The sequence below is a fragment of the Canis lupus genome, chromosome 30 (genome assembly GCF_048164855.1).
Source record: "Canis lupus baileyi chromosome 30, mCanLup2.hap1, whole genome shotgun sequence".
NCBI lineage: Eukaryota > Metazoa > Chordata > Mammalia > Carnivora > Canidae > Canis > Canis lupus.
The window spans coordinates 5,003,666-5,147,844 of NC_132867.1; the positions used below are offsets into that span (position 1 = coordinate 5,003,666).

At 37.1% G+C, this 144,179-nt stretch overlaps 1 protein-coding gene and 3 long non-coding RNA genes across 9 annotated transcripts; 1 reads left to right on the plus strand and 3 right to left on the minus strand.

Annotated features, from left to right (window-relative positions):
- Window positions 1-26,654: 26,654 nt before the first annotated feature.
- LOC140621442 (uncharacterized) lies at window positions 26,655-31,638 on the minus strand. Its single transcript, XR_012021123.1, has 3 exons — window positions 31,063-31,638; window positions 29,437-29,574; window positions 26,655-28,111 (listed from the first exon to the last, which is right to left on the minus strand). It is a non-coding gene; the product is annotated as an uncharacterized lncRNA (long non-coding RNA).
- Window positions 30,622-78,017, plus strand: VGLL3 (vestigial like family member 3). 5 transcript variants are annotated; one of them, XM_072806509.1, is made up of 4 exons: window positions 30,622-30,809; window positions 44,078-44,363; window positions 52,824-53,357; window positions 71,854-78,017. In XM_072806509.1, the coding sequence occupies exons 1-4, from the start codon at window positions 30,684-30,686 to the stop codon at window positions 71,895-71,897; spliced, it is 990 nt and encodes a 329-aa protein (XP_072662610.1). In that variant the 5' UTR covers window positions 30,622-30,683; the 3' UTR covers window positions 71,898-78,017. The 5 variants fall into 5 exon arrangements, with proteins under 5 accessions (XP_072662610.1, XP_072662611.1, XP_072662613.1 ...); XM_072806510.1 differs by having other exon boundaries at window positions 44,081-44,363; XM_072806512.1 differs by having other exon boundaries at window positions 30,626-30,809; window positions 44,246-44,363.
- Window positions 35,767-48,584, minus strand: LOC140621443 (uncharacterized). Of its 2 annotated transcripts, none has more exons than XR_012021124.1 (3): window positions 48,478-48,584; window positions 36,968-37,050; window positions 35,767-36,790 (listed from the first exon to the last, which is right to left on the minus strand). It is a non-coding gene; the product is annotated as an uncharacterized lncRNA (long non-coding RNA). The 2 variants fall into 2 exon arrangements; XR_012021125.1 differs by lacking the exon at window positions 48,478-48,584 and adding an exon at window positions 40,524-40,579.
- On the minus strand, window positions 49,746-53,306 carry LOC140621441 (uncharacterized). Its single transcript, XR_012021122.1, has 4 exons — window positions 53,165-53,306; window positions 52,691-52,707; window positions 52,066-52,111; window positions 49,746-51,002 (listed from the first exon to the last, which is right to left on the minus strand). It is a non-coding gene; the product is annotated as an uncharacterized lncRNA (long non-coding RNA).
- Window positions 78,018-144,179: the final 66,162 nt, after the last annotated feature.

Consider the following 144,179-nt stretch of genomic DNA (forward strand, 5'->3'; position numbering starts at 1 on the left):
GTGCAACAAAGATACCCAGGTACTGCCACACTGGCAAATACTCCTGGAATAGCATAAAATGATAAGAAAAATAATGTACAAATGTGGAATATTTAAGAAGATATGTACGGTGACAGCAAATATATATATATATATATATATATATATATATATATATATATATCGTCTGATTCCTTTATCCTTTCCTTCAAGATCTGCAAGCATAGTTTTAGTAATCAATTGGGTTTAGGGAGGATTATACCATAGCCACAGGTGTTTTGATTTGCCTTGCATCCCGAAGAGTTGCCTGTGCTCTGATATCCTGAGGGATTTCAGAGTTCTCATTATTTGTTTGGCTCATCACAGAATTTCATAGGATAACAAAATTCCTGAGCCAGGAAGCCTTGCCTACTGAGGAGCTCAACTCCAGGAGGGGTGTAGTGTTCAGTGCTTTAAGTCTTTATAGTCCACAAGTGAAATGGTCAACACTCTGAGGCAAAAAACAAGTGTGGTTATATGGTGATGCATTTTCCACAGTGTGATCTTGTCAAATTCTTCTCTAATCTCTAGAAAGATGGTTTTAAGAGGAGAGAGAGAGAGAGAGAGAGGCTGTATGTGTTCATGTGCTGAATGTTTGGGGATGAATTTGGGGAGCATTTAGTAAAGGGTTTGGAAAGTGACTGAAGAAAAGAAATCTGGAGAATGGGATCCCTGGGTGGTGCAGCGGTTTGGCGCCTGCCTTCGGCCCAGGGCGCGATCCTGGAGACCCGGGATCGAATCCCATGTCCGGCTCCCGGTGCATGGAGCCTGGTTCTCCCTCTGCCTGTGTCTCTGCGCCTCTGTGTGTGTGTGTGTGATGACTATCATAAATAAATAAAAGTTTAAAAAAAGAAATCTGGAGAATATGTGGCTTAAAACATCTTACATGAGATAAATTCTAATTATCAGACTTCACATTTTCATTAAAGGCAGTAGAATAAACATATCTTAAGTGAATTCAATCCTGAAAGTAAAGACGAATAGTCTTTGTGGACTAACATCAAATATTGAAAAGAATGAATGACTTTTCATCAGAGCAAGGTTAAGGATTTTCTTTGTAGTAGCCCAGAATCTTAGGTCATGGCATTTGATTTATCAAAATTGTGAAAACTGATAAAACTATTTTCTTAAAAGAGCCAAACCACAAAATCTTGGATGAGTGTAAAGGTAAAAGTAGATAGCATATTATGCAATAGTAATAATAGTAATAATGATGACTATCATTTATAGAAATTTTCCAATACGTTATATATTATGTAAAGTTCTTTATTCTATTATTGATCCACTGTATTCATAAAATATTTATTCAATCACTGACTCAACAAACATTATACAAGCCTCCTCTGTGTGAGGCATAGTGGGCACTGTCACTATAGAGTGAGCAAAGCAAAATGGCTTTATGGAACATGTAGTTCTGGAATTAAATGTCACATCCCATTTACCTTCCTAACGAATGTCTGAAGCAGATAATTATCAATACCCACATTTGTAAACATAGAATTAGAGACTTCTAGAAGATGAGTAATTCTCAAAGAATACCAGCTGGTCGGCTTATCACTAGGAATTGAACTCAGTTTATCAGATCACAAATCCATTCTTAGTGGTCCCAGGGCTTTTTAAACCTGGTATATTGGTTAAGGAGTATGATTCAGATTTCACTATGAAAATAGGACTGCTTTATTATTGGATAGCATGAAGAATAAATGGAGATCTGAAGTGTTTTGTATAAGGAATATGGATCAAAAACTAATAGTAACTTCATCCTCTACCAACAGAGTCTAGTTAGAAAAAGCAAAATCTTTACAACCAATGGCAAGAGAAGATGTGATTTGTTGATAAACTGAAGGATTTTCCCTTAGAAGAATATGTTTTTTCAAATAAATTTTAAAATAGATTTTAAATCAATTTGGCATTATAAAACTTTCTGAATAAAATTGAAGAATATCAGCCATCTTTGGTTGTTCAGTCTATTCAAATGACGGGTCTCTCAAATTAGAAACATATGGATGCCTAAATTTTAAAAATATTTGGATTATTTTGACATTGGTCTAACGTTTTGGTGATAGCTTTAAAGTTAGAAAAATATATTTAAAATTTTTCTCTAATATTAAAAAAATTACCATATAACTTATGAAGTTGTGAAAATGTATTACAGCAGAAAAGGGAGAAATTAGCCACATTTCATGGAAAGAGGAATGACTTGGAAAATAATATATACAAACACTGCATTTTTAGTAAAATTAAGTCCATGTGCAACACTGTTTTCCAAAATATAGCAACCAAACCATCTTTTCTGAATATAAATTCAATGCAGAAGAGGAAAATAGTTCCCATTCTACCCCATTTCTCTTTATGGTTTATATAAAACTAATTTTGAAGTCATTTATTTTATTGTAATTTGCTTACTGACATTAAATAGAAGCACATTTTAATGTTTCAAGTGCTGTTGATAGTTTTAAAATAACCCTTATATAATACATATTAATGTAATAGATTTTTGGAAACCATAACTTTTATGACCTGACATTAGACTTGTATTGAAAGTGTGCACCTTCTCTTAAAATAGAATTGTAAAATGTATGAGTTGAACTTAGGAAAAGGTGTGTTTTACTGTGGTACAACTCTGAAATCTGAGAAAAAGTTTTTCACTCATGTTATTTATCCAACACAGACCATCATGGTATATAGTCTTATTTCAACCCCTGCTTCTAGTCATTACAAGGAAAGGAGGGAGAAGAAAGAATTAAGCAGTTCAGTGTCTCACCTTGGCAAGGAGCATGTATCATTTCCACTAGTCACTAGAGTCTAACACAGGTCTGATAAGTGAAGGATGAGAATATTCATGAACAGCCCTAATGACTCTAATGACTACCATAGAAAGAATCTTTGAGATCATTCAGTTTATACCCATTTGGCAGATGTTGAAACTTATTCCTTTGTGTGTGTGTGTGTGTGTGTGTGTGTATTCCAGTAGAACTTTCTTTTTTTTTAATTTATTTTTTATTGGTGTTCAATTTACCAACATACGGAATAACCCCCAGTGCCCGTCACCCATTCACTCCCACTCCCCGCCCTCCTCCCCTTCCACCACCCCTAGTTCGTTTCCCAGAGTCAGGAGTCTTTATGTTCTGTCTCCCTTTCTGATATTTCCCACACATTTCTTCTCCCTTCCCTTATATTCCCTTTCACTATTATTTATATTCCCCAAATGAATGAGAACATATAATGTTTGTCCTTCTCCGATTGACTTACTTCACTCAGCATAATACCCTCCAGTTCCATCCACGTTGAAGCAAATGGTGGGTATTTGTTGTTTCTAATGGCTGAGTAATATTCCATTGTACACGTAAACCACATCTTCTTTATCCATTCATCTTTCGATGGACACCGAGACTCCTTCCACAGTTTGGCTATTGTGGCCATTGCTGCTATAAACTTCGGGGTGCAGGTCACCCGGCGTGGAAACTTATTCCTAGCAAAAGAAAGAAATTTGCTCAAAATCATAACCTAATTAATCAAAAACAGTGGTTATGACCAAAGGTTTCTTGTATTTGTTCTAAAGGTATGTATCAAGTAGCTTCTATATGCAGCTCTGAGCAAGGATCTTAGTATTAAAAGAGAATAAGGATGAGTTATTGAAACAATTTTCACAGAAGAAGTAACTTCAGAATAACATCTTGGAGGAAAAGTAAAGATTCGGAAGATAAACAGGAGAGAAAAAAGACCCTGTAGGTAGGCAGAAGAGAACCAGAAGAGAAGCATGAAATAGTATTGTGTTTTCATCAAACCACAGATAGGTTAGTAAGGATTGTAAGGTACAAATGAGGATCTGATCCACTAGAAAATAAGAAGGAACCTGATGTGAGAGAAATATGAAGGAGTGTGAATGTACTTGGTAATCTGCTAGGAGGGAGAATGGTCTCTTGATTTCCAATCCAACATTATTTCAGAACTCCATTTTGCTACCTAATAAATCATACAAGTTAATGACCCCTTCTTCTCAAGGGAGAAGCCTGTTTTAGGAGCTATGTTCTGGGGTCATCCACATCTGTTTGAGATGAGAGAGGTGGGACTAAATCACCATCTTCCATGATTAGATTTTTTAATGTTTCACAGCCTGGAAAAATTAATAAGTGATTCAGGTCAACAAGGATAGATCCAAACTCCCATCCCCAAATAGGATTCAACAGCATAGGAATAGACATCCTTGAGTTTATTCCACAGGCTTTGCAGGCTCTACTGCATTCCACAGCCAGAGGAAATCCATGCATGCATTTAACGCGTGCTTATAGGAGGTTTCTGTCTCCCAACAGCAGCCAGTGCTTGATGACAAAAGGAGAGTGGGGCTGGATTTTCCTCAGCTGGGACTGAACTCAGCTAGATGAAAGAATTTAGCAGCACACTAAAGGGAGACCCTCCTCATTTTACCTTGTATTCCATCCAACCTCCATACCTGGAAAGATATCATTGATTTACTTGACAAAGGAAATTAGAAATGGGAAAATATAAAGTCAGAGAAACAGGAAAATTGATTCAAAGGATAGCACAAATGACTGTCTCTATATAGATCAATATTCAGAAAAGTTCCGCTCATGTCTTCATTTTCTTTCAGATCTGTAACTTTGCCTTATGGTAGGCAATTTTATGCATTTGATGATAAACTATCAATAGACATGGTTGAAAACTTAAAAAAATAAAACAAAAAGAAACCTTTCTGCAGCAGCCAAAACACCCTGGACTACAACAAACTTTAACTCTGACCACATGCAGAGTATGTTGCTTAGAAACCCAAAGCAGAGAGTTCACCCAGCCAACTGTTGATTCCATCAGCTGCCCCTGTGAAGAAACTGACATTGGTGACTGCAGCTTAAAGGAATATAGAAATGCAAGTCATCTGTAAAGGATAAGAACAGGAATATAAATAAGCCTAAACATTTTAACTTTTGTTTGATGTTTAAGAAACTATATAAAATCTGAAGCCCTGACTTTCACTGTGTGGGTCTAAGATCAAAATTCATGCTGGTCATGCGGGTTGTATCCCATGAGCTATGGCTTCCTGCTTCTTTGGTCAGAAACTGTTCACCCGTGATGCTAACTTTTTACTAAAAGTTGGTGCTGTGCTTCAATATTATTGGTCTAAAGCAATCTGACAATCCTCTGTGTATTCAACTTCCCTGTTATTTCCCATTAGGAATAACTATCACAGATCTAATAATTCCAGATTATGAATTGTGTGGAGTGATACCATCTCTCAGCCAGATTATTGCTCTGGTCATCTGTCTGGTTCACCATGGCCTGCCCGATTCTCATATTGTAGGTCATACTAACAGCAGAGAAGAATTTCTAAAAAGTACTTCTGATCTTGTCACTCTGCTGCTTGAGAAGCACTGCTGGTTCACCACTAAAAACAATAAAATCTAAATTCATTAGTATTGCACACAAAAATGCCACTATTGTTTCCTAATACCCTAAAGCAATGGTATTCAAGGAACTTAATATGGTATCACTATATAAAATCATATCTGTTCATTAACTCACATTTACATTTTGGAGCTATGATCCTCCTAAAGAAGTTATATCTTAACCCTCCCAACTGATGAAAACAGTAGATTTCAGAATACAGATTTTTCCTTCAAGGAGAATTCTGGTTTAACCTGGCATAATATAGATAACTACAATTTTCCATAATTATATATGAAAGGTCAATCTAATAAACACATGGGAAATCCATTTTTAGTTTAAAAAATAGCAGACCAAATGATAATCTAGTATTTTTTTAATTTGAAGTAATTTTAGGTCTTCAGATTTTTTTTGATTCATCCTCATTCCTCATTCAGTCTAATGCACACTTTCACAGAACCAACTAAACCTTCTTCACAGAATTATATATATGAAAATATTATTTACTTGATAAGTGTCTTCTTTAGAACAAAAACTACATGAAAGTAGGAACCTGGATATGGTATCTTGCTCGGTATCTATCCTTCCTGTTTGCCCAAAGTTTGAAATATAGTAGTTTCTTAACAAACATTTATCAAAAAAATGAATTTAAGAATTGAATGCTTAATATACATATGATTTTTCCGCATTTTTTTCAAGTATTCAGCAGAGTTTTTGCATAAGGGGCTTTATAGGTATTTATTTTATTTTATTTTATTATTTTTTTAATAAATTTTTATTTATTTATGATAGTCACACACAGATAGATAGAGAGAGAGAGGCAGAGACACAGGCAGAGGGAGAAGCAGGCTCCATGCACCGGGAGCCCGATGTGGGATTCGATCCCGGGTCTCCAGGATCGCGCCCTGGGCCAAAGGCAGGCGCCAAACCGCTGCGCCTCCCAGGGATCCCTATAGGTATTTATTTTAATAAAAAAATATGTAACTTAACAGTAACCTGTGCCACTCTCTCAAATACTATTTTCCTGCAAAAGAGGATTTGAAACACCTATTATTTGTTAAGAACAACGTTTATAGTAAGAATTGTACCAACATGGAGATATTGTTGCAATCACCATAAGCAGCTACTTGTGGGTCTATAATCAGTTTTGCTGAACATAAAGATTTCAAAAGTTTATTTTGTGGCAAAATATCTGCTACTCCAAGCACTGACAAATTTTTAAGATGCAGGCATATGAAACTCTACCTGATGAGTGTGCAAATATGGACTTTCACTAGTCTCCTTGGTCTGGAAATACACGAATATCTCTCATGTCTACATGCACACCCACATGCATGGGCACGCACACATGCACACACAAACACAGACATACTGCTAGGAAGGGAAAACTAGGCTTTTGTGTCCTAAGAGAATGATGCATTATAGATGATGAAGTCTGAAGACAGGGAGACAGGGGGAGAAAGAGAGAGCGAGAGAGAGAGAGAGGAGAGAGAGAGACTGTTTTGTTATGAATAAGTAATTATATCCCAGATATGATGGAATTTCTAATGAGGTATGAATGAATGGACAGTATTTCCATCAGGTTGAAAAAATACAGCAGAGGTAGTAGAGTGGCATTCAACACAGAAGAGAGAGGATTCATGTCTTCCTCCCCGGCGTGGAATGATTCTACCATTACTTCACAAAACCCAATGATAATGTTTTGAACAAAATGAGAAGTATTTGCTCCAAATCTCTCTTCTAAATCAGGAGAGAATTTTATTCTGGAAGAGTATACTTTTGATAATTTATGCAAATGAGTACATTTATTTTACTTTAGGAGGCTGAGCTCAAGTACAGGTCCAGCCTGGTGGTGAAAGTGCTGAGGTGTGGGGAAGGGTGGAAGTGAGCAAAGTTGGCAACATGTACTGCTCTGTGTTCTTCACTGATACTATCAAATTTAATGACTTTCCTGTGGTGCATTTTGAAATAAAAAAATAAGTCACTACATTAGAGGCAGCTTATTAATAGGAAAATTGAGAGGAGAGATTAGAGTGTAGTCTAATAGACAAGTAAAAGCTGGGACTTTTTTTTCCCCTTGTTTACGAAGGTATGTTATTCACATTCTGCTGCCATGAAATGACAGCAATAATGATAGGTTAGCATTTGACTGCTTAGTCTTTACCTATGATCTTCATGCATTATCCACTTAATATTTGTAACTACTGTTAAGAAGTTGGTGCTACCATTATTGTGATTTTTTCAAGCGAATAAATGGAGGGAGAGAATAATTAAATACTGAGGCCTAGTCACACAGCTAATAAATAGATCTGGGATTTGACTCAAGAGCCTCTACTGCTGTCTTTGTATTACTGTCACCACATCAGAGAAAGGGGCAGTTTATCCCTGGGAGTGCTGAGTGACAAGATCTCATGGGAGCAATGGAAGAGGGTGAAAAAGAATGAGGGAACTAAGTTAAATGAATCAGAGAGAGAACACGTATTGGCTCAGTGTGGGACATAACCGTTTTAAATCTGTGTCTAAGACCCACCGCTTAGTGAAAGTTATCTAGTGATGAAGGAGCTGAGGTTTACTTGGATTGAAACCCAAGGAATCTCATTTTCCTTGAAAGATGATTGTAAAAGGATGATTGAATGCACAACACCTTGAAGGGCCAACATTATTGATATATGATATACCTTAAAATTTCTTCTTTCCATCTTTGAAACTGATTTTTAAACTCTGCACAAGAATCAATCCATCAATTTTCTCAGGCTGCCTTTTGGATTGAACTCAGGAACTATTTTAAAGTCACCTAATAATTTAAATTAAAGAGAGAGAAATTGGAACTAATACTTAAAAAGTAATAACATATAAAAAAACTGGACCCATTCACATAGTGTTTACATGACTATACTGGAAAGCATTGGGTGGTCTGTCAATATAGAAAGTTACCATTGAAATAAAATGGTGAATATGGTGCACATCTTATAAATCCTCAGAGAAAACTTGATCTACGAGATGCTTTTGTCACCAAGAGAGGTATACATTACCTTGCCCTTATAAACTCTATCTAGATTTTTCTCTAAGTTAACTCATGGGCAATTATAGAGTCAATGTAATAAGTTATAGAGACAGTGATACTGTAGCATATTCATGTAAATTCAGAATCCATATAGTGGCTAAATAACCTGAAATTTCGTAGGGAGTGTCAGAAATGCATTTGCTGTTTCACACATTCAATGCTGGGTCTTACGTCAGGATCTTTGGTTTACCATAGTTAAAAATACTCAGAGCACTCAATGACAAAAGTCTCATTGTCTCTGGAGTTGCCTGGTGTGTGTGTTCAATGGCTTAGATAGTGCAAGATGAGGTGATATTTTACAGTGGTTATGAGTATAGGCTTTAAGATCTTAAACACCTTGAAACATATGTAAGACTTGCCACTTAACATTTGTGTAACACTGTGCAAGTTCTTTATTCCGTGCCTTAGTTTTTCCATGTGTTTAAAGTAAATGTTCATAGGACCTACTTACTTAGTTGTAAAAATGAAATAAAATCAGTAGACAGCACTTGATGCTGTGTGTGATTAATGATCAACACTCAATGGAGAGCAAGCATTATCATTTCAGAGGCTATCATTATTAGAGTTGCCTGACAAAGCAAGTAAGAATAAGGGATTCCCCATTAAACTTGAGTTTCAAATAAATCACAGGTAAATTTTAGTATAATTCTGCCCTATGCAATATTGGGAACATACACTAAAAAGTTATTCATGGTTGAAGTTTTATCTGGCAACATTAACCTAGTGCTGATGATACTGCACATTCAGTGGTTTTATTTAAACAGTTTTGTTTGGATATATAAATGAAACTGTGGACTAAAGTTTCTGAAAGTGGCTGCATATTGATGTCAATATTGTTCCATCGACTAACCTTCAGTCTAATAGTATTCATGTTTGAAAATAATTAGAAATTATTCATTTATTCAGCTAATAGCATAGAACTTACTAGGTGTCTGTGTTTGTTGATACAGTGATGAGACATGCAAACAAGAGACAAATGCCAATACAGAGTGATATAGATCTAAACCACAGATCAACAATACAAGACTACAAATCAGTAATGTTACAGATACTGAATGAAAGCTCTACACACCATGTACTGCCAGTCTTTGAGAAATATCCAGCAAATAATGTGTTAGATATTGTTCCATGGATGATATGGGTCTACAGTGCTGAAGCTCAAACAGGTAGAGGATGTAACAAACAAAGATAAATGTAAAATTGTAACTGGTGAGTACCTTGAGGAAGGGTGGGCAAATGATACTGTAATAAAGAATATATTAAGAAATTTGGACCTCAGACCTGATGTTCAGTGGAACAAAAAGAGAACCAGTGCAGCCAGAATGCTAGAGAGGGAAGAGACCAAAAAAAGTAGGGAGGGACCAACCTCCCCTCCCAATACTGAAGTCTCCAGACTTCACTATTTATCCTAACTGCCAGTGAAATAATTTAAGTAAGGTAGAGAGGAAGGATAGATAATGTCATTCTAGCTGTTTTGTGGAGCATGGCTTGGAGGATCTAATAGTAACTGAGTGGAATCAGTAGGAAGTTTTCCCTACAATGATGAAATTAGAGAGTCTGGATGAATCTTAAATGATGAGAAAGGATAGGCACAAAGGGAATAGAAATACTTTCTGCAAAACCTGAACCAAGGAGTATTCCTGTGTGATTGGAAGAGAGGTTCATTCAGTAGAGTATCAGAAGGTGTTTGTAATGGTGGAAATGATAGAGGAGGGAATTCAAGAATAAAAAGTACTTGGTCGGGGATCCCTGGGTGGCTCAGCGGTTTAGTGCCTGCCTTTGGCCTAGGGCGTGATCCTGGAGTCCCGGGATCTGGTCCCTCATCAGGCTCTCTGCATGGAGCCTGCTTCTCCCTCTGCCTGTGTCTCTGCCTCTCTCTCTCTCTCTCTCCTCTCTCTCTCTCTCTGTGTCTGTCATGAATAAATAAATGAAATCTTTTTTTTTTTAAGTACCTTGTAAACAAAGGTGAGGTGGTCAGATTAACCCTATAATTAATGAGTAGTTACTGGAGGTTTTCTAATAGAAACAGAGTATTAGGAGAGTATTGTTTTTGTTTTGTTTGTTTATTTGTTTGTTTTAAGGCTCACAGAGTACCATGAATGTATCATCTAGGCTAGGAGATGATAGATTCAGAACTGTGAGACTAGTTAAACATCTACCATGACACATTATTATGAAGATATAAAGGTGTGATTTAAAGAAGAATGGCAGCAGAAAGACAACCCAGTGAAAATAAGAATGAAGAAGTAACAAAGAGGGGGTTGGAGGGGATCTCTGGGTGGCGCAGCGGTTGGCGCCTGCCTTTGGCGCAGGGCGTGATCCTGGAGACCCGGGATCGGGTCCCACATCGGGCTCCCGGTGCATGGAGCCTGCTTCTCCCCCTGCCTGTGTCTCTGCCTCTCTCTCTCTCTGTGTGACTATCATAAAAATTTAAAACAAACAAAAAAAACAAAAAAAACAAAGAGGGGGTTGGAAATGAAGACAGTCCTATATCAGGCTCAGAGGAGCGAAGAAATAAGTTCAAGGAAGTGGATGTCAAATATTACATGAAGTTAAGAAAGGTAGGAGTTTCCAAGGTTTTATCAGTAGTTTTTCTTAGGTTATGCTGAGTTAACAAACTCAAAGCCTCTGGTGCATTCAACAGCAAATGATCATCTCTCAAGTTACAGGTGGTCGATGGGTTGACTGTGGCTCTTTGCTCCATGTGTCTTCTCTCCAGGTCTGGGCTCAAGGAGCAGCCCTATTGGGACATGCTGTTTACATGGTAGAGGGAAAAGCGTGAAGAAGAATCGTGCATTGTTCCTTAAAGCTTTTACTCAGAAGCTGCACAAGTACTTTTGCTCACATTTTATTGGAGAACCCTGATATCAAAAGGAGAAGATGTAATCTTACAGTGAGGGGCAGGAAATAAATATTTATTCACAATAATCACAAGAATGGGAACAATACAAATGTATATCAACTAGTGAACAGAAAAAAATATTGTGCTGCATCTATAAATAGAATAATATTCAGGATTTTAAAAAAATCAGCAAAGTTCTTACTAATGATACATTCAACAACAACATGGATGAATATCAAAGACATTATTTATACTAAGTGAAAGAAGCCAGATTTAATGGTTTAGAGCATATTATTTAATTTGTATGACATTCTGAAAAGGACAAACTTTGAAAGCAGAGTGGTGGTTGGCAGACTGGTCAGTGGAGGAGACATTAACTTCAAGTGGAAACAAGGGAGTTTTGGAAGGACAGCAGGAGTATTCTATACTCCTGTGATGGTGGTTACACAACTGCGTAGTTTCTTAAATATATCCCTAGAAAGAAAAATTTTACTTTATATAAATTATGCCTTAACATACATGAGTTAATAGGAAACCATATTTACTTCATAAATTATAACTTCAGTGACACCTGGGTGGCTCAGTGGTTGAGGGTCTGCCTTCGGCCCAGGGCATGATCCTGGGAACCCCGGGATCAAGTCCCACATTGGGCTCCCTGCATGGAGCCTGCTTCTCCCTCTGCCTGTGTCTCTGCCTCTCTCTTTGCCTCTGTGTCTCTCATGAATAAATAAATAAAATATTTAAAAAAATAAATTATAACTTCATATTTAAATTACTTAATATACATTTAAAAACTAACCTAGGCCTAGAAATATGTAACCAAATTAACGTAGACTAAGCAACTTAACTATTCATTTATATGTAGTCTTTTGGGGGGGGCAGTAATTCATTAATATAGATATAGCTTCTCAAAGTTACAACTAAATATTGAATCTTACAAATAATAAATTTAATTTTAATTTTCTTTTGAGGAAATAACCCTCAGTATATAATGTGTATCATGGAGTTTATGGCTCACATGTTTTACAAGAAGAGTAGGCCTCAATAAAGAATTATAAATTGCTTTTGAGTCATTCCCATTCCCTAAGAAATACTGCATAATCTAAATAAAGAATGTACATTTTAATGGGCATAATATTTTAATTTGTTAGTTGCACAAAATTGTGTTCTGGCGGTTTATAAATTATGTAAACATGTGCAAATTCAACTGACATGCATTATTCAAGGATGAATAATTATCCAGAAAGATGAGTGGAGAAAAAAGAATGAAATATAATCCCTCTCTTGTCTCTCTAATTCTCTTTCTCTCTCCCTGCTTCTCACTTCAAGATAGCATAGTAAATACAGAAAAAGAAGGAAAGGATTACTTTGCTATTTCCACTAATAATCCAGTAAATAGTAAAAAAAAAAAAAAAGCTATAATAGCATAGGGGAAAATAACTTAAATTTTTGTTTCTGTTCAAAATAGTCTTATGCGATTAAAGTAATTCAGTTGAAGAATTGGTGAATTAAGATAAATATGCAGATTAATTTTTATTAAATATTTTAAGACAAAACCAAATCACACTGTTTGCTTATGGGTATTTTCTGGCGGGGACTTTATCAAGGACTATTATGTGCACTTGTACTGTGAGGTATTAGACATTCTTATGCAGTCTGATCTACTAAGGATCTTTTTACATAAAGAGTTTATTGCTAATCACATTTCTTAATCTCTTCTTGTGAACCCCAATATAGCAGAGCAACACTTCAGCTCTACTCTCTAGATTACTAAAGACTGTAGATAGTCAGAGGGGATGCATCTTATGCTCTGGTTTCCCTATCATGTGTCTGTAATCTTGTGTAAGATTTTGGTGGGAAGAGTCTTGTTCTGTTTGCAAACTGAATCTAAACTGGATTTACTGTTGGTGCAGCATGATGACACTTCCTGTCTATTATACATTCCGGAGGCAGCTTTACTAAGAAACATTGCCTGCCACTTCATACCTAATAGTGTGTACATTACAAAGGCACTATAGCCTTTTACTTCTGGCTTCCTAAATCACAAATGCTTTGAGGACCAAAGGAGTTGATAAGAAAGACATATGGAATCATAAAAAATGATGATCAAAAATAAAATACTTTTATCCAAGTATTCATCTACCCTCTCAGAAAAATCGATAGCAAAAAAAGATCAACTTTCACAAAGGGAGAGTAATGAGATGTATTTAAGTGCCTCCAGTTCTGTTTGGTAAATTCCATTCTGCTCCCAAATACAGACTCACATTTCTTCTCAGTAATAAGCAATTTATAATCTATTGCATACAGATATCCTGGGAATCTGGGCAGTCAGCCTCATGGAACAAACAAGGTTAGCAGGGAAGACTGGAGTGATGATACATGTATCATGGCTCTCAATCACTCCAAGCTTAAGTCACCAGCAGGCAAGGGGGCGGGGGTATTTCCATCATGTAATAATGACAGATGGCTAAAGGTGGTTTTCTTCTCTGGCACAACACCTGGGTATTAGATTGGCCTTCCTATAAGGTCTTTGTCCCTACCTACTTGCCCCAGGAATTTCTGAAAGCAGCTCCATGTAGAGGACCATGCTTAGATGCACTTGACCTTTGGATTTTGCACTCCTCTAATTAGTCTTCCCAACTTTCCAGTATCCTCAAGAATTTTCACCCACACTCTTTCACTCCCTCATAAGAAAACAAACAAATTGTTTTTCTGCTCCTTTATTTCTCATAATAGTACTATCAGATTCTTGGAGAAGAGTATAATCATCTGTTAGAACAGAAATTAAATCCACTAGCATTAAAAACAATTATTTAGCTTGCCTTAAGGACAGATAGGACTTTGCCTTAAGAAACCCAGAGTTCACGGCTGGCCTAATTCCTAACAGAGAAAGGGAGATGCTCCATTTTGTTCCAGGAAGCAGGACCCTCAAAGGAGAGAATAGTTCCCATCAGTGGAATGCAGTGTTTTGAATTTTCATATCAAAGACACAAGTTGAAAAAAAAAAATTAAAAAACCCCACAAGTTAAGCTTTATATATTGTTACAAATTAAAGAAGAATGACTTAATTCACCTAATTTCCTTTCAATTTTTTTCACTCTGCTATTTTCCTATTCCTCTTGTTTTCTCATCCTATTCCATATTTATATAAAGTGTATTCATGAAACACTTTAAAATCCCAGGTCAAAAGGAAAAAATAAAATTAAAAGCATTTACTGATTTCCTCTTTCCTCCAAAAAGGCAAAAGACTATAGAATTTTTCAATAGCCACTATAAAGTGTCCAAAAACTCACCCTGGTATGGAGGCAGCAAGCTGGAGCCTAAAGGATACTAGATTAGAAATATTGTACTATTTTTATGACTTGGTCAAGTTCCTCAGTTCCTTCATCTGAGGATGAAAATGAAATAACTATACTGATGTTACAGTTATAACAGTCTATATCCCACACTAGATACTTCACAGTAATGGTGAAATAAGCAATAACATACACACGTGCACACAGAGAAATTTACTTGCCTGTATTTTATGCCTAGAGCACAGTGTTCGCATTGGCCTCCTGCCATATTCCTCTACCTATCAAGGCTGCCTTCTATTTGTTCTTAAAAAGGTGTTATAGATTTGCAAGATATTAGTATTAGAGTGATATGTGCATTTTAAAAGAGAACAAAGATGGAACTTTAACCTCGAAATGTCAACTATCAGCTATGGATGAAGATTTCCGAAGCATCACAGTTTGCTACCTCTCAAGTCATTCAATGGCAATTCTGTTGGCAGAAATGTCAATGCGTTAAATGCGACTCTTGCACAAAATGAGAGGAGAACAGGGCCCAACGGCAGTGTGCAGAAGTCCAGGAGAAATGTGTGCTGAAAGAGTACACTTCTACAAAATATGTAGGAAAAAATGATCTGTCTGGATGTTCATTATGGGGTTATTTGCTTAAAAGAAGAGAAACAAAGAAATATATAACAATGACACAAAAACAGTTTGTCATTAGCTATTCAGGGAAGATAATTCAGTTCTTAAAGATGATGGTTATAAAAACCAAAGAGGAACATTTAACATCTGTTCATATGTTTAAAACGGAATTTTCAAAATTTGATGTATACCATCTAAAAAAGCCCTCTCTAGAATGTGCAGAGGGAATATCTGTTTCATTTTGTATACCCCTAAATCCCTGGCATCCTGAGGTGTATGTATCTGGCACATACCAGGTGCTCAATATTGTGTGACTTTCTCAATGAATAACTTAAAGTAAATATAAGAAGAATATATATATATATATATATATAAAAATTAATGTGATAATGCTTCTGTGTTGTAGTGTTGAGTTATAGGTACCTTTTTCCTAATTTTCTGAACTTTTGCTTCCCTTTTCCCACCTTGCTGTCCCCATATATTTACTGTTGATATGCATGAATACATATTTTCAGTCTCCTTCTACCCCAGTACATGTCAGTTTATGTATAGAGCTGGACAAAAGAGAGAATCCCATAAAGAAGGAGATTAGAAATAAACAGATGGCATTTTTTGAAAAACGAAAATTAGGACATAGTGTGGTATGTACTTTGTGTAGCTACAGTCCTGTCTACATCCAGGAATGGTGACATAGCACAGAAATGACTTTTCTCTGTTTCAGTCATGAGCTAGTTTTTCCATTGTACATTTATTCCACAGCTAATAAAACTGAGTGATTCTACTTGTTTTTAATGTTCTGCCAATGAACATACTGCTAAGAACAATGAGTATGAAATGAATTCTCATATTTTTTCAGAGAATTAGTCTCTTACCATGAAGTTTGGCCAAGTCAGGCAAATGAAACCTAGACAATAAAGTTTCAATTAGACATGCTGCAGTACGGACTTCCACGTAGAGTCTCTGAGCGGATTGCAGTTACAGAAATCAGCAAGTACTCTAACAAGATGCATTAGCGTCTGATTTCAGTGTGGCTTTAGTAGTATGTGAGGTCCAGGACAGAACTGCACTGGGTTCAAAACTCAAAATTGCAACCTGGTACATAGTTGGATGCATATACTTGCAGATGCTTTTCTGTTCCAGACTTATTTATCCATCCTTCCATCCAGTTCACTTCTTCAAGACATACTTAAGTTGCACCACTTATTAGTTGAGCTTATTAGCTGAGTTGCCTATTATTAATAGAACTCTTAAATGAGTTGCTAAACACTTTTGGCATCAGCTTCCTCATATGTAAAGTGCAGATAATATTTTAACCATATTGTAGTTGCTGGGATTAAGTTAACACATGCAATGCTTGAAAAATCCTGGCGTATGATAAGACCTCAGTAACTGGTAGCTCCTTTTTACTGGGTCCCAGAAATTGAAGGTATAGTGATGAAAATTTAGGCTTAGTTCTGGTTCATGGCAGTCTGTGATCCAGTGGGTATCATCACAAGACAATTCTATATGGACCTCTAATGTTTCTGCATGTCTTGTGAACAGAAGCACTGACAGCCTTTTGTTCTGATTATATTTTCAAAGATGTTTATGTACAGAACAACCTTGGGAGACAGAGATATGTCTTCCTCCAGAGCAGAGAGAGACATTGTTGTCCATTATAAACGAATTAATGCTTCCCTCTGGGACAAAGTGTGGGCAGGCTTGTTTGTAGCCAGTTCTGAAAGACTGACATTTTCTAAATTTGGGATTCCTTTTCTGTAATGTATCCCATTGCATGCGCATATGTCACCTGGACTTCATCATTCCTCCTTCTGTAGGAATTGAGACTTGGGCAAATGCTGATATTTTGGCTGCAGCTATTCGCTATGAATAATAAAGTGTCCTTTGTTTTTAATGCAGGAGTCTTTTGCCTTCTGCTAGCATCCAAGCTAACTTGTGAACTAGCAAGTTGGATAGAATTTCAAAATTTTCACGATTCCTGACAATCTGTAGGTGAATTATCAGAAGTGTAAAAACGTACCTGTCTAAACATAAAAATGTGCATATAGATATACAAACATATCCCTCTCATGTATATAGAAAAAATGAAGATAGCTAGATATTATAGCAACAGGAACATTATACCATAGGATGTGGTGGTAGCAATATTCTATTAATTTATTAAATGGACACTAAAAACTTTAAAATGGAAAGCAAATGGTGAGAATCACCTGTCAGAACTACTAGCAAATACCGAGAGGTCGTGCTCTTCTTGCCTACCACTTTGGTCCAGAGCATGATGGAATAACTGGTGCATAGTATGTACTCACAGAACATAAAGTCTAGTAAATAAATAATTTATGGATATTATTTTAAAATAAATGTATACTCTTTACTGCCTGATACTTTCCAAAATGGGGTAGTTACTTCCGCACAGGAAATTCAGTCCTTTGCTGAACTTCTTTGAAAGTTCTTCCTTATTCTGTTAGGCTAGTAGAGGATATGCTGTGATAACATAAAAACCACAAAACATTAATGAATGACGTTGCTTAATAAAAAGTTTCTTTATTTCTCACATTATCATTCAATCCAGCTCAGGACACTTGCCTTCCTGGTGGCTCTCTCTTTTAAGTGATATCGCAGGATTTGAGGCTCTTCTATACTGTTGCTCTATGCAAGAGTAAAATGAAAATGGCAGAATTGTCTTCAGTGTTCTTAATTTGAATTAAAATCTGATTTTTTAAACTTAATCCATTGATTCTGTCTTCCCTTAGAGCAAAACAAAACAAAAAGCGTTTATTCTTTCCCACATGATATGATAGACATTCCAGTATTTATTTCCCTTTAGTCTTTCTTTTTCCTAGGCTAAGTGATCATAATCCCTACAATCAGGCCACACATGAAATCATTCTCAGACACCTTATCATGTTGACTATTTTCCTATGGTCACACCTTACATTGTCGAAAACATTTAAAGAGAACCACTAAAAATAAATAAATAAATAAATAAATAAATAAATAAATAAATAAATAAAAATAAAGAGAACCACTAAGAGGTGAATATAGTACCTTAGATGTTGTCAGGCAAACATCGATGGAGTGAGCCGAATTTGTCATGATTTAAATTCTAGAGACTCTAATCCAACACCTCTTGCCTTACATATTATCTCATGAGAATTACAGGACACCAGGAAGGACAATATTTTTAAGTATTAACTGAGCTTGCCGTACCTCATTCCATTTTAGCCTGTCACCTCTCCTCCATTTAGGCCACTGGACTTCACACAGGCATTGCCTCAAGGGGGAGTGGCAACTATGGAAACTAGAGAACAAATTCCTGGCTTTTAAGCTTTTTTAAAAAAAGCCATGAAATAATACTTGAAGATCAAGTTTTTCCTGCCCTTGAAGAGATAGTAATTCTCTGGGATGGAAGAAATGGAGTTACAGAGGAAGCTAGAGAGTTAGATACCGGGAAGAGTAGGTTTCTGTGCCCTGTCCTCTCCCCTTCCACCCTCATGTTTGGAGTTGGTCCTGAAAAGGGCGGAGGAACAATAAAAGTCAGTCATAAATGAAATTTGAAAGGATACAGTACAGGACACCTGAGTGGCTCAGTGGTCGAGCGTCTGCCTTCGGCTCAGGTCGTGATCCTGGGGTCCTGGGATTGAGTCCCACATTAGGCTCCCTGCATGGAGCCTGCTTCTCCCTCTGCCTCTATGTCTGCCTCTCTGTGTCTCTCATGAATAAATAAATAAAATATTTTTTAAAAAGGATACAATACCTGTGTCTCTGCCCTTTGTCTCACATGCTGAGAGGCAGCAGCCTCCCAAGAATGTCACCATAGCATGGGAAATGAGGGGAGGTGGCTTTGTGAAAAGTCAAGACTAAGAACTGAGGCAACCATGGTCTCCCCTCCCCAGCAGAGTTTCCCCACCCCCTGTGCCCTACAAAGAGCCTAATACCATTTCAGGAGAAGGGGAAAAATAGGAAACGTCCACCTTAGCCTGAAATCATGAGCGTACCCAGAAAAAGTTGAGAACACATGTCAGTGACTGAATTTACTGTATTTGACTGAGATTACCTTTTCTGCCTTTAGGAAGACTGTGTGCTTTAACAGGGAATAAGTTGTGTCTTAGAAAAATATTATCAACCTTTTAGCATTTCCAAGGATACAACTGCAGATGGTTTGCTTGTGAATGGGAAAGGTACTGGATTGGGGTGTAGAAGATCTGACTGTAAATTACCACCTTCATGTATTTGGCCCCATTATCACTTCTCTCTTAGCAACAGTTTCACCATGTAAAACACATATTCTGACTTTTTCATAACAGAATGAGGATATTAAGTGAGCTAAATGCCTGAAAAAATGGTTTTATAATATTTAAATTGCCAAAAATATATCACCATTAGTCTATTTCTACCAGCTGGTTGTGGGTCTTAAAATTATGCTAGGTTAAATGTAAGTAGTTTGATATTACATGTTGATATTGAGTGTAGAGAGACACTCTAGTTCAGTGCTTCTCAAATTTTAATGTGCATAGGAATCACCTGGAAGTTCTTATCAAAATGTAGATTCAGATTCAGCAGGTTTGGACTGGGGCCTGAGAGTTTCTACTTCTAAAAAAGCTTGTAGACAACAATTCTGCATGACTATAGACCACACTTTGAGAAACAGTGCTGTAGCTGATGACCAGTATTTGCACATTTCCTGAGCTTGAAGTAACAATTAATATTCAATATAGTACCTCACACTGCCTCAAGAATAGCTCCCACAATTCTTTATCTCTTCCATCTGTTCATATCAAGTTCCTCATATTCCCAGCATATCTGAAATTGATGATGTCATGACCTGATTATCAAATGCTCTGAAATCGCTTTCAGTTTTTTTTTTTTTTAATATTTGTTATTATCCATAGAGAACATGGTGTACTTCCAGGGAAAGTCTAAACAAATAGTTCAGTCCTTGAGAATTTATGAGATTTAATCCCACAAAATTGGCAGCAGACATACCATTATTTCAGTTATTCACTTTTAAGAAATGAATAAAATTCATATTTGTATATAAGTAAGAAAATGAAACAAATATTAAGGCAATACAGATACTGTTTTATTTAGTTTGCTTTTACTGTATCTTTTTGAGATTTCAGGAAGGTGGTGTATGTAGGTTGTTGTCACCTGTTTCTGTTCTTCTGGTGAGCACCACTATCATCTAGAATACAGAACATCATTGTAGACATTAGAAATGATGTTATTTGTTCAACTGCTAAAAAAAGATTGTAGACAAGACAATGTGGATTCCTAGGATAGAATGCGTAAAATCATCTAGAATTGCCACAATTCCACATCAGCTTTTTTCAACATCCCTTTTGAGATATGGTCTGCACAAAGAGTTGGACTGTGGAAACAGATTACTGGGGTGAATAATGTTGAGGAAATCACTTAACCACTTGATGCCTTGATTTCCTAATATGTATAATGGAGATAATTATTGTATTTACCTCATGAAGCTTTTATGAGAATTAAATGAGTCAATATATGTAAAGTGCCAGGCACAGAACAGGTACTATATAAAAGCTAACTATTATTGTTGTTATTATTATTATCATCATCACTATTATTACTGTTACTTTACTTCCTTATCTGATCAATTTTATGGTTAGATAACTTTAGGGAATCTATCTCTACCTATACGACCTGCGTGGACTTGATTTTGTAATCTTTTTGGACACTAACATATGAAGGATGAATAGCTGTAATTTATTGTCAGTGGAGATGATATGAATCTCTGAAATCTCAATGGATTTTGTATTTTTCAGTTGTAATACAGCTATACTCTGTTAAAGAAACTGTTCACATTAAAATCCTTAGAAAATAGGGCAGCCTGGGAGGCTCAGTGGTTTAGTGCTGCCTTCGGCTCAGGGCCTGATCCTGGAGACCCGGGATTGAGTCCCACATTGGGCTCCCTGCATGGAGCCTGCTTCTCCCTCTGCCTGTGTCTCTGCCTCTCTCTCTCTCTCTCATGAATAAATAAAAAATCTTAAAAAATCCTTAGAAAATAAAAAAAAAGATGTTTTCAAAAGTATCAAAAATACTCATCACATCCAACATTTTCTCATTATTCTAAAGACAATATGAAAAGAGACATGTGTTTGAAGACATTACTTACTTCTCAAAGAAGGAAAGGGAAATTAGGCTAAATGATAATTAAAGGTATATTTTCTGGGTAAAGTTTACATAAAATATTCCTAGTGTCTGTGTTCTTCCTATTTGGTGTTGAAGGAGACCAACAAGAACATTATAGATTAACAATTCCACAACATTCACAGATCACAGAGTGAGTCGTTCAATTCAAATTAATGACAGCAGGTTTACACCGTACTTACTTTTCGTGCTGTGTGAGTCACCAAAGAAACATCGAACTCTGCCTTTTCCCCCAGGGAATTTATTGTTTTATCTTTTCATAAGGGAGGCAAATATGGTAATTGAAATGATTAAGGCAAAATAAAGAATAACAATAATAATTGCATATATCAAGCCACAAAATATAAGGTGCAGGCAGTACAAACTATAATGGCATAAAAGAAGCCAGTTTTAAAATGTTAAGATATGCTTTCTAGAAAAGGTACAACTTATTATAATGGGCCTTGGAAGTAAGTGGGATTTTGAATTAACTCCAGGCATCTAAAGCCACAGGGATAATAATGTTAAGATATCCTCTCCAATGATCTCTTTATTTAATGAGAATGAAATAGGCAGTTGGGACGCAAATAAATTACTTTCAGGATTTGAAGAACCACGCATACTTCACTTTTTTTTTTTTTTTTATCAAGCACAGTGCATGGAAATTTGGCAAAGCCAAACAACAAAGAGTTGAGGATTTTTTGTTTGTTTGTTTCGTAAAAGTTGTTGGTCTTCAAAGTGGTTCAAAAAGGCTTCTTTAAATGCAAAACCTCTTTTGTGTTTGTTAACTGTAATTATTTACAAAAATGGTGATTGACTCTCAGTGTTCCAGGTTGACACCTCTCTTACAAAGTGACAGCACAGTCCTTTGTGCCATTTTGTGCCTAGTGATCGTGGGAAGTTGTGTGACATAGCTTATCCTCTCTGCTTTCTCTTTTCTGAATGACAGCAACATGGGCCTTTGGCTTCGTTAACCCTAAAATATTTAAATCAAATTATAAAACTAATGTATTAAAAATGAGAAATAAATTCAAACCACATTGTTCTGGCTGCTGTGAGTTATTAGTCCAATTGGTCTTTGTCTGTGGCTAGTTAGCCCAATGCATTAGAACAGAATGTTAATGATGCCAAGATCAAGGGTTTAATCTTCCCTGGTCTACTTAGCTTTGTTCCATTCCACGGATAGGACTATACCCAACCCCAGGCCAGACTTCATGTGATTATATTCCACTTGTCAGAGGCTGACAGAGACAATGTAGTTAAATTAGTTCGGATCTACCATCACTACCCTGAAAACCAGCAAAGAAGCAGGCGAGGAACTCATGGTACACAATGAGCTAATGGTCTATCATTATCTTCCATGAGGACAGATGATTCTATTTCACGATTAAGTATGTTCTCTTTGCTAATTTTTAGTACAGGCTAAGCAATGTCTTGATACTCTTCATCTCACTGTTTCCCAACTTCGATTCCTCCATTATTAAATCTCTATAAAATACACCAGATCAAGAGTACAATTCCAGCCAAGATTGATACAAACAAACAAAAAACACCTCCGCAGAGAGAGCATGCTGAGTGTTTCAGGAATACAGGTGACTTCTCTAATCACCCTCTCCTACACAACTTGCTGTCCTGTCCACCCGCCTACTCTGGCCACTCTTCTTTACTCCACTGAAAGTCCTTGTTTCCTGGAACCATGGCCATGATTCTGGTAATATCACAAGCTATTCAATTTTTAGTACATTATGAAGGAAACAAAAAGAAGAAAAATTAACCAGAAAAGTACTTTTGAGATAAAAGTTCTCAGTTCTACCCAAAAAGAAAATTTATAAGTTGCTCCTATAATCCCTTACAATTCATTCTTCTGTTGCACTTGGGAATTTTCAGGAGTTCCTCCACTTCTTTCCAAACTAGTTCTTAAAGCTGGAAACCCATGCTTGGCAGAAGTTTTAATTAAATTGTTCCATTAGACAATCAATCTAGAAAGTCTTTTCTGAGGCTTGTCAGTTCTTTGGTGAATCTATCTTATTACGTCCTTCACACATATATATGAAGTTATATATATTATATAACATTATATATATTATATAATGGTTTAGTACCCATTAATTATTCGGTAATATGGTAATACGGTTTTTTTGGAGTGTTTTGGAATCAAACACTGCAGTCAAATCCTGGCTCAGCCACTCACGAGCTAGGTGATATTTAAAATATTTAATTTTTAATTTTTCTGCAGTTCAGCTCTTCCATATCTGAAGTGATGATAACAAATACTGCATAGGATTGTCGTGAGAATTAAATGAGTGAGATAAAAGCAATTTTAACATAAATGTCTGGCCCATCGCAGAGCCTTATAAAGTGTGAGTTCTCTTTATCACTATTTCCTCCATGGAAGTTCAAAAATCATAAATACCTGATCTATATAAACCCCTCCATTATCCTTCATCCTCTTATAAAAGCACATGCTTTAAATCATCTAACTAGTCTATAACCTACATGGCAAGTGGTGAAAATCAACTTTTAAACTAAGCCTATCCCTACAACTGTGACTATGTTGAACCCCAGAGGAAATTATTCCTTAATAAAGTACAAAATAATTGCCTCATCCAACAAATTTCTAATGAATACTTGTACCATGATACAATAGTGAAGAAAACATATATGTTTTATGCCTGTATGGATCATTATGGAGAAACAAAGGGGGGAAAGTTAGGAAAAAACCTGTATTTCAAAAGGAAGGTGGTAAGCAGGCAGTTATTGGAGAGAAGGGTGGGGATGGAATGGGTAGAAGGGTATGGAAGTAAGTTGGCAGGGGAAGAGAGAAGAAATGAGAGAGAGAAACAGAAACAGAGAGAGATGGAGGGAGACGGAGAGATAATTTTATAAGAAGCACTATATTCACTATTCAACTCGGTGGACGATGACCTAGCCCAGAGTAAGGGTAAGATGGGACACATGAATCTATTATTCCTTGAGTTGGTCTAATTCCCACATGCCTCTCTCATATTATGTATATCTTGTGAATTTGAGTATGATTCTAGCATTTAAAAATTAGCATAAATGACATGACACCTTAAACATGGACTATATTTCATCTGTTCAATCCAAGAAAAGGTAGTCTTTTCAATGCTCAAGCTCAAAGTATCTGTGTTGAACTTAATAAGACTCAGTACATGTGCATCCAGTTTATTGTAGGGTACTGAAGAAGTTTTCAGTAATAATTGGGCTGCATATGGTTTCATTTGCTTTATTTATTGACTTTAGAGTTCCATGTAAGATATATCTCCACTCTATAAGTCTTGCGTTCTGTTGAAGTGCTCTGGGTTGGAGGTAAATTTTTGTGAGTTATTTGTATATATAGATGATTTGAAGATGGATGAGGTCTCTTAGGAGGAGAGGCTTGAATAAGATAAGAAAAAGTCCTAGGTCAAAGCAACCAAGAAACTCAATATTTAGAGTTGAAGTAGAGGAGAACTTGGCAGAGGAAGCCAAGAAAGAATAGCTGAAGTGTTAGTAGACAGATTCAGACAGGGGAATGCCATCAAAGGATGTCAAGAGAAGAGAGAATTTTAAGGAGTGATTAATCCTTAATGTCAAAATGTATGAATCATCAATGAGGATGCAGTTTTAAAATGAACTTTGAACTGGTAAGTGTCATCATTATTAGACTTTAAAAAATTTTTGTGGGGTGATGAGACAGAAATCTGTTTGCAAGCAGACTAAAACGGTAATGGAAAGGGAGAACATGGAGAAAGTGAATTTGAGGGATTTAAAGATGGTAGAGGAGATAGGAGGCAAGAGTTGTAAGGCAACGTGGGTAATCATGCTAGATATACATAGTAAAGTTGCTGAGCATTGAGGAAGGCCCATTTAAGGCAGGTGATCCCAAAGGATCACCTGAATAAAGTGGTTTATTGCTTTACATGTGAGTTTTGACCTGTTTTTTACAACCATTCCAGTGGTATTACAGGCATCACCCCTAGATCCAGGCAACCAGAGCCCCCCTCTGGCCTCTGAGTTTTAGATTACTCCCACTGGCCCTCTTCCTATTGTGCCTCTCCTCATGGGAATCTATAGGGCAAAGGGGACAAAGGCAAAGGCCTTCCTTTTAGTCCCTCCTTCCCACATTAAACTATTGTATTAATTTCCTATTGCTGCTGTAACAAATTGCCACTAACTCATGGGCTTAAAACCATGCAAATTGATTATCTTACAGCTCTGGGGGTCAGAAGTCCAAAATGATGTTGGCAGGGCTCTATTCCTTCTGGCAGCATTCGGGCCACTGTCTTGCCTTTTACAGCTTCTAGAAGCTGCCTATATTCCTTGGCTTGTTGCTTCTTTTCATTTTCAGTTATCAAGAGCCCGTAGAGTCCTTTTCACTTCAGATCAATGTGACACTCACTCTTCTGCCTCCAGCCCGCTCAGACAATCCAGAATAATTTTCCTTTCTTAAAACCTGCTCCTTAGTAGCCTTAATTCCATCAGCAATCTTAGCTCCCTTTTGCCATGTGAAATTAGAGTATTCATAAAATCTAGAGATTAGAATTTAACATCTTCAGGGACTGGAGAAGCATTATTCTGCCTAGAACAACCATGTTTCTGTACTAAAGACTTGGGAAATCCCTGTGCAGATGACCCAAGTCCACTTTCTGAGCCATGATTCCTAGAATGGGCTGCATTATCAGGGGCCTCAGTTTAGGCCAGAGGGTGAGTCAAGAATAAGCTGTAAGGTGAATTGAGAGGACGGTGTAGATACACAGGTTGAGAAATACACGTGTTTGGACTGTTGGTTCCCAATGGTTCCTTATGCTGGTTCCCCAAGTTACAGACGAACCTGGCCATCATCACTCAAGAAAAGAAAGAAACCTGCTTTCTTTTTTGCCTTATCTCATTCCAAGAGATATTGGAAAAACCCATTTCATGTTACCCCTTCTAAATAAAACTGGTTTGTGGATTGCACACCACCAAATTCCAGCTATAAAATTGTAAACATGCTGGGAAATTTGGTGAGGGGAGCCAAAACTACAGTGACTGTAAACCCGTCTCAGAGAAGTTGGGAACATTTAAGGTAATTTTGGTATTCTATTGGAATTGTAGTGGCTGGGATAGAAAAGAGTAAGAAGATAAACACCAGTGGGTAAGATCTAGTTCTACATCACAACTGAACCAGAAGGGAGGTGGAACAGTTTGGGAAGGAAGAAAAAATATAAAAGGGTAAAATTTAAGGAATTTTAGCTCAGAAGTACAAATAATCAAGTTCCATTTCATTATTATTTTATTCCAAGTAATTGTGACACCTCAGCGTAATAGACATGACAATGAATACACCAGTGATCAGATCACATTCTCTGATCTGTGTGACTCACTACTGTTAAATGCAATTGGCCTACATTTTTTCTTCCCCACCCCTTTTCTAAAACTCCAAGATGACCAAATGATCTGATCTAAAAACTCTTCTTTTATGGTATGTATATGCTTAAAAGGATACACACACACACACACACACACACACATACACGTGCATACCACTTTATGCCTATAATTTTGGTAGTAGTGTGCCTCCAATTCTGTAGATGTTAATCAGACCACATGTTTGCTTATCATTGGAAGATATTTTAGACTAGATGATCTTTTTGATCCTTTTCTACTCTAACACCCTAAACATCTACCTGGGAAGTCAGGTATATGTGCTCTCCTACCAGAGCTCCAACTTAACTTTCCTTAACAGGAATTATTCTACATTCTATTAATGAGCAAACCAAGATTCCCAGCCCTTGACAATTTATCTTCCCTCTCTGTCCAGTCCACGTCTCTCCTAGATTCTAATTCTGTGCAGAACTTTTTGTTAGTCTCTCATTTTTTCCCCATCAGTACAATATACAAATGGAAAGGTATCAAAATAAAGATACTTCATTATAGAATGATTTTGCCAAATACCTCCAGGCTTTTGAGTCCATGACTTATTAGTATCCAAGAACTACATCTTTGTCATATAATAAATATTTGCAACATACTGGAGGCCATATGGGGAACAAGGAAGATGCAGAAATTGGGCGTATGGACATTTTGGATTTAGTTTTGGCTTCATTTTCTAAGTCAACAGATATATACTGAACATCTTCTAAATGTGGACTATGCATTCACATTTAAATGTTCTCTGCAAGTCCATTGTCGGAGATACATTGAACACATAATTATACTAAAAACAATGAGCTACAGATAATTAAGTTATTTGGAGATATAGTTGGAAGTGTTAAGTGTTTAAAACAGGAGGCTTGCAATAGAGGAAAGGGTGCCCTTGCAAACTAGCTTTGTGGCCTAATTTAGTCACTTTCCACGCCAGGTCCAAAAGTTTCTCATCTCACAAGGATCTTCTCATTCTGATGTGGAAATCCTGATGCAAGATCTGAAACCCCATGTTCTGAATTACGACCTTCACTGATGGGCGTGAATCCTCCACAAAGTTTTAAGCCCTTTGAAGAATTTTTTTACTCCTTTTTAAAATACTCTTCAATGAATGCTTATTAAGCCAGGCATTATATGATTGAGATTCACAGATTTAAAAAAATCACAGTCCCAATTCTCAAGTGGCCATGGTCATGTCGGGGGGAAAGAGCAAATATACAATTTCAGATCAAGTAGTTGGTATGGTGGAGTTGCCGAGAGTAGAGGCATCAAAGCTAGTCTTCAGTAGATGTTTTGGAAGATGATTCCCTAAAAAGCAAAAAGGAGGTAACAAGTGAAGAAGGTAGAGTGTGTTGGTGCAGAAGTTCTGGTCATGCATAATAAAGGAAGGTCATAGGAGACACCAGGCTCTTTCCTGGAAAGGGAGGTTCAATGCACATGGCTGAATAGATAGTTATATAAGTTGGTGACAGGGACCAGAGGCAGGGACCAGAATTTGAAGGTTCAAGACTTGGGACTGTGGGGAGATATTACAAAAGTTTTTAAAAGAGGGGTAAAACATTATTACTCTGTTGGATTTGCAGTGGCTGGGACAGAAAACAGTAGGAGGATAAACTGTGTGAAGAATGGATCAGAAGAGGGTTCAACCTGGGGTTTGGAAATCAGGAAGAAGCCTCTTGCAGGAGTCTGGATGAAAGATGCTGTGTGAACTAAGGGTTATAGCAGCAGAGATCAGAAGATGAAGGAAGAGAATCAGAAGTGTAAAAGCTGGAATCAAGTGGACTCTAAGACCCGACGTAGGGACTGTAAAAAGAAGAAAGAAGCGTCTGATCATTTCTAGCTTGGCAATTGGTAGATGGGAGTTTTAATATCTGAGCTGGAAATTAAAAAAGGAGGATCAGGTGGGGCTGTGGGAAAATATCAGTGCTATCATGACTAAAGTTCCTATGGAACCATCTAGTAGAAGCCAAATAGATGAATCTGGAACACAGGAAAGGGTGACCAGAGGATGTCATTTTTTGAAAAGGCAGCGATAAACATTTCAAATAATTTCATATATGTCTTATTGATAAGAATACCTCCTCATTACGAAAAGCACAAAATCCAAACTGTGAAAGCCCTTAATTAGTATGCTTTTAATATTCAATGGATGAAAGAATAAATGAGTGTATAGGAGCTGTTTTGAGTAGCAAAGAGTTCCTGTCAACTACTATAGTTCCTGTATTTGTATAAGTGTATATACGTGTGAATATACATGCATTTATGTATGTGAGTCTGTAGAGTTATGTATCACACATACACATTCCTATCAAGATTAGCAATTTATTAATAGTGTATATGTCTATGAGGCTGCTAGGGCTGCCATAACAAAAAACACAGGACTGGGTGCCCTGAACGACAGAAATTTACTTTCTGACAGCTTAGAAGTCCAATGTCATGCTGCCCTCAAGGCTAGTTTCTAGTGAGATGTCTCTTCCTGGCTTATAGACTGCACCTGGCTGCATATGACTGGCTGCCATAAAGCCTTTCCTCTGTACCACTGCAGACAGCCATCCCTACTGTCACCTCCTCTTCTATAAGGATACCAGTTTTAGGTTAGGACTCCAGTTATGACCTCATTCAAATTTAATTACCTCCTAATAGGCCCTGTCTCCAAACAGTCACATTGGCAATTAGACTTCAACATAAGAATTTTGGAGGGACACAATTCAATCCGTAACATCAGTACATGTGACATCCCGATTGACTTTCTCTCAGGCAAAAGATAGTCTCTGAAAGTAAAGAAACAAGACATACTTGTTAAAGTTCAAAGAGTTTGCTTATTTAGAAAATAATTATAATTCTTTGCTACTTTACCTGATTATATAAAAATACAGTCATATTCGTACAAAGGGATGTTTTTTTTTGGGGGGGGGATTATAAACCACTTGCAAATAGATCAACCTTTAATAGCTGAATGGGTTTGACCAGTTGTCATTGTCTGTTACTCTATGGAAACCAGGTGGGAAGAGCCAGGAAAGGTTGACGTCCCGCAGGAGTGTCCCGACCGTGAAGGTGTAAACTTGGAGCTGAGATCGTTCGTAGGAAACCGCGTTGCATCCTTGGCTTGCGCGTCCTTGTAGTGAAGTCAACTTCCACTTGGGGTCCTGTGTGACGCGGGGGCTAACCCCAGTGTTACTCCGCTTTACCTCTTCGCACACCTGGCCTTCGCTTAGGCGGGTCTCGGCGTCGGTGTCCCCCACGCCCCCCGACGGCCGGGTGGCCAGGGCGGGTGCAAGCGGCGCCCCGGGGCGCGGGGCCCTCGCCCACGGTTCCCTCCACCTCGGCCCGCGGCGGGGAGGCGGGGAGGCGGGGAGGCGGGGAGGCTCGAGCTGCGCTCCAATCCGCAGCCCCGGGCCGAGGTGGAGGGACTTGGCGGAGCGCCCCCGCGCCCCCCCGCGCCCCGCCCCGCCCCGCCCCGCCCCGCCCCGGCCCGGCCCTGCCCAGGCGCGGGCTCCGGGCGTGGGGCGAGCCCCGGGCGTGCAGCGCGCCCGCGAGGCTGAGCCCCGCTCCCCGCTCCCCGCTGCCCGCCGGCCCCGCGGCTGCGGCTGTGGCTGTGGCTGCGGCTGCGCGGGGCGCCGCGGTGCGCGGGAGCCGAGCCTGTGACGCCCACGCCGCGCGGCGGGCCGGGCACCCTCGGAGCGGCTGAAGATGAAGGTGCCCGCGCGGGGCGCCCGCCGCTTGCCGACCCCGCCCGCGCCCCCGCCCGCGCCCGCGCCCGCGCCCGCGCCCCGCGCGGAGCCCGCGGCCGCCGAGGACCCGCCTTCGCCGCAGTAGCCGCTGCAGCAGCGACCCCGGCGGCGGCGGCGGCAGCTCGGGGACCGCCGCTGCCCCGGCTGCCATGAGTTGCGCGGAGCTGATGTATCCCCCGCAGCCGCATGGCGCGCCCCAGTGTGCGCCCAGCCCCGCCGCAGCCGCCGCTTGCCCCGCGGCCCGCCGCCTCCCGGCGCCCCAACCCGGCCGGCAGGTGAGTCGGCGGCCGCGCAGCCCGCGGGGGGGCGGGGGTCCGGGGCGCGGGCGGGGCGCGGGGCGCCGGGGTGCGCGGGGCGCGGGGGTGCGCGGGGCGCGGGGAGCGAGGCCGACCCTGGCCCGGGCTCCGCGGAGCGCCCGTCACGGAGCCCGAGGCCGCCCGGCGGGGCCGCCTTGTCAGCTCCCGGGCTCGGTCCCACATCCACCAAGGGCGTCTGCCTTAGGAGTGTGTGAGCAAACTTCCTTCATACCGAATACTTGCTCTTTGGAAAGGCGGAGTGTTTCGCGGTTGTCTTGATAAGGGGAGACGGTGTGGCCGGCGCGGGGCCGCCTGACCACCCGGGACTCCCCGCAGCGGGGTCCGGGGCGCGGCGTCGGCGTTGCTGAGCTCCTCGCTGCAGGCTGGAGCCGAGGGCAGGGATTGATCCCAACTTCCTCATTCATTTTTCGTTCCGTCCAATCGCAGAGAGGTTACAGCCGAGTCCGCTAAAGTGTGTCCCCACTCAGGAGGGGACCCCGGACCACCAGATGGTGAACCTTCACCACGCTGAGAATGACAGAGTGTGGTGGGTCCAAAGGGTTCCAGAACCAGGAAGATGCTATCGCTCCCCTAGAAGGGAGACTTCGGTGTGGGGATTTGGCGCGAGGTACCCCTGGACATTCCTCTCTGGACACCAACAGGGTGTGTGTCAAGCTTTAGTTAGTGCTATCAAGAATACATATGTGAGTATACGGCACCGGCGTGCACCAAAGTAGGGTCCTCAAGAGTCTGGGAGTTACGGTGGGTTAATTTGGGGAGAGTGAAAAAATACAGGTCATGCACGGCGAGGTGGAGACACTTCTCAGGGAACTAGATACAGTTTGGAAATTACCATCGACAGAATTTGTTGATTGGCTTTTTAAAAATTTCTTAGAAACTGTATATTTTATTGTAGTCTTAAGGGTTTGGCTCTTTATTATAATTTATATAATTCATTTTGATTTCTGTATTCCCTTTACCTGTTTCTTTGCTTAGATTTGTAGTGCTACTCTTTGAAAAGAAATCATAACTTCAGTTTAGAATTTAGGGACTCTAAAATTCAGCTGGTTCTGGAGCAAAGTACATGCCCCAGAGTTAGCGGCTAAACAGTATAACCTTAACAGGACCAAGTAGAACGAAAGAGGAAGGAGCCCCACTTTATTGCTATTTTCTTTTCTTTTCTTTTCTTTTCTTTTCTTTTCTTTTCTTTTCTTTTCTTTTCTTTTCTTTTCCTTTCTTTTCTTTTCTTTTTTCTTTTCCTTTTCTTTTCTTTTCTTTTCTTTTCTTTTAAATATTCAGAAGCTTTAGCATTTGAAAGCAAGATTACTTTCAGGAAAGAGAAATGGGAAAGTATTTTGTAATTTATGGTCAAAGGTGATAGATTTAAACATTTTGGTTGTGCTGCCTGTTTTTTTTTTAATTTTAAGTATGAATGGTATTAAGTAATGGAGAAAACCTGTTTAGGTACAAATTAGGCAAGTGAGGCAAAGAGATTCCTGATATCATTATTATGTGTTTTATAAACACTCAGCCCCAGATGAACCATCGTATTACCTCCCTTCCTTTCTCCATCTCAGAGACTGTAGAGGCTTTCCATTGTCAATTGGAATGTGGACAAGCAACAGACTCAAAATTACTAAGCATACAGACAAGTATTTTTCCCTTAAAAAATAACTTGAACTATAGAAGTGATGTTTTGTTCTATAGAATTGTGAAAATAATTCCATTAATATATGAATCTGTGGTGGAGGTTAGGGTTGTAATACTCTTGAAGTAGAAAATAAAATTCAGCATCAGAAAAATTATAAATTACTAATCATAAAATCCAGTTGTCAGTAAGAAGTAACTCTAGTACTCTAACTTTCGTAATAGCGCTGCAACTTAATCCCCAAATTTCACTCTTTTGCTAAGACCATCCACAAACTGAAGAATGAACTTTCCTTTTTGCTGAATTGTCCACGATGTGAGTTGCGCTACTAGTGAATATCAACTTTGCCACGCTTTAGGGTTCCATAGGTGTCTTTCGAGTACATAATTAGACTGAGTTGACTCTAAGAACTTAGCTGAGAGATGTGCCTGGAAATTTTCATGTTCCTTTTACTAAAATGGCTTGTTGGAGGTCATTTTTTCTGTGGTTGTTAAGTAAGGTAACTGACTATAACTGGGCTAGCGAAATAAAGGGACTTGATAGTGTAACTACTGTTCTTTTACTGTCAGGAGTTTATTTTGATGACCTATATTTTCTATTGGAAAAAAGAGTAAATCAGGAAATTCTTATCAGGCTGACAGCATTTATAGGCTATGTGATGCGTGGGTGAAATGGGACTAATATTGACTTGGCCCTACTGCAGTCATCCGAGAATACATATTTTGGTTGTTTTTGCATTCCATAAGGTTTTATCATTATTATCCGTGAAGATTGTTTTCTCTGTCCATGGGAAGTGACCCCTAATAGCATCTTGCCTGGGAGACAAAAATAAAGGCTACCACTCCTTACCGCATTTGAAAAATTGATTTGTTGAGCAGAAAAAAGAATAGCAAAAAAAGGTTGAGAGTTCTAAAGAAAGGTTAATGGTCATTGATAAAATGTTAGAAGAGAGAGCATTTCAGCTTTGTATTACTTCTGTAATCAATTGTAGTGGTGTATCTTTGAACTTATTTTTTCCCCCTCAAATTTGTATAGCTCAGAAGTCGTTTTAAGTTAGTATAGCATAATGGGATGGATCTTATACATAGATATATTTTTCCTTTTTCATGTATGATCATATAGCTGAAAATTATTCTTGAAATAGTAGAGCACCATATTCCAGGCATGTGTACTCTGCTTTTCCCTTAAAAGCACAAGTGTGCAGTTGGAATTTTAAGTTCAGATTTTCGTCAAGCATATTATGCATTGTAGATGGGTAATAGGTTGGTGTTTTAAAGACATAGTTAACTGTATGTATACCAGGGTGTACTGTGATGTGTTACTTAGGCATACAGTAGGCTCATGAAGCAAAATGATGGGTAAGGATGTCTCAGAGAACATTTTATAGTCCCTGACATTAATTCCTGGAAATTGCATGGCTGTAAGTCTCAGAGTGTGCTTTAGCCAGCCAGGATCGGCTGAGATGCTAAGCTCCCTGGTCCCCATGCCCACCATCTCTCTAACATCTCCTCAAGAGAACTCTTGACTTAGTCTCTCAGCACACACTCCAAAGGCATGATGACACTGCAGAACGTGTCCAGAAAGGAATGTGCTTGTATTCTAACAGTGACAAGTAGGAACTAAGAGAAAGAAATTTCCAAATATGTGTCAGGAAAAATTGAGGGAAATGATATGAAATGAAATCATAGATTCCCTTCATACCCAGGGGACTTCTCATCTTAAATATAGACAGTCTGTTATTGTCTGAAACTGCCCCCCCCCATTTACTCAAAAAGTAGAAAGGTACTTAAAGCTTTCAGAATAGTGTAGTTTGTTGATGAGGTGGTGAAAACAGAAAACAAAATCTCCAGTTTTCTAATTGTGCATAGGGGTTCTTAACAATTACACTTTGGATTTCATGTAAGTTAGAGCATATTTACTGTGTCCTCTTCAGGGGTGACAGCTGGGCGAATCTGTCTGCATGCTTTCACTTAAAAGAATCAGATGCTTTTAGGAGGCAGAACTATTTTCAAACTATTTCTCTGGACTTTGCCACTTTGGTTGGGTCATAAAAAGCTTTCTATTTTTTTTTTTTTATTTTTTGTCGAAGAAGACACCCTGAAAAAACATACTTCAACCCCCCTCCTTTTGCAAATGGGAAAATGGATGCTTACAGGGCTGAAGTGGCTAGCCAAAGATTTAAGAGCTCATTGGTGACAAAATTAGGACTACCAAATCCCCTGCTCCCCATCTTTCCACCGTGCCATGCAGTCTCCCAACCTTTTTTTTCTTTTACTATTGCACAATAGGCTTATTTTTGTCTTTAATGCTCCAAATCAACTTTTTGATAAAGAAGATTAATATGCAGTAGATTCTTTGGCCTTGGAGCCTGAAATTCTTTCCAAGTCCTTGGTAGTGTACTTTTTTAGTTTAGGCATTCCAAAGTCCTTTTGAAAGCATTTATTTGTATTATGCTGATGACTTTTGCTATCCATTCTGTGTCCTTTGTTGATGAGGGCTAAATATCCACTTAGCAAATGAACATTTATTTATTTTAAAATCATCTTCAGGAAGTGGTATTAACAGTCAGCTTTAAGTGCCACATATATTACTGTTACTCCAAAGTAAGTTTAAATACATTAAATGGAAAGAATACAATTATATCGTAAGTAGTTTCAGTACACAGCCAACTCATTTAAGGTGGAAGCTCCAAATTTCTTGCAACTGTAAGCAAGGACTTATGTGGATTTATAAGAGAATTCATACAGGACTTCTTTGAGAAAGAACAGCCCCTGTGCCTTCCACACTACAGAATTTAACTTGACTTCAGAGGCTTAGAAGCTTAATGCGCCCCAGAGTTTTATGCTCCCAATAACTTCCCAGCCAGAAAATTCAAAACTAAAGAAAAAAATTAAACTTTAAAATAACTAAACTAAACTGTTGTCTCTGGTAGTCAACCAGAAGAGAGATTACAATAAGGTTAGAAAGGAATGATGTCTGCCCAGTAACTTTTTTGAAGAATGATGTTGCCATGCCACGGAAAGGTTATACTTTACAGAAAACTCTTTCCAGAATGTCTCAAAATCTTGAACCTATGGAATCTTCTGTTATAGTTTGGTCCTCAGGTGTTGAAATAATTTCTTATTTACAATTTCTAATAAATGAGTAACATGCCAACAAAAAAAAAAAAGAAAGGAAGGCTTGGAATTCATAAAACCATGCATAGTGAAGATATGTTGACCAGGAAACCAAATGCCAAGACAAGGTGACACTCTTTGGAAAGAAAGAGGTATTTTGGACAAATGCCAAGAAGGCCTGCTTCACCCAGTACTTAATAAAGTCTCCCATCTCACGAAGTTGGGAATGGCAGCAAAGGAAACGAGCGTGTTCAGAGGGTAGAAGCTTACGATCGTGCACAGTGACTCTTTGGGTGATAGCAGCAAAGATGCTGAACTGACCTCTTCGGGTAGTATATATATTTCTGTCTTGTATCCTTCTGTGCAAAGGGAACTGTTCAATGAGACTAAAAATATTATGCTCAGGAGGCTCAGGGCAGATCCTAAAGCAAACTTGTGCATCCAGTCTTGTTGTCTGTCATTCTAAAACATGGGTGCTAAAGTTGGATCTTATATCCATAGGCCCTGTTTCCAGCTAGCTTAAAAAAAATCCCAAACTTATTCATCTAGTAATAGATAATCATTTAAGGTATTATCTCCAGAAAAATATTTTATTTTATTTTATTTTCAGAAAAATATTTTAATTCAAGAAACAAAAGCTGTCTGATACTTGAATTTCAGGTTCTGGCAGACACAGTGAAGGAAATAATTTTGGGCAAAACTTCGCCCTGAATCTTTCAAATAGCACCTCTTAAGCAGCTAATTTTCTGCTTTAACTATTCATTTAGGAAGACCCAATAGTGCCTTTAATAAGTAGACCCAAGCATCTGCTGCTAACAACGAGTCATATATGCCATATTTCTAGATATTTCAGTGGATACCAGATTGATGCCAAAATTTAAAAGTGTGGTCCGAACTGGGGTAACTGGACTACTTTTCATTTGTCTTGTGCTTTGGAATAAGGGAAGAAAAAGAAAGAAAAGAATGACTTAAACAGGTGTCCTCTTCTTGTAGAATTATATTGTTTTAGTATGCCAAAACACTTGTCCATGGGGGATGGAGTGAGGGGTGAAGGGGTTGAAGGATGCATCCTTTCTTGTTGCTATGAACATAGATAAAGGAGATACCAAAACTAATTCCTAGGAATTGGGCTAGATGACCCGTGTCCAGAAATGAATTAGTCTTCGATGGTCTGTAGAGTTTTTTTGGCCAGTGTCCTGCAAAATCAGAAGAGGCGGCCAACGTAAGAAACAAAATTAAGTGTGAATTTGTCTAGAGCTCCAGCATGTTGCTTATTAGGATATAGAGTTGGACGAGACCTCTGAGATAATCAAGTCTCAGAATTCCTCATTTTCAGAAGAGGAAGCTGGGGGCCAGACAGTTTGGTGACTTACCCAGACTCATGAACTCATTTTGGTCAAATCCTCCTTCCTATTCCAGTTGTCTTTCTGTTGTGTTCCCTTCTTGTCCAGATTTCCTTGGAAACAAGGAAATAATAAGTAATTTACCTAATGATACCTTCTTACTTTTCTTATTTAAAAATTTTTAAGTATTAGCTACTTGGAGAAATTAGACAAGTGGCCAGATGGATAAACTATGAGGTTCTCCTTATTTACTGTTGATCGTACAAAGCTCTTCCAACAAACTCAAACTGCTCAAACAAAATGAGCAGCTTGAGTTCAGTGATAGGCTACGACTTTAATCTTGTGGCTCCATGTCTTTGCACAGATACTGATAGAAGAGAGGAGTTAATTAGCAATTCGATGAATAACAGATGAATTTTTAAAAATGAAGTCATATCTTATGTCTAGTAATAGGATTATAAAGACATATCAGAAATTCACACATTGGAAACTTGTTTCATTCAAAGTAGTTAAAGAGAGAACGCATACCCTTATGATGTGATCACTGCTTAAAGTATTTTGGGAATGCAAATTTTGAAATTCTCTCTAAGCATGTGGCACATTTTTTTGAACATCCTCAAAACTGGAAACTTTTTATCCTTGGAAAGGATGAGTTTGAGTCTTTATAATGACCAGAATCACCGAGAGGCAAGTGTGTTCAAAAATAGCTGATCAAGTTAATATTATTTTTGGTTTGTCCCTCTCTACTGTTAAGAAAAATAAAAAAACAAAACAAACAGAATCTCAAGTTCTGACTGCTTCTCACAAAATTGGCTCGGCTTACATTTTCAGAACAGGATTTCCAGAAAAATGGAGGCAATTGTATTATGTATCTGACTTGCCAAGGGGACAGTATCTTTTTAGATACAGACTTCAGTTTAATGTAGATGTATATATATTTTGAACAGCAGTGCAGCCCGTAATTCTGATACATGTTTACATCTCTTTTTTTTTTTTTTTTGATCTTATAAGTAACTTTGGCTCTCCTTAGTTATGTGATGCCTTTTGATGCCTTGCTGATTGTGGGCTTCTGTTTATTTCTTCAATTAAAATAAATGTATAGAGTCTTGTTTCCTTTCATCTATTTTCTTGGCTCATGCTTTGTAGTCAGACAGAAATAGGTTCTAAGCCTGTCTTTGCCATTTACTAGATCATCTTAGCTAAGCTATTCAGTTTTTGAATATGTACACTGGAAACAATGATTTGGACAAAATATTTGTGTGTGTGTGTGTGTGTGTGTGTTTGAGAGAGGTAAGCAAAATACTATGTGTAAAAGTTCTGTGGCATAGCTCTTCATCCTGACCCATCCTCCCTTCACCTGATTCCTCCTTTTCCAAGCAGGCTAAGGATCAAAATTTCAAGTCTCTCTGAGATATTTAAAAAAAAAAATCTGTTACCAAGTAAATTCGGAAAAATATGATCAAGAACAAATCAGCTGCTTTTATGGACTTCACACTTTGAAACATTTACTGCAGGCTGGTGGTCCTTTCTTAAAGGTGCCAACCGTGTCTTTGAACGTAAAAGAATCCTTGCATGTAGGGAAGAGAGCCAGTAAAATTGAAAAAAAGAAAAGAGAAAAAAGAATGAAAAAAGGGCTGTTTCCAAATATCCAATGATTCATTAAAATACTTTTAGTTTTTTAAGAAAAGAAGTTTCCACATATGCACAGTAATCATTTGGCATTTTGTAAGCGTAAGCCTTGGGGAGTTAGTGGTATTTGGCTCCTGACGTGGAAGTCTCTGTTGTCAGGCAGCCCTTCCCCCTGCATGTCCCTGTGACCATTTGTTCCTGTGGACCTCCAGGCCGGAGGCCAAGGCCGAGGTGGCTGGTCTGGTTTGCTGCCCTGCTCTGCTGCGACCTCTCTTCTTAGAGAGTGAGTTCTCGGAGGAGAAGGTGGCTGTGATTTCAGCAGCGCAGGGGTATTTCGCCTGGGGGAAAATTGTCATTACTCTGAAATGGGGATGAGCCACTTAAGGTACACTAAATAAACCAATTTGGAGGTGTTGAAGTCCCTGCTTATGACGTCTTTATTTTGGTTAACAATTCTTCAGAGACTCGCAAGAAAAGCATGAACATTTCTGAGATTTGCGTATTTTTAGGAAGGGATTGTGCATTTTGACAAAACAAAAATATGAACTAGATTGCCTTTTGACCTCAAATCGGGAAGTCTAGGTTCTGATGATTTGAGATTTATTCAAATCTCAGCGTTTTGGATGTTATATATTTTTCTCAAGAAAGAACGTAATGCCAGGCAAGTTTCATTCCAATGAGCAAACACCAAGTGAATACAGAATATGACAAAACTCACATAAATAATTCACTTAGTTAAAAATAGGTTAAGAATTGATTTACAGGCACCAAGGCGTAGATATAAGAAAGTAGCTAAGGCTTAGGAGTCTATAGAGGAGAATATTAAGGTGGCGTGATTGTCAGCATATGAGTCAATTGCTGTTTAATTTCTGTTCTTGTTTTCTTTGTACTCACAGTTAATATTTTTAAATGTATGCAAATTGTTCAACATCATTAGCCATTAGGGAAATGCAAATCAAAACCACAGTGAGGTACCACTTCATACCCACTAGGATGACTACAGTTGTAATAATAATTCTTTTTAAAGTCCAGAAAATAACAAGTGTTACTTTTCTGCCAAGGGATGTAGATAAATTGGACCCCTAGTACATTGCTGGTAGGAATCTAAAATTTTTCAGCTGCTGTGGAAACAGTTTGGCAGGTCCCTAATAAGTTAAGCATAGTGTTACCATATGACCCAGCTCTCACATATACCTACCCAAGAGAACTGAAAAGTATGCAACCAAACACATGTATACATGTATTCATAACAGCACTATTTGCAGTAGCCAGAAGGTGGATATGACTCAAATGCCCATCTATGGATACATGGATCAACAAACTGGTATATACATACAATGAAATATTGTTCAGCTATATATAAAAAGAATGAGGTACTGGTACAATGTGAATCAACCTTGAAAACATGCTAAAAGCAAAGTTCTAGAAGCAAAACAGTCACATACATATGATTCAATTTATATGAAATATCCAGAATAGATGAATTCATGGGGATAGAATTGGGTTGGTGGTTATCATGGACTGATGGGGAGGAGCCAGAGAATAGGGAGTTAATACTTAATAGGTACAGGATTTCCTTTTGGGTTGATGTTTTGGATTAGCTAGACGTGGTAGTTGCATAACATTCTCAATATACTAAATGCCACAGAATCATTCACTTCCAAAAGGTTAATTTTATGTTAATTTCACCTCAATGAAAAAAAAAAGTTAAAAAAATTGGGATATCTATCAGGAGAGCAAAAAGTGACAAAAGACACATAATACCAAGTGCTGACAGGGATATCGAGCGACAGGAACTCTCACCAACTAGCAGCGGGTGTGTCAGGTGGTTAAAGTGACTTGAGGAAACTGGCACTATCTGTGAACCACCTCCATCCATACCTGTGACCCAGCAATCTTCTCTTCACTATATACCCCAAAGAAATGCAGGCATATATTCATCAGAAAACATACTCACATGTCATAGGAGTACCATTCATAATAGCCCACATCTGGAAACTGGCCAAATGCCTGTAAGTGGTACAGTAGATAAATGGATGGCTACACAGCAAGGAGATTCAGCAGTCTACAACTACATGAGACAATATGCGTGAATCTCGAACGTGATATTGAGTGAAAGAAGCCAGATGCAAAGGGGTGCGAGCTGTATGAGTCCATTTGTGTAACGTACAAAAGACCGTGTGGCTAATGGACATTGATAGAAAGTGTGGGTGGTGGTTGCTGTTGAAGAGGGAGTAGCTTGAAGGAAGTGGGGCCTCTGGGGTACTGAGGATGCTCTCCTTGATCTGTTGCTAGTTTCATTGATGTACTCAGTTTACATGTATGATGTGTAGCCTTTTCTGTTTATATTGTTCTCCAATAAAAAAAATTAAAAGTATGCATTTTAGGGAGCTTTCAGGCTATTTGAATACTTTAGAATTCTTATGTTGACCAGTGTGTATTGATGGTGAAGCTAAATGTGTGTGCCTCTGTGTGTGTGTGTGTGGGGGGGTAAATGTAAATATATAAATTGGTTCACTATAATTTGTAAAAATTGACTCAACTCTATCTGAAAAAAGTATGAGAGAATGATAGGCCTTATATCCTGCTTATTGGTAGGTGTATCACAGTCTCCCTCTCCATTTTATTTGTTTGATAGTCTCCAAGCAAATTTATTTACTTAATAGAAGACCTATCTTAAAGAGCTGGAAGAGAAAAAAAAACATCTTTTATATATATTCAAAAAACTGTATTTAAATAGAGTGGATACATATATTTTTATAAAATCACAGGTGTTTTCCTATTAAAATAAATAATATATCAGTATATATTTATGTAAAAGCATATGTGTATATACAGACATATATTACATATCCATGAAATATAAAGGGTATTGGGAATAAATGCATCCATAGACAGGAGAATCATTTTTAGAAAATGGACTAATAAAAGGTATTTTGATACAATGGCTGATTTTGTTCACTTTTTCCCCATTTCATATTGAATTTTTCACATGTAAATTTTAGACTTATTTGTATCCAACCATTCAACACTTGGTCAAACAGAGTAGCGTGAAATTGTATAGCATTTAGAAAATTGTATAATAAATTGAAAATCTATAGGTTAAATTCAACTGCCATCAATTAATAAAGATATTTTATGACTGCTATTATTGGTCATGGTAGTACTATGCTACCTTTATATCCAGATTTGTAGCTGTAAATCTTTTAAGTATATATAAAACTTTAATTTTATTTCATCTAAGAGTTATTTGCTAATTGGGATAAAATAAAACATTGCCTTTCCTTGGATAATTAGTACATCCCAGCGCTCTTTCCTTTAAAGAATAAATGTTAAAATTGAACAAATGAAACAATTAGATGCAAAACCTGACTCTCACAAACTGATGCTGAGCTAGACATTAACAGGGAGAAAAAAAAATCAGTTTCGGAGATAGTAATGAACACCAGTGGACAGTGAAGTCACTCTCTAGATCAGTTTTAACTCCTTTCCTATGTAAAAACAGTGCTTCTTTTTAATATGTTGGAGTACTTGGCAGAAAGTGTGTATATATGCTTAATGGCATAACTTCAGATAAATATACATGCACACAGAGGAATAGTACTGTGATTTGACTAATAAATTATAATATTTGTTTATTTTGTAATAGAATTTAAAGTCAGGAATAACTTTAGAGGCCTGTAGTTCAATCCTCTTATTTGTATACATAACCTTTGTTACTGTGGTGTTTTTACCTTTGAGGTTAAATATAAACATGTTCAAACCTGTGCAAAACAGATTGTAATAAATATAACCACATAGTCATTACAATCGCCTATTCATCAACGAGGCATATTCCACTCACAAGAATGAATTATCTATTCATCAACAAGTGATAACCACATTGGCACAGATTTTAAATATAAAGTAATACATATGTTTATAAATAACAGCCCCTACATAATAACCACCAGCTCATAATATGCCTGAACATTTTAGGGCCCACCTCACACAAGAATGACATATTCATTGCTAGGGGGAAAGGGTTCAATTTATTGAATGATGCATTTATAATTTGGGGTATAGATTTTTGAAGCTAGTAATTACATTAGGAATATGACTCTGGGTTATGTGTTTTGATAACATTTGCAAATGTTATGTGTGCTTACTGAGTATTCTAGAATGATTGATTTTTTTTTTCTACTCACATTCATTTGCCAGCATGCATTTTTTTTCTGAAGTAAAAATGGTACAACAAAGAATCAGATTTTTCAGATATACAGATGATAGAGAGCTCATTTCATCATGAGGATCATAAGTTTTATAATCTTTGGCATTATCTTATATATATAGTTCACATTGAAGTTTTGCTTATAAAAATAATGTATACCCAATGAAAAACATTTGGAAATATTGAAAAGCAGGAATAACAACTTCAAAACCTACCAGCCAGAAAGCAATAGCGTATCATTTTGGTGATTTTTTCCCCGCACAATAGATAGGCCTTCCCTCCCCTTCTAAACACACATAAATATACTTGTGTGTTTTTATTATGTGTTCCTGCTCTACCACTCTTACGCTCTGTGATCTGTGGCAAGTTACTTCACTTCTCTGTGTCTTTGTTTCTTCACCTTTAAAATACAAATAGTAATAATAACGATAATACAGAATTATAAAAATTAAATGAGGTAGTAAATGCAAAGTTTTATGAGTGCCCGATGTCATATCTATTAACGATTATTATAGCTATGATTGTATGTTTTAAAAACATTTTAAAATTATCAAAACGTTCTCATTTTTGTTTGAAAGCCACCCTAGCCATTGGTGGCACCTTGTATTATTTTCAATAAGCCATAATATATTTTTTCCCTTCCATGATAATGGTGGCAATTGGAACATCTGCAAAATATGTTCCATGCAAAATGGATCTTCACACAGACTTATTTTGTCATTTTAGTTTGATTTTGGAGAAATGAGTTCGGCACATCTGCCAAATCCTTTTATAAGATGCTACATTCCTGTTTTTATTTTAGTTTATTTCATTTATGGAAAACTCTTTTCTTCTTCACCCCTCCCCCAGGGGCTCCCTTTTGTCCCCCATTCCTCCCTGTCCCAAACTTTAATGTTGACGTACATTAAAACTTTAAAATAGAAAATTGATGAAAAACTGGAATGAATCTGACCCTTTTTAAAAGTCATTCTTCTTTTGGTATATTTAGATTCCGAAACAGAAAAACCAAACAAACCTGTCTTTTACACTCTGAAAATATATTGTCAGATAATGGTTTTCTTTTTTTTTTTTTTTTTTTTTTTTTTTTTTTTTGCCAAATTTGAAATAACAGGCTTTTTTTTTTCAGGGTGGGAAGGTTGAAGACTGGTTTGGGGAGGGGAAAGATGGAGTAAAGCAGACAAAGAAGAATCAGTTTGCAAACATATGTTAATATTGAGCTTTTTTAAAGTGAAAAGTTAAGTAGTTAATGCGGTTTTTTTCCAAACTGTCTTTGATACCGTGTTTTGTTTATTCCATCCCAGAAGAAGTTAGCGGTATACAGCAAGATGCAGGACTCTCTGGAAGTCACCCTTCCCAGCAAACAAGAGGAGGAGGAGGATGAGGATGAGGAGGAGGAGGAGGAGGAGAAAGACCAGCCTGCCGAGATGGAGTACCTTAACTCTCGCTGTGTCCTTTTCACTTATTTCCAGGGAGACATTGGGTCAGTAGTGGATGAACACTTCTCAAGAGCTTTGGGCCAAGCCAGCACCCTCCATCCAGAATCTGCCATTTCAAAAAGCAAGATGGGGCTAACCCCCCTATGGCGAGGTAAGAATTCAAAAGCAGATGCTCTCCAGGGCACTGTCTCTGTTTCGCAACTGCCTATACCAGGTTCCAGCTGGAGACTTGCCCCTGGAGGATGGATATCCTCTTGCTTTTTAATTTTTAAGGACAGCAAGGAATTTCTTTCAGACAAACAGCTGGATCAGTTTTGTCACATGTGGAATGCAGGGTTGGAAAGGATGCAGTCACACCCCTTAACTTCCTCATGGAAAATAGTGATGCAACCAGCCTGAGTTTGTAGTGGCAGGATGGGGCTGTGAAGCACCATTCCTTAAGCCCCAATGGCCCAATTTGGATCTCTAAATAAAAGGCGTGCCCGTATCAGCTTTTAGAAATCAGCTCTTGCTCATTCCACTAGGTGCTACGTGGTGACATAGCAGAAATCTGAGTCTGACCCGGGAGTACAAACTTTGAAAGCCTTCTGTGTTCTCTTGATAGCTCTCTCTGTCCTGCTTTGTTGTGGTGTGAGCTCTTTCCCTTTATAGTCCAGACATTATTGACTGTCTACAGGGTTTAGACTGTTGTTTTTACCTTACTAAAGGAAAGCAGTTGCTTGGCCATCCTCTTCTCTACTTCCCTCCCTATGGAAGTCACAGAGATGTGTTTGCATCTGATTCCTGGCTCACAGAAAATCATTGGATGACATCTTAATTGGACAAATTATAAGGTCAAGGAGAAATAACACATCATTTCAATGATAGTTTGAGAGAAATATGTCATGGAAGTTTGTTCTGAACTCACCTGGTTATAAGAAACCTCTAGTAAAATCATTGTCCATGTGTGCTTTCCAGTACTGAGAACATGGGCATCACACGGGAGCTTGCTAGAAATGCAGATTCCGGGACCACACCCCAGAAATAATCAGAAACTCAAGGGCAGAGCAAATTGTGTTTTAAGCAGCCCTCCCAGTTGATTCACATAAAGGCTCAAGTTTGAAAATCGTTAACTTAGTGCCTTTAAAAGCAAAGATGCTGGTGCCTAACTTGGACCTAGTAAATCAGTCTCTCCAGAGGGAGACTGGGAATCACATCTTAGCAAGTGCCCACAAGCGATCCTAGGGTGAGGAAAGGCTGGCCATCTGTGGTAGGCCACCTCTGGTAGAGGGCAGATGAGAGGTGATATATGGTCATTCCCTTTCAGCGTTAGAGGAATGCGTCTGCTCTATGGTGGGAGAGCTCATGGCTGTAGGACATTGCCAGGCCTGACCCGACTGCTGGCTTGCCCGCCTGCCTTCTTTCTTTCTTTTTAGTACATATGAACAACACTGAGATAGTAGTGACTATAAAGAGGAAGGTGGAATACAAACCCAAATGATGGAGGCCTTGATAGAAATGAGTTGGGGAGCATAATTGCTTATTTGATTAGTAAAATTTACAGATTTTCCACAAAACTGAGAACTTAGTCTTTGGAAGCCTAAGGTGCTTGTGAAATCAACCAATATTCTGTTTGGTAGCTTGTGGTAAATACTTTTAATATGTGTGGAAGTGAAAACAGGAAAAATTCAATAAATTAGCTGGCTTTAATAAATTAGTCTGATTTATCAATAATAAATCATACCAGGATAATCTGTCCTATGAAAGTACTAAATACAATGCCTACCTTTTTTTTTGTAAGCATAATGGCATATATGACCTAGTAGTCATTGAATCTGGAATGTAGAAACAAGAGCTCGAAATTACAGATAGATGTGGTTATAGCATTATAACCAGGAGAGTTTCAAGTGAGGTGTTGTGTATATGCAAAAACTCTACAGTCCAGTGTTTTTCCCGTCAATTGTGCGACTGAATAGCGAGATCTTTGGATTGATGTTCAATTTCCATATAGAAAGGCTGGATGATGGTAATGTTTCTGTAACTATTACTACACTTTTCTTGGGATTCTCCTATGTTTGGCCTTCAAGTTTACCTCCTGTTTCAGTCATTGACATAAGCAGCAAATATTAAGATCCCACTATGTTCTAGGGAGTAGGAATATATTACTGGACAGGAGAGTCTAAGCCTCTACATTCATGGATCTTTTTAGTGGAAGAGACAGATAGTATGTATATAATGAAATGCTAGGTGTTTTCCTTTGAGTGATGATCGATGGTCTGAGTCTGTTACATGTGGGTACAGACCTGAAGGAAGTCAGAGTGTCCTGGGGGAGAAGTTATTTGAGGCAGTGCAAAGGCTCTATGGAAGGACTGAGCCTAGAGTGTTCAGTAGGAAGCAAGAGTGCTGCCAAGAGTGGAAGGAAAAGCAGAGTGCTTGGTAGAGACGAGGATTTTCAATTCGGTGTATTACGGCAATGCAGGCAAACCCAGCAGACTCTTCAATTTTCATCTCTTCCTCTCCCAGTGAGACTACATACTACATACCTGGTTTTCTCACCTCATTTTTCCTGATACTCAAGATAATACATTTCTGTCTAGAAAATCAAGAATAAATATGAATTGAACGATTATGACTCAATTAGATGAATCAATTTCATGCCATTTACCCCAGATGAGAACTCAAAAAACTTCTCAGTATAAGATTTATGAGCATTAAGTATGAAATCTTTGGCTATGGTTTCCTTATTTGTCAAATAAGGGGGTTGTATTAAACTTTGAAATCTTTTCTCTGTAAAGTTCTGTGATTTTAAGTGTATTATTTACTTTCTATTTGTGATAGAACTTTGCTGTAGTTGTTTCTAGTTGTGAATTACTTGAGTTTTGATAAACATATATACTTGGATGTGATTGAAAGGAGATCTACAAAAATATAATTTAAGATTTAGAAAGTAATATCTTTAAGAGAGGTATAATAAATTGAGATTCCCATGTTTGGTGAAGAGAGTTGCTAGTAATTTTGTATTAATTGCCAAAGTAACACAGGTTTGGATAATGCGGGCATTGGATTCTGTTGATTTTGGGGTCTTAGTATGTCTGACTATTGCATGACCTTGAATTAATTATTTAAATCTCTCCAACCTCAACTTCAACTATAATGCGTATTTACTGATGCACATTTCCCAGGGTTATCATAAAGATTCTCTAATAATGTGTATGAATCCTTTGTGGCACAGGGCTTTATGCAAGGTGCTCAATGATCAGATAGATGCCTTTTCTCTCTTCCTTAAGTAAGTTTCCACTCATTCGGCACATAGAAAACCAACCTTGGGTTTTTATCCGAAACATTGTTTTCTGGAAGTTTGCATTTCTGGCTAAAAACACAGTGTCTTGGATAAAGTAGCTACTCAGCGCTATTGACAATGTTGATGGCCTTGGTGGTGATACTTTACTTAGGAGCTGCTAGCCAGCTGTATTAAGTCAAAGGGTCTAATTTATGGCATGAAGTTTTTACAGTGCTACACAAGTGCTATAGTGCTACAAAGGAATTTAAAACTGAGTTATGTTTGATTTCAGAATATATGTCCACAGTAAATCGTTAGACAAAGATAGAATGTCAGCTAATAATGGAATAATGGTCATATTTTAAGTGTGTGTCTTGATGGGTGTTAGGAAAGTCCTCTTTAGGTGTTTTGCAGCTTTTAGGCAAACAATTTGTAGGAAATATTTGTACTTCATTTAGCACAATATCACTTCAATTACCTTTTATCCCAGTATATAATCTTATAGGGATTGAATAGGGCTTCTCAGTTGAGAAAACGTTGAGGATCTGATTGCCCTCTTATCCCCATCTAAATAGAAGCATTGGCTTTAAATATGTCTATGCATTGATCTCAGTGCCCAAGTGTTATTACAGGAAGTGTGTCTGTGTGTACGTATGCACCTATGTGCAGGGAAATGGAGCAGCTGAGCCTTAACAAAATAAAAATACCACTAACTTAAAAACCTTGCTGAATGATGAACTTGATAGTTTGTTGTTGCTACAAGGTAAATAATTATTGCTTGATTGACATATAGTGTCTGCTTAGAGCAACTCATTCTCATTGCAAAGACTTCTCAAAATGAGGATCGACCTAAAACAGCAAGAGAGGGGAAAGGAAAGGAGGGCCAGTGTCTTGAGCTGGTGACACAGGGAAAGACAGCTGAGCTGCATCTCCAGGAGGCGCTGGAGGGAATCCATGCTGGCAAGTTTAGGACAAACACGTGGAAGGAAAGTGAGGCCTGACTTACCTCCCGACTCTTTGAAACTCTCATTTTAGTCACAGCATCCATTGTGAGCAACTCTAGAATCAAGTAAGTAGAGGACAGTCTTTGAACATACTGGTGATGCCTATTCCTGAGGGACAGAAGACATTGGAAAATATATTCTTTCACCTCTGACCCCACCATTTGTTTTCACGGGAAGCAGAATAAGAGGATGGGAATTAAATTAGAGGATGGGAACTCTTTGGATTAAGAGCTGAGTTGCATTTTTTCACTTAAGTTAATAAAAAGGTAAATGTTGTCTTTTAACGATGTGTTGTATCATTATCCTAAGAATGTGTTTCCTGGAGATTTTAAAGATGACTTAAGATACATGTTTTACAATATTCTATTGTCCCATTTTCCTTTTAATATAGTTTTCATTTTTTCAAAATTGAATAATAAAATGTTTGATTTTTTAAACTAAATGTTGAATTTTCTCTGGCTTGTTTGTCCTTAGAGAATTTTTTTTTTTTTTTTTTAGTATTTAGAGTTAATACAAAAAGTATCCCATCTATTATGAAATTGAAGGAATAGCTTGATGTTCCATGTTGAACTCTTCTGTGTCTTTAACGTATTTTCTGTATAATTCACACAGTGAAATTACTGAGTAAGCCTTGGGTAGGTTGTATTAGACAACATAACAATTTTGTCATTCTTGTTGTTTAGAAATAAGGGTGTGTGTGTGTGTGTGTGTGTGTGTGAGAGAGAGAGAGAGAGAGAGAGAAACTTTTAATTCCAAATGCAAATTGAACCTAAGTGTATTTAGATTTTTTTGCATGTGTCATAATGTCAGTGTTAACATCATCCAAATATTGAGTACCATTGAATCCAAAGTCACCACAGAATGGTAACATCTGACAGTTCTAAATTGCCTCCATTAACCTGAAAAGTAAAATTCCATGGAAATAGTTTGTACACAAGTTTTTCATATGCTTTTTCATCAAACAAATGTGGCTTTGATTAAGTACTCCTAAACAAAAAGTCATGTAATGAAAAAGAATTTACCTACATATGAAATAAGCACACTGATTCCCAGGCTTCAAACAAAGTATATCATGTTTCTTTGTATCAAGATCTTTTTTTTTTTTTTTTAACAACCAAGATACCAAATAGTGGTTTTGAAGTGTAGACTATCCATAAACATATTTTCTCTTCAATATTGTTTCATTTACTTGTAAAATGCAACAATGTCTTTGAAAAGAGCCACAGAGATCTCTGCAGACTTTAATCTTGGGAGACATATGAACTGGGAAAACATTAAATTGCTTCTAATTTTATTTTTCGCTGAGGCATTTTAAAGCTTTGTTCAGTCTTTATGGAGCATGTTTTTAAAAATAGATTTCCACTATCATTGACAATGTGTTCACTAATTACAATACAATGATTCATAAATAGGGTAATATTTTGGGTAAGGAATTTGCCCATTATTCACATTTGTGCATGCATCTCTAAATGCATAAGCATATATAAAATAAAATTGGGTCCACGTATATATAAATAAAAGGAACTATAAGGAAAGCATCCCGGAAAATGACATATACTTTGTAGTTTTGACATTTTAATGGGGGATTTTAATAAGGGCAGCTCAGTATCTCTGGCATGTACCTGGAGGTGGGGGGGGGGATTAGTAGTTTTCATAATGGGATTCTGGCTCCAACAGGCGATGAAAGTTATAAGCAGAATGAAGGTTCAGTCTGGTACCAGAGATTCAATCTGTGACAGCAAAGTGGCGGGTTCAGGGCAGCAAAGCTGCATGTAACGAGCCTCTGTAACTTTTTGTGTGGGTTCTAACTTTAATGTTGGCAGTCATCGTGGTGGGTATGACAGAAAATTCTACAAGTGGCCACCATTGAAGGCAAATTGAATTTTCTTCTCACAGCTTACATGACTTTCTTTGTTGGTCATTAGCAGCTACTTTTTAGATATCAAAGGGAGACAATTCTGAAAGAAAACATACGTGCCCCGATGCCAGTGAGTTTGACTTTAAGTACTATTTTCTGATGGATGTGATGGTGACAAGGCAAAGTCATTCCATCAAAAGTTTGCCTGGACTGTTTGAAGACTTGAAGAACAATGTGCACGTCCATCCTTTGCCTCTTGGAGAATTTTTTTTAATTTCCCCCAAGGGTTTTGAGATCCTTGGAGATTCTTTGGGGAACAGACTTGAATGTGAGACACCAAAGAGCTGCCCATCCATAGAATGAATGGGGTGAATGAGGATCGCCCTGGTGTAGGGTTAACAGGGAGCAAGGGGAAGAGTCATCAGGGAAGCTGGAGAAAGGAGACATTGGAACACCATGGCAATATCCTAAATATGTTAGTCAAATTATGTATATGGTGCCTGGTTCAAGTCACAGCAGCTTTCCTCTGTGGTGAGAAAATTGTGTCCTGGAAATTCATGAAGTGAGAACATGGACATGTCAGACTTCTGAATACTTATATTTCAGAGTACTTCTTAGGCTAGTCTTCACTCAGTGAAAAGATGCAGCTAGGTTCTTTCGTGTGGAACCCTGTATGAAAATAGTATCTTATTACACATGCATGATTCATGTGCTAAGGAACCTTCTCTTCGTCTTTAGATAGAAATCATAGGCCACCTCACAGAATGATAGAGAGCCAGAAGATATTTGGAATTGTAATTCAAATACCTCATATGGAAGAAACTGAGCCCCAGAGAGACCAACAGATCCATTTGAGGTCAAATCAGATGAGGTGGTTGGTAGGTGCTAGCTCTCTGCCGGGCTCCCTAGACTCCCAGTCCAGGGCTTGCTCTTTAAACCCTAGACAGGCTATCGCTGGAGTTAGGGCTCTTTCTGGTCACAGATCTGACTGTATAATTCCCTAGAGTAAAGCCCTTGAAAGGTCACTAGCATCTCCTCAGGACAGTGCCCACACTCATTACATGGTTGGCAAGGCCCATCTGGATCTTTTCTTGGACCCAGTCTGACTTTTTAGTTTAATATTTTTTGCCATCTTCTGCCCACACGATTCTTTTTTGTTCCTCCTATGCTACTTTGTGTAATTTCTGGCCTTTTTCACATACTTTTTTATTTGCCTAAGCCACTCTTCCCTGCCTCTTCACAAGGCTAACTCTTCTTACCCTTTTATTTTTTCTTAGGCTGCTTCTGTGCCCTCTCTCTATGCTTTCTCCTTATGAGAGCCCCTATCAGGTCACATTGCACAGGTTTACTTATTTACCTGTCCCCTGCTAGATTGTGATTAAGAGTGATATCTGTTTGGTCATCCCTGACCTATGTTTGGCATGTAGTAGTCATCTATAAATATGTTATGGAGGTTGAGTGGAGAAATTCAACTGAAGATGGGGAAGAGGGGCAGTTTCCCTCATTTATCTCTAAGTGCTATTTTTTTTTATTATTATTATTCCTCTGCCTAAACCCTCTCACGTCTGTCAGCCTTACTTGAATCTCTTCCCCTCAAAAGTCTCCACAGAATCCCCACCAAATTCTAGGTGTTCCTGTCCCGGTTGCAGTTGTGCCCTTTTGTGCCACAGTTAGGAAGAGTGCCAGGCACTGAAGCAGGCTACCTGTTTTCAAAGTTTCATCTCCTTCTTACCAGCTGTGAGATCTTGGGCTTCTTCCCTGCTTCAATCTCCATATCTCTAGAATGGGGGTAATAACAATAACTACCTCAGAGGGCTTGAATGAGGATCCAATAATATCATCCATGAAAAGCCCCTGGACTAGGATTGGACATTTGGTTGCTGTAACTAAATATTAACATTTATTATTATCCGTCCAGACACTCCCAGACCTCTACCAAAAAAAAGAAAAAAAAAAAAAAAAGCTTCGGTTACACTCTTCTTGGTGGGAAATGAGTGTTGGTGAGCATAATTCAGTATGATCTTATTTCCATTTATTACTTTCAGCATTAAAATGTTGTTTGAATGAAAATTGCATTTGCATTTGTGAGAAGTTTGATAAACATCAACATTTCCAACATTCCTGCATCATATCTATGGCATGAGCTTTCTTTCCTCGTGATGTATGTACCTGTGACCTCTGCTCAGAGACCCCGAGGGCAGCAAGCCGCCCAGCAGGAAATGAAGCTTTTCAATCTCAGACTTGGCAAACCTCAGCTTAGACTGTGACTACATAAACTAAGCAAATAAGGGATAGGGGCACTCATTCAGCACCTTGAACTGTGTGCAATGACTTGGTATGGAATCTGAGAGACTTACCTGCTATCAATTTACCTCTGTGTGGGGAGAAAAGAGTGCATACTAATTAGTCTGCTTGTAAAATATTGAACAAGTAGAGGCAAGTCTTATCCTGGAACTGAATCTTATGTAAATAATTTTTCTGTCTTCTCAGACAGCTCAGCTCTCTCAAACCAGCGGAGTAGTTTCCCGACTTCCTTTTGGACCAGCTCTTACCAGCCCCCATCTGCACCCTGCTTAGGTGGGGTTCATCCCGACTTCCAGGTCACTGCACCCCCTGGCACCTTTACTGCAGCCGACCCCAGCCCCTGGCCGGGACATGGGCTGCATCAGACTGGCCCAGCCCCTCCCCGTCCTGCATCCGAGTCCTGGCACTATCCTTTGGCATCTCAGGTGAGCCCGTCCTACAGCCACATGCATGACGTGTACATGCGGCACCACCACCCCCATGCCCACATGCACCAACGCCATCACCACCACCACCACCACCATCACCCTTCTGCTGGTTCTGCCCTGGATCCGTCCTATGGGCCCCTGCTGATGCCATCAGTGCGTGCAGCCAGGATTCCTGCTCCCCAGTGTGACATCACAAAGACAGATCCGACTACAGTCACCACTGCTACCTCAGCATGGGCCGGAGCTTTTCATGGAACCGTGGACTTAGTGCCAAGTGTGGGGTTTGAAACAGGTGAGCTGGGAAATTTTCTTCTTTCCATAAAAAGAAAGAAAAGTAGAGAAATAAATACAAAGACGTGGAGGATGTTTTCAAATACTTTGAAATATTTTTTCTCTTCTGTGTAAAATTAAGCTTTGACAATATGTTTAGAGAACTAACCACTTTGCGATAATTCCTGCACTCCTGCAGAAACAAGTATGGTGAGCTTGAGAGAGGGGTCGGAACTTTTCTCCCATGTCTTAAATTAGTAATCTGGTCCTTAGAACCGGAATCTCTACTAACCTTATGTTTACAAAGGATTGAGCACATTCTTTAAATCTCCCCTGTCTCTGTGCCCTATACAATGTATAATGCCTAGTAGAATTCAGAAATTTGGTAAATTTACCTTTTATCCTTTTTGTCAGGTATTACATATGATTAATAAAACAGCTTTCTGGAATATAATCCATGGAATATAATCATGGTCCTTTGAAAAGAATTAGGGAACGTATTTTAAAGGAATGGATTTCCCTTGTCTTCCCTCCCTTTCTTTACCACCTCCTTCTCCCTCTCTCGCTCTATCTCTGTTTTAAACAGCATGAGACAAAAGATGACTATAAAGATTATATTCAACAGATTTTGATAAATTTGGCCAGGTAAATGTTTCTTCACAGAGCAGTCAGCTAGCTCTTCTCTGGAATTTGCTGGTTCTGAAGGTCATGGTGGTAAATGTTTGATCTTGGTTTTTAGACCAGACTACTCATATTAATTGTATTAATAGTTCTGAGTTCACAAAAATCAGAGGCATCAGAGGCTAAAAATACAAATCAAGTCATTGATTACATCCCCAGAGTTTACATTCCAAAGCCACCCACCTCCACCCCCGATTCCAGGTTCTTGTTCGGGAATACTTTGTGATCTATTAGGACTTTCTTTCCAGGAATTTATAGAAACTCATTTTTTTCTTAGTTTTTCTAGTTTTCCTTAGTTTTATTCTTAATGTGCAAGGTCTTTCATCTGAATGCTGGTTCACAGCAGAAATCTCCCCAGAGTGATCATTGCTTCGCATCAAGTTGCATTCACTCTGAATAAGTGAACATTCTTATCTTGGTTAACTGGTTCTCCACCGAACTTTCCACTGTTGTCTGTTGCTTCAACTCATTCATTTCAGCTTCTTATTAAGTCCCTGGGTTCAAGCTGCTTTTTCTAAACAAACTATCAGAGTACTTGCTTCTCTCTCTCTAAGAGAAGAGAGTGTGCCGGGGCTAATTGCACACTTCCCTTCCTTGCCACATACTAAGCAGAATAAAGGCAATTCTTAAGTTGTTTGATGCCTGGGACTAGGTCTGATCAGAGACTGAATCTGGTAACTGCCATGGTAGGCAACCAGTCCTTGGAGGCTCTTCCCTTTCTTCTGGGGTATCTGTGGGGCCAAAGCTAACAGTGCTCTTAGTAGGCATAGGAAATGTTCTCTTAGTCAGTCTGGGCTGCTATAACAGAATGCCATATAGTGGCTGACTTAACCAACACACATTTAGTTCTCACAGTGCTGGAGACTGGAAAGGCCAACATCAAGGTGCCAGCACATTCAGTGTCTGGTGAGGGTTTACTTCCTAGTGCATGGACACTATCTTCTCAGTGTCTCCTCAAATAGTAGAAGAGACAAGGGAATTTTCTGGGCTTTCTTTTATATCCTTATTTCTGGTGTGAGCTTTATTTACCTACTCATTGTTTGGAATTTTGACTTGAAATGATCTCTTCAGTATGAAAAGTCATCCTACCTTTTGGAAGTGGAGGAGAGATGATTTCTGTTCTTTTTGAAAAACCTACAGTGGGCCCATTTGGGCATAATATAAATAGTTCTTAATACTTACTAAGCTGTGAATCAACATTTATTGAGTACCTACATACAAGATAGTGCCAGAGGCATGCTATTTGTATTACTGCTTTTAATTCTTAAACTAAATCTGAGCTGGATGTTCCTAGATGCATTAACAATAAGGAAGCAAGGCTCAGTTTTCCTATTTGAAAACTGTTTCTTAAATCTAAAATGCCCAAACTGGATTTGAATTAAAACCTGCCCCAAATCTAAGACGTTTCTAGGGTACTACCTCCCTGTAAATATAGATAAATTTGAATATTAAGACTGTTATATTAAACTGTTAATAGTTAATAATAAGGAATGAAGGTTTACCTATGGAAGCATGTAGTGCTGCTCTTCGTCAGTGTGGTTTAGGAATAAGCAGATGAAGATCACATCATTGGCTTAATCACTGATCAGGCTGAGCTAGAGATCCTCAATTTGCTTTACTTTCACAGTTGGACTTCTAGTATTTTCACCTAAGTTTAGGTTCTGGGAGATTCAATCCTAGAAACAATCGAGACCTCAGAGAAGACTCCCTTAGACCCCCTCCTTGTCACATAGTTTAAAGCCTCATTACTATGAAAAGAAATTGATGGTTGCCCAAAGTTGCCTTGAATCAGAAAGCATAGCCTGCGACATTAACCCAATGTGCTTACCCCGGCAAGTACAGTAGCAGGAGGAGTGTGCACCTCTCTGCGTGGATGCTGGCCCAAAGAGACTGTGGGAGGGCTGAGCCATAATGTACTCATTTTCTTCCCCGAAACTTAGGAGTCATATCAAATATCAAATCTCTCTTTCTTGTGTTGAGGAACAGTTAAAGAGGAGTGTTTTAGGTCAGTTTCCCCGAAAACCAGACTCTCTTTGTGGACAATTTATGGTGTATTGTTCTCAGGGAAACATCTTTGTGCAGTGAGAGAATTGTGTAAGGGAAGTCTTGCTCTGCTTAAGTTCAGCTGAACCTAGTGGATTCTGTAAGGAGCTCTGGAGTTGGGGTGGTACTTTTTAATTGTCCTTCCTTAAGTCAAGGTGGATGGGCTTTTATACATCTGCATCAACCAGTTAGTTACTGGATGTGTTTGTCTCTGGAAAAGGGACATGACATTAGGCAAAGTGACTTTGTTCTGCTGAAGGCAATTCCCAAGTCTCAACACAGAATGGGGAGAGATCTGAAGTCCACTGCAGTATCCACTGCAGGGGAACAACTAAAGAACAGTAGTTACCCTTCCACTTTTCTAACTACTTAATAGGAACAAAAGCTTCTGTGTAACATGCCTAAGCCAAGAAAGTAGGGCAGTTGAAAAGAATGTGAAGTGGGTTCCTCTATACAGAATATGCAAAGTTGACTAGACCAGGTAGTCTAAAATAGTGGCTTAGCTCAGGACTCAGCATCAACGTTGGGTGGCTACTGAGCAGTTGAGGGAAGAGCTTGTATTCAGGTGATACAGGTCTGAAAATTCTCGAAGTACATATGAAGGCCACCAAAATGTAGGTCATTTTCACATTCCATTAGGAGGCAAATAAATTAATCCAACTATTTTGAGAGCAATGTGGTTGGTAAAGGATATGACATTTTCATCAGTAGGGGAAAGGTTTAATAATTTTAGGTGCATTTTTATTTTGCAGCCATTAAAGAAATTAAGGAAATCTGGAAGGTTCAAAGTGGTATAATGCTTAGTGACAAAATTTTAGAGTATCATTTATAGTATAATCCAAGAGTCAGCAAAATTTTTCTATGAAGGTCCTGATAGAAATATTCCATGTTTTGCAGGGTCCAACTGTTTCTGTTGCCACTACTCAGCTCTGCTTTTATAGCATAGTGTTTGCAGCCACAGATGAAACTTAGATAAATGAAGATGTCTGTGTCCCTATAACACTTCATTGATGGACACTAAAAGTGAATTTTATTTGTCATGAAACACTACTCTTTTTCTTGTATCCCCTTCTTTCTGAATCATGTAAAAATACAAATCCCATTCTTTCATTCTTAGCTCATGGGCTATATATAAACAGAAGCAAGCTTGATTTGGCCTGTGAGCTATAGTTTGCTGACCTCTAGTATAGTTCCACATGTATAATTCTTATCGGTCTACACCCACACATATACATGTGTCTGCCTGCACTCCCTCAATAAAAATTAGCTGGAAATATATATCACATCTTTTAATGGTCATTGCTCCTGGCAATTAGTGTGTGGCCTGAGCTTTGAAGCGAGATTGCCTGGTTTTATAAGCCCAGCTCTATCACTTAGTAGCTGCAGGACTTTGTGCAAATTATTTAACCCTCTTTGTACCTCAACTTCCTTTTCTTTAAAAGATGGGTTGTGTTGAGGATTAAATGAATCAATGAAGTAAATCATTTACAAATGTGGTCTGCAGATAATAGGTTCTCCATAAATTTTAGATATGGAAGGAAGGTGACCAGACCCCCACTTTTTATAGCTTTAGAAAATACATTATTGATGGGATACCTGGCTAGCTTAGTCAGTGGAACACGTGGTTCTTGATCTTGGGGTTGTGAGCTTGAGCCCCATGGAGGGTATAGGGATTACTTAAAAAATAAAATCCTTAAAAAATATATTATTGAGGGGCACCTGGGTGGCTCAGTAAGTTAAACCTCTGCCTTTTGATTTTGGCTTGGGTCATAATCTCAGGGTCATGGGATTGAGCCTCACATAGGGCTCTGTGGCTGGGCATGGAGCTTGCTTGAGATTCTCTCCCTCTCCCTCTGCCCCTGCCCACTGTAAGCTCTTTCTCTCAAATAAATCTTTATATATGTGTGTACCATTTTAAAGGGTACCACTCAGTGGTATGTTCATGATGTTGTGCAGCCATTCCCATTATCTAATTCTAGAACATTCCCATCACCTCAGGAAATCCCTATATTTTAGGGATATAAAATATATACCCAATATATATTCTTTCATCCTCCTGTGCCCTGGCAACTACTAGTCTACTTTCTGCCTCCCTGGATTTTTCCACTTTGGACATTTCATATAAATGTAGTCATTCAGTGTGTAGCCTTTTGTATCTTCTTTCTTTCACTTAGCCTATCTTTTCCAGATTCATCAATGTAGCATGTAGCAGAACTTCATTCTTTTTTAGGAGTAGATACTCTTCTATTATATAGATATAGCACATTTTGTTTATTCATTCATTCATTCCTACTTTTTAGCTAATTCATGAATGATACTATTATGAAAATTCATGTACAGGCCTTTCTATAAATTGATGTTCTCAGTTCTTTTGGGTATATACCAAGGGATGAGATTATGGGGTTGAGAGAACTTTTATATACTTCTATATTTCTTGATTTTATCTTATTTATTATGATACAACAGCTTATTAGAGATGCATGTATAAATAAGATATATCTCTATCATACTCAGATATTTATGATGACATTAAATAAATTCTGTTCTAGTATTCACTTTTCAGTGACCATTACCATGCAATTCATTACACTGAAATGCTGTCATTCTTATTTCCTGTTACTGCCAATAATTTACTTAATGTAAAATATATGTAATTCATCCCAACTAGTTTGAACTAATTATGCAAGTTAAGATTTGTTAGTGAAGCCTTTTTACCAAATACAAAGTTGGTTTTATTTATAATTTCCACTTCATCTACTATATTTAAATTTACCAAAAGGAAAAAGGATCATGCTTTGTGGTATGACTTCTGTATAAACACAAGCTGCTCATGGCTTGAGATTGTTTTCATCTGCAGAGCCACAGATTTATTTTTCTTAGGATTCCTCATGTTATTTTAGCTACAATTTTGTTACAAATTTATTTATTTATTTTTTACTTTGAGGAATGCCATAATGACCAATATAAAATATACATAAAGAGTTTCTTTTTGCTAAAATACACTTAAGTGGCCTAACATTAGAAAACAAAACAACATTCTCTACTATAACACAGATTTGGGAAATCGGGCTCTAAAAGGGAATTAATATATACTGATGTGTCTTATGGCTTCTTAAAAAATTTGTCACATAAGCATTAGCCATACATTTGTATAAGTAGTAGATTTGATGAGGAAATCATCATATGATTCTACCCTATGATTATAGCCAAATATTAAACAGTATCTGGTTTATCTCTCACTAATGAGCATATTTACAGTTATCAAGTGAAGTCGAAATTATGTATTACAGGAATGGGACACGGACCCTTGTTAGACAGAAAAAGGAAACTACAATAGCTACTAGATCTTAACATAATTTGCTGGATACAGGCTGTGAAATTTTTCCATAAGTACAAGAAGCTATGTTTCTAGTATTCTCTCATATGTTAAGGCATAAATGGAATTGTTTCTTTTTCTTTTTAAGATTTTATTTATTTATTCATGAGAGATACAGAGAGAAAGAGAGAGAGAGAGAGAGAGAGAGAGAGGCAGGGACACAGGCAGAGGGAGAAGCAGGCTCCATGCAGGGAGCCCAACGTGGGACTCGATCCTGGGTCTCCTGGATCATGCCCTGGGCTGAAGGCAGCGCTAAACCGCTGAGCCACCTGGGCTGCCCTGGAATTATTTCTGAAGAGACTTTCATAATAATGGGCCTGATTAACCTGTGAATAGAATTACTGTTAAGAAGTCTGGAAAAAATTCTTTGAAAAGTTAAATTTTGATAATGGATAGGAGCACTGGGTACCGATGGGGAAGTTAGGAGTAGCCAAATACCCTTTATATTGATATTTTTCCCCTCAGACATCAAGTATCTGATAATATTATGAAAGAATTCCATGTTGTTGTTGTTTTTATAATATAAGGCCTGTATATTACATTTTATAAAATGTATTTAATTTGAATCCCCTAGTCTGAATATTTTGTGCAACGGACCTCCTTCACAAAAGGCAAAAATTGTAACTTAAAGCAATGTAAGCCATTACTGCTCAAAATTGTTATATAGTTCTCTCTTTGAAATAGGCTAATCAAATGACTTCAGTTGTTAAGACCATGGTGGTCACTCTTGTTTAATACTTTGTGGGTGCTTTACATTGCACAAGTGAACTAGAGCAGCAGATATGCAATTTCTCTCCATGAAAGAGAAATGGGCATCAAGTTACTACTTGCTTTTCCATTCACCCTGTAAGTTTGCCATCTCTCTAGATCACATCTCAAGACCTGCGCTTTCTTGTAGGTGGTCTGGCATTGACAAGCCTGGGCAACGGAGACTGATTACATGAAAGTTCTCAAAAATAACCATGCTAAACTATTTTAACATCCTCTTGTAAAATGTTACTAAATTTTGAATTTCATTGGAGATATCAAAGGGATTAAAATCATAGAGCTTTATATCCATTGACCTCTTGGAAACCATTTCTCTCTCTAAATATATACATTTACAAAAAAAAAAAAAAAAAGACTATAGGAAACAATAGTTACCAACCCAGTGCACTTGGATATTTACATGACACATCATAATGCTCCACAGTTCCAGGCTTTACAATGAGTGAGAAAGGTGGTAACTTTGGACACAAATCATCAGAAAGCTAAAGTAATAATTGACAGGATAATATGATTTATATAAAATATTAAAGCACTAAGATAGTCTTTATTCTAGAGAAGAGAGCATCAAAGCAACATACGTGGTAGGTGCTCAGCTAAAAGCAGTTTCCTTCCTTTCCTTTTCATGTCTTCTCATGGAGCATATACGTTGTCTGAATTCTGAAGGCTATGGGGTTAGTGATTTATTGAAACCTTTCCTAACATTGTTAGCAATTTTTTTTTTGTTAGTAAGTTTTGTAAGTGATGAGGAAATTTGCTGCAATTGTGTTTTAAAATAGAATAGGCACAGAAACTTACTTCTTCTAATCATTTGATTTCAGCAGGTAGACATATTAAATACCATATCATGTAGAAGCCAGCCCTGGGACTATGTGATTCTGCAGTGGCAATCATGCTATTCAGTAAAGATTTATAGATTTCTAGATACTTACCTTGAGAACATCATCTCAATTAGGATAGTTCAGATGTCACAAAGCAATAGTTGCAGATTTTTAAAAAATATTTTAGGATGTTTTTGAACTAATACTTTCTCTGGACTTTTTTTTAGAATTTATTATGATTTGGTAACAATAAAGACTCTAATAATTAACAACTAATTAACGCTTTCTGCAAACCTTTTTCTTTTCCTTTGGCATATATCATAATCCTGTTTTCCACTGAAAGTAAAAAAAACAAAACAAAACATCAGAAGTATGTTAAAATATTTACACACTCCTGAATGGTGTTAGTTGTATAGGGCATATGTCCAGAATGACAATTTTGTGACCAGAAGGGTAATGGAAACCATCTTTGAGATGCATGCAGAATATCAGGAGATCACAGCCAGAAGTGAGATCTGCATGAAAAGTAACTGGATGGTGATTCAGAGGGAGAAATGCATTCCAGAGCACTGCTGTCAGTTTCAAGTATCCATGGCTGGATTCTGTGGAGCCTTAATGAATTTCCCCTGCACTCCCACAGTCTTGTAGATCTTGCCCATGCTGCCTTCTGGGCCTTCTTCCACTGAATGGTGCCATCATGTTACAATGCCCAAAGCGTGGGGATTTTGTCTCCTAGGTCCTCCTCCTACTTTATACAGCAAATGCAGGAGCCTTCTGAGAGGATTCCAAATGTTTCAGGATCATTTGCATAATAATACAAATAATGGTGTGTGTGCAAGAGAAAGAGACAAGGAGAGATGAGAGAGTAGTTTAGTAACCCCTCCCCCCACTTAGGAGCTCATAAAAATGTTGGTCATTATAGAGAACTTTAATCTTTGCAGACATGTAGAAATGTGTGTCTAGAGATGTGTATGGGAAAAGCAGAGGACCAAAAACTAAATTCTAAGACCCACGTCACCACTTAGCTAGCTGTCTGTTGTTGGGCAAGTTTCATAACCTGACATTCCTCCTCTTCCTCTGATGCAGAATGGAGATGATACTCCTTACTCTGCCACAGCTGAGAGATTCCAATGAACTACTGCACATGGTTGTGTTTTCTAGATGGTGCACATGAGGGAGAACTAAAGTTCTCAGTACTCTTACTGAATACATTGCATTTCAAACTGGAGATGTGAGACATCATGAATAATTAAGATGCAAGCCTTGAATGCTTCTGGCACTCCCTGACTCTACCTTGATTGGCTTCTGTTCTTCAGGAATAGCTGTGATTTGGGGCTTCTGGGTGGCACACTCTGATGAGCATCCAACTCTTGGTTTTGGCTCAGGTCTAATCTCAGGGTCATGTGATCCAGCCCTGCATAGGGCTCTATGCTCAGCGTGGGGTCTGGTTCAGTTTCTGTGGGGTCTGGTTCAGTTTCTGTCCCTTTCTACCCCTCCCCCCATTGTCTCTCTTTCTCTCTCTCTTTCTCTAAAATAAATAAAATCTTAAATTAAAAAAAAAGAATAACTGTGATATTTGCTAGAGCTAAATTTCCTAATACTGCTGTTTGCTGGTATTGGCCATACAATAAAAACCATGTGCTTTTGTATTGGTTGCCCAGACAGTGGGAGAGGTGTAGTAAAGAACCAAGAGGAAACGGATTTGAAAGAATTTTAGGATGTGCCTCTTCAAGATATATTTAAACAAGTTTTTTTTTTTTTTTCCCTGTCTATAACACTGCCTTGTGGAATGAGAGGGTACTAAAAAATTGATCCTATCCCCTTGGGTTTAAGTATTATTTGTCTCACCATTCAGTGAGACATTTGCCCTCATCACTTACATAGATCAAACAAATTTTATGCACAGAATGAGGCAGTTAGATGGTATATAACTAAATTCACCCAAACCCCATTAATACATGCTAGTCTTTAAAAGTTGTCAACTAAAAACTGATTCATTTTTCCATTGCAGTATTAATTTTGTAAATAAGCTATTTATTGCTATATAAATCGGGTAGCATCTCTTGCTTTCTAAAGTATTTTCCCCAAAACTGCAAACAAAACTAGGCAACACCATCATCTTTTGACTGTTTTCTTAAAGGAGTCCTCATCAACTAGTTATGGTTGGGAGTTGGGTATTTTTTCAAACTACACCATGTCTTCTTCTCAAGAGAAACTTCTGTTCTCATCTGAGAGGAGAGGTGTAGAGGTTGAAAAAAACTCCCAGGATATTCTAGTGTGACTCTGAATGGAGAACCACTCAAAGCATTAAAAGTTCTGTTTCAGGGTCAGTATATTTTATATTCACAAATTATCTTTTCAGTAATGATTTACTAATTCTTATATCACATCTCTAGGGGTACATCTAAAAGAAACAGCTTGAATGAAGAAATCTGTTTCAGAACTTGTCCCAGACAGTTTCACATCAGTTTTCAAATAAGATGCAAAAATTATATACAAAAATTCTATACGGCCTGTGGAATTTACAGATTCTTTTTTATTCCTTTCCAGGCTATCTAACTCTGTTCTTATTTATCAACAGTATAAGGTTTCACAAACAGTTGTCTGTGGCCAACATGTTGTGAATTCCTTGGCAAAAAGATAACAAAAGTCTTATGAGAGACTGCTAGAGGCAAAATATGCCATTCTTTTTTTGGATACAGCCTGATATACTATGTATTTACTTTCATAATTTTTGTCAGCTGTAAGCATGTGTTATAATGCCCATTTTCATGGCTACTTTGCTTGGGCAGTATCATGTGGTGCTTGGCATCTTCAGAATCTTTGATGCCCTATTTATGTTTGCTTGGAATCAACAGTCTCTTCTGGAAAATGTCAGAACAAACTTGTGTTTATACCACAAATAAGAAAGATGAAAAATTACTGATGTCTATGTAGAAATAATTGATATGCAATATATCTCATTCTTACAGAATATTTTCCAATATAATTAGCTTTAATGGAGAGATTGATTACTTAAATCAAATGGGTATAAAAATACATTTGTATTTCTGTGGTTCTGAAGTAATTTTTAAAATTTTGGAGTCTTTAAATAACTCCTACCTCTAGGTACGGTGTTTCCTGTATTGGTGTTGTATCCCTAATTATGTTTTTATGGGTAAGCAGTGAATCCAGATTAGCTCTTCCTCTGGTTGAATTATCTATTTTCTGGATCATAAACCTGTCACTGCATAATCTACGAACTTCTTTAAAGATGCATGTTTGGCTGCATTTTTATCCAACAGATGTCTGGATAGTTAGAATCTCTTGAGAGTATTATAACTTGTGGTTTCAGTTACAATTAGCGATCCAAGCATTTTTTGGTCCTGATCCTCTCTAGTTCTGGGAGAAAGTCTATAGAAGAAATTACAGAGGGTATTCCATTTCCCTCATCCCCATTCCCCCTTTCCTTTATTCTTTGTTTCTGTCTTCAATGTTTTGTTTTTGTTTTTGTTTTTTTAGTATCTGCTTTTGGAATTGGTGAGCAGTGTCTATTTCCATATTGTACCTCCCAGTTTCTCTCACCTAAGAGATTATCGAATTGATATTCAAATTTTGAGCATAGTAAATTGCTACTATGACCAAAAACAACCCAACTCTGTTAATTTCTGTTTTGTATTTGTCTGCATGGTCACTTTTATTTATTTTTATTTTTATTTTTTAAAAATCCTTTTAAAAAAGATTTTATGTATTTATTCATGAGAGACACACAGAGAGGCAGAGACACAGGCAGAGGGAGAAGCAGGCCTGTGGGGATCCCAAGGCGGGACTGATCCCTGGACCCTGGGACTGCACCCTGAGCCACCTGGATGCCCCCACAAGGTCAGTTATAAAATGACTGGTTCAGATTTGTAACTCCATGTCCTGATGGTTTAAGTACTTGCCAGTCTCCGTCTAGCTGGCCATTTAAACCTCCTCAAGTCTGAGGACGTGGATGTTGCTAAAGGCAAGGGCTGGCAGTGGTGCCCATGGAAGAGTTTGTGGTTTGGAGGAAGGGAGGTGGTGAGCTGGCAGGCAGGGCAGCAGACTGGCAGGGCGGCCATCTGGGGTGGGGTAAGCAGGAGCAGCGGGGAACACCTGGGCACCAACCCACTGGCCACCTACACTGGTTGCCTCAGGTGTGCAGGTGCTGTGCTCTTTACAAAAACCTAGTAAATTGTTGTCTACTGGGTTCAGCGGGTTTTACATTTCTATTTGTCTTTTGAATTTGAACTTAAAGATACTTTGGCAAGTTTAGACAGTTTTCACCTCATTGTTTCTGACAGTACTACTACATGGAAATTTTAAGTCAATTCTAAAAGTGCCTCAAGAAAATATCTTTATACACAGAAAGACATCCCTCTGCTAATAAATTATTTCACTGCCATAGTTAAATACCTTTTACCATTGTTTTAGTTTGCAAGATGATAAGGAGGTAATTGTAAATCACGTGTCATAATAAACTTAATCTTTGGTCTGGTTCAAGAGTACATTTTGTTTGTGATGACTTTAAAAAGAATTATTGTCCAGCATTGAAGTCCTAACCATGAAGATGCTTAGTGTTATTGAACTGGCTAAAATATTTTATAAAATACGAGAAAAAGAATACTTGAGTAGCTACCATACAAAAAGCAGTTAGAAATAAATGAGGAAGTTGCTTTCTAAAATGCATAGGAAATTGGCCAAAGATAAAACACAGAGGAAGAAATGACATAATCACAGAATGTTTACCTTCACTAATATGAGAAGAAATACAAACTGAAATAGATATTTTTAATCTATAATAATAAGTAGTAAAAAATCATACGAATATTGGTACACACTTGCTGAAACACTTGGCACCCACAATGAAGTATGCACATGTAAGTGTACATATATGCTGAGGTTCAGCAGTTATACAAACATATTTCCAGGAATTTGTCTTATCTACCAACATGTTCACATAAATAACAAGTATATTTGTACACATGTCTGTGTCTCCAAATGATGTACATCTATAGAGAATTGGGTAATTCACACTGCAGGGTAGAATGAATATTATACATCCCTCCAGAAGGGTTCATCTACATGGACTGACATGGAATAAACGGTTTTCCAAGCTAATATTGCTAATGAAATAAACATGTTCTAGCATAGTATAAACAGTGGTGTATGTACATACATCTAAAGTATATCCAGTGAGTTCTGTTTTGACAAGGGATGTCATGTAGAACTTACATTTTCTAAATACCCTATGACTTGTTATTAAACAAGAAATCTATGATGTTTTGAAATTTGAAAAAGAAAGATATATTTAAAAAGAATGAGGGAAGGTGTCCATGGTGGTTAAACATGGTCTAAATATTTACTTGAAATGAAGTGGTAGTTCCTGAATGGATAGTTCTCATTCTTATTCCCCTCCCCCCACTTTTGTCTTTCCCCCATTTAGTGTTAAGGTGCTACCCCCACCTAGATCTTATTTGGAAATTCTTAACTAGCATTTAAACTGATTGCCCTGGGGCACAAACAAATGCAGTTGTATGATCATTACCAATGATAATTTTATAAAGTAAGAGAAGAGAATATGACTGTCTCTTATATCACTTTGTGATCATTTGTCACTGTGTCAGTGTGAGGTATCAAATTATTAGTAAAGGCTGGATATTTTGATAAAGTATCCAACATAGTGTCGTATATACTTATATTTGTAGTAAATATGACTTATCTTTATTAAAGCAGGGATGGAGCAGGGGATTCTTTCTTTTTTTTTTTTTTTTTAAGGAAGGAATAAGCTATCAGCTTCTACTGGTCTAATGGCAAGCATTTTGACTGTAAAGAGTTTCTAGACTCTTAATAGCTTTGATATGAAAAATTTATTTTTATGTATTGAAGTATTCCTTGAATTTCAGGTTGTAAAATGTTCTCCTCATACTTCCAGGTTTTGTGTTCTCATGTTTTCTCCTTTTTTATCAGCAGTGTGTTCCCCAGTGTATGGTTACCACATTACCTCTTTTATCTATAGCAATAAAATTAATTGGAACCATGTTCAACTTACTTAAGAGCTATAGTCAATGGTGTGGTCAGGTGATTATGCTTGCTTAGAAGTAGGACATACTTTTCTAATGGATATGACTCTGCAACAAGCAAACACTCCCTAAAACTTAGGCGTGCTGGAGTGTAGCTTTTCAGTAACCTAAATTATTTATTTCTACCCAATAGCAGAAAAGTTAACCTCATTAATTCTGAGTATTCTTACTCCAACTTAATGGCATCTCCACTGCTCTCAGTTTATTTAGTAAAATGTCCACTCTAAAGTTGAAAATTCTTCTCAGATCAATTGTATCACAAAAACTGTCAAGAGGTTGCTGATCGCTTCTTGATTTTGTCATTTCCTTCCTATCTTGGCCTTTGTTTCCAAACCTATCCCCTCCACCAACTCTGTTTTTCAGTTCATTCTCTGTACAGTACTCCCTCAAGTGATGATCTATTTGAGTTCAGCTTCTAGTGGTTGTGATCCCTCCAAGATTCTCAGTTGGGGTGGCTGGTGCCATTTCTTCTGCTGTGGGGCACCCACATCATAGCTATCAGACAAACTAGTAAGCCTGCCAGCATTTTCTCTGCGCTCACTCATGTGCCTTTTTTGGGGGATCCTATGGAAACTTTAGGATCTTTTTATAAGACACCTAGGAGTGGAGGGAAACTACAGAGCTGGAAATATCCAGGCCTTTCCTCCTTAGACAAGCGCTGTTGCCATCTCTACTTCCTTATTCCTGGAGCCTTTTGTAAGAGGTGAACCTCTGGGGCACCTGGGTGGTACAGTCAGTTGAGTGTCTGACTCTTGGTTTTGGCTCAGATTGTGATCTCAAGGTCATGGGTTGGAGCCCCACGTGGAGCTCAGTGCTGAGTGCAGAATCTGCTTGAGTTTTTTTCTCCCTCTGCCCCTCCTTGCCTACCCTCAAAAAAAAAAAAAAAAATCTGGGATCCCTGGGTGGCTCAGCGGTTTAGGGCCGCCTTTGGCTCAGGGCGTTATCCTGGAGACCTGGGATTCAGTCCCACATCAGGCTCCCTGCATGGAGCCTGCTTCTCCCCCTGCCTGTGTCTCTGCCTCTCTGTCTCTGTCTGTCTGTCTCTCTGTATCTCATGAATAAATAAAATCTTTAAAAAAAATCTTAAAGTTATGATGCTTTGTTATATAATCAAATACTTCTAATTTTAAAGGGAAATTCTGTTATAATCTTCTTTCCTTGACTAAGACTTCTCTCCTGCTTCTAATTATCATATACTTCTTTTCTGTGTTCATATTTCTTCCTTTGCTCTCTTAAGTCTAGATTTTTTTTTTCTTGTTCTTTTGGTGGTCAGGTGTTAGTGGTGTTGGAATCGAATTGAGAAACTGGGTCTGTGGGCTTGCATTTCCCTTCAAGCTTTTTTCCAAACTGAATCCCAGATTCTCAAACTCTGAAAAGCCAATGATCTGATGTCTTTGTTTTCTGGTCCCATTTCTGAAAACTTCATGACCCAAATGCCACCCTTTGCCATCAGCATTCAGACTGGGGAAGGTTTCTTTTTGTGGCCGGGGGGTTATATGTCAAACACAGGAAAATCCACTTACACAACTGAAAGAATCTTCATCTAAGTCTAATAAACTACTGTGCAATCAATTACTGCATCTTAGAAAAAACATTGCAGATGTATAGTTTAAAAAGATTAGTAAGAGAGTTCTATTGTTAAGTCTGATATTGTTTCTGTTAAATCAGGTTATTTCTAAACAATGCAAAAAGGAATATAAAAATGTGTTTTTCATCAAGTTGATTTAATGAAAGGATTTTGACTTGCGGAGTTGTGGTAGTGTAGGATAGTGAGATAGTGTCTGGCAAATATAGTCCAGATTGGGGGGGAGCCATATGCGCTATAGTTAAGACCTTTGACTCTGACACCAGACTACTTTGTTTTCAATCCTAGTTCTACCACTTAATAGTTCCATAATTTCTCTTAGTCTCAATTTTCTCATTTGTAAAATAAATATTATTGTAGCATGGTTGGGAACATTAAATAAAATATTTCGTGAAAAGCACTTCACACAGTGTCTGTCATATTCAGCTGTAAGAAAACGTTCACTGACATTTTTATGATGTTTATTTTGTCTTCTACTAAAAATTTCACAGACTAAACAATAAAATTAAAACTGAGTTACTGATACCAAGAAGATAAACATGGGTGATTTCAGACAGCCAGTGGGGAGATTTCGGGATATGCTATGAACCAATTTTCTATAGGTTTTTGTTAGAAAAGTGAGAGGCAAAACAAGCCTGAATGGGAGCAATATAGCAGAGGGATTTTGTGTTCTGGCAAGAAATGTTGTATGTAGACCTCATAAGGATAAAAGTCAATGATTTTGTCCTCTTCAACCCTTACTGAGAAAACTAAATGTACCAGCTGACTCTTAAATATCCTGGTCTGTCTTCATCAGTTGTCTAACAAGAAAAACCCTAGCACCACTTCTCTGTTGCAACTTATTTAGTACTAGGGTCTTTTGTTTGTGGTTGTTCACTTTCTTGTGTTTTTTAGTGCCTGTTGTGGAATTTTATGGGTATTTTTGAAATACCTGGTAATTAAATCAAAGGCTTGAGTTAATGTACCATCACCAAGAAGCTAAACCTTGTATAAGGACCACTTAAATATTTACTTTTTTAGGCTATAGATGAATTGATTTTTTTTTTAAGGATTGCATTCAAGTAATGCAAAGACTTGGAATAAAAACAATGAAAAGATGAAGTTATAATGAGAGAATGCCCTCCGTTATTCTGGCTGGAGATTGTAGAGGTATGGTAAGTAATGCAATGCTCCTCTGCAGAAAAAGCCTAACATGATTTTGAAAGTCATATGTCTTTGCAAAGCAAACTAGGGATTGCCTTTATTTAAGGGGGAAAAGAAAGACACTCAAACCACTTGATGAGTCCAACACTATTCATGACTTGCCGTGCTGACATTCTATAGATTGATGGAGTCTTCAAGTGTGGAAATACTGAGTCATACAGAAGATGAGACATTTCAATAATGAAAACAATATTTATGCAGTCAGCAGATTGTCAGTTAAGGTGGTTTAGATTATAAAAGTCACCAAACAGAGACTGTGTCAGGTTGCAAATTATTCAAACCATAAAATCATTTGAAAACACGTAGAGCAAATTTAGAGGGAACTAGTATGCCCCAAATCCTTTTATTTCTTCCTTCCCCTCTTCTGTTTCTCCTCTGTCTCCTCTCTTTTTGAGAGGAAAACTGTTGACTTTGTATCTAAACATAATACTAGCTGCATGGAAAAAAAATACTAGCTGCACGAGAAAAAAAAATTGAGATGGAACTAATCTTTTTTTTTTTTAGAAAGTGTTGCTTTCCCCCCAGTATGCAAGTGCTATAGGATATAAATACTTCATTGTCTTTTTCTGTTTATTCTCTCTTCCTTTATGTAGTCTTTTCATAGATGGTCTTTATGTCTTCCATCAATGACTAAATAATTTTGTCTGTTTTGTAATGACACCCATTGTTTTGTAAAATTATTTGATAAGTTGGAGGGACGAGAAATGAAATCACTGCAACTGTTTTAGTAACAATTATAATTTAACCATTCCATTTGTGACATCCAGCCCAGACTTACAACAGTTTTAGATCAAGAAAATATCCTGTGATCTGAGCACCCAGTCGTGCTGCATTTCTGCCCATTTATTCAGTAATCTTCCTTCATGTTTTGGTATTTGGTTGTAAACAACTTACAGGCAATCATTACTTGGTCTTTCCTCTTCCAAACTATTATGGCAAAAATAAAGGAAACTGAGGTAAGTGATTTCAAGTGGTATAAGCTGAAGTTGCTATGCTAATTGTCCACATCAGAAATTAGTCAACTGACAATTGGAACCAAATCAGAGTCACATTTTCTTTTTCCTGTTTGATAAACTTCTTAATCACTTTAGCTTTGAGTTGGAATTCTTACATGTTCACTTGTTTTCCTTTTGTCACTACTTTTAAAAACTTGTCTGCAAATTTTATTTTCTTATGAAGTATAAATTTTTGTAAGCCATCTTAAATATTTTCTGGAGGAAGATTAAAAAAACAAGTAAATTTATAAAAATAATATAGATTTATGCTATTATTTATGAACCAGTTGTCTATTTTACTTACACTATTAGATCCAGTTTTGAACCATGTCTAATTCCTCATCAGATTTGATAGCAATACCACTGTGGTATGGATTATATTTTAAAGTGGCACCAGAATTTACTCACAATTTTAGTTCAAAACTATCATTTTTATTGCTGAAAAGTATTAACTGAAATGCCCCAAAGATTGGTTAACTTGGTTTCTCCAAATATCAGCTCCTTTTCAAATTAGAAATAAAAAGGTTTTGTTCATATTATTTTATTTTATTTGTTATCACTCATACTCCAAGAAAATAAAAACCATAGTAAGAAATTTCTACTGTGTCAAAAAAAAAAAAAGAAGAAGAAGAAGAATGTCTAATGTACAAATAGCACTATGCTAGTCTAGAGTTTTTGCCAACTGCTGTGTTGTTGGCTTTTTTAAAATTGTGAGCTCAAAAAAAATAAAAATAAAAATAAAATAAAATAAAATAAAATAAAATAAAAAAATAAAATAAAATAAAATAAAATAAAATTGTGAGCTCAAACAGAATTTCTTTAGAGATCAGGTCATCCTTTGACCATACTCCACAGTTGCCTAGATTGTCTCTTTGGTTTCTATATCCAGTGGATTGTAGATGATGCCCATTTTCGAGTGCTTCCTGTATTAAGGCCTTCTGTTTCTCTCATTGTTACCTTTTCTAGGTCTACAGCATCAAGACAAGAACAAGGAATCACCCTGGTACTGAAATACAGTATTAGCAAGTCAGGTTGGAGTGTGAATCCATGGGCCCACTGGAAAAGATGGTGCCAGGATTTTCCATTCTGCAGTGGGACACAATAGACATGGAAGGAGAAGAGGAAGCATCAGCCAGCTGACTTTGGTTTGGAGCCTTTCTTTGAGAAAGCAGAGTGGGTCCTAGACATTGAAGAAAAGCATTTTTGTTTGTATTTTCCCCTCATCTGAGCCTTTGCCAACTGTGCAACTCTCTTTTTTTGTCTTGCTTTTATGAATACATGGTTTAATTTTTGTTTCATTTTGATGTTTTGGGGTTTGTTTGTTTGTTTTCCTTTTTGAACCAACCAGCCTTGTCAGGAAAAGATGAACCACAAATGAAAATGCCCATTCCTTCAGGAATACAATTTTGTAGCTCTATGTGTATCTATTTTTGTAGAAATACAAAAAATTTGCTTTAGCATTGATGGGCTATTTTTGAGGGATGTATTTTTTTTAATATTGTAAAAATTGTTAAGTTCTGTTTAAAGAACTTGCTCTCAGAGAAGCACTGGCAAAAATGTTGAAAATGCTTGTCTTTAAGATGTCTGTGATATGCTCTGTGCTTTCTAGCTTACCTCAAGTGTTTGAGAGTTTCTCCTTTTTTACAAAAGTAGCACCGTAGCCAAGCCAATATAGTATTGTTCTACATTAAATCTCAGTGAAGATTTAATTCCATGCTAGCTCACTTAGCTTTTAGTTATATGTATAGCTTGAAAGGGAAGTGTTTTAATGACCTCACTAAAAAAAAAGGGTATTACATTACTTCAGTTTGTCCGAAAGAGTACTTGGAGTTTGGCTAAGATGAAAGTTTGCAGAAACATGGAAGTCAGATGGAGAGTTTGCCTAGAGAATATAATTGTCTTTCTAGCCCATCCAACTTTATAAATGGAACCAGTTTGTATCCAACTACTGGAAAATAAACGCATTTACCCATCCGTGCTACCTTTGATTGCCGATGGCTTAGTTTCCTTGTTTCTAATTATTCAGTCATGGCAATTTTGAAGGTCATATTTTAAGTGGATTTTTTTCCCCTGGAGATGGTTTGAACGGTAATATTTGGGAAGGTACTAGACACGTCACAAAGCCTTTAATTCAATGGCTAGTTTTGATAATGTTACTCATCATTGTAAATTGAAAAATAGTATATTGTATGTAATATTTTAAATGTAAGTTTTTTCCCGTCTTCTTTGTTTAAATCTGGTTTTAGTAGATTAAACTCTTTTAAGAAAAATGTTTAGAGCAAAATGAAATTTAAATTGGAATTTATGCCACGAGTACTTAAATTGAGATAATAAATTGACTATTTATTCTTAGAAATTTATTCTTGAAAACTCAGGATTCAACTTGGCATGACCCTCAGGATCTAAATAAGATGAAATTGGAATTATCATTAAGACCCTGTTAGGAAAAGATTAGGGTTATAAAAGTAGCAGTTACTAATATTTTAAGGATTTTGATGCAAAGTCCATTTTCTTACAGCTGCTTCCAGTGATGGGCCACATTAAAAAGTTAGTGTTACATAGAAGTTTTAGTTCGGTAAAAGTTTCTTAAATGTGCCCCATCCTTGTCTTTGCCCATATGAAATACAGTGTTTAATGACATACCGCTTTCCATTTTAAATTTGTATATCTTGTGCATAAACATTTTAGGTATAAGAACAGTACCTCTGCTCAGCTAAGCAGGGTTCTTACAGATAATATAAAGTTCCCTTATCTCTGTTTTTTTACATTAGTTTCCCCCCCGCCTCCCGTGCCTCTGGTGAGTTATGTCTATATACTGTCTTGTGTTCTTTTTTTTTTTTTATACTGTCTTGTGTTCTTATCACTAAGTTGCTTCTTCTTAATCAGACTCTTCTTAACACAATATGCATATTTTTACCTAATGTGAGGTCAAAACTTAAGGAATTTTCAACTTACTAATGATATGAATTTAGATTTCTAGGGAGTGGCTTGGTTAAATTATCTGTATTTTGATCTATAATTTGACTTGTTACGGTTGTATGTCCTTTGCCCAATCCGTGGAGCATGAAGTTAAATGAATCTCTAAAACTGGTTTCCTCTTGTGTACTCCTAAGTTTTCAAAGACAAGTATTCGGCAGTTCCCATGGGATGACTCACTGGGGATTATTTATTTTCCTCCTCTTCCCTTGGAACCTGTTAACTTCCTTTGCCGTTTCTCTTAGAACAGCGTTGTGGCCCAATTCATTCAGTTCATTCAACTGGATTTTCCCAATTAAAGGAGAAGAAAATTATTAATTCTCTGCTCCTTTCCTTAGTCTCCATTGAATTGAATTCAAGGAGAGAGACAGACAACTGGCTAATAACTTCACCCTGAATTTGGACTGTGTTCTGTGATACCCCTGGTAACTCTAGTGTGACACATTCCTGGGTTCTGGGGCCCAAGAAAAGTTGGGGGCCTGAATTGTGCTGTATCCAGGACAGATTTGTAAGTGGGATCTCCTGTTGAGAAAAGACATTGTTGACCTATTGCAACGATTAGATCCTTGCACAGACAAGGAATGGATCAAAGTCCAAGTAAAAAGACTCTTTAATGTCTCTATAATTGCCTGGCATTCCCTTGTTTAGTTTTTTCTTTTTCTTTATTGGTTTTTGTTTGTTGGTTCATTTGTTTTGCCTGGCATCCCCTTATTACGATCATATTACCTTTACCACCAGAAGTTATGAAAGAGGATGAGTTGCAATTTAGCTTGATATTCTGAATTTATTTTAAGTTTAAAATGCTGTCACTCTCTGGGTCTGCTTTTCTCACATCAGAATGATGCTGTTGAACTTGGAAGCTTCTATACTTCTTTACCAAGGGCTACTAGTTTCCTCCCCAAGTCATTTGGAAGCACTCCACCTTTGACTATTTTAAAAATCAGACTTCATTCAAGGTTTTTAAAGGTCTGTGAGCTAGACCTTATGAAATCATCTCATTTATTTGACCTCTAATCTAGGCTTGGACCACTAAACTAACATGAGTTAGGGAACAGCATTAAAGTGATAATTTAGATATCAACAGGCTATTTTGTCCATCATTGTTTATTTGAAAAGAGCCTCTAAGTGTTTTTAAAAACCAGTGTTTTTTTTTTTTAAGAAGGTTAACTCTCCCCTCCTAACTTTCATCTCCAATTTTTTTTCTTTCTTTGTCCTCTTAAAATTATTTACATTATTATTTTAAGCCAAAATGTCCAGGATTACTCTACATTTTGCAAATGAGAACCAGTGGGTTGCAAATAATTAAGGAATTAGTTCTTTTAACTTTATAACAAATAAAAAACATTCTAGGCACTGGCATAAAACATGCCCTTTAGGAGCTCATTATTCATTTTGCAAACTCATATTTCCTATTCCTATTCTAAGACCTGCAGAATAGGGCAGGATCTATCTAGTTTTTGCATTTGCTATCTGGTTTAATGTTATACTTGTCATTTAAAGTTGCAGTCAGAAACTCTATTTCAAGAAACTAAATTCTGTTCTTAGTGAGTGTCCCTTTGTTACATAATATTTGCCACATTAAGTCAATAGGACAGTGGCATTAAGTGGTGGAAAAGGAAAGTTTATATATTGGAGTGTTGGCTGCGGGATGAATAGAGAAGCAGAATGAATTCATGGAAAAGAGCATTGGCTTGTGCATCAGGTCTGAATTTTGGCCTGGCCACAATTAGATATGTGTCATTTGGGGTTTATTTATCTTATGAGTAAAGTGAGATAATAGTATCTAACCAGTAGGATGCAAAGTGTGGAAATCATATCTACCTATCTATATGTATATGATCAATCATATCTGTTTCATAGTAGATGTTCAATAAATGACAGGTACCACAAATGTCTGTCAAGTAAGTAGGTCATAAAATTGAGCTCCCAAATGTCTCTTCTTTATACTTACCATATCCTTTTCTGCAGCAATCAAATAGATAGATATATGACTGCTTTTTCATAACAAATTGTTGCAAGAAAATCTTTGTCCACTACTATTTGTTGAAGATAAAATGCAAATTTCTTAATTATTTCTGTTACTTTACTGTGTCCTTTATTAAGTAAAATAAATTAACCTTTTAGTGGTATGTAGGTCCAACTGTGAGTTTTCTTACATATTTCAAAATTTCATTCATCCAGGATCCTATGTAGTATTTTCTCCCAAATTAAGGCACCGTCTTTACTAAATCACCAAAGTTTATATTTTGCAGTTGTATTGTGGTCTTCCTTAGCACCTGGAATTGAAAACATCTCTTTTGAAATTATTCTTTTTTTTTTTTTACTTGCCTTGGAGGAAAAATTGCAAAATATGGTGGAAAAAAATCGTTTGCATGAAAAGGGGAGGGAAAAAAATCCCTTTACGATCTCAGCAGATTTACTCTGCTTGAGAGAAAAAGAAACAATTTTATTGGAAGCAGATGTTGACACTGTGTCAGTTATTGAAGATGGAAAGAGTTCACTTGAACCATTGCATTTGCAAAAGAGTCAGTTAGAATCCCTGTGATCGATCACCTTCACAGCAGACATAAGGACAGCAGAAAAGCAGAAACTCTATGAGACCAAGACTGAAATCAGCCTACCGATTTTAATGTACAGGATCTTAAGGACCCGGTTTCGTTTTGCTTTATGTTTTCTTTCCTCCAGGATAAAAGACACATCTTTCAGAAAATTGAAGGCTTCTTTGAAAAATTCAAATTTATTCCCTACAAACATGGCCTAAGAGCTCTTTAAATATCTTATTAAAGTATTAAAATAAGGTTATACTTTTAGTTCAAAAATGTATGTGGAAGACAAGTGTGTAAATTATACAAAAATGAATAATCAAAGATTGGGGTATGGGGTGGGCCCTGCAGGGAAGCCTCATTCTCAAGAGTTTCAAAACGTTAATTACGTTGGCAACATGGTCGTGGACATTGATCACAGAACAAACTTTTAGAATTTTTCAGCAGGCTTTTTTCTTTTAGTGCCTCTGGGAGTTTCACCCTATCCACTTTTCCAAAATAAAGAAATAGCCATTATTATTAAAATATCGTGATTTTCTTATTTCCTTTATTGTCCATTATGCTTTTTTGTTTGTTTGAAAAATATTTTTAGTTTCAAATAATTGATCAAACTAGTGTTCACTTGAAATTGCAAATTAGTTTGATCCAATAAATTTATCTGAATCTACTTTTAAAGTTCCAAGAAATATTAATTGAATTAAGTGTAATTTACCAATTCCATTGTATAAGGAAGAAGGAAGTGAGGATACCTTCTAGAAAAGGGCAGGTTAATATCAATTAGCTTTCTTTTTAACAATTTCTGGACTACTAAATCTTGACTTAAGAATAACTTTTAGAATATAAGATTTCTTAGGGTTTTATTTTGATGTATGCACAAGATGTGAACTTTTCTAACGATATCCCTTTATACTAATAGAGATGTGCATTTTTTTAAAGCTGTGGCTAAGGCAAAAATTAATAATGATTATTTACACACATGATTTAATTTCTTAGGATATTTACAATCTTATATATTATATAGGATTTAAAAATACTCTTCCAGACATTTTTCTGGATATACAATATAGGGAAAGGTTTTCATGTGAATTCTTTGTATCATTTTAAAGTGCATATATTGAAAGGGAAAACATGAATTAATTTGTTTTTATCATATAAATGTAGGTAAGGTGAAGTAATTTTATAAAAAAAATTAACGGTGTGAAAGACTTTACATTTGTCATTTGATTAGGTAAACTGAAAACTATTAATAGAAATATTATCTTACAACATTGAAATATAATGAAATTCCAGACTTGTTAGTTTCATGAACAAATTTTATGCTGTCTTAATTTTACATTTTCAGAAAGAAAGACTAATTAACTAATCTTACCCATGTTGTCAGTCTTAATTTACAAAATTCATAAAACTTTTGGCTTTACAAGCTAATTATAAAATATTAATTTTTCTTCTACTTTTCTTGGGGTTAGGGTAAAAGACATTTTCATATTTCTGTTCACTCCTCAAATGCAGGTCGCATAACTACGTGTCAATGATAAAAGATGGTGGAGGACTTTGTAGTAAAAACAATGTCATCTTCAATTTGTTCAATAAATAATGTGAATTTAATGCTTATATTTTAATGTAGCATTTTGCTTTGGTCTGCATTTCTTGACAATTAACTAAGTCTCTGTTTTCCTATCCAATTAAGCAATTTATAAATACCTTTGGAAATTAAAACATCTAGTGTTTTACTTGTCTGTTTTTATGAGGTTAATTTCTAAGGCCAAAGAATTTAGTTGTTACAGTGAGGAGTGGGTTATAAAACAGGTGTTTATAATGGAAGAGCAAGTGAAATGGGCTATGTTCATTACGTAACAGCAGGAAGCTCGAGAATGAATTTTTTAATACAATGCTTCTAAGTTTATCAGTTGACTCTTTATGAGTTTTGTGTTGCTTTGTTTTTACACTTGATACAGAACCTGCTGTAATTGTTATGGGAAAAAAAAAAAAAAAAAAAAAACTTTCCTAACAATTCATTGGCACCAAAGAACTGCACCTGGAGAAGAAATTTCCAAGACCTTATATTTTTGAAGGAAGCTAGAGTTTCCCTACAGTGGACTCTACTTTCTTCTTAGAGGAATCTTCCATATAAAAGTGCAAAAATCTAGAAATAAGTGTTTAAATCAGTAGACCCTCCAACATACAGGAGATATAATTTGGCATTCTTAATTGTTTGATTTATTTATTTATTTAGATTATTTATTTATTCATGAGAGACACAGGTAGAGAGGCAGAGACACAGACAGAGGAAGAAGCATGCTCCAAGCAGGAAGCCTGATGCAGGACTTGATCCCAGGATCCCGGGGTCATGACCTGAGCCAAAGGTAGATGCTCAACCGCTGAGCCACCCAGGTGCCCCTGTATGCTATATTTAAATGAGACTAGTGTTATGAGGGTTTTTTGGCCACTATAAAAAATTACAACGTAATAGCTTCAAACAACACAAATCTATGATCTTAACCACTCTGTAGGCAGACATTCAGCACTGCTGTCAGGCTAAAATCATAGTGTCAGCTGCATTCCTTCTGGATGCTCTAAGAGAGAATCTCTTTCCTTGCTGTTCCAAGCTTCTGGAGTCCTTGACTCATGGCACTCTTCCTCCCCATCTTCTAAGCAATTAGCCCCTGGTCAGATCCTTCTCACGTGGCATCACTCTGACCCTCTCTCTTTTGCCTCTCTCACATGTTTAAAGACCTTTGTAGTTACGTTGAGTCTGCCTGGATTGTCTCCTCATCTCAAGGTTCTTAATTTAATTACATCTGCAAAGTCCTTAAACATAAGGTAACCTATTTACAGGTTCTAGAGATTAGGAATTTTTTTTTTTTTTTTGGAAGGGGCATTATTCTACTACCACAATTAGTAGTAGATTTCGGCGTATTTTTTCATCAGCCCTGTCATCTGGGAGTATTTAGTATATCACTGAAACCAGCAAGGCTTATTCTATGTTTGCAATGGTCATTTGTGTAGGATTCATCTTCATTCACTTAAATAATTGCATACGAAGGGATTTTCTGTTGTTATTTCAAACATATCATGTGGTTATTATAGTGCCTTGGACTCTAAAGGACTCTGCGGTATTTATGGCAGACGAGCACTCGCAGGGGTGGAGAGCAGGACATCTGGTGCAGATTCTTCCTAGCTGAAGTGTCTTTTCTCTGGGGATAATCAACTACCATTTAATTGTTTTGCTTCCTTTTTGGGGAACGTATGATCATCCTGTGATGTCCTCAGTCTCCAAGCATCTCATTTGACCTGCTTATACACATTTGACAAAATATATATGACCACATTGACATGGTAAAGCTTTTACATTTTTGTCCAGAGTGAATCATTACATCTGTTATCAGTTAAGCAGTGGAACAACCGTTACGGAAAGCAAACATGTTTTGATACATTTAAGGTGTAAAGTAGGTACCTATGCTTTGGAATGCTGTTGATCAGTAAATGAGCTAGATTGTCTTAGAAACAACACTCAAGCACAACTTTTTCACTTTCCATCCCAAGTCTGGCTATGGCTGAATGGAGAACACCAGCATTGATCTTTGCTTTGCACTTGTAAAAGAGACTATTTGCAGGGAGCCAAATATAGCAACAGAGGATTTATTATCATGCCAAAAAATACAAAATCTGTTCCCCTTTAAACACAACACTCTATCTTTTTCTTGTGGATCTTGCTAGAAGGAAAATATAGCCTTTAACTACCCCATTCCTTCTGCTGGAAGTTCCTTAATTTTTTTCAAATGGGCTATGTGTGGTTTAATGTTTCTTTAAAAAAAATGGCTATACGAGAAATCCATCCAGTATTAATCATCTTTCTTACCAAAAAAAAAAAAAAAAAAGTCCCCAAAATAAAACATTTCTAAATCAAAGATGAAAGTCAATAGCAATAAGAAAATCACACTTTGGTGGCTTTGAGACTGAGAATCACTGGGTGATGTTCTGTGTTTCACTTTGTACAGAACCAAAAAAGTAATTGTGAAAAATCCTCTTCAACCAATGGTGTTTTCTTTGCCTTAGAACATGGGTATTTTGCTCTGAGTGTTGTCGGATGAGTAGATGGACTAGTCTAGAGTATAATGTTGGTAATGACAGTTAACTCTTCTGCTTGGTTTATGATGTATATACACAGAATCTTGAAAACAGTTTTCCAAACATCACCAAGAAAATAAGCTTTCCAGTGACAGCTTTACCAGACATTTTCGTGTGGGATTTTAAAACAAATACAAGGCTGTTTGGAAATACTTGGTATATGTAAATATGCAAAATATGCTAAACAGTGCTAACAGCTGTAGGGTGTACAACCCCATCCTTGAGCAGAATATTTTGGTGGCAGTGGTGGATGTTTTTTCCATCTTTGCTTCCATCTCCCTTACCCCCACCCCCACCCCTGTCCCCACCCACTCACCCATCCACAAATAAAAGCACATACTTCACACCCTTCCCCCCTATTTCCATGCTGCTTCCAAGAGAATCATTTCAGCAGATTCCCCCTGGAAAAGGTGGGTGGTGCCTTGAAGGACTGTTTGAGTTACATGATGTTTTAAAAGATGAGCATCGCCAACTTGCTTGCACTTGCTCTGACACCAGCCTCGCACACAGCCCAGACACTCCGCAGGCCAGATTCCATTAAGGCTTGTCATTGCAAGGGGAGGGAACGTCTGGTTTTGCGTGTCCTTTCTGCTATGATGTTCCCAAAGAACACAAAGTAATCATTTTAAATGCATGCTATCAGGTTCTGTAACATCAAGGCACTCATTCATTTAGCAAAATAAGCATATGCCTTTCTACCTACAGCCCAAAAAAGGAAGGGAGGACCCAAAAGAGGCAAAAAATGAAAGCCTCTTCTTACAGCATTTTGACAAGTTTGGAGATGAAAAGGTGGCAAATGCGAAGCGAGAAACCCTGGGACCTAGGACCAGTTCCACTCATAATTTGTTGATATCATTTAGTCAGTTTCCCTATCAGTAACATAAAGATCAAATAAAATAAATGTAAACTATTTTGAGAAAACTAAAAGTACTGTACAAAGAGACAGGAATTGGTATTTATTAAAACTCTATATATCATGAGCATTGCATGAATTTATATTAAAGAATTCTCACAAATAGCAATATGTAGACGGCACTATTTGGGAGGCAGTTAGCAATATAAAAAGCATGCTATTTAGAAGCTGGATGTCCTTCGACAATTTCCTCAGCCTCTTTAAGTTTAAGTTTAAGCCAGTTTAAGTCAAATGAAGATATTAAAAGTACTTCAGGGATCCCTGGGTGGCGCAGCGGTTTAGCGCCTGCCTTTGGCCCAGGGCGCGATCCTGGAGACCGGGGATCGAATCCCACGTCGGGCTCCCGGTGCATGGAGCCTGCTTCTCCCTCTGCTTGTGTCTCTGCCCCTCTCTCTCTCTCTGTGTGCCTATCATAAATAAATAAAATAAAATTGTAAATACTATTGTTTATCTTTTTATTAATCTTATTTTTTAGGAATTTAGGGACTTAGGAAAATAGTCAAGCCCTTGCCCAAGGGTACTTGACTAGAAGTAACAGAGCAGGGGATCCAACCAAATCAAGCCAGATTTAACAAAACATAAAGAAAGAATCTTAGACCACCACAACCACCACACTACCCTCTGAAACTCTTGCTCTTGTCATATCTGAAGGTATTTTCTGTGAGCATCTTTTAATAATTCCTTAGCCAACTGGAATAATTCCAATTTTCTTTTTCATCCAGATCCTATGAAAATGGAGCAGTAGAAATCTCTCTGCTCCTGGAACTCCAGAACCGTGTGTGTGTGTGTGTGTGTGTGTGTGTGTGTGTGTGTAACATATTTTTTTCTTCTGCATCTAGTTTTTCTACAAGATCAACTATATGCAAGTAAAATAATGATTTCAATCCCCAGAGGCCATGATCTTGAAGTTATATGGATATTAAATTCTTTAGCCTAGACAGCTGACACTGGATACAGCATCTGTACTATTTGAGTTAAACCAAACTACCTTCCTATTAGGCAGCGCGCATTCATAAAAAGTCTTAAGAAAGCCAGCTTTTTCAAGGAAATATTCCTAGATGCAACTACTGCTTCTTGCTCTCTGCTTGTATGTCTGGGCCTACCTGTGAAGCTTATGAACTTAACCTGTGTTTCCTGGCCCCGTGATGATGCCCTTACACCTGTCAATAGAACCCAATAGTTTTGATGTTGATCTTTTTCCTGTACTTCTCAGAAGAAGTTTTTTTGTCTGTTTTGACTTCTTTGGTTGTTCATATAGGTCTTTCCTCCACCAGGCCTACTGAATTCTAGCTCCTGGAGCATGTCAGGACCAGGCTATCCTGAAGGCAGAAAGGATTAAATTTGGCAAGTTCATTACCCAAGGGCTGATCTAGGATCTGAAACCTATAAAAGTTGTGGAGGGGGGAGCTTTAAATTTTGTAGTTTTATGGTTTTACACAAATATGATATGCACACAAGCTGTCTATTCATTTTCTTTGCTGCACAGCCTGGCATTAGATTGGTGACTGCTGGCCAGCTGGGCTGCTCTTTCTATAATGGCTTTGCAGTTCTTGAGGAGACATCGTGGGCAATCTCTGCATAGTAATATTAGTTGAACATCAGCAACACTTCAAGTTCCTTGACATTGAGACCTGGGAAGCCACAGGGCAGCATGGGCTTTGTTTTCTTCTTGCTCTTGTAACCAATGTTGGGCATCAAGATCTGGCCCTTGAGTCTTCTGCACACCCTATTGTCAGTGCCTCTGGGTTTCTGCCAGTTGCGCTTAATTTTGACGTATCGGTCTCCCTGGGGCTGGATGAACTTCTTGGTCCTCTTTAACAATCGTGGGCTTTACCAGAGGTCTGAGGGCAGCCATGACATCCAGTAGCAGATGGCTGCCACCTCGGCAGGCAGCACTGAGGAAGAGAGGGGGCCAGAAGGGAGCTTTGTAAGAAGATAGAAAAGCATACTAAATTATGAAAGTGAGTATGTATTTAGAATATGTATGAGACAACAGAATTTTGAAAAGTTGATGAATACTATAAATACAAAATTCAGAAAAATCATGTGAATTTGTATTAACTACGTGCTTAAGCTACATGGATAGCATAACATACTACTCTTCCAGCAACTAGCACATTTATCTTCATTTTAACCTTAGCATATTTCAAACATGCTTCTTATTTGGTGGTAGAATAGGTAGGTTCTGTTTATAGAGTAATATGTTCTCAGCCGCTCTTGAAACAACATAGTGAGGGATTACAATATTCCGCGACACCATTTTTTCACTAGAATATGATTACTTATATCTGTAAGTGTTTGAGAATGGTCTAAATATATCCCACTAAACCCTAATCCAAATTCAAACTACATGTATCTGGTAGATCTTTCCCACCCCACAAAGGAAAAGGTGGTGGAGGGAACATCCGAGGGGAAAAGGTTTTTTTTTTATATGATTGTGGTTAAACTAGCTTATTTTTTTTAATTTGCAAAAACTTATGTGAAGATGAATGCTAGGATTCATCTCAGAGCTTTGGAGGGTGCCTGTGCAAATAAAGGACCCAAAAGCTTTATCCTCCTAAGCTTAGAGCAAATCACACCTCTTAAATTTGTTTCCATGGTAAAAAAAAAAAAAAAAAAAAAAAAAAAGAAAAAGAAAAAGAAAAGAAGTCCTACTTACAACAACATTGATATGTGGCTTCACACTTTTAATTTTCTGGTTCCTGTCTGTTACAGTACATTAAACTACAAATCCAAAGATGATAAGAGTTCCATACCGAATAACCAAGATTTTAAAAGGCTTCAGTCTGAGAGAGGGAGACAGAAGAAAAAGCTGAAATTTTTTGGAAGGAATTCAACATAGACAAACAAAGGAGAAAATAGTTTGCAAGATGATTGAACTGAAGAATTTATGGACAAATAACCTGAAGCTGAGAACAGTGAGGAATGAGTTATCTCCTAGAAAAAACAGTCTTGTTTTTCTTAAGGATAAAAAAAAAAAAAGACTATATGATGTTTGCAACTATTCATGACCACTATATAGCATGTTCAAAAAAATGAAGTCTTACTGCATAATGAAGCAAAGAATGCTTTCTTAGATTATCTGGAGGAAAAAAAATGAATTTCTGACCTAGTTCTATCATTAACAACTCATGTGCTTCTGTAAAAATCACTAAATGTCCTTGGTGTGTTTTCTCATCTGTAAAATCAACATTAAATGAGACAATCTTTAAAGCTTCTTCTAGTTCTAAAAGTTCTGAGATTCTACACGTGTTTTCTTTAAATAAAATACATTAACCTATTTAGGCATTAGAATTAAAATTTTCCTGGAGCTAAAATACTTTGGAAAGAACAACCTAATTGGAAAAGATTATTTGACAACTTCTTCAGATGTCAATTTGTAAGTCTGAACTATGAAAAATTCAATCATGACAATATTGTACAGAGTGGAACAAAGAAAAATTCCAAAAAATATTTTTGTAACAAATCATTGGTATTTATATAAATCTGAAGTTTTTTTTTTTTTTTTAAGCGAGAGACACAATTCCCCTAGAAATTGAACATTCTGGAATTTGTATTTCTAACACAGTTTATCCCTCAAGGAGCCAAAATTCAAACCTGTGTGTAATTTAGACGTTTTTGCTCATCCCATGTGTTCCACTTGCTGGTTTGAATTATTCAGTTGGGGAAAATAGAAATGTACAAATCAAAAAGAATTCACTTACAGCATTCTTATTACTAATTATGTCCAACACAGTAGATGAAGTTACAGACATATATCATTAAAGACATAATAAGTTATCTAGTCTTACCCTCTACTTAGCTCTGAATGGTTTAAAAAACAAAATCCTTGTGACATGTCCAGCTTAATTTTAACAAACCATGTTGGCTTCTATGATTTCCACTGGAAACTAATAATTGAATACACTTCAATATCAATAAACATTTGTTGACTAAATCTCCTGTCCAAAATTTCATGTAATTACCTACAGCCATTCATGCTTCATCACCATAATCTGAAATCATTTAACATCTCCTCATGATGCCATGTCTCATGTTGGATAAAATGAGTTAAATGAACACAGTCCCTGTGCCCTAAAAATATTTTCAACTTCCTTGGTCTGGAAGTACCATTTGTTTGAATCTCGATCACATTATGTTCTATCAATAATTTTTCCAAATAAATCCTATTTTATTTCCTTCATTTCTATAAGTCAATGTCTGTTTATCCTCAATTTCTCCCCCTTAAAGGAGAGAAAATGAGTGGGAAATATCAGAGAGGGTGACAACATGAGAGACTCCAAACTCTGGGAAACGAACAAGGGGTAGTGGAAGGGTGGGGTGGGTGGGGGGATGGGGTGACTGGATGACGGGCACTGAGGGGGGCACTTGACGAGATGAACACTGGGTGTTATACTATATGTTGGCAAATCGAACTCCAATAAGAAAATATACAAAAAAAATTTATTTCCCCTAGTAAATATCCTAATGCATCATTGGTTGGTTTTCACTCTTCTAATTGTAGGTAGATTGCACACAGGGAGCCTGATGCTCTCCTCACTGGGCAGTGCTTTTTTTTTTTTCTGTGTGACAGAGCCATGAGTGTATTCTGAGGTGGAAAGAAGAAGATTTTCTCCTCCTGAGCAAACCACTCAGGTCTAGAAAGGGCAACCACATTGTTTTTTGCATGTTTGTGGGCTCTCAGATCTCTTCCTAGATCTTCCAATGCTCTACTCAGTATTGCAGAAGGATTGACCCGTGGCACTGGCAGGAGATGAAAGCATGGAACCAGGAGGTGAAGAGAAGCCATGATATTTTGCTGCCTCCTGCCGTGTGCAATTGGACAGCATCTCTGGCAGTAGCTGCATCTCTGGCAATGACTATGGCTCCTGTCTGGCCTCAGCTCCCACCAGCCTTCTAGCTCCTGCCAGGTGCCCTGGCCCTAGGCTCTCTGAATTTTGCTTCTCCTCTTGCCTCTACACATGGGAATGGCCTTGACATTGATCTTCTTTGGTTTGCTTCACCATCTCCTTACCTCTTCTATTACTGTGTAACCATATTTCTAAGTTGAATTTGCTATTTTAAGTACTCAGAGTGGTTTTTACTTACTTGGTTGGAATGTGGCAGGAACACTTTGCCTATAAGGATTAGTCCCAGGAAACAAATTCTCAAGAAAGATCTGTGGCATAGAGTTTCCAGGTTAGAGCACGAGTGTAGGAATGACCCCATGCAGGCAGAGAGAGGAACTTTAGTAATCCATGATATGCAATGGCATCACAAGCACCTGAACCATCCCGAGTCTAAGAAATGAAGTCTGCTGAACTTGGCTACTATGGCAGTGACAATGGTTACCAGTACTGCAGAGGTTAGAAAAGTATTTGAGACTGCACTGAGGTTTTCCAAAGAAATGAAAGAAAGAAATAAAAAGAAAAGAAAAAAAGAAGTAAGGAAGGAAGGAAGGACGGACCAAGTTTTTGAGTTGGTCAAAATACAAGGGGAGAAACCCAGAAAACTTCATGACGGATTTAAATGAGTGTTTTTATTCGTTATGGACACAGAGGAAGCATGGCTGATGATCAAGACTAAAATCTTTTGGTACAGTTTGGAGAATTAGGAAGTAAAATGGTCAGACAACTTTAACAAGTGTTTTCCATTAACCTTAGGGGATTTAGTAAGGAAGGAATGATTCCTTTAGATGCCAGCTGAAACATTTAGGTGTTCTTAGATGAAGCTGGAAATTCTGGAGTCATATAATTAAATAAATTCCATAATTGAATCCTAAAATTCATTTATTACTTGAAGCAATTCCTCAGATTCCACTAAGACCCAGGGTAGAATCGCTAGTTATCCTGGGAGAAGATAGCCTATACATCACAAGGATTGTAAGAATTTGCTCATATTTACCATTTGGAAACTGAGAAGCATGCAAAAGAATGGATCCTTAGCATGTTAGCCCAAGGAGATGGAATAGAAAGTCAGGTTGGCTAGATCTGTTGGATACCAGATTTCATATACTAACTTGACTGGCTGGAAATGGCTCCAAAATTTGCTTGGCTGACTGACTAAGGCATGGATGCCACAGGGGCTAGGTTTAATGAGGTCAAGATGCCAGAACTTCCCTGCAATTATTTAAAGTAAGGAATCCAACAGAATCACAAATTTGATAATGTTGATAAACTTATTACTACATACAACTTACTTTCTCTCCTTCTGACAATGTTACCTAAAAGTTACAGAAAACACTCCTATTCCTGGGGCATTGAGAAATGTGTTATGAGAGAAATAGCAGAATCTTTGAAACTTGATGCTGGCTGTCACCCATAGATTGGGAATGATGGTGGGAGTTGCCACCCTTGACGTAGTTCACATGATTTTAATGAGAATTGTGGGATCCCAGAGCAACAGAAGCCAGGTGGCAGGACTTACCATCAGAGATAGGAACAGCTCAATTACTGTAACTGCTGTAGGGATGGACTGACATTCATAATGTAAAACATTAAAACCATTAGGGATCTGGGGCATGGCTCATAGATTACAGAGTCCCAGGAAAATAAATAGTAATAAAATATAACTTGATCTATATTATGGGAAATTTATGGAGTAGAAATCTTATGGGAGTCACTGCCTCAAGTCATGGTCTCTTACCCAATTCCTCCACCCAAGCTAGTCTGTAAACCTGAACCCCTTGATTGAAGGACAGACTAGGTCCCCCTTGAGAAAACCTTGCAACACTGTCATGTGAACAGATTTTAAACATCTAAGCATCTCCTGATATGGTACATAGCTATTTTTCCTACAGTCTGCACTGGAGAAAGGGAAAAATCCCAGGCACTGACCTTGAGTAAACCCTAATCCTTGTGCCCCTGAAGTGCCACTGTGTGAACCACTATGTGAAGCTTATGAAAGTTGGCTGGTGAATGGTTTTGGCCCCAAGCTACCTCACAGTGGGCCTATGAAATCCTTCGGTCCATCCTTTGGTTACTGTCCAGGCTCCTGCTCACATAATTGGGTAAAGTAGATGCAAATGTCAGAATCCCTGCAGTGGCCATTGATAAGAAGAGCCACCTGTCAGTTCATGGAAGGGCCCATCCAGACTCAAAAAGTTAAAGAGAAGCCAAACCCTAACTCTTGAGGAACTGTGTATGTATCAGTTTTCCCTTCAAAGAAATAAAGGATGAAGCAATAGCAATTCTCCCGACTCCTATATTTAACTCATCTACAAAAAGCAGGAGGGGCCTTGGAGCCCAGCTGTGGTCTGTCATAAACTTAAGCAGGTGACGGCTCCAGTCGTAACGCCTGTTCCAGGCGCGTATCCTGAGCACAATAAATCAGAGCAGCCCTTGGAACTTAGTGCACAATTATTAAGCTTGCTGGCAGATTGTTTCTTCTCCGTAATAATTTGCAAGGATTAACAGAATTTCACCTGTCGGGGATGTCGGTGTACAGAATGTATAAATATATAATCTAGGGTACAGGCACTGCGACATCTTGGGGCTTTTGAATTTTCCTGTTTTCTGTTTATAAGAAAGTCCTCAAGACCTTGACCAGGGTATTCCTTAGCACAGTCCACTAGTCCATGACACTGTTGCCGCTTGCGTCTGGTGAGGAAGGCAGCACAGACATGACCTAAAACCTAGGAAGTTATTTGTGTGTGGGGAGCAGGAACCAAAAAAGTGAAGATTCCAACTTCCGCCCTGTCAGCAACATTTCTGCAAGCGTGTCGGAAAGTTCAAAGGTGAAAGGCGGCTTGTTGGAACTTGCACAATGTATCTCTCAGGAGAAGAAATGACTTTTGGGGAGCAAAATTGATTTCCATGAAAAATGGATACATAGTTCCCAAGCTGACTTACCCCAGCGGGGCACCTGCTGCTTCCTCCAGGAGAGCCTCGGGACCCGCGGCCCCCGGTCCCTGCTGCCAACCGGGAAAACCATCGCGGCCACAGCCCCCGAAGCTACTGAACCCTGGACCCACCGGCGCGGTAGAGCAGCGGAGTGGCCACAGGCTCCATGTGGGGGCCACCTGCACAACACGCTCTCACGAGCTTTGCTGAACTTGCTTTGAAATCATAGCTCCTATGTGGTGCCGTCTTCGCCACCATCAGAAGACACTGGTGCGGAAGCTTAGGGAAGTAGGAGTAACCCTGGTAAGAGACCAATCTAGATGGACCAGAGGCTCCTTTGCGCTCCCTTTTTGGTATCTTAGCAGAGAGCTGGCTCAGCAGGAGCAAAAGCCTACAGAGAAACAAGAAAGGCTTTAATCTATGTATGCACTCCCGGCATGCAAGACTTTCTCAGGGTGCTCAGGATGCGGCCTCGGAATCATTTTAATGCCTCCTCGGTAACGTTGTACTTGGGCCCAGAGATAACTTGATGTATTTCTTGTTCAGTCTAGTTAGGTTTTTTCCTATTTCTTCTTAGACTCACCTATAAATGTGCAATGTGATGTGGGCTTGGGACTCATTTGCTGTCTTGGCATGGTCTCTTCTGCTCCTCCAGCCTTCTATCCTGGCAGGTCCCCTTTGGGGGACAGTAATCAGGGTGCATCCGGGCCATGTCTACCCTGCTTAAGTGTGGAATTCAGAAGAAGCTCCTAAATCCAGGAGGCAGTGTATGCTGTACTGTTTCTCTATTATGAGCTACTCCCCAATAAGTGCTATTCCCCAATGAGAGCATAGACACACACACACACACACACACACACACACACACATCTAATAAATTCTCTGTATACACTGTAAGCACATGTGTTCTTCATGGTGCAGATTTGTGACTTCTTTGCAATAAAAAATCCACTTTACAAGTTTTTGCTTTACCTTCCTACAGATTTGAGTGCTGCTTTGCGATGATCTCAGTCCCTAATGAAGGAACATTTTTTTACCAGGGGCTGCAAGAGTTCTTTTATTAAACTGGGAGTGGAGACTAACACCTGGCTATTTTGAGCTCCTCATGGTACTGAACCAATGGGTATGGAGGAAGGTTATAAAACCAAGAGGAAATAGATTGCTAGTAATTTGTGGTAAGAAGAAATGTGTATGGAATTCAGGGGATTCTTAGAGGATATATCTTAGTATTTCCATATTTCATACTAAGATCAATGGAAGATGATACAAAACCTATAGAGGCAGGGCCTGGGAACTCAGACCCTTCAGAAATGTAGGTTTGATACCCCAGTAGGTGATAAACCAGACCATCTGAGGTGTAGGCCAAGGGCAAGAGTAACAGCCATAAGGGTTAAATAACATAGCCCCCGAGCACCACAGACGTGGTACCATTAGTGCTTGTTTTTTGTTTTTAATATTTTGTTTATTTATTTGTGAGAGACACACAGAGACACAGGCAGAGGGAGAAGCAGACTCCCTGCAGGGAACATGATGTGGGACTCGATCCCAGGATCACCACCTAAGCCAGAGGCAGACGTTTAACCGCTGAGCCACCCTGGCATCCCTCATTAGTGCTCGTTATGTGGGGAGTCTGTGAAGTTACAGCTACTTGAGGTCAGTTCCCAGGAAAGAAACATGATTCAAGCATGAGTTCATCTCATGGGAGCTCAGGATCTGTAAAATAGGAGAGAATATCTAATTTTCCACTTTCTTATCTGCCAAACTTGAGAGGGTCATTGTGGTCACTTCAGCTCAGTCCTTGAAGCAAGCTGCGTTTACTGTACATCGTGTAAGAGACCTTAAGGTCTTCAGACTTTTATTAAGACCGCTGAATGAATTGCCCTACATGGAAAGCTCACTTCTTCTTCTGATTTTCTAGATACCAGATAACGAGCTATGTAGATCTGACTCCATTTCATGATTTTGATTTAGCACATGTAATTTTTCCCAATTAAAATTTTATTTTTTTAAAAAAAATTAGGATTTATCCTCCTCATTTAGACAAAACTTTTCTTGTCTGTCTGGAACAGATTCTCTACCAATACTTGTCCTATGAGTAGGACTTGAACATAAATGAAATTCTCATTTTATTCCCTCAAATTATTTCACACTTATTTTAAAATAAATGAACATCTTTAAGATATAGCTCTTTAGTATACAGTTTAAAGTAGGCATATTCTAAAAAAATAAAAAATAAAAAAATAAAGTAGACATATTCTTATTTTCATATCTGTCTTATTTTACTATCTTATTGTTAGACTTTAAGGACAGAACCATATGTAATTGCATTTTAACATCTTTGTGCATTGAGCACTTTGTCTTCATCACTTACTGGTTGTGCATGCTTAATACATTTCTCTTAATTAATAACGAATATATGTCCCACATTTTTGAGACACTAAAATGCTATGCACATATAAACTATTATTTTTCTGCAGATGGCACCTTAAAATTGTCCCTCAGTTAATGAAGATACTCTGTCTAGAGCTAACCACCTACATTGATTACGCAAATCATCCTTGCTTTTGTTTTTTTTATTTAAAATCTGACCTTTCACTAGTTTTTTTCTGACTTACAGAACCTAACTTATAGTCACAGATATTTTATATGAAAACTCCTTACAGTTCTTTTTTTTTTTTTTTTTTAAGATTTTATTTACTTGAGGGAAAGAGAACAAGTGGTGGGGCAAAGGGCAGGGGGAGAGGGACAAGCAAACTCCCTACCTGGCAGGGAGCCTGATGCAGGGCTCCATCAGAGGAGCCTAAGATCATGACCTTGGTCAAAGTCAAATGCTTAACCAACTGAGCCACCCAGGTGCCCCACAGGTCTTCTTTGAAAATAATTTTGGTACTGTTATCTCAAAGGGTTTTTTTTCACATGTCTTTGTTTCACTTAGCTTTACATGCTCAATTACTTAGAGTTAAGATTGTATTTGCGTGGGAAATTTTATAAAAGGGGCATATTACCTTTTTAAATGGAACATTTCTAGATTGTAAATGACTTTTCCAAAGTCATTATTAGTATATACATATATTTTAAAGAACTATCTGTGACCAGCTAGATTATTACAAAGCAAGGTTAAATTACTTGGGACTTTTTAAAATTTAGAATGACCATTATTGGAAATATAGATAAGCATTACAATTTCTAGAAAGTATAAAGAATTAATGTATTTCTGGATTTTTTCCCCTTAGATCTAATGTACTTTAAACTACTAAGGAAATTTACTTTTTGGAGTTTAAAATGATCTGTACTTTTGACAAGAACATGGCTTCTATGGTTCAAGATACTAAATATTATAAGATCTTGTCAATGATTTACCATTCTAATATGTCCCAGTCATAGTTCTTTATATAACTAGTACTAGAGTTACAGAAATTGTTCTACTAGTACTAGAACAGCTCTTCTAAGTTTCTTTCAAACACATTCTAGAACCATTCCAATATCTAAACATTCTAATAATTGAAGGATATTGTTCTTTAGCTTCTGACACAATCTCAACTCTGCAATGATATTTGAGTGTTAGTGGAAATGGCATTTCAACTTCCTGAAACTAAATTTATGAATTTGTATGGATAAAAGGGTTTATCTTAAATATTAAAATATGCCTTGCAATTAAAAATGCCAAACCCATTTAATATATGTTAGTCTCCCTAAAATTGATTAAACCTACTATAAAGAGTTTCAGAATTAGTTTTATTTGAAGTAAGGAGTATATAGAATCCTTAAACATCAAACTTTAAATACAAATGTAGAAGCAAAAGGTTAAAAAGAAAATACCCTTTCCAATCTGAGTCATCTCATTATCTTGTCTTCTCAGCACAAATATTGTAGATAATTCATTATATTTTACTTAATGTAGTGTGTTTTTTTTTTTTTTTGGAGTCTCCAGTTATTTGGGAATGTCTCTATTCTTATTGAGGGGTTAGCATTGCATAGCACTGTTTTAGACAGGATAGGAACATTAGGCTGGAAATATAATTATAAGACCTCAAAGGCTTAATGTAAGAAACATTTATTCTGCACTCAGTATCGAAGTTGACAGGAACTTCCATCACTCTAGAACCCAGAATAAGGAAGGTTTTGCATCTTGAAGTTCCAACAGCTAGAATCCTTAGTCTTTTCAGTTTCTGCCATGTAGAATGGATTCCTGATAGAAGTTAAACATGTCCCTCCTTCTGTCCATATTTAATTGGTTCAAACTATTCACGTGGTCCTATCCAGCTATAAGAACATGGGAAAAACTGGGCAAGAAATACTTGGTGAACATTTTCTCTGCTGCGGCCACCATCAGTAACACATATTTATTGAGGACCTACAAATATGTAAATTATTGGGCAAAATCCTGAGCACAGAATAAAATATTAATCCCCAACTGTCTTCAAGAAACCTAAAAGCTAACCATGGAAGTATTTCTTCAATAATACAATCATCCAACTAAAATGATACAACTTTTCCAAAGGATTCCAAAAATCAAGTATCCATTCACATTAGGAAGAAAGAGAATAACCAGTAAAAGTAATAAAATATTATAGCATATTTTTCCTATGGATAGGAATATAGTTATATTGTTATTATTATTATTATCATTATTATATACATGTGTTATTATTACAGGCAATTTTAAAATGAATTACAATTTAAAAATAATGATTCAGAGAGCATATGCCTTACTCAAGATATACAGCCAAGAAATAACTGAGACAAGGTACAATTCATCTCTGAGACTAGAGCACAAATTATTCTGCCTTAATGGTACAACTTAGCAGTTCTCTACCTGCAAGACAATATTCCAATAGCCAAAATCCAAGGCAATAGTTAAATGGTCACACACAGTGCTAATTCTCTATTGATTTCTGTGTCACTCTTGTTTTTCTGTTGAACCACTGAGATGAATCTTCCTTTGAATAGCCCTTTATTATGATACTTTATTAAATTTGTAGGTTGATGGTGTATTATTGATCAGAGTTCCCAGAGAAACAGAAGCAATGTGTGTGTGTGTGTGTGTGTGTGTGTGTATTATTTACTTATTTATTCATTTATTTACTTGTTCCTGCGTTCATTTGTTCATTCATTGGGCAAGTTCCAAATTGGCAGGGTACACTTATAGGCAGGAGACCCAGGAAAAATTGATGTTGCAGTTAGAATCAGAAGGCAGGCAGCCCAGGTGGCTCAGCAATTTAGCACCACCTTCAGCCCAGGGCCTGATCCTGGAGACCTAGGATCAAGTCCCATGTCAGGTTCCTTGCATGGAGCCTGCCTCTCCCTCTGCCTGTGTCTCTGCCTCTCTCTCTTTCTGTGTCTTTCATGAATAAATAAATAAAACCTTTTAAAAAAAAAAAAAAAGAATCAGAAGGCAGACTGTGGTCAGAATTCCTTCTGCCTGGGAGATAACAGTTTTTTGTTTTTTGTTTTTTCTCTTAAGACCTTTTTTAGCCAGGATAGGAAAGTTATGCTGAGATTACAATAACCAAATTTCAGGTGCTTAATGCAAGAAACACTCATTTCAACTGGTTGCATAAGACCCACTAACCTTATGGAGGGTAATTTGATTTGCTTAGCCTACTGATTTGAAAAATACCTTCACAGCAACATCTAGACTTGTGTTTGACCAAATATCTGGATTCTGTGGTCTAAGAAAGTTGACATATAAAATTTACCATCACAGCTCAGAAAGCTACTGGTAAAATACTTAGAAAATTATTTAAAGAAATAATTTTTTTTCTCACATATGAATATAACCCATAATTTTATCATTACGTTTATAGAATGAATGCGTAACACCGAAATGTCTTTCCAGACTTATTTTACATTTAAATATGCTGTAGAAGCTTACAATTAGGGTGTGTGGGTGGTGCAGTCAGTTCAGCCACCTACTCTTTGTTTCCGCTCAGGTCATGATCTCAGGGTTCTGAAATCAAGCCTCGAGCTGGGCTCTGGGCCCAGCATAGGATCTGCTCGATTCTCTTTCCTTCTCCCTCTGCCCCTTCTGCTCATGCTCCCTCTCTAGCTCTCTCTCTAAAATAAATGAATAAAGTTTTAAAGATTACAAAAAATAAAAAGCACTCAACTAAGTACCAAATTAAGCCCAAGTCTATAGAATTGTTACTGAAAATTAGTAGGTGACATTGTCGACTTCATCCTTCCTCTTCCCAGAAAGTTCTTCTCCAAGTAAATATAGCTCAATGCCTTAGTAAGTATTCATGCAGTACCTGTTGAAAGCCAGTGAGAAGCCCTGTTCTCTCCTGTATCTACTGTGTCCTTCATTTTCTATAATATGCATCCTTACAGTCTTAATTATATTTTCACATGCATTGGCTTTGATTCCCCAAGATTATTTCCCCAGGGAATAATATGCTTCTTTACACCAGGGATTGTGTCTCTTGGTAAGCTCTACAGTACCGTACACAAAGCAAGTGTTTTAAAATATTGCTTTGGTATGTTACAAATGAAATTTCTTCTATTTCAGAGATTTTTATTTATAGAGGAATGAAATCAGTACAAAAACTTGACTTATTCAAGAATGACTATGTGAGACTTAGGTGTCAAAAGTACATCTTTGGAAAAATTTAATACAAGAAGTATTAAATCAGGCATCAGGAGAACTAGTATCTCCTTCTGGCTTAGTGGGAAACTAAAGGAGTAAGTCAGGGCAGATCAACCCTTCCTGTACCTAAGACCTGAGACTAGAAAGAGAGCAAAAGAGAGACCGGGACCAGAAAGCTTTGAGGCCCTAAAGATTCTAGGAGCCTATAATTCTTTGAAATATTCTAGGATTTTTTTTAAGATTTTTTATTTACTCATGATAGACATAGAGAGAGAGAGAGAGAGGCAGAGACACAGGCAGAGGGAGAAGCAGGCTCCATGCTGGGGCCCCATGCAGAACTTGATCCCAGGACTCCAGGATCATGCCCTGGGCCTAAGGTAGGTGCTGAACCACTGAGACACCCAGGGATCCCCTATTCTAGGATTTTAATCACGTTTATTTCTCCTAAGTTGTCTTGGTTGTATTATTTATACAAAAATAACCCCCTTAAACTATGTGGGGAACATTGAAATAAAACCTTAAAATTGCTTTGCAATTCTCAGAAGCAAAATTTTGTAGAAAGAATTATATAATTAATAAAGGAAATCCAGATGGCACATGATACACAAACATTCTGGTGTTGTATCATCCTATTGTAGTTGAAAGATATTTTGAAAAAGAAAAATAAAAGCAATGAATAATTTTGAAAGGATTTACTTCCTTCAGGATGATGGCTGACATTTCTGATTATTTCCTATGTCTTTATGATTGACAGTTTGAATAAATCTAAATGAAATATTAGCGATCCAGCCCCAAATAGTGTAAAAAATCTCCGTGTCCAGAATGAGTGTCAAACTCCCAACATAATCCACAATTACAAGACTCTTGCAAATCACAATCCTGTCATTTTTTAAATGGGAAATATACAAGCATAGTACTTGCCTCTTGGTAGGATACTTTTTCTTTTCTTTTTTTTTTTTTTTTTTTTTTTTGAGGAGTCAAATTTAAAACATCTGCAGACAGATGGAAGGGAAACTAGAATTAGGGCTGTTACCAAAATCTTCTGCAGCTGTCAGGGTGTGTTTGAGGCGGTCCTAAGGGTTCATTAGCAACAGGCAATACTACATCCTGGGACAAAGAAACAGGACCTGGTGGGAGAGGAACATTCTTCTCCTGGCTAATTGTTTTGGCAAAAGTAAGGGATGATTAGATTCATCCTTGCAGAATACTATTCCCCTGGGCCTGGACTGAAGCTTCTTGAAATTTTTGGTGTGTGTTCTGGTCATCAGGCCACATGGTTACTTCCAGTCATTCTAAAAAGAACCAACTCAAGCCCCAGGCACTGATTCCTCACACCTCCCATACCCACATTCTTCCTGTTATGATCATCACCCAATTTCTCTTGCTTATTTTAACCACTGAAGAGAAGGAGAAAAAGAACAAGTAGTTCAATACACCACAGAACTTGACCATATTTTGAAATACAACAAAACTAGCCGAGTACATGGGCTAAAAGCAGAGGCCTTCTAAACACACTGGACCCATTTCATACTGGATACACCACCTGGCTCTTCTTAGTTTCTATACTCTTCAGGTGATAATCATTCTAGATTTTTTTGTTTTTTATTTTTTATTTCTTTGTTTCATGAAAACAAATTCAAGATGTTCTCATTTGGTGTCATATAACTTGACAAAATCAAATGGATTCTTTGAACATTAGGTTTCCATTAGAAAGGAAGAGAAAGAAGGACATGAAAAAGAAATACTTGTTTACAGCAAGAATATTCACCTAAGAGCTATCATTAATATTGTGTTTTTATTGATGCTTGGGGCTTCTTTTCCTTTTCTCTTATGAACTCTGTACTTTTTACTAAAATAGAAAAATGAGGGACTCCTGGGTGGCTCAGCGGTTGAGTATCTGCTTTCAGCTCAGGGTGTGATCCTGGGATCCTGGGATGGAGTCCCACATTGGGCTACCTGCATGGATCCTGCTTCTCCTTCTGCCTGTGTCTCTGCCTCTCTCTCTGTGTCTCTCATAAATGAATAAATAAAATCCTTAAATAAATGAAATAAAATAGAAAAACTATTCCATATTGAAATTCTTCAGTGACCAAACTGTTGGTAGAGTAGACTCTTGTTTCTCAGGCATGACATATGATTTCCAGACTCCACCATGTGTGCTGACTACATTTCTTCTGTCAAGAATGCTCTGATGTACTTATTGCCCTTGTCTCAATATTACTTATCTTTTAAGACCCTTCAAAGCTGCTTTATACTCTGTATATCACACCTATTACCTGCTACAATTACAAGCCACTTGGCAAATCTTGTCTGGGACCATAATTTTTCTGTGCTTGCACAATTTCCCAAAACAGTCTTAACCTCTTAGTGGCCAATATCTGTGACACAGTTCTTATTATTAGCCATATCCTTAAAATAGCTTATACCAAGTAGGAGTTCATGGGATGAGGATGATGATAATAACCTGAGGTTCCATTTGGAATGGAAAGTGGTTTAAATAAATACTTGTGGAGATAATTGCATAATATATTTTCAAGATGTCAGAACAAAAATATGTTCAAAGATAAATGCTCTGGAAAATAAACAGTTTCTAAAAAAAAAAAAAAAAAGATAAATGCTCTGTGGGCTGAAGTTTCATCATTTATCATGACTCAGTAGTATTCAGGTTTGCCTTTCTCTTAAAGGCAAGCCTCTTTCCAATAAGAGGGTGGGGAGCAATGCAGTTCTCATAGCAAAGTGAGAGAATAGTTTAACCCTTACAACCTTGAGAATTAAACAAAGATAGTTGCTTTGCTTTGGAAATGTAGGCAGAAAGAAAATGGAAACCCAAACATAAAATGAAGAGCTTGCAAGTAGGAAACGTGGTTGGCCTCTACTAAGCTCTTGGGCCATGGTGTCCAGATCTACCCTGTACCAAAGAAGCTACAGCAGAAGGGGCTAGGCAGGGCCTGACTTTCTGGACAAGGTCCTTTGAGTTGGGAATGAGGTAGCAATGTTGTCGGCTGTCCAAGAACATCAGAGATGTAGTTCAAGCGTCAGTCAGCCTCATGAACACTAAAACAAAAAGCAGACTATTAATCAATATATTGATACACTGATTGGTTCACCCTTCACTTATTTCTGGAAAGAAGAGAGACGAGAAAGCACAGGTAACAATACTTACATTCTTTCAGTGCCTAATTATCTTGGCACTTTTTTTGATGACTTTGCATATAGTGACCCTCTTAATCCTCACAATCATCTTAGGAAAAATGTGCTATTATTATCCTGATTGTTCAGAAGGAAAACAGAGGCATAGAGGGTTAAGTAACATGTTCAAGCTCACATATGGCTAAATGAGCAGAGGAAATGGAATTCAAACATACACAGTCTGGACACAAGGAGTGGACCCCCGCTAAGCCATTTCACATGTCATTAGATGTTTCAGGTTGTTGTATAGGAAGGTTTGCGCAAGGATGGGGCAGATTCTGAGTTTAGAGTTGTTAACACAAATAGAATAATTGGACTTTGAAAGCAGTTGATAAAAGTAGGCAACCAGTACTTTTGTTACCCTAGGGTTTCTCTCTGATCCCTGCCTTGTGGGGATAAATTTTGATACCTCCCTAGAGTCATAATAATATGAACTTCATAATAATATGAAGTTCTTGCCATCTGCAGGCTGAGTGCTGGCAGTCATGCCTGCCCAGGAACAACCCAGAAGGCCACAGTGTCCTCTATATCTCTGGCTTTAGTTCAGCTGTGCTTCTGATGCTGACATGAGATCCTGTGATGTAGTAGTTCCCTTTGCAAAGCTGGAGTTGCTATATGTTGTCAATTAAGATGCCTCAGAGATAGATTGTCTGCAGTTAGTGTCACCTGGCTGGCTCTTATAGAATAGATAGAGCCCTGAGTGCAGGTAGAGTCATATCCCCAGTCCAACAAATTCCATACCTACACTGTTACCAAACACCACACGACTTATGTTTATTAGATGGTAAAAATATCCACCATATTCACACATCACATTTTGTTGAATGTTTGTTGGATTTTGTTGAATGTTTAACACAGAACATGAAGTATTACATAACACAAACCAGTTTATATGGACTAAAATGTATATCATTAAACAATCTTTAGCATTCAAAATACTAAAAGCCTAAATATTAACCACTTTAATTCTCATCTAAACTTATGCTTGAAATTTAATTCCTCATTAGCACTCAGATTAAAAGGGTCTCTATTCCTTTATGCACTGCCTTATGTGTATTTCTCCTACTATCCTTGTGTGAAGAGGTCAGTTTAACATTCATCTCACATGTAATTGCTTTCTTCCATATAGTAAAGATTTCTGTCTACTAGGATACCTCTCTCTGATGTTTTTTTCTTCTTTCTTTCTTTCTTTTTTCTTTCTTTCTCTGTCCTGCCATCACTGCTGTTTATCTGCCTTTTGAGTTGTCCCTATTTCTCTTTCTAGTGATGCTTTTCTTTAGGTTTTCTTATTTCCTCCATCTGTCACAGAGGATCTTTTGTTATTTGTAAAGCATAGTAAAACTAAATTTCAGATTCATAGAACTTCCAGTTTAAGTTGTTACACAGGACACATGTATTTATTTTACTTCCCGAGAATTCAGTGAAATGACAATACAGAAGTAGAGATGACAAGAAAAAATTGTTAAGTGAAGTGAGGCTAGCATTAGAACATTTAATTTCTAAATAATGAAATTCAGATGGAATTATTGAAAATATACATCAGATGAAGGGCAGCCAGGTTTAAACCTATTACAAAAGAAAAGTTCACAAAATTGAAAGGAGCTGCTGTGTATGATAAAAACCCCACAATCATTAGCATAAAATGCTAAAAATAGACTTGAAAAAATATCAAGGAAATTACAAGAATATATACAGAAAGAGAAAGAGATGAAAATATAAGAAAACAATATTGGAGATAAATGATCATTCTAAAAAGTCAGCATCTGTGAAACTGAGTTCTTTGAAGGCAGAATGAAGAAAATGAAGGGTGTGGTAGACAACATGGTGGCTCCCAAAGATGTCTATGTTTTCATTCCCAGAACCTGTGACTATGTTACCATACAGGACTGAGCAGCATCTACAGCTGTAAATTAAAGATCTCAAGATAGGGAGAGTACCCTGAATTATTATTTTATTATTATTGGGTGAACCCAATGTAATCACAAGGGTCTTTATAAGAGGAAGGCATGAAGGTCAGAGTTGGAGAATGTGATGATGGAAGTATGGGTTGGGATGATTTGAGAAAGGGACTTGAAGCAAGGCTGATAGGCAGGCTGGCAGGTCCTAGAAGCTGGAAAACATAAGGAAATAGATGCCCCTTTAGAACATCCAGAACTAATGCAGCTGGGCTGACACCTTCATTTCAGGACTCCCGATTTCCAGAACAGCAAGATAATGACTATATTGTTTTAAGCTATTGCGGTTGTGGTAATTTGTTACAGTAGCAGTGGGAAATTAACAAAGAGAGAATAAAATAACCAAGGGGAAAGCAGAGTGGGATTTCCGAAAGGCAAAAACAAAACCAAACCAAAAAAACCCCAGTATTTTTGAAATTGAATTAATCTCTCTAAGTATAAAAGAACATTCAGTGGTGGGGGTGGGGTGGAGAACACAGGTAGATACATCACGAAATTTAGAACAAGAGAAGATTTTTAAAATTTGTTGGCAGAAGATTTCAAAATTGAAAATTGCACTAAGCAGTTACCTACAATGGATCAGTTTTAAGATGGGCTCATATTTCTCATAAGCATCACTGGATACGCGGTGATAGAACATGCCTTCAAATGTTTAGGATAAATGGCTTTAAAATTGATATCCAGCCTCAGGCAAAATATCAAGGTGAGAAGCAAAGGCATTTCGGAAATGTAAAAATCTCAGTTTACTACCTGTAAATTCCTCCTTAAAAAATAATGTGTATTATGACAAAATGAAGGATGGATTGGGAGAGGGGGATTGAAAGAAATCCAAGAATACATGTACCAGATTCAGAGAACTCAAGAATAGAAATTTCTGAATAATAGATAAGTAGCAATGTAGAAACTAAGCAACTCAACTTGAAATAGAAGTTAGTGAGTTCTGAGAACTTGTTCAAGAAGAAAATGAACATCTTGATGCCGACGGTACAAGGAGGAAGCTGGATGGGTTGAAGATAAGGTAAATGTATATTAAATCATAAAATCTTATTAAAAAGTGCACTGTGCCCTCACAATTATACCAGTCCTCACTATTTCTTTGATATTTGACATTTTCTCCTCTGGTGCATTTGAAGAACTCCAAAAAATATCCTGGAAGTGACGATTAGTTGAAAAAAAAATTTTTTATAATAAAACAAAAAAGTGAATGTGGGTTTGAATCCAGGCTCTGATTTTTAGTGAACATTGAATCTGATACCGTCTTTACTGAGTTTAGTTTTTATCATCTTTTATCATCAAGTTTGACAAGGAGTTCCAATTTATACAGAGGTTAAAGAATTACTATAAATGAGGCACTGCGTGAAAGCCTCTATCATCATTAAGCATTCGTAATGTTTTGTGCCTTCTTGTGTACCCTGGGTGGCATAAATTTGAGCTCTTTTTTACTATTCAGTCTCCTTAATAAGATCTTAAGGTATCACAGTCTACAGGGTTCTGTTCCCTTCAATTCAGGGTTAAAATTCTCTTCAAATTCTCTTGAAGTTGTTCTTTCAAGGTGCAACTTGGCTGGTTCAATCAGTGGGGTGGGCAATTCTTGGTCATGGTAGTTGTGAGTCCAACCCCTGTGTTGGGTGTGGAGATTACTTAAAAATAAAATCTTAGAAAAGAGTGACTTTTTTTTTCTTTTCTTCTTTTTTTTTTTTTTTTTTTTTTGAGTCTACCTATATAGCCAGTCTAAATTTCAAAAGAAAGCTCTGATGAAAGGATTCTTTATGTTTTCAAATAAGAGCATTTTTCTTCCTTATGGCAGTTAAATAAATACTTATTTAGGGAATGGGGAAGAGAATTTTAAATTCTTTCACAAGCTTGTTCCTTTTTACACCTACTCCTACTACTTATTGCCCAGGGAGTATAAAAGAACATGCCTGATAGCATCGTTGCAAAATCTGTAGCAGTTGAAATGGTCCAACCATTTTTATAAACTTTTGGCTTTCAGTTGAGACTTTTGGAAATTTCAACATTATTTGCAGTTCCTGGAAATATTTTTCAGAGCAAAACAAAGGAACTGAATTCCTCCTACCAACCAATGATTCCTCAGCCTACTCTTGCTTAGCTATTTGTAGCCTCCCATTATCTGACCCCTAAGCAATATACATTATATTTTCCTCTGGCATTTTCTCCATGTTAAGTGCCCAGTATAGAATTTTGCAACATATTTCCTCCATAGGTATATCTAACGTGATGCTTCTAGTCCTAACAATATCAAAGAGATTTTTGTGATCCTATTTCTATCAGATTTTATTAGTATATGTATTTCAAATAGATATTTATTTCCAAACAAACAAACCCTGGGATATATATATATATATATATATATATATATATATATATATATATTTATATATAGATTTATTTATATATAGACTTATATATATTTTTTAAACCCTCAGCACTGTGATGTGGTTCTGTGTCTGTGAGAGCTTATGAATAGGCAATGAGGGCAACATCAACTCAACTGTAATTTTCTGATGTTCCTTCCCCAAGGTTTCTTCTTTTCATTGCTTGAGGGCCAGAAGTCTGCAACAAAGGGGAGGGAGTGTTTTCTCTTGCTTCCTTTGCCAATTTCCAGCCAGGGAGTCCTCTTGAATGCAATAATACTCAAATTATCTCCAAATTTTGGAGAGTCTAAAGAAGGCTTTGCTGTTGTGATTTTTTTTTTCTTTCATCCGCAAGTGCGCCTGCACATATATGGTGACCCTTCTCTCCTGAGGTGGATAGCACGCTGGAAGAGAACATGGGTGGACTCTCGTTTCTAGTTCTGCATGTAAGGGGATTAGAAGTCACTATTCCACCCTAAGGATAAGTAAAGAGCTGAACAGACTGAAAAATCAGCGATTCTCTTGAGTCCCTAAGAGAGCAAAGTACACAGGGCAAACTGGTGCCCCCAAGATTGGTTAAACAGGCGAATAAAGGGAATCCTGGCTGCGGGAACAAAGACCCATGAGCTGAAAGCATCAGAGGAACCCACAGTTGTTGGGGTAGTTGTTGGGGTAGGAAAACCTGAACTGCAATGGATAGGTTTCTGGAGGCTCTGTGAGGTGGGAAAGGCTGAGAGCTTAAAACTCCAGGAGTATTTAGGGGGAGAAGGGCCTTCGATTTACCTCCAGGACCTTGACAAAATTCCTCACAGTAACTATCTAGAAAAATACCCTGAGGCCTCCTGCAGTTTTTTTTTTTTGGGGGGGGGGGCGGGGTGGGAGAAGGGAACGAACCTTTTGAAATAATCCAGAGTACCGTTTTCTTAACAAGTCCTGCCCTCAGGGGAAGTGAGTTAACCAGGTCCTAACCTGCTGAGATATTATCAAAGACTAATTGACCTGGAGAAGGGGGATACCCAGCTCATGGCAGAAGGGAAATGCTTAACCCCAACCCACTCTAGTTACCCTGTTCCAGTTACCCAAGAATCTCTTCTGAAGTTCACAGCCCAGAGGCATTGCCTCACTAAAAGATTAAAAGCCAATCCTAGGAATGTAGAAAGTTTCCCCTTGCCCTACACTTCTCCACATTACTAAAGACTGACTTACAGCGTTCCTTTTACTCGGCTTGTCTAACTGTCAAGAAAAAAATCACAATCCTATCAAAGGCAGAACACACAATCTGAAGAGGCAGAGCAAACATCAAGACCAGACGTGGCAAGGATGTTGGAATTATCAGACCAGTAATTTAAAACAATTGTGATTAATGTGCTAAGGGCTCTAATGGATAAGGTAGACAGCGCGCAAGACCAGATGGGCAGTGTAAGCAAAGAAATGGAAATCCTAAAAAAAAAAAAAAAAAAAAAAAACAAGGGCAGCCCGGGTGGCTCAGTGGTTTAGCGCCACCTTCAGCCCAGGGCCTGATCCTGGAGACCCGAGATCAAGTCCCACCTTGGGCTCCCTGCATGGAGCCTGCTTCTCCCTCTGCCTGTGTCTCTGCCTCTCTCTCTCTCTCTCTCTCTCTCTCTCTGTCTCTCATGAATAAATAAAATCTTTAACAAAATTAAAAGAAAAAAAAAAGAAATGCTAGAGATCAAAAACACTGAAAAAAGCTTTTGAACTTAGTAGACTGGATACAGCTGAGGAAAGAATCTCTGACCTAAAAGGAATATCAATAGAATCTTCAAAAACAGAAAAGAGCAAAACCTGAGAAAAACAGAACACAATGTCTAAGGACAAGGGGAGAAAAGACTAAAAAAGATATACATGTACTGGGAGTATCAGAAAAATAACAAAGAACGGAATACATATTTGAAACAATAATGACTGAGATTTCCCAAAATTAACATCAGATCTCTGACACTGAACCACAGATCCAGGAAGCTTAGAAAACACCAAGCAGTAGGCGCCTGGGTGGCTCAGTTAGTTGGGCATCTGCTTTTATCTCAGGTCTTGATCCCAGGACCCTGTACTCTTTCTTTCTCAAATAAATAAATGGATCTTAAAAAAGAAGGGGAAGAAAAAAACCACCAAGCAAGATAAACACTAAAAAAAAAAAAAAAGGACTATTACACCTTTAGCATCATTTCCTGAAAGAGGCAGAGAAGGGGGGGAGAGGAGGGGAGGGGAGGTTTGTGGGAGGGGATACCTTTAACTATAGAGGAACAAAGATAATTATATCCCACTTCTTCCCAGAAACCATGCAAACAATAATAGAAATAAATGAAATATTTATAAAGTGTTGAGAGGGGAAAAAATTCCCCACCAAAGTATAATTTTGTACCCTCTGAAAATATCCTTCAAAAACGAATAAAAGGGCAGCCCCCGAGGCCCAGCAGTTTAGCGCCGCCTTCAGCTGGGGGCGTGATCCTGGAGACCTAGGATCGAGTCCCACGTCGGGCTCCCGGCATGGAGCCTGCTTCTCCCTCTGCCTGTGTCTCTGCCTCTCTCTCTCTCTCTCTCTCTCTCCATGTCTCTCATAAATAAATAAATAAAATGTTAATTTTTTTTTTTTAAACTTACTTACTTATGAGAGACATATATATAGAGAGAGAGACAGAGATACAGGAGGAGGGAGAAGCAGGCTCCATGCCGGAAACCTGACGTGGGATTCGATCCCGGGTCTCCAGGATCACGCCCTGGGCCAAAGACAGGCGCTAAACCGCTGAGCCACCCAGGGATCCCCAAATAAAATCTTTAAAAACAAAACCAAAGCAAATAAGAAATAATGACTTTCTCAATCGACCAAAAATTGAGGACATTGTTGCTAATAGACCTGCTTCACATGAAATGTAAAAACAAAATAAAACAAAACTATTGAGAAAAGGAAAAAATCATATAGGTCAGAAACTCAGACCTATGTAAAGAGAAGAACATTGAAGAAGGAATAAATGAAGGTAACAACTTTTAGTTTTCTTATTATTCTTTGTTCTAATAGGTAACAGGTTTTTTCTCCCTCAAATTAATAGCAACAATGTTTTAGTTATGTATGTTTATATATGAATCATACACATATTTGTTATATATGCTTATATGTAAGTGAAATGAATGACATTAACAATACAAGGGATGGAAAGAAGGAATTAGGGTTATTTTATTTAAAAGTACTCACACTACTCATGAAGTGATATAGTATAGTGATATAAAAACTTATCCTAACTTACTAGAGTAAGAATGCTCACAGACCTGGTATCTTCCAGCATGGTCTCGCTCTAAAGAACTATGGCAGGCCCAAGAGAGTGCCAACCACGTTTCTCTTTCACCAGGCTCTTCCACCTTCTTTACTGGCCTGGGCTACTTCATATTAGCAAAGTTCACAGAGCATAGTGGTTCCACTCAAATGATCTCAACTGAAAAAGTGCATGATAGTCCCTGAATTTGGTACTCTTTCAATTATCTAATAGACTTTCCTCATACTCAACTCAAACCCGGAGAGGAAATACTAAGACCCAAGTCAGTCTCCCTCTCCAGGCTCTGACCAACCTTCAGGATCAGGGAAAGTGTTATTTCACTTACTATGGTCCTTCACATACTAACCTCTGGAGAATATGGTTGCTTTCCCTATTACAAAATACTTGGTTTAACCCTATATATTTTAATGTAAACTCAAGAAATCAAGCATCCTATTTCTCTGTAATGACAAAATTTATGATCCATAGTCTGTAAAATATTACTGACAAGGTAACTGTTATCATCCTCAGGGTAACTGGTATCATCCTCTTTCTCTTTACATTTCCTCTGAAGTACACTTTCATGTTCTCATCCCCCAGTGATGCCTACAGACCTGGACCTTAGGTCAATCAGCATGATGGTTATATATGCAGAAAAGGTCAAGAGCACAGTATATTAATACTTTTCATATCATTACCTGCATTGGCATTCTCATCTATCTTCTTTTCTGAATTTAGATGCATATTTCAACTACCCTTTGAAAAACTTCTGGGAAGTCCAATAATGATGAAAGTCTTTATGTAAAACTTGATTTCTTTATGTCCTCTTCTACTCCTCAAACTCTCTTATGAATCTTACTTAATGGTATCATTTCTTACTTGATACCCTAGGACAGAACTACAGTTACTGTTGACTTTATCATTTCTCTCGTCTTACCCTCCCCTCCCATTAAGACATGTCTCAGGTGCACTGACTCCCACATAATCTTTCCAACATTTTTAGGAAAGTGATTGATCCCTCTAAATGTTAAGCTTCCTTTTTCTTTTCTTTTCTTTTCTTTCTTTTCTTTTTTTTTTTTTTTTTTGTACAAACAAGATATGATTATATGGATCACAGATTTGGGGAGAATTAAATGAGATAATGAATGGATGTAAATTTCTTAGTAAACAGTTGCAATTTGCTTATTTCCCCCCTTGTAAGCTTCCGCAAGTGTCTCCTTTCCTACTGGGTCCTTCTGTATTATGTTACAGCTTTTAGCAAAATATTCAAGTTTCTTTATCCCCTTCCACCATCCTTAACATCTCAAGCACTCCTTGCTAGAGCCACTCTGAATATTTTTCTCATTCAGGTCATGCCTTGCTATTTCATAATTAGGTGTGCTCTCCACTGTTTATCTCAATGCTTAAAATGCATTTCTGCTGTGCTCACTTTGTAGCTCTGCCATTTACTCTCTTAGTGACCTTCAGAAAATGTCATTATCTCTCTGGGCCTCAGTTTTTTAATTCAGATTTATCTCAGTTTCAAGATAAAAATGAAACTGAATTCATGGGATCTTTCTCATGATTAAGCAAAATAATACATATTGATATTACAGATTATCTGGCCTATTGTAAGGACCCAGTAAATGTTAGCCACTAACTAAAGATTCTATTATTAATTAGTATTTCTTATTATCTTCAGAAACAGCAGCAACAGTAGCATCTTCTCAGAGAGCTCTTACCTAACTTTCAAAAGCTAGTTAAAATATCCTCTAATCTGTAGAGACTGCTCCCAGAAATTTATTCAGTCTGTTCATTGCACTCTTGTCCTGTGCAATTTGTGTTCATCTCCTCCTAGCTTCTCAGCATCTTGAAAGCAAAAACCATGATAGTCATCTTTATATTTTCAGTACCCGGTCAGTGATTGCATCTGGTGGGTACTCACTCAATAAACAGTGACTGAAGGAAGAAAAACAAAAATAATAAAATTTATCATACTCAGTGTCTGACAAATTCTTCTAAGATCTGTGGATTAAGTCACTCAGTTTTCCAATAGCCCTGTAACTGGCTACTCCTATTAATACCCCCATTGCACAGGTAAGAAACTGGTAGCTGGGGAAGTTAGGTAACTTTGTTGCAGCCACATTTGGAACCTGGATGGTTTGCCTCCAGATTCTAGTTTTAACCTTAATGTCGCACTTCTTTTCCTGAGCCAAAAGGATGACAAAGCGACAGAGGATGGTTTGGACATTCTCTACAGGGCTTTCTGTCTAACAATCTGCAATCCTAGGACTACTTTTACAGTCTTTGAGTCTAATCAATGCAGAAATAATATATTTAAAATAATATATTTAAAAATATTATTTTTTGGAAGTTTTATAAAAGACTCTAACTGTTCATATTTATTCACTGGACATATCTAGTCTGATAAAACGATTATGTTTCACATCAATTAATCACAGCATGCCTACTCATACTCTTACCTACTTAGAATTTTATTCAAGTTCATTTTCTTGAGATAAGTGGTTCTGTTTTAAATAGAATCAATTAGGAGTTACCTTGAATCTGGAATTTTATAATTCCCCAAGTTTAAGCTCTAACTGCCTTCATCTCAAACAAAAGTTTTACTTTCAGGTTTGACTACATTTCAAAACATGTTACATTCATGTAGGTGCTCATGGGAAGAATTTGGTGTATACCAAGGGGCAGACCTCTCTCTTAAGGTTTCACCAGCTGCCTGTATCTCTGAGAAGGGACCTAGTGACACTCCATGTTTGATAAAACTACTGTAGAAGTATGAGAGTAGACAGACTGTATGGAAAAGCAAGCTGAATGAGATAGGGCAGGAAGAGATGCCAACAGCATCTTAGTTGACCACTGAGGTCAACTAAAGCTCAGTCCTGCTAGGGACTCTTAGAATTGTTTCTTTGAAGGATAGGAAGCTGGGGTCTTTATCATGATGTTTGTCTGTTGTTGAGGGCTGCGCCTCAGGGGGCAATCCTAGGTGTCCTGTGTGCAGTGAAGGAGCTTGCTGTGACTTCCACAAAAGCAGAGGAGTGAAGCAGGCCTTTGAGGTGGGATGCTGCTGGAGTGACAGCTGAATTGTAGGTTGGTTCAGGGAACTTAACACAGAGCCACCACTCATTGTCTGTCATAGCATCCCTGGTCGCTGCTCAGAAAACTCACTGCCTCACACTAAGTTCACGCTTTTGAATAACTCAGAAAAATTATGGCTGGTCACGAACTATTGAAATAAAGAATATAAAACAGGTTCCTACTACAGTGGTGGGTCCCAAGTCTGTTATTGATATTCATATCTCCCATCAATACCATCCATCCTAGGGGCCCTTCATGCTTAGCCAGCTCTCCAGTTGGCATATAAGCTGCTTACCTGAAAAAGAAACCTAGTCCTTTGTCCCTTGGGTGTCTGAGTCTTTAGTTACAGGGCCCCTTATCAAGCAATTGTTGCTACAAAAGCCTTGTTTCCTTTCTGTTATTACTGAGCATAGAGACACCAGCAGATACCATAGTGATCCCTCGCAGGGCCCAATACATTCCTCTATGCATTTATGATGTGGCAGTGACCTTAGAAACTCATGATAGAGTCAATGACACTGTTGATTTACTAATTCTTTTATTTACTTGCTGCTCTAAAGCCATGAGGAACCAAAAATGAGTAGGCAAAAGTTGAAGCCTACTTTAGCTTTGAAGGAACCCTTAGTACATCCCATAGAAGAAACATTTTCCAAATGAGGTTGAAAGCCTTGAACTCTGCAGAGTCTACTGTTGCAGGAGTGAGCATCATAAGCTCCCCAATGGGTTACTTGAGGTTAGAAGGTGATGGTTGTCAATCATCTCAATGTTTGTCTTCCACATCTGTGTATTCTAGTACTGGGATCCTTCTCTTTCTTGGTTAGCCATCTCCTAATTTCAAGTGACTTCCAAAAGTTCTCTAGAACCATTTGAAATTGTCCTTACGATAATGTACAGGGTTTAGGGTCACTTTAATTTCAGTATTATATAAGACTCCATTTTCACCATCTCTTGAAAGATTTTGGATACTTTTTTCTCAATACACAATTACTCAGGCACAAGGCCAGAGGTCCTTTAAGGAGAGTTTAGTGTAACATTTATTTGATATTATTTTGGTGGTATAACACAATCTTTCCTCAAGAAAATGATCTTCACTCTGGTCAGAGGATCCTGTATCTGAGGCCAGCTCAGATTTGGAAACTGAGCAAGGAATGGTGATTTTTGTTGTTGTTGTTGAATAGGTTAAAGAGAAACCTTGAGATTTCTCTGCAAATCAAGCAACACCCTTGCTGGCTGCTCATTTATTTCACTTAGCTAAACATACCACAGTCTCTTAGCCGTCAGAAGAGAACACTGCAAGTGAAAGACCCCTTTTGTGCCATATTCATATTGCTCTGCTTTGTGTAATTATGCTTACTCTACTTCTGATGGGTAGGTACCTGGCTTTTGCTGTTCTGGAAGTGTCCTTTTCAATGACACTAGAAGCCTGTCTCTCATAAAATCATCATCTCCTGTGATTTTGGTTTCTACAGAGGACAGTCACACTGAGTTTCTCAAAGATGCTAGTGTTCTCCACACTAACACACACCTTGGGTATACAAGTATTGCTAGATCTCAGCTTCCTATATAATCAGTATCTTGGCCATATTTTAGCATAGAAGACCCACTAAGGCCAAACATTGTCTTCCCTGCAGTTTTTCCTTTACTATCAAATCCTAGGTTTGAATTTCACCAGTGTCTACCCTCAGCTGTAGGAAATGAGGATCTTTAAAACATTTCCATGAAGATCTTCTGTCTTTCCCAGCATTCTCTGAGTTTTTAGGTAGTAATTTCAGGCTGGCATTTTATTTCTCCAAAGTTTCCAATGCAAATAAAAAGTTAGGTAATTCCATGATTTCTAAAACTGTCTTTACATTTACATCGTCCCCAGGCAGTTTGTCTCTCTCTTCCACCCCGATCCCATTGCAAAGAAGGTGAGACTCCTAATGAATATAAAGATAATGGCAGGAACAGGATAAAAAGAAAAAAAAAGAAAAAAAAAAAAAAAAAAAAAAAAACCTTGTTCCCACTGAGAACAATGGAACTCAATCTCACTGCAAGTAGCTGGACTCATCCACCGTGAGCCTCAGTCTCTTTAAGAACTGTGTTGAGTGCACCCCTGGATGAAGAACCAGAGCCTGGGCCTTCATCACCAACTCCTGAACACCACTGATCGACGGATTTGTCCATGGAACACATTCCTGGGCTGCTTGACTGGCATAGAGTTGCTGTACCATAGAAGTAGTGAACGTGGCTTGTGTTTCATATGGGGTGTGGTAAGTGTGTTGTGCCCTATAACAAATGCAGCTTAGAACGGGCCACGGGCATGTGGCGTGGGGCACAAACAGAAGCATTTCCCTTATACACATGATCTCATTTATATTCACAATGTCCACTTTACAGATAGAAAACTTATGTTTCTATTTTGAAATGCTTTACCCAAGGTCACACAAAAAGTAAATGGCAGAATGCAGTGAAAGCTGACTAGACATGAAGACTCCCCAGGCCCATCCCAGACCTACTTACTTAATCAGAATGTGCATTTTAACATGATCCCTGCGTACTATACCTGCAGACTTAGGTTTGCTACGTACTAGCTTAAAGTGTTTCTCTTTCTTAAATCCTGAGTCATGAATCAAAGTTTTATACATAATAGCATGTGCTCCAAAAGGTATATTATTCTTTTCAGTCAAACAAAGACATTGTTCCTTTCAGTCGAACAGATTAATTAAAATTTTTCTATGAGGGACTCATTGTATTTTTTTTAAAGAAGTCTTGTGGATTGGGGTTGAGAAAGGAAGTGATATGAACAGTGTGATATTGCCATAGATAAACAGTGTCAATCACAGGTAAAGAGGCAGTGATACACATGCATGGAACTGAAGGAAAGTATTTTAGGGAGTATATTAGTTTTTTGTTGCTGATGTAACAACCAAAAACTTTGCTTAAAACAACACAAATTTATTATCTTACAGTGATTCCAACTTTGCCAATTTCTGTCCTCTGAGATTTGACATTTTCAGAAGGCTAAAATAAAGATGTTGGGAAACTTGGCTTTTATCAGGAGTTCTTGGGAAGACTCTACAGGTCTTCAGCTTATGATGGGGTTATGTCCCAATAAACCCATTGTAACTTGAAAATATTGTATATCAGAAACGCATTAATACACCTAACCTATGGAGTAGGACCTGGGTTGCTCAGTCGGTTAAGTATCTGCCTTTGGCTTGGGTCCTGGGATTTCAGGGTCCTGCTCAGCAGGGAGCCTCCTTTCTCTCCCTCTACTGCTCCCCTTTCTTGTGTTCTCTTGCTCTCTCTGTCTGTCTCTCTGTCATATAAATAAATAAATAAAATAAAATAAAAACCATATACCTAAACTACTGAAATTATAACTTAGCCTAGCCTGCCTTAAAAATGCTCAGAACACTTGTATTAGCCTACAGTTGGGCAAAATCATTTAACGCAAAGTCTGTTCTAAAATTAAGTGTTGAGTATCTCATGTAATTAATTGAATACTGTCTAAAAGTGAAAAACAAGATGATTGTATCAGTTGTTCACTGTTGTGTGGCTGACTAGGGACTGTTGCTCATGGCCACTGCCCAGCATCAGGAAAGAATATTGCACTGCATACCACTTGCTCAGGAACAGATCAAAATTTAAAATTTGAAGTACAGGGTTCCTGGGTGGCTCACTCAGTTAAGGGTCTGAGTTCGACTCAGGTCATGATCCCAGGGTCCTGGGATCGAGTCCTGCATTGGGCTCCCTGCTCAGTGGGTAGTCTGCTTCTGCCTCTGCACCTCCCCCCTGCTTGTGCTCTCTCTCTCTCATGCTCACTCTCTCAAGTAAATAGGTAAAATATTTTTAAAAATAAAATAAAAATTGAAGTACAGTTCCTACTAAATGTGAATCACTTTTGAACCATGGTAAAGTAGGAAAATCATAAGTCAAATCATCATAAATTTAGAACCATCCGTATTTCCAAACTTACACAGGTTTTTGGAAAAATCCAGTTCCTTGTAGTTGTAGAATTGAGGTTCCCGTTTCCTTGCTGGCTGTGTTATTGGGGCTGCTCATGGTCTTTCCAGGTCCTTCTATCTGAGAGCCAATAAGAGCACATGAACTATGGTCAAGGTTGGAGTCTCCCTGACTTTCCCTTCTGCCACAAATCCCTTACTTTGCATTTTCCCATCTTTTTTCTGCCTGCAACCAGGAAAAGTTCTCTTTTAAGAGCTGCCATGATTAGATTGAACATACCTGAATAATCCAGGTTATCTTTCATATGTTAGAATCTGTGATCTTAATTACATCAGTGAATTCTCTGCTGCCATGTAACATAACATATTCATGGATTCCTAGGATTAGGGGTTGGACATCTTGGAAGAACCATTCTGCCTACCAGAGACTTAGTGTGCTTCAAGATTTAGTAGAGGTGGTTTGGAGATAGGTGTTAGAGGGCTGTGAATGAGAAGAATACATTGATTCTCTCAACAACTATTGAATAAATACTACTTTCTACTATACTGATTTAGAATTTTTGCTTTTAAGCACTAGGATATCCTTGAAGATTATTGAGCAGAAAAGTAGTAGAATAAAAACTACTTTAGAAATACATCCTTGTCAATAGGTATGGGGACATCCTTGAAACAGAAGACAAAGAGATGATCTCTTCCTTTTTATAACTGCATTTTAGGAGTAGAGATAAGGCCATTTTAGAAGGTGGTAATGGAAAATAAAAAGAAAGGATGTCTTTGAGGAAAAGTGCAAAGTAATCATTGACAAGACTTCATGCTTGATATAAAAGGAATGCTGGAGCTGAGGACCATGAATGATAACTGGGGCAATTTGAGGAAGAGCAAAATGTTCATTATGATAACTCTGGTTCAAGAAAAACAAAGTAACAGCCCCAAATCATTGAAATGCTCCATTCGAACAGAGGCACCAGGTGTGCCAGCAGCAAACAATGAAAATAAAAGCACCAATTTTCCCATTCTCACTTCATCATTCCTCCCACTTGGTGCAGCCTGTCAACATCGATCTTGCCTATCCTGGTGTAGGTTCCATCACCTTGACCCACCCATCAGTGTAGCTCAACCCAGCTATTCAAGTTTCATGCTTGCCTGTTTACAGGAACAAAATGTCATCTCAGAAAGTGTATTTGCAACAAACACATAGGCAGAGATTGGAACAAAGAACAGGCTGAAAGTATTAAAAAATGACTCAAATTGAGAATACATTTAAACCAATTGAAGATCACAAGTTGTGGTTAAGTTGTGGTAATCCTACCACTAGGGGAGGGTTGACATTTTTCTTACACATATTCAGATGTTGTCTCCTCTACTATGTGAACCAGAAACATTATGAAGAAATAATGGAATAGACATAGAGTATGACACATATGGTGGGCATTTGTTTGAGCATCTCTGGATAGGAGACCAGAAAGAAAGGAAGAAAGGAAGGAAGAAGAAGAAAGAAAGAAAGAAAGAAAGAGAGAGAGAGAGAGAGAGAGAGAGAAAGAAAGAAAGAAAGAAAGAAAGAAAGAAAGAAAGAAAGAAAGAAAGAAAGGAAGGAAGGAAGGAAGGAAGAAAGAACTTTTACTCATTTGAATCTATATCTTGGCGAATATTTTATTGCTTCAGCTCTCCTACTTAAAAATAGTGTTTATTTTTAGATTAATTTAACAGATATAAACACAACAATGCTGAAGGTCATACTACAATCTGAAACTGTCTTGAATGTTTTTGGTTTGGCTTCATGAAAAATGCATTGTGCCAAACACTTTTCTCCTTAATTTTTAAGCCCTTGTGTATTTTTAAAGAAAATGCAATCCACATGTTTCTTATGCATTTGTACTTAACTCATCAAATTCCTCTTGTATAAGAGACTTGGAGACCAAAAAGACTTTGGAATTTATTTATTTTCCTTTGAAGCTCTTTTCGTTACTAAAGGAATAGCATATTCTTTGGGATAATTCTTTTTAGATACCCAGGTGTTCAGTTTTTCAAGTATATAAATAACATAATCTACAATATCTATATTTGTCCTCCTATCTTATTTCCCCTCATCTATTCATATAATGATAATCTTCATCATTTTCATTGCAATCAGTTGTGATGATATTATTGTGGCATTATTTGCCATTATTGTTAATAGAAACTTAATAGTGACGTTAGTGTTAATGGGGTTATAAAAATATTTTAGGGACCTCTTTCTTTACAAAGTGTTTTAACTTCCTATTAATTGAAGACACAACTGGAAAAAGACTTCCAGGCTTTGTAGTGTACTCACCTATTTTGTTTTCTGATTATCAAGCAGAGAGAGTTTGCCAGGTGTTTTACATCCTTCAAAAAGCTTTCAGTTTATCCATCTTATTTCCACTTTCATGATTTTAAGTGTGCTATTCATCTCCCTTAGCTATTTTTGCCTTCTCTTAAAATTCTTATATAATTGTCTGTCTTTGTAATCTGAATTCAATCTCACTTCCCTTAAACTGTTTAATTGTTGAGCTGAGTCTGTCCTGTTTATTCCATTTATGGCCTCTTTATACCTGTGGACAATACATCATCTTAATTTGCTTATTATTTGAATTGTATCCTGTTGCATGACTTTAGGCAGTCCTGAATAATCATGTAGATGTGTGTTCTGAAACAAAAGAGAGCCGCAAGATCTTTTAAAGTAAGATCTGTGTCTTTCTTTTCCTTCACATCTTCTCATTGTACTTAGTTCTGATTGCCACAATTTATGATCTCAGAAATATGGCTAGTTGGTTGTTAATTTGCGCTGTTAATATATGACATGTGCTACTTGTTTGCTCCATGAAGAAAACAGCAAAATACTAGATTAAAGTGGGTTTTCACTCAGTTTCTTTTTAAAAATAGAATATATGTTTGTAATTTATTGTAATGTGAGGTTTGACCCTTAAAATATTTTATTAACTGGGGTCTTGAAAACATATTGCACACAAAAACAAGTGGTGCACAAGACCTTAATAAAACCACCAGTTCTAAAATATGGTCCATTTGCAAAACAGATAGTGACTGACCACATGCAGCAGGGCATTCCTTAGCCTAATGCTAGCTGCCAGGTGAAGACAAGAAAAATGACCTTCCTCCCAGACAACTGCCTGTTTTGGAAGTCACCAATGTAGACAGTATCACCTCTGTGTGAAAAGTGATAGGACCAAGGTAAAAGAGTAGAAGCAAGCAAATCAGTCTCATTTCAGGAAATACTTTTGGAGAGATTTCGAAGTTAAGCAGGCTGTATGAACTAAGCAATATAATAGGCAAAATGAAAGCCTTTATTTAATAGACACATAGCACTTTCTTGTGCTGGTTACTATGCTAAGCATGTCACAAACGTTAACTCATTCAATCCTTGTAACTATCCCACGGGGTAAGCACTATTGCTATCCTAATTTTCCATGTGATTCACACCTGAAAGTTAAGTGAATTGCCCAGAGTAAGCAGTGGACACAGCCAGAACTTAAATATAGGCAGTGTGCCTCCAGGGCTCCTGTTCTTAGTCCTTATAGAGTCTTCCCATGTGGAATTTGCATACTCACTGAAAGAGCAACATGCAGAGCTAGTGGTTTGGCATTGCCTGAGGGCATCTTGAAGCCAAAGAGTTAGACATCACGTTGAAAAAAACAGGATTTTTATCTTAAACGAATCATTATAAACATTGGAATGGTAAGGTTTTATTTCAACAACAGAAAGAACACTCCAGCATCAAGGAGTGTGGGATATACAATAACTGGATTAGGCTTAGAAAGAGCCAGTAAAGGGTATTTGCAATAACAGGAGTGAGAAAATCAGTGGAAATATGGTTGTAGGAAGGCTGAAGCTCCTGAGGCTTATTCTAAAGATGGACATTTGAGAGCTGGTAAGCTGTTGGTATTGGATAAAACAAAGTCATGTCTGGAGTGATTCCTCCGTTTCTGATTAGGGTGGATAGTGGGGTTGATTGAGATAGGGAAAAAAAGAATTGAAAGTCAGAAAATGCTCATGATACAACGCCAAAAAGAAACAGTAGAAAAAAAAGAAAAAAAAAAAGAAACAGTAGAGCTCCAAAGTATATATTCTTAATTGTCCTTGAAAAATTATGTGTATACTATACATACAAAAGCTCTGTTGAAAAGGGGAACAATTATTCGTTGTGAATGATAAACATTTTTAGTAGATTTAAAATTTTTTCTCCTGTATTTTCTAATTTTTTTGCAAAGAACATAAATTAATTATACTTCCATAAAACTAAAAGTCAATGTTACTGGAAATATTTTATTTGGGACGCCTCAGAGTGGCTCAGAGGTTGAGCATCTGCCTTTGGCTCAGGGCGTGATCCCAGGATCTGGGATCCACATCGTGCTTCTTGCATGGAACCTGCTTCTCCCTCTGCCTAGGTGTCTGCCTCTCTCTCTCTGTCTCTCATGAATAAATAAATAAATAAATAAATAAATAAATAAAATCTTTAAAAAAACAAATATTTTATCTGCTTTTAAAATTTTGACCCCTCCCCAGTGGATGGGGCTCAGACTAACCACTCAAGATCAAGAATCATGTGCTCCATCCACTGAGCCAGGGGGGCATCAGTGGAAATACTGGAAGGAAATATTTTAAACAGTGATCTTATTTAACATTAACTGGTACAATCTTCTTGGAGAGCAAAATAAAGTACTTACCAACAGTAGCTCTATTTATTAACCTTGGATCAGGGATTCCCCTCTTAAGAAGCTATTTTAAAATAATACATAATTCTTAGGTTTATTTATAATTTTTTATTGTAATACCATTTATGATTCCAAAAAATTGGCATCAATAGTAAGAGTTGTTGAAGCGAATTATAGTACAGATGTGTGACTGCATCTTGAACACTACATCTGAAACTAAGGATGTACTCAGCTAATCGAATTTAGATTTTAAGAAGTTTTACAAAATTAAAAAATGTGTGAATGTATTTTACACAGTCATTAGAAACAGTAACAAAAAATTTTAATCACCAGGGAAAATACTTAAGATATATGAAAATCGTCAGGTATGAGTTTTCTGTTGCTATTCACATACTTCTGAGTGAAAGGTAATACTGATTTTCTTCTTTAACTTTTGTTTTTCTTTGAAATTTGCACAATGTACCTACATATTTATTACTTCTAATAATAAAGGGTTTAGTTTGTAGCCTGAATAGTAGTACTGATTATTCAATCATTTCAAGTGGGCTAACATTTGGATTTTAAGTACACAACCACAAGGAGTAGAAAAGTCACCCGGATTATAAGACTGACTATGTCAGGGGAGGCAGTTGGTCAAAATCATGATTACATATGAGAGTAAGTATGGAGACCCACTGATTATCTTGAAAAGTATGTTCTCCAGGAGCATTTGAACATAATAATAAGGGGGATCATAGCTTTGAACTCAACGAAACACTAAAATTTGGAATTTCAGGTATTGAGAAGATAAAAGGATATTTGTTGGGGCATTATCATTTTGGGATTTGTGCAAAACAGTGTTCAGGGCTCACACATAAATAGCTGACTCTTCTACTTGTGTTTTAGGCAGGCACCGCTGTGTTATTGTTTGCTTGCTTGGATAAATTGACAAATATTGAGAAATGCTACTAATAGGATTTGACTTGTATAGAAAAACTGAATCTTGAAGTGGTCATGTTTCTCCTATGTCCCATGAAAAGTAACAGAATCTGTAGAAAATTCTTTATCTTCATTTAGCTTTTACTAATTTTGGAGGTAAACATAAATATTTTATTTTCACAAAGCTAAAGATCACAGGGTGGTAAAATAATCGAAATGATGATATCTACAGGTAAATATCTTTAACTGAATGTAACCTGAGTACTTTTATACTAACATTAATGTTAATAAAGTTGATATTTATTGAATGAGTGCTACATACAAGTACTTTTAATACATTATCATATTTAATCCCCAGAAGAGACAATACTTAGAGATGGCTCAGAAACAGGGCTGGAAATATTTACATTTGTCATGGGGTTGCCTGATTAGTAAACAACAGACTTATTAGGGAAGTAGGTAGTCTTATCTACATTTGATAAATGAGGGAATTACGTCTGCGAAAGTGTAAAAAACTGGTTCCATGTCACATTATTGGAGTACAAGTGTTAGAATCAAGATTCAAATAGGATTTGGTTTGACCCTCTGTACCCACAATGTTTCCAATATTCCTAGAAAATAGTATAGCACCTCCTATCTTTTAAGGACCCTTCTGGGAATTTGACCTGCTAAGGCTAAATCTTTTCTCTATTCAGATACCTGTGAAATATTTCTTTTGCTGCTGGCTTATTCCTTTTGTGGTCATACTTTAGCTATTGACAATTTAATTTTTATAGTAATTTTTCACATGGCCTATTTCATCTCTTTAGGAATAAAAAGGAAGAGTTCTCTTCTAGATTTAAAAGACCTCTCCTTCCTTCCCCACATCTTTTCCTTCCTTATTTCTTCCATCTGTTTCTATCCCTTCTTTCCTCCTTCCCGACTTTTTAAAGAAATTTAACTATAGATTTAAACCTTTCAGGATTGGACGAGGGGAGATGTGATATGGGAGTGGGTGTGAATTTTCTTCTGTTTGGTTCTTTATTTTACCAAAGACAGACAAATAATGGAAACAATTTTTTGCTTTAATGACTTCAACAAAGTATTTATGTTGGAACTCATTGTTCTTCAGTTTTATGAAGTAAGAATCATCATCCTCATTTTGCAGATGAGCAAATTGAAATCCAGATTAAATGGTGCATCTAAAACCAGTCAGGAAGGAAATATTCTGAATGTGGATTTCTACCCAGATCTGCTCAGTGTCAAAGCTCATGACTTTTTCTATTCATGTACTATCTTCCTTTATTCTAAAACATAGGATTTTTAGATATCAGGGATGAAAGAACACTTGAGATTACTTATTCCAACCATGTCAATTTATGTTTTAGGAAACTGGCCCAGAAGAATTAGACCGGTTACTTACTTACAGTCATGTGACCAGCTACTACAGTATCACATTATGATTGTGAGTGCTTTCTCTCTGTATTTTAGGTACTGACAAATTGGCCCAAATTCTTTGGCTTGTTGGGTTTGAATGTAAAGCTAGACTCCTGAAGTGGGATGATGAATTACAAATGGATGTACCTCTGGACCGATGAATATTTTGTGCCAGGAAAGATGCACAGTGGTTTCCATGTCAAGCATCAGGGGATGAGGATTAGAGGTGGACTTTAACTCCCCCTTTCTACTCCAGCTAGATACTTTTGGGCCATGTACAAATTCATAGACCATTTGCAATAGATCTTCACAGAGATGAGATGCTTCAAAGAGTTTTCTTGGTTTCACATAGCATCCCTTTAGCATATGTCACATGGTGTTGCTTTGCTTCTCTAGGCTCTATTTGGGGTGTATTGTTGATAGGTTACCACACGCAGGGCACTGATTGCTGCTTTAATGTTTGTTCTTACAAGCAGCTTGATCTTATGCCAATTTTAACAGTGCTTTCATCCTCAGGGCTCTGAGCAGGCACTCCAATATACAGTCATAGGAACTGCTGACTCCATTGTGCCAAGTCCTTTCTCAATCGGTCTTTCAGGGTTATATTCAATTATACTTTCACTCGTAGGGTTTTAACATTGTAGGCCAAAATTAGACATCTTGTTTTACTAATTATAAGCAATTGTATTATCTTATGCTCTGCAATTAATTTCAATTTGAAGTAAACTTAGCAACACATATGCCCCTAAGCTAGTAGTTCTCGAAGTACACTCCCTGAATCAGAAGCATTAGAATAACCTTGTCACTTGTTAGAAATGAAAACTCTTGGGTCTACTAACTGGGTAATTGTGATGTGCACTGAAGTTAGAGAGCAGATCTCCTCAGACATTCCACACTACAACTGCATGTGACGACCCCCTCATTTCTGATTTTGCCTTACACTGGCACACCTTTGTGCCTTTGCTTAAATTCTTTCTTCTGCCTCAACAGTCCTTTTCAACAGTTTCAGATGCTCACTTTTTCTTTCCAGTTATATCAAAGGGCAATTCCGTCTAGCTTTCTGCAATCAGCATCATGTACTCCCCACTCTGTGCATGCAAAGTATGTTGCTTATACAGCTTAGCCTATGTTGTGCCTTGTGTAAAGCTATTCTTTGTTTTTTAAAGATTTTATTTATTTATTCATGAGAGACACATATTGAGAGAGAGAGGCAGAGACACAGGCAGAGGGAGAAGCAGGCTCCATGCAGGAAGCCGGGCATGGGACTTGATCCTAGGTCTCCAGGATCACACCCTGGGCTGAAGGGGGCGCTCAAACACTAAACCACCTAGGCTGCCCAGTAAAGCTATTTTGTTCCTGGTTGTCTCCTACTGCAGTAGCTTGCAACATTTACTTGCAGTGATAGCTCTGTGTCTTTTGAATTATTCATCTCTTTGGTTTTAGTTTCCCTCTTTTTTTTTAAAAAGATTTATTTATTATTTGAGAGAGAGAGAGAGAGAGAGAGAGAGAACATGGGGCACAGGGACAGAGGGAGAGAGAATCTCAAGCAGACCCCATGCTGAGCATAGAGCCCAATGCGGGCTTGATGCCAAGACCCTGGGATCATGACTTGCCCTAAAATCAAGAGTTGGAGGCTTAACCAACTGAGCCACCCAGGTGCCCCAGTTTTCTTCTTATTTTAAAGGAGGTAATACCTTATCTTCCATAAGATACCTAATGGGATTATTTCCAAAATTAAAAAGTCTATAAAAAAAAAAGTCTATCAAATGTGAAATGGATAATAAATAATAGCTAATTTTATTAATAGGTACCATGTAGGTGTTTGTTGAACCAAATGAGATTTTAGGGCTTTTAGATTCACATATAAAGGTCAGTATCCTTGCTGTCACATATTAAAAAAAAAAAGAAGAAGAAATAAGAACCTGTAGAGAAACTTTTCCTCTTATTAAAGAAAATGTGAGTCTTTGTTACTACATTTACAATATTATGTCAATATTAAACCTCTTTAAAGCAGGATCACCAACATGGTGAAGTTTTTTTTACGCATATAATGGATGATAAATTTTTTTTTAGATGTGTTCAAGATCAGGCAACTATCTAAATGAAAAATTTGGAATCTCTGAAAATTGACCTTCGCTCCTCAAAGATGGCTCAAAGACAAAGTGTTTCTTGTGTTGGATGTCAGTTTTCCTCAAACATACTTAAGTGCAATTAATTATAGAAATTATTAGGTTTCTTATTGCATAAAAAGACTTGGATCAAGATATGGGCTGAACCACAAAACTTATCAGGGATTAAATTGAAGTCAATTGTATATAGTCATGAATACCTTGGTTCAGAGAAGGAATGCTGGGTAGTGGGTACATATTGGAAATGAATTTATTAATAAAAATTAAATATCTCCCAAAATCCCAAGCACATCCCAAGCATACTTCCTCAATTTAATGTATAGGGCTAATATTCTCTAAAACAGTAACAATGTTGATAAAATAGAGTTGATACTCTATAAGAAGTTATAGGATAACATGAACACTCATTCATTATTCAATATATATTTAAGAAATGTGTATTTCATATTATTCACTTGTCTAAAAAACCTGAACACCATGCCAAAGGATGATGATGATGATGATGATGATGGCAGCAATTATATTAATAATAATGCCATTTATTCTGCTTTAGCAATTTCTATGCCCTGTGTCAAGAACTTCACAATCAAACTGATCTTTGTTTAATTTTGTATACAATAGTAAAAGGAAATGATTATTCCCCATTGTTTAGAGAATGTAAATAATAGAGTAAATAATAATGGGGAAACGGATATTCAGGAATGATAAGTGATTAACCCCAAATCACACATGGAGTAAATAATACATTGGCCAGTATCCAAACTGAAGTATGGCAGACTTTGAAGTCTATCAAGTGTTTGAACCAACTTGGAGTGAGAAGCAACAAAAATAACATGACCAAGGTCATTTGCTTGAAGGCAGATTTAGGGGATGTAACTCAGAATTTTTCTTCTTTAAAAGAGTTTGGGGCTTTAGTGAACAGTGAAAGCTGGTGTAGAGATTTAACATGCAGACCCTAAGGTCTTCCCGCTTCTGATTTTGAACCCTGCCTCCACAATTTGTGTGCTGATTGATCATTAAAAAGTTATTAGATCCTCGATGCTGATTTCCTACTTTTGACATTAAGATAAAATAGTATTCGTCACATAAGGAATTGGGGTAGACATTTCTCTCTCTGTTTCTGTTTCTGTGTGTGTATGTTTATATTATATCTGTGTATATATTATATCTGCATATATACATGTGTCATATATAAATATAAACATGTTTATATATACATGTTTATATTATATCTGTGTATATGTACCTACACATATACATGTGACATGTTAAATATGTCCCTGTTTACCTGCTTATCTATCTGCTTATCTATCTGTATGTGTCTTAGAACAATTCCAGGTACATAGTAAGTACTTTGTATATGCTAGATATATCATCAACATCATCATCATTGTATCTGAGTTTCACTGCATCTGTTGCTATACCCATGAGGTCCTTCTGTATTTTAGCTCAACATTATTTAGACTATAGCAGTGAGACAGAAACAGAATTGCTTGAGCCTTATAGGAAAAAAACAATATTTCTAAATATTTCAGTGGTGGGTGATTTTTTTCTTTTCTTTTCTCCCAAGACCCTCTGAATTTTCAAATTTCTACAACAACCAACAGCCTAGAGCCTAATTCAAAGTGGCTCACTGAAAAATAATTATATAAGTTAAGCTTTGTTACCCCCAAAAGTATTTCTTCCTACATTGTTAACCTAAAAACAACCCCCACCCTACCCTCAACCACCATCCTAATATCAACTAGGCCAAAGGCAAAAGCAAACTCTAACAGCATTGGCTATGTGCCAGTAAATTTGACTTTGTTTCTCTTCTCCAAATAGCATGTGTAACTTAGAGAAACTTGAGGGCATGCTGAAAAAATAATAATGTGATGGAGATCATACCAAACGCTTTTATTGGTTTCATAGTAAAAGTAATTATTTGCCAAGTTTATAGAAGAAAATACTACGACACAATATTTGGCCTACTTCTTATATGTAAGTTTTACTTCATTTTTCCTAGCATCAGAGAATAATATATATCAGAGGTTTTAGAATATGGGCTCAGTACTCAGTTATATTGTTTATTTTGTTGTGGTTTATCTTTAAAGGAGGCACTTTAATCCCTTGGCTAAATGTGCTGATTGAAGAAAGGATCATTAATATGTGTTTTTAGTTAGAATTCCAATGGGAAAGTAGATAGGTGTATTTGAACATGAATAATAGGTTAATACTAAAATCAATTTGCATCAGTTCATCCCCCCAAATTATCTTTTTCTTTCTTTTTTTTTAAAGATGTTATTTATTTATTCATGAGAGACACAGAGAGAGAAGCAGAGACACAGGCAGAGGGAGAAGCACGCGGGACTCGATCCTGGGACTCCAGGGTCACACCTGAGCCGAAGGCAGACGCTCAACTGCTGAGCCACCCTGGTGTCCAAAATTATCTTCTTCTGAAAAAAAATTTAGACTAAGTTGCTTTCATTTTCAAAGCTATAATGTACTAATTTGGGGTATTTTGATCACTGGGCAGTTAAATAGGTGCAAAAGTTTTGTAACTTTCCAACATTGATATCAGATTATAATAACACATCACTGCCACTAAAACCCACTTAAAAATTGTCATGCTTGGGACACCTGGGTGGCTCAGCAGTTGAGTGTCTGTCTTGGGCTCAGGGCGGAATCCGGGGGTCCTGGGATCTGGTCCCGCATTGGGCACCCTGCAGGGATCCTTCTTCTCCCTCTGCCTGTGTCTCTGCCTCTCTCTCTGTCTCTCATGAATAAATAAATAAAATCTTTTAAAAAAATTGTCATTCTTCATTTTCATGGTAGAAAAAAAGTACCTATCTATGTGATGATCCGAAATTAGTTTCTTGCCATCTGTATTGCTAAATTTTATTTTATTTTTCAAAACTACTTTTGCAACAAAAGTAATTGTGTATTTTCTCTTGGTTAACTGCTTGGAAGCAAAGTTATTTTTTCTTGAATATCATATTTTCTTTTCTTTCTTGAATATCACAATATTTGTTTGAGATAGATTTTTTTCTTTTTTTGGGAAATGTTATTACTCTAGCATGAAAATAGATTTATGGTATCTCAATCTAGAGACTAAGTCAAAGTGTGTGAAATTCCTCTACTCTTTCTTATGTAATCCTCAAATTCCTTGAAGTACTTCACTTTGTAACAACAAATGTATGCTGTCTGTTAGGCGCTACTGTCCTATTTGTCTAATTGGTCCCAATATTGTAGCTATCAGATATGCTCCCTCTTATTGCTGTCTGATCCCATTTATGAGGAGTATCCATCATTTCTATGTGATAACATAAAACATGTCTTTTTAAGACTGGTTCTTTTAAACAAGCCAGCTATTTCTCCTGTATAATGTCTTTGTGCTCTGCTGTTCTGTAGGAAACCTAAATCTGTTTTCTTTGTATAAGGGCTTTCCTCTAAGGCATAGAGTATTAACTTAGTTCTATGTGCAGTGAATTATTCAAGAGTTGAAAACTGGCATAGTTCGTTGAAGGGATAATGCATATTTATTATAAAGACAAAAACACAGCAAAAATGTACATGGACACATATGAGTGCATGCACATACTCATGCACACATGCATATAAAACCCCTGATGTTGTTTTGGGTACATGAGACCATAAGGCACTTTGGAATGATGGCTACATTTAGTCTTCTGATCTAATGATGGGGTGCCTACTTCCCTTGTTTATCTCTATGATCTGTAAACTCATCAAGGAAATTTACCACTTGCTATTCTTGGGATAGACATGGAAAATTCCAAAGATTTAAAAAGGAACAAGCTGCTGGAGGTAGGGATTCCTTCTGAATAAGGCAAACTCCAGGCAATTCTCAACTCTATACTAATAAGAAAAATCTAGCAGTAAGGCTCTTTACAATTTACATTTGTTTTTTGTTTTGTACCATATCTTGTATCTTTTGATAGTCACTACAAAATCATGAGTCCAGCAAGTTGTGGTAGTCTCCATGAAAACATTGGGACCCAGTGTGGTTAAATAAATGGCAACAGGTCACGTAGCATTACATAGCAGAACCGATTAGCATCTAGGTCCTTGATTCCTAAATCACTAATCTTCAAATTATGCTATTTAAAAAAAAATCCATAACTTTAAAAAGGAGAGATTTTTCTCTCTATTACTTATAATATTCAAATGAGCATCCATGGTCTGTCATTTTGGCCTCACCTCGTCAACTGGTTTGACTTTACTCAAACAGCTGAGATGGGCTTAGTTCACTCATTTATTCAACAAATATGTTAAAGAATTGATATAGGGCTTGACATCTTTTCATCTAAATTTATAAATTTTTATTGTCATAAATAAGTTGCACATTAAAATGGTCAATTTATTTGTCTATTTAGAAAGCCCACAGCAAGAATATAGATACTAAGAGTATTACAATAGAACTGGGATTTTATATTGACCCCCTTGAATCAGTTGTTACATTATCACTCTAATCAAAATAACTTTTAAATTATATAGTTATTTTTGTTGCTTTGGACGTAATAATAACCCTGGTGAATGTTAAACTTTGAAAATGGAAGCAACTTATAATGATCATGCAAAAATATGAACATGGCAGTACTTTGCTGCTCTTTTTACAGAGAACTGTTACTACTCTGTTGCTGCTTTTGGCAAGAAACAGCCCGTTCTATGGCCATGATGTGGCTCACTGATACAAAAGCAGCTGAGAGCATCCAAATGACATAATAGGAATACAATTATGGCTCTCAGAGAGTCTGGTTCATCACTAGTCATATCTGAATTGTACAGATTGAAGAAGGAATAGAAGCACTTTTTTGGGGTAATTTAAATACATGTGTTTTCTACTCGTTTCTGGACAATAATGGTTTCAGATATGTTCCTTAATTAGTCTTATAGAAATTTTAGTGGCATATTGGCTTACATTAATAAAAGAACAGTCTGAAAAAAAAGGAAAGAAACTGTGTTTGCCTGAAGAACACTAGAATATCATAAACAAGTAGATCTGTGTCCAGGCACAACCATGTATGCATTCTGGGAAGTGAGAAAACAAAAATATTTTCCATAATGAAAAACAAATTTGGTGCTTAAAAATAAGCAAGTTTTGTCTTAATTCTTCAGGCTTTTCTATCTCTACATAGATGTCCTTAAGAATATGAAAAAATGAAAGAAATTCTATATATTTTAAGACATTAAAAATGAATTATATTGTTATCATACAATACGTTGAAATATAACATTTCCAGCCATGTGTTTTGGTTCTAAACATAAAGGAATTATTTTGCCAAAACAAGAATTCTAAATTGATTACATTTTATGTCGGAATAGATGAATTACAAATTAATATATACATGCTAAAGCAGTGAATGTGGCACATCTTATAATGCCAACAAAAATAGTTAAAGACCATAGTATAGTGGCAACAATTTAGAATCTGTCACGTCTGACCCTGTTACTAGTGGAATAATATTTTTTAAGATATCTAGGTCTAATTTCATAGGAACAGTAATTATAATATCTACATCTTAGAGTTGCTGTGAGGTTTACGTAAAATAAAGTAATTGTTACATGGTATTTAAGAAAGGAGAATTGTTTTAAGAAAAACTGCTTTTAACTCTAAGCCATCATGCATAAAAACCATTAATGATATTTCTTAAAACGGAAAATTCAACATGAAAATGAACATTTCCATAAATAGAACAGCTGGAAATACAAACTTAAGCTCTTTAGGATTTAACCAAAGACTTTCACGGTGCTTGCATTGAAAAGAAAACAGTGACTGGAGCTTTTGGCACACTGGGGAGCTAACATACCTATCAAAACTCCTTGGAGATTTGTGAAAGGAAAATATTTTCTGCTGTTTTCAATGAGTATATTCGTCACTCCAACAATTTTAAAAATAGCCTCTAAGTGCTAAGCAGGAACAGTTAAGTACATCCAGTCATTCAGCCATTTTTCCATTCAACAAATATTTTTTAACTGCCTACTATGTGTCAGAAATTGTGCTAGAGTCAAGATGAATAGTATATGGCCCCAGCCTCAGAAAACATATAATGCTTTCAAGAAGAACTGCCAAAATCATGGCCCCCAAATGCTTGTTATTTTATATCCACACTTAGCATCAGATATTTTAAGATATCCCTTGAGGTTACAACTTTTCTATTTATTGATTCACTGACCAAATGCTAAAGCTAAATAATGTCTGGAAAAAGCAGTTCATTTCTGAAGAGATCATAAGGAAGACCTATTTGGGGATACAGTTATGATGTTTTTCAAATAGAAATTTCTTTGATTTATACTATAATGAGTCCATACCTTGCATAGTCAGAGCAGAAAAAGCACACCATGTAATAGCAATTTAAGTAAAATTTGCTACTCATTCCACACACACTTTAGGTTAGAAGCATATTTTGCTGATGTGTTAAATTTCTGATTCCACAAGAGAGGTTCTGTTTTAACAAGTTATAAAGAAAAAATTTTATCTTGAAAATTTTTATCTTGATATTTCTCTTATATTTAAGAAATATTTTCATGGCCCATAAATGCTAATGTAAAAATATTCTCACACCTTTAAATAATTTTTAAAATTATTTTGGAAATTTCCTAAAGTGAATTTTGCTAAACCCAACAGATGTTTTTCCTAAAATAATGTCAATTATATCTATTAGTATATATTTGTAAACAAGTATTCATGAGGTCAAAACTCACTTAAGTACTATGACAAGATGCATGTAAAAGACTTATATACAGTAAGAAATTATTGTTTTGACATCAGATTTTTACTTTTCTTAGCAATATTTCAGTCACTTAGCAGTCCATGTTGTTAAACATCAAAATACATGAAATGCTTTTGCTGTTTAAAGATGTCCTCTTCCCAATCCTCCATTCCTCCACCTCCCACTTTGGAATATCTTCATGAGGTCACTGAGGGTAGAACATTATCTAATTAATTTATTTTTTATTGACTTTTTTTTTTTGTGGTGATGAATGTTAACTAAATTTATTGAGGTAATCATTTTGTAATATATACAAATGTCAAACCATTCTGTTGTACACCTGAAACTGATATAACACATGTTAATTATTTCTTAAAAGAAAAAAATCTTGCCTCAGAGATATCTGTTAAACATCCTGTATCATAAATTAATTGTAGTTTAAGAAAAAAAACTTTTTAAGACAGAGGTTTCCTTTTCTTCCTTTAACTCAAGAAAGTATTTTAGGATAAGATTTCAAAGAACCTCATGGAAAAAAATTCCACAACTCAAGATTATAAAGAAAAAAAAAAGGATTTGTCTTTAAAAAAAAATTTAAAGATTTATTTATTTATTTTAGGGATAGAGAGACAGAGACAGAGTGAGAAGTGGGGGAGGGACAGAGGGAAAGGGAGAGAGAAAGAATCCCAAGCAGATTCCCTGCTGAGCTTGAGGCAGGGTTTGATCTGAGGACCCTGAGATCAGGACCTGAGCCAAAATCGCCAGTGGGGTGCTTAACCAACTGAGCCACCCAGGCGTCCCAAGAAGGAGTTGTCTTTAAAACACTATCTTATGCAATTTGGAGAGGAGTAAACTTAATTATCATGTGAATGATTCAGAGAGGCAAATTAATTGTAATAGGATAAGTTTTGCTCTGTATCAGAATTTTGGTTCTCTGTATCCATGCAACTCAAATGATATCTGGAAAAAAAAAAGTAATGATCTCTATTTGGAGATAGCCTCATTCCTCGACCAAGCTACCTTACTTGGTCTTATTAAAGTGTGTGGACCAGAAGGAAGTGAGGAAGATAGACCTAGAAATTTCTTTGAGGGGTGCCTGGGTTGCACAGTTGGGTAAGCAACGGACTATTGATTTTGACTCAGGTCATGTGTGGTCTCAAGGTGCTGAGATCCAGCTGGCATGGGGCTCTGGGATCAGCAGCAAGTCTGCTTAAGACTCTCCCTCAGTCCTTTCCCCCCCCAACCCCCTGCATGTTCTCTCTCTCTCAAATAAACCCTTTTAAATTATTTATTTATTTATTTATTTATTTATTTATTTATTTATTTTATTTAAATTCAATTAATTAACATATAGCATTATTCGTTTCAGAGATAGAGATCAGTGATTCATCAGTCTTATACAACACCCAATGCTCATTACATCATGTGCTCCCCTTCATGTGCATCACCCAGTTGTTCCATACCCCCATCCCCCATCCCCCCTGCAGCAACCCATTTGTTTGCTATGATTAAGAGTCTCTTATGGTTTGTCTCCTTCTCTGATTTTGTCTTGTTTTATTTTTCTTTCCCTTCCCCTATAATCCTGTGTTCTGTTTCTTAAATTCCACATATGAATGAGATCATATGATAACTGTCTTTCTCTGATTGATGTATTTCACTTAGTATAATACCCTCTAGTAGAACATTAATTTAGAAAAAGAAATTCCAAATGTAATTTGGCTGGTTTGTTTTTACTTTCTAGATATACTTTAGAACAAGATAAACTTAGAAGGAAAATTCTATTTTGTAAAATCTAAAATAGTAACATTTCCATATATTTAACATGTACACATTTTTGTCCAGAAATTCTGAACAGAAAAATATATATACTTATTCAAACGATAATCATATGGTATACATAGAAAATGATGAAAAGGAGTGTCTTTCACCAAAAGAGGTTATGTTAGATATCCTATATGGTCTAAGGTATGTTGAGTTTAGCTTAAATAAAGTTCATAGACGTAAAGCCTTGAAAACTACCATGATTCACACCGGGTAATTTTGAATGTATTTGTTCTGTTATGACTTACCTGAAGCCACTGAATTTTTACAAATAGTGTCATCCATAATCTCATATAGAAAGAAAGAACAATATAGCAAATAAGGACCATGCAGGCTAAACAGCCTGACTTCAAATCCCAATCCTACCATTTACTACCTTTGTGACCTTCTCTAGGTCAGATTCCCCCTCTATAACCAGGGATGACTTCTTCTCTTCCAAAAAAGTATCTTCCTTATAGTGTTATAATGAAGATTAAAGGAATTAATACACAAAGAAGTGGTTGGAGTAATACCTGAGTAAGAGTTAGCTCTTTTTACCCATGCTTATGAGTCCACAGCTCTTAAAAAGCACATTTGGCTTCTAGAAAATAAAATTTGTAAATCCAGTAAGACACTCAATACTATGAGTGCTTCCTATAAAAAAATTATTAGTTATCAAATCATCTCTAGTTAGGCCTACCTAATGCGAAAAGCCTAGAAAAAAGAGAAAGAACCTGAAAGAAAGAAAATAGGTTAGGTATTAAACTTTCAAATATTTCCAAATATCTGGCCCTAGATATTCCTGTAATAGTGAAATCTAGCCAGACAGATATTATTCGCATCTCCAGGTGATTATATGGCAAGGCATTTAAGTGTTGGGATTTTTTATATGCCTTTCAAGAAAGGAATTAAAGTGGCTATTAATTAATTCCATGACTAATTTGAGACTGTGAATGTGCAAGCAGAAGTTGACCAGCAGACCCCCCCACCCCCCCAGTTCAAAGAGAACAGATTGTGATTAGGATCTTATCTTCCAGGCCAACATCAAACTTTAGAGACATATTTTAAAGAGTGAACGAGACTATTCCATGAAACTAGCACAAAAAGAATGGAATGTAGTTTCCTTTTTAAATTTATTGCAATGGGCAATACCTCAGGCCCGTTTCTGAGTAACTTTTGTATGTTTAATGAGCAAAAATTCAAGGGGAATTTTTTATTTCTAAGTCATGCAGCCATAGATCTTCCTGATTCATTACCATAAAAATAAATTAGGAGAAGTTAGGTCTTGAAAAAGCCTATCTAATTATATAAGCTCTGGTTACACCGAGTGTCAAAGGGACTTCAAAAGGACAAAATAAAAGGTGTCTCTGAAGAAAGTATGTTGTGTCCAGGTGAATAGTGTGCACAGCTATCTTCAGATTTGCCTGAATATATGGAAATAAGAATCCTTGTTAAATCTCAAGGGAATTCAAGAAAAATATAATCTTGCTGTCCACACAAACCAAAATTTGGATAAATCAGAGAACTAACATAATGGAGACAAAGCTGTTCTAAAATTTTACATACTCTTATTTAAGATATCTGTCAAGAGTTTAAGCGACTCCATGGTATCGCTGCCTCCACACCCACTTTGTTCGGCCTGGTAATCTCCAGGCCCTGAAGCTGGCATGAGTCTCTCCTGCAGGTGCATGCCCTAGGCAGCAGCCCAGTCACAAGCCAATGTAGGTTTCTAATGTGACCGACCCAATTGCCATTGTGATCAACATTCTCCCCCGCCTCCCAGTGCCTATCCTTCATCCTCCCCTTAGATAAGATCCTGTGGAGGTCACCAAAACCCCGCTCTTTTCATTTGAATTGACCAATCCTACTTTAGCCCAGGAACTCCAAAGCATTCCACCCATGAACCATAATAAAGGCATGTGCTTCAGGTCCAGCCTCTCTTTCTCTGCCTGCACCCTGCCTTGACCTCTCTATGCCACCCTTTGAGGCATGCTGTCTACTTCCCCTAGGACCTGTGAGTAATAGATTGCCCTATTTGATTTGCTCTTGTAGTTTGTAGTTGAACCATGGCTTACCATCCAGCACCCTATGCTCCATTTAGTAAATATCAATTTGACAAAGTCATACCAATATCATAGCAAACATTTGGCAATTTAAATATGTAAAAAACTTTTACATAGAAAATAAAATTAGTAATATAATTAACTTATAGCTACTATTAGACCCCAATTATTAAAACTCCTCATAGTTCCCCAAATTAAGGTTTCTATGAGTATAGCAGATATTCTAAGTGATCTTATCTGTTCTATTAAAGTAGACCTAATGAATGAAGGTGAATGAAGGAGAAAAAAAAATGTATCAGAGAACTAGGATAATTGTATTGTTACTGTAGGTAAAACTGGTTAAATAATTTGCTTGGAATTTCGAGTTCTCTGTCCAAAGAGACTTCAAAAGCAAAGGCTGTACTGATTAGAAACAACTCAGCAACCAAAAGAGTGGTTTGCAAGTTTTTCTGGAGCAAATACAATGCAGTCTTTAAGTTAAATAAGGACATCATAATTTTGACATTGTATAGATAATTTATTTTATAATTTTTTCAGCGGGATGTTAAAAATAAAGGAGATCATTATGTAAGGATTAAAGGGCTAAAATCAATATTTAAATGAAAATAAACTATGAAATTTTTCTGTAAGAGAAATAGCAATAGTACAGTAGCTTTTGCTGCATTTCATGGATTCATGTTGCCACCTTCAATATGTAAGTAATTAATGTTTCTTTGACTGGATTTTAGTATATGAGCTTCTGAATATCCATGGGAAAACACGATGTTCTCATGATACCTACAGCATTTTAGGTTTGGTCCAAATACTACACACACACACACAAACACACACACACACACAATTGCAGAAAATCCTATAGAACTATCCAAACACTTTAGATGAATATGCTTTTGGTCATTATCTTTGAGTAAATTTTGTTATTAATTTTTTTAATGGATTGTGGGCATATTCAGGATGGCTGCAAACTCTGATGCTGCCCCCATGAGGAAGTGGAGCCTGTATCAACACTTTGAATCTGAGTGAATGCTGTGACTGTTTTGGGCAATAACACACAGCCACAATAACCCTGTGGACAGGGCCTGGGTCTGGACCTTAAGAGTCTGGGAGTATCTGCTTCCTGTTTCTTGGAACATTCTCTCAAGGAAGTTCTGAGCCACTACATAGGAATTCTGATTGCTGGAGACTACCGTGCTGACTGGCACATTAGGCGTCCTCCTTGACAGCCCTGGACCATGCTCAGACTTCGGTCATCCACATTAAGGCCCCAGCTGTATGAATGAAAGAAACCACATTGGACCTTCCAGACCAGACCAGCCCTGCCGTTGAATACCAGAGCGGCCTTTGCCAAAACCACATGGAACAGAAGAGCCCAGCTGAGCTCTGTCTGAATTATTGACCCATAAGATCATGAAATATAATAAACTAATGATGGGGTTTACATATCTCCCAGTGCTTTACTTAAATTATATTTTCTTTTTTTTTTAAATTATATTTTCTATATAAGTAAAGCCAATAAAACATTTTTTGTCAATAAAAACTGTATATAATTGAGGGAACTTAACTGGTTTTCTGTCACGAGTATCACAGAATTCTTCCATATAGATTTTTATGTATAATTTTTTTATTGGAGTTCGATTTCCCAACATATAGTATAACACCCAGTGCTTATCCCATCAAGTGCCCCCCTCAGTGCCCGTCACCCAGTCACCCCATCCCCCCACCCACCTCCCCTTCCACTACCCCTTATTCGTTTTCCAGAGTTGGGAGTCTCTCATGTTCTGTCTCCCTCTCTAATTTTTCCCACTCATTTTCTCTCCTTTCCCCTTTAATCCCTTTCACTATTCCTTATATTCCAATATGAGTGAAACCATATGATGATTGTCCTTCTCCAATCGACTTACTTCATTCAGCATAATACCCTCCAGTTCCATCCACATTGAAGCAAATGGTAGGTATTCATCATTTCTAATGGCCAAGTAATATTCCATTGTATATATATATATATATATATACACACACACAATCTTCTTTATCCATCTGTCAGTGGACATTGAGGCTCCTTCCCCAGCGTGGCTATTGTGGACATTGCTGCTATAAACATTGGGATGCATGTGTCTTGGTCTCTCACTGCATCTGTATCTTTGGGGTAAATCCCCAGTAGTACAATTGCTGGGTCGTAGGGTAGCTCTATTTTTAACTCTTTGAGGAATCTCCACACAGTTTTCCAGAGTGGCTGTAACCAGTAACCAATGTAACCAATGTAAACTTTCCCACCAACAGTGCAAAAGGGTTCTCCCTTCTCCAATTCCTCTCCAACATTTGTTGTTTCCTGTCTTGTTAATAGCCAGGGGAATATTGAAAAAGAAAACCAGAGTCAGGGGCATCACAGTGCCAGATTTCAAGCTGTGATCATCAAGACAGTGTGGTACTGGCACAAAAACAGACACACAGATCCATGGAACAGAATAGAGAACCCAGAAATGGGCCCGCAACTCTATCTATGGTCAATTAATCATCGACAAAGCAGGAAAGACTATCCACTGGAAAAAGGACAGTCTCTTCAATAAATGGTGCTGGAAAAATTGGACAGCCACATGCAGGAGAATGAAACTGGACCATTCTCTTAAACCAGACACAAAGTACACTCAAGATGGTTGAAGGATCCAAATGTGAGACAAGAATCCATCAAAATCCTAGAGGAGAACACAGGCAACACCCTTTTTGAACTTGGCCACAGCCACTTCTTGCAAGAGACATTTTTGAAGGCAAGGGGAACAAAAGCAAAAATAAACTATTGAGACTTAATCAGGATAAAAAGCTTCTGCACAGCAAAAGAAACAGTCAACAAACCTAAAAGACAACCTACAGAATGGGAGAAGATATTTGCAAATGACATATCAGATAAAGGGCTAGTATCCAAGATCTACAAAGAACTTATTAAACTCAACAGCAAAGAAACAAACAATCCAATCATGAAATGGGCAAAAGACATGAACAGAAATTTCACCAAAGAAGACCTACACATGGTCTTCCATATAGATCTTACAATTTTTTCTCCTTAAATTCAGAATATTAAAGAATTCTAAAAACAAAAACAAAACAGAATAAAAGATGGAACCTTGCTTAAATTTCACCTCCTCAGAGAGATCTTCCTTGACCAACCTATTTGTGTATCTTTCATTGGCCTCCTTACTCTGCTTATTTTTTCTTCATTACACTTATCATTACTGACATTTTTGCATATCATTTCCCTAGTTTGTTTCCTGCATAAAAGTGACTGGCACATAATAGCCTCAATAAATATTTGCTGTAGAAGTAAAACTTTGTCCTCTTGCTGAAAATTATAAACTTTGTTTTAGTAAGTAAAAATTACAATTCACCCCAATATTTTTTAAAAAGAAAGGTATTCTGATATCGTCTAAAGATAAAAGTTTTTATTTTTGAAGAAGTAATTAACATGCATTTATTAATGCCTTTATTTTTAGGGATGTATATTTACTTGATATTCATTTACATAGCCAAAGCCATTTAAAGATTAGTTTACTATTAAATATCATATTAAAACTTATAGTTCTCTCTGGAGTTAATCAACCAACAAATTTTCTTTGTCTTCCCTTCTTTGTGTTTAATTAACATGACAGCATATTGTATATGAAATACTAGCCCCCATATTTCATGTGATTGTCTGTATAATTCATGTTCATGAGGGTATCAAGACATTTATTTCAGCGCATGTGAGCTTACAATGGCATTGAAAAGTCATGTTGATAAAATTAATTGTCTTGTTTGACAAACAGTGGAAAAAAATCTAGAAGGACTTTAAGTAAAAAGTGAAATTAACTTTAAAATGGCAAAACATACAGTGGCTCCCCATTCGGTTTAAATGAACACACCATTATCAATCTTTTCATAAAATCTCAGTGTGGTACCGTTTCCCTATTAAATCTTTCTGCAAAGAAAGTGGAGCTATTTTGTATGCTTATCCTTTGTTCTTATACCACTTTCTCTTTCCCATGTTTACATTATAAGAGGGATGTTAAGAAAATAAAAGATGAAGCCAACTGAGAAAGGCCACATAGAAGATTTGAAGCTTCAGGAGTAGGAGCAAGAACAAATCCTCAAGGCATGTTGCTTGCATGGCTAACAATACATTTCACTTTAAAATTCAGGTAAACTGCATGAGAAGCTACATCATTATTTTCCGGAATTAATTTCTCTCTACTATGCAACAATGACTGTTCTTCTTATCAACCACTCTCATAATGGGGAGTAAACAACCAACCACCTCAGCAACATATATTATTAAGATTCTTCCTTTTTCAGGCCAGCTGTCCCTGCAATTATATTTTACAAATACAATTCTACACAGCTCCTCTCAGTTGAACACAATAATGTAATTTTACTGAATGACTCTGCAGAAGGCCTAATTATTTCTTGAAGCAGGGCTCCTGATGTTATTTTGCATTTAATTCATGACCACATGCAGTAACCACAGGTTATTATCTGTGCAGTAACCAATTGAAATATTTTCTAAAAAGTATTTCACGTACTTTTTAACCTGTGACTTTTAGAAACAATCGTACTTTGCTTTGCTTCTTGAACACACCCAAAGGATTCAAATATGATAGAGAATTAAATTATAAACCATATATATATTGAATCCATTTTAATTAAAAAATACGTATTAATTCTAGTATATTGAAAGTGCACCTGTGTCTTCCAATTACCTATTATTTTAATAACCAAATAAACTTGCGAATCTATGTCAGTGACTACCAAGTGTCTTATTTATTCATGGAGTCTTTTCTGAAAACATCAATTAAAAATTAAATTAATGGGATCCCTGGGTGGCGCAGCGGTTTGGAGCCTGCCTTTGGCCCAGGGCGTGATCCTGGAGACCCGGGATCGAATCCCACATCGGGCTCCTGGTGCATGGAGCCTGCTTCTCCCTCTGCCTATGTCTCTGCCTCTCTCTCTCTCTCTCTGTGACTATCATAAATAAATAAAAATTTAAAGAAAATTAAATTAACATCAATTAAAAATGATTTCCTCTTCTTCAAATATCTAGATTTTATTCAAATTTCCTTGTGGAATCCACTATTTGTTATTCACCACATATTGCCCTAAACTGTAAACATTTTTTTTACAATGACACACATAATTGTCTGCATATACTTCCATTTAAAATTATATTGATATGAAAATAAACACAATAAAAGTTATAGTTAACATACAGCAAGTTCTTACTAGGTACCAGGAATACATCACCCTTTAGATATGCTATCTTCTAAATCTTCACATGGTCCTCAGTAAAATATATCACTTAATAGATAAAAGTTTCAAAACTTGGAAAGATTTAGTAGCTTGCAAAAAAATAAATAGGCGTTAAATGGAGAACACAGGATTCTAATTAAGAGATCTGCTATCATTGATGTAGTTCATAACTCTCTATATGCTGACATATATTTAGGTTAGGTTTTCAAATACTGAGATATTGCTTGTGTGTGTGAGAGAGAGTGTGTGAGATCTTCAAAATGAATGTGTGTGTGTGTGTGTGTGTGTGTGTATTAAAAAGATTATAAGAATAACATCAAAATTTCCCATATGGATGTTGGGTCTTTAAAAACAGGCAGAAACACCAGTAATAATAACAAAATGCATTTCTACATTCTAGAATAGAGGCTGTAATAAAATTTATCTTTCCTATAAGATTTCTTTACCTAGGGAATTAAAGTGCTATGTGTTATTTTCCTAGAGATGGCAATAAAGGTGATTTACTCTCTGATATAGTTGTTTGTTACATCTGAGGGGGAAAACTATGTTGTTCAAGATTGAAGATAAAAATTATATGTAGAACAAGAATAAAAGAAAAAAGGAAAGCCACAACAGTAGAATAATAGTAAACTTAAAATATAAACATGTTTTATAGAAAAAAGAATATCTTGTCAAATAGTTCTGGAACTCCAGCAGACGATCTCCATAATCTAGGTTTATTGTCTGGGTATGGAGGTGCATTTGTTGAAATGGCATTAAAATATACCTATGAACCTCACAATTCTAACACAGAGGCTTATTTATAAAAATAATTAGCTATTAGTCAGCTCTGACTTCAAGAATATATTTAGATCACCTAGGAAGCGTTTAATTCACACCGAATTTGCTCATGTTATTACAAGCGTAATTCCAAACCAAGAAGACAAATGTTTATGTTAATGCAGTTCGCAAAGAACATACTTTTTGTTCCATAGAAATATTGTTAAGAGTCATTTCCTTAGTATGCAAATGATGAAAGTCAAGTAGTTGTGACTTTTGTGATATTACATACAGAATGTCATTGAAATGTTTAACTTATCAATAATAACTTTAGAAAATATTATTAATTAATGGTTGCTGTGCTAAAATATTAACTGAACTGAATAATATTTTTCAATAAAATTAAAATAGCAATGTAAAAATAAATCCTGAGATCAGTTTTGCAAAATTATAGTCAAAAGAAGAGATATGTGAATACAGTAAATACCCTTAGACTGCAATGCTGTTAAACATGTGATTAATATAGTTCTTTCTCTGCTTTATATCCAGGTGGATGAAACGATTAGTACAATTGATGAAGTCATAAAAAAGCATGAATATTTAAGATAAACTTTATCACAAGAGATTTACTGTACTCAAACTCGAGATGCTGTGAGTATAGGAAGAAGCATCCTGTGAATAAAATGGTAACTGTGTTTTTAGGCCTAAATACATTTGAAAAATATTTTTAAAGTATTTTTAAATATTGGAGGAGAAAAAAAATTCAGATATATGACTTTAACACCCAGAAACAATATATAATTTAGGATTGGGGAACAGAAGGATTCTAGATATAAGAAGTTAATGCCCAGTTTATGTCATAATAATAATAAAACAATAGAATAGTCTTTTAAGTTATTTGTATAGCTTGACAATGAATGGATTATTCATATTTTGTTTTGCCAAGTACAATTGATTGTATAGTAACAGATGATTAATGTGAATGAAAACACTGTATTTCTATAAAAGAAATGATGGGATGCCTGGTGGCTCAGCGGCTGAGCATCTGCTTTCAGCTCAGGTCCTGATCTCAGGATCCAGGGATCAAGTCCCACATGGGGTTCCCCACAGGGAGCCTGCTTCTCCCTCTCCTGTGTCTTTACCTCTCTTTCTGTGTCTCTCACGAATAAATAAATAAAAAATCTTTAAAAAGAAAGAAATCTAAAAAACAACAACAACAAAAAACCCAAAGAACAAAACAAAACAAAAAACCCCCAAAACTCAACAAAAATAAACAGAAAAAGAACAAAGCATAGCAGATCTGGGCTAAAAAGTACTGTATAAAATAGAAAACAAATTACAATGGTGAATTATTTAGCCATCAACATCACTGTAAAGCATATGTGTCCAAAATTATATCAGAGGCACAAGCATATTTTTACATATTTTAATAATTATAGAGAATGAAAAGAATTTATTTGATAGGCCATACAAAGAGCAACATTGTATACCTCCAAGAGATAGGGAAACTATTACAAAAATTTGAGGCAGAAATTATTTTCTTAAGTAGAATTGGTTTTATATCGATTTTTGAAAATAATAGAATAAATGAAAACTCTTCTAATCTAATCTAAATTCATATCCATCAATTAAATTGATTTCTAGGATGCCTGGGTGGCTCAGCGGTTGAGCATCTGCATTTGGCTCAGGGTGTGATCCCGGAGTTCCAGGATCGAGTCCCATATTGGGCTCCTTGCATGGAGCCTGCTTCTCCTCCCTCTTCTTATGTCTCTGCCTCTCTCTCTATGTCTCTCATGAATAAATAAATAAAATCTTAAAAAAAGAGATATTGCTTTCTAAGATATGTTATAATCTTTCAAATATCCCCAGTCTGCTCCTGGGGCCAGCCACCAGCAACAGTCATGTGAGTGACTCCACTCTGAAAGTATTTTTTCCAGTCAAGTTGCTTTAGCTGATACATTTTGAAGGAAAAACAATCTATTCCCACCATGTAATACTTAAATTGTATAAATGGGAACAAATGAAGAGCTCTTGTTTTTGATGTCACTGAACTTTGGAAGTGAATTGTTACATACCAATGGATCTTTACTAAAACAGTTTATTCCTTTGGAATCCCTTTGCAATATCTTTGTTCCTTCAGACACCTTTCTTCTTACAATTGGTTCTAAGTTTTGACTCTTAAATCTATAATTATTGAAATATTATATATAATAAGTAAAAACAATTTTAAAAATAGGGAAATATTTCAATATATGATTACATATAAGCATTGAAATAATGTTTAAAGGATATTTGATAACACAGGAAAGAAACTCATCAGTTAATATTAAATGAGAAAAAAAATTTCATGAAAATCTTTATTTTGTTTTCTTGGCCATGCCATGGCCTAGCCAATGCCATCTAACTCCAAATCAGCATCACATCAGCTGAACATGAGCAGGGAACACACCATCCTGATTGTTCTCACTATAAATTCATGAAATTATCCTTGACTTTTCAAGTCTACTCTATCCTATTTCTAGTTCATTCACTCAGTCGTCAAAAGGCATCATTTCAGACCATGGTTAATCACTACCTATCTTACCTACTATTCTTTGACCTCCTGCCCACTTCTAGAGCTCAACCTCTCATCTGTCTGAGGAAAGCACTTCCATTCCCTTTCTTGCTCCTGGGCATCACAGCTCTCCCATATTTTTTTTTAAAGATTTTATTTATTTATCCATGAGAGACACACACACACAGAGAAAGAGAGAGAGAGAGAGAGAGGCAGAGGGAGAAGCAGGCTCCCCACAGGAAGCCCGATGTGAGATTCAATCTCAGACCTCAGGATCATGACCTGAGCGAAAGGCAGATGCTCAACCTCTGATCCACCTAGATGTCCCCTTCTCATCCTTTTAATATTGAAGTGCTTCAGTGCTCAGTCCTTGGCCTCTTCTTTTCTCTACATGCTCTACATGCTCTACATCTTTGCTGCCTTATATGGCCTTCTGGGTTTAAATAACTTCCACTCCCAGATGGTCCATATCCAGACCAGACATTTCTTCTGGACCATACAATATCCAACTCCATGCTCAACTTTTCCATTTGAGGGTTTAATGCACACCTCAAACTCAACATGTCCAAATCCAATACCTGGTATTTTTATCCATCCGTGGATTTCTCCACCTTAGAATACACAGTTGTCACTCCTATAATCTGTTGCTCTGGTACAGAGTGGTTGTGCAATACCCATTTGTTAAACTAAATAATAAATGAATACATGAATCAAAATTTCAGGGCACAAATACATATATACAAATACCAAACTAAAATGAGCTATATCAAATCAATATCTGAATAGTACTGATCCTTAAAGGTGAAGGGAATACAAGTGCTAGTATTTGTTTCATTAAAATTTTCCAATTGTTATGTACTGCTCTTACAACTGGAGGAAATATTTAAAGTACAATCCTTCTAGATTTTAAGACATGTAATGGGTAAGACTGAATAAGTAACTTAATAAAAATACTGCTTTAGCAGAATTAAATATTAGAATTTATGATTATGTTTTTTTAAAGATTTATTTATTTATTTATCATAGACAGAGAGAGAGAGAGAGAGGCAGAGACACAGGCAGAGGGAGAAGCAGGCTCCACGCACTGGGAGCCTGACGTGGGACTCGATACCGGGACTCCAGGATCACGCCCTGGGCCAAAGGCAGGTGCTAAACTGCTGAGCCACCCAAGGATCCCCTATGATTATGTTTAGAGAAGCATCAGGTAAAGTTTTCTTTTGCTCCATCAAAAACAAAAAAAAAACATTTCAACAGAAAGTAATGGTATTAAACTATTTTACTAGGTATTTTTCTCATTTATGAAAAATGCTATCCTTGAAATCTAGGGACGTGACTGGCACCTGATAATACGTTTTTTCATTACTAACCATGCTATTTTAATCTTTTCAGATACATTTATTTATAAGTAACTGATGTTCAACACTGTATCAAATTCTTATTTTATATCTCTTAGGCCTCTCCATATCAATATTTGATTAACAGTAATTTAAACTATCAAGCCAAGTTTCTGTTAAGATAATATATAATTCAGATATTTGACCTATTTAAATCCTTCCACCAAATTACTTCAGCAAAATGAAATACAATTTTTTAAGTTGAAAGTATGAGCATTTCAACTATGGTCAGACAAGGTAGTCAGCTTTTATTTCCTTGAGTTATATCTGCTTTGTGTTTGTGCTCATGGAATTAATCAGTGGGTACATGGAACAGATAGGACTAAGGGGTTCTAAAATTATAGTGTGGGCTACACTAAAAACAACTCTTAGTGTTCTAAAACTGTGTGTCATCTACATTCCTCATGAAAATGAGCATTAAAAAGTTCTCATATAAATAGATCTGATAACATGCACTCATGTATGCCCAAATTAGGTTTAAAGTCTATATGACTTTTCCTTCATTTTTAACAAAGGTTTGTGGAGTTTCATGCTCTTTAATGAATAAGAATGTACAATTTGTACGACATGCCCATAAAACTGAATGTTTACTCATTAAAAAAAAATCTGCTGTTTCTTTTTGTAGCACAGTGGTCATGAGCATAGGCTCTAATTTTGGGCTAACTGTGACCTTAGGTCATTAAAATCTTCTGTGACTCAGTTTCCTCATTGTAAAATGAATATTAAAATAGCACTTAATCCATTATCACTATTTGAGGATTACATGAAATAATACATATTGCCTACATTGGGATAATTTGTTATTTCTTCATATGCA

Excerpts from the sequence above, each read along its gene's own strand:
- VGLL3 (XM_072806508.1), top strand. The coding sequence starts at position 31,365 with ATGACAGAGTGTGGTGGGTCCAAAGGGTTCCAGAACCAGGAAGATGCT. Across the intron at positions 44,364-52,823 it reads GCTAACCCCCCTATGGCGAG|ACAGCTCAGCTCTCTCAAAC; the intron begins GTAAGAATTCAA and ends CTGTCTTCTCAG. Across the intron at positions 53,358-71,853 it reads AAGTGTGGGGTTTGAAACAG|GTCTACAGCATCAAGACAAG; the intron begins GTGAGCTGGGAA and ends TACCTTTTCTAG.